The sequence below is a fragment of the Megalobrama amblycephala genome, linkage group LG1, assembly GCF_018812025.1.
Source record: "Megalobrama amblycephala isolate DHTTF-2021 linkage group LG1, ASM1881202v1, whole genome shotgun sequence".
NCBI lineage: Eukaryota > Metazoa > Chordata > Actinopteri > Cypriniformes > Xenocyprididae > Megalobrama > Megalobrama amblycephala.
In genome coordinates this window covers 60,459,277-60,603,455 of record NC_063044.1, presented here as the reverse complement: position 1 = coordinate 60,603,455, position 144,179 = coordinate 60,459,277, and the positions used below count along the sequence as shown (strand labels likewise).

The window sequence follows — 144,179 nt, the reverse complement described above, 5'->3', positions numbered from 1 at the left end:
CTACAGAGTAAAAGTAACATTGACGCTGTGTTGCAGTGAGATAAGTTAATATTTAAGTGATGATTGAGCATTAATGATAAACACCTGCTGTTAACAAGCAGAACCACTGAAAAGAGGAACAAGAACAGAATACATATGAGCAGAAACACAACTGTCTTCCAGCCATTACACATTATTACACTTATTACTGACCAGTTTATCTTTATTTCTACAGAAGATCTTATTGAGAATTAACTGAAGTTTAGATGTTGATATTTTGGTGAAAATGTTTGGTTTGATGTTACCATTGAGGAGATCAGCGTTTGCTTTAACAAGAGTTCCAACAATTATCAGCTAAAATAAATTTATTTTTAAACATCCATGTAAGGAACACACACTAAGAAGTAAAATAAGCTCAAATGAAATAGTTAATTTATAGGGAATTATAAAGAGTTGTTTAGTTTACAACCAAGCAACTTAGTCGTCCAACGTTCATTTGCTAGAGAGCTGTAATAAGCTCTTGTTACAGATATAAATATCCAACAATCGTGAAAACACTGATTAGAGCACGGTAACTTTAAGATCGACAGTTTAAGACATACAATTTTAGATGCACATAATACAAGACACTTTCGTTTAAAAAAAATCTACAAGAGAGTTTATTTATTCTAACACAAACACACATATATACACACATTCATTCATACACATTGCAGTAAGAAAGGAAATGAGAAAGAGTTTTAAGAGAGAGAGTGATATGATGAACAGAATTCCTAGCAAAATATGCACTTCAAAGATCTGACCTGAATGAACCATAAATCATTAATTTAAATGCACCAGTTCAGTTTTTTTAGAACCTGGAGGCACTTGCTTGAGTTGACTTAAACATGTGCATCTTCTCGTCGGAGTGCAGGGAAGGGTTTTCCAAGTTGATGATTTGTCTTCTCAGGTCCAGATGGTAGTTAGGTAAAATCCAATCACGTTTGAGCTTGCTGGAAAGATGAAAGGAAGTCTCTTTGTCGCTGGAGTTAAAGTTGAAGCGGCAAAAGTCGTTGGTTGAACTTTGTGGAAAAACTTAGAACACGAGACTTTCAGCAGAAAATACATTAATTAAAAGAAAAGCAAAGTGAGTGAAAGTTGGATGGCTTGAATGAGCTGCTTGTCTGTTCTTCTTGTTACTCCATGGTTCTTGGTACTTGTCTGTTCTGCTTACTCTGGTCACAGCTGACCGGTTCTTTCTTCAAGTTCTCTAGTCTTTGTCTTTCTTGTCTTGACTATATCACTATCTTGCGATATGACTACTTAAACTTTTGTTTGTCACAGCTCTGAAAGGAGTTTTGGCCAATCAGATATCATCCTGTTTCAAAAGGGCTTTTCTCTGCCCCCAATCATAAATAGGTGTTACTTCCCATATCTGCTTTAGCAGATAGTGCCATTTTGACCATAATTTCTATTAAATGGAGTATGATACATTTTAAACAGATTTCATTCAAGTCAGGATTTAGGAAAGAGGAAAAGAATCCATTCCAAATAAGGCATACTTCCAGTCAGTCATTCAAGAGTTATCACATTTACATGAATTTTGGGTGTTCTAAAGCATAACTGGTTACAAGTAGTATTTGTGGACATGATTTAAAATGTATGCAGTTAAAATTGTTTGGAAAAATTTTGATGCAGTTTTAATTGTATAACATTCTCTGTTGGTTTTTCTGTGAAGTTAGGAAACAAAAGGTCTGCATTGTCTCTAGAAAAAAAAAAACTGCCAAATTCTGACAGTAACAAACCATTTTTCTTTAAAACAGTAATATACTGTAGAAAACAATGCATTCTGGGTAATATTTGTCATTTTCGAGAAAGTAGCCTACAGGAATATACTGTGAGTTAACATCGCTCAAAGTCGACACTCAGAGGCTGTGTTCTAAATCACACCCTATACCCTCATTCACTATTCCCTACATTAGTTCACTAATATAGTCCACTTGACAGAGTGAATGAAAAGAAGAGAGTGAATTCAGACACTGATGAACACCTGATAAGCAGAATCACTGAAGGACACAAAAACAAGACCAGAATAAAGAGAAGAGACGTGCAGAAACACAAGAACTACAACTGACTTCAGCCACACTGAGTGTGAAAACAAGTTCACAAACCAGTTTGACATTATTTCTTTCATACATGTACAGAAGTTCTTGTTGGGAATTAACAGATATGGATGTTGATGTTTTATTGAAAATAAAAATTTATTGAAGTTTGCAGTCTCCATCGTAGTGACCAGTGTCTGCTTTAATTCAGCTCTTGACTCTTTTACATTAACTTTCTCTGGCTGCTGAAACTGAGTGTTTATAAAACATGTTTGTTATGGCAGGAAAAAGCTAACATAAAGTTGATCAGGTGTTTTGGCTGTTGTGATGATCCTGTAATCATCTTGGACTTATTTAATTCACTGATCTTTTTCTGTGTTTAGTCTTTGATTTAATGGGCATTTTATCTTTATTGATTTTACTATATCTGTGATTCAATAGCATAAGAACCAGCAACGCTTCAGTAATCAGTTATTTAGGAGAATATATAAATCTTATAGTGCATACAATATTTTGAGCTCCTGCATAACTTGCACAGCAGAGACACCAACAATCAGAATATGAATCTCAACAATGGTGACATCCAAAGGTTTAATGTTGCAATGCATGCAGCATGAATAAATTATGCAGCTTTATTGCCACCATTGTTGAGATTGTGCTGATTTTTGATTTTTGTGTTTCTAAATAATGTTGCAGCTGTTTTTTTGTGCCTGTTGGAGCCGTGGACGAACCAGAAAAATTAATCATTCAAATGATTCTTTCAAAACATAATTCTAATTCAGAATCGAAATTCCAGCTCCAGCCATCTACATGAAAATCCTTGCTTAATTACTTTTATAACCCCCATGCTTCCTGGCAGAAGTGAGGAATTCAGCCATTTGTCACACCAAATGGTCACTTAGAAGATAAAGAGTGTTTGATCACCAGATCAAAGAAACAGAGAGACAATGCAGACCTTTTGTTTCCTAACTTCACAGAAAAACCAACAGAGAATGTTATACAATTAAAACTGCATCAAAATTGTTCCAAACAATTTTTAACTGCATACATTTTAAATCATGTCCACAAATACTACTTGTAACCAGTTATGCTTTAGAACACCCAAAATTCATGTAAATGTGATAACTCTTGAATGACTGACTGGAAGTATGCCTTATTTGGAATGGATTCTTTTCCTCTTTCCTAAATCCTGACTTGAATGAAATCTGTTTAAAATGTATCATACTCCATTTAATAGAAATTATGGTTAAAATGGCACTCTCTGCTAAAGCAGAGATGGGAAGTAACACCTATTTATGATTGGGGGCAGAGAAAAGCCCTTTTGAAACAGGATGATATCTGATTGGCCAAAACTCCTTTCAGAGCTGTGACAAACAAAAGTTTAAGTAGTCATATCGCAAGATAGTGATATAGTCAAGACAAAAAAGACAAAGACTAGAGAACTTGAAGAAAGAACCGGTCAGCTGTGACCAGAGTAAGCAGAACAGACAAGTACCAAGAACCATGGAGTAACAAGAAGAACAGACAAGCAGCTCATTCAAGCCATCCAACTTTCACTCACTTTGCTTTTCTTTTAATTAATGTATTTTCTGCTGAAAGTCTCATGTTTTTCCACAAAGTTCAACCAACGACTTTTGCCGCTTCAACTTTAACTCCAGCGACAAAGAGACTTCCTTTCATCTTTCCAGCAAGCTCAAACATGATTGGTTTTTACCTAACTACCATCTGGACCTGAAAAGACAAATCATCAACTTGGAAAACCCTTCCCTGCACTCCGACGAGAAGATGCACATGTTTAAGTCGACTCAAGCAAGTGCCTCCAGGTTCTAAAAAACTGAACTGGTGCATTTAAATTAATGATTCATAGTTCGTTCAGGTCAGATCTTTGAAGTGCATATTTTGCTCTCTTTTAAAACTCTTTCTCTCTCATTTCCTTTCTTACTGCAACGTGTATGAATGAATGTGTGTGTGTATATATGTGTGTTTGTGTTAGATTAGTTTGTGTTAGAATAAATAAACTCTCTTGTAGATTTTTTTTAAAAGAAAATGTCTTGTATTATGTGCATCTAAAATTGTATGTCTTAAACTGTCGATCTTAAAGGTCCCGTTTTTTGTGTTTTTTTGAAGCTTTGATTGTGTTTATAGTGTGCAATATAACATGTGTTCATGTTTCACGTGTAAAAAAAACACAGTATTTTTCACATCATTTACTTATCTGTATACCGCTGTTTCCACTGTCATAAAAACGGGTTGATGACTTTCTTGTTCTATGAAGTCCCTCCTTCAGAAATACGTAACGAGTTCTGATTGTGCCAGCGGTTCCTGTGTTGTGATTCGACAGCAGTTTAGCGCATCTTGCCCGGAAAGGTCACGCCTCTTACCATAACGTGGAGATGCATGCGCTCAGTGTTATTGTAAACATGTCTTTAATTTTACCCTATCAATTTGAGCCGGAATCAGACCCGGTGATTGGACTGCGGGATGAAAATAACAGCGTTTCGACGACATGGCGACAAACACACTCTACAAACGCAACTCTTGTGTATTCCTGTGGGTGGAGGTTAGTCAAAAAACTGTTTTAGTGACGTCATTAAAGAAGGAAGTAGAGGGATGTAGTCCAAACTGGCCGTTCGATGTAGGCGACTTCTGTTAAATAAAATATCTCGCTTGGCATTGAACTTTGAACTTTAAAATTTTACAGATTTTATTTATACTCTAACAACAACATTACACACTAACTAAAGTTTGAAACATGGGATCACAAAGAACGGGACCTTTAAAGTTACCGTGCTCTACGGCTCTAATCAGTGTTTTCACGATTGTTGGATATTTATATCTGTAACAAGAGCTTATTACAGCTCAAGCAAATGAACGTTGGATGACTCAGTTGCTTGGTTGTAAACTAAACAACTTTTTGTAATTCCCTATAAATTAACTATTTTATTTGAGCTAATTTTACTTTCTAGGGTGTGTTCCCCACATGGATGTGTTTAAAAATAAGTTTATTTTAGCTGATAATTGTTGGAACTCTTGCTAAAGCAAATGCTGATCTCCTCAATGGTAACATCAAACCAAACATTTTCACCAAAATATGAGCATCTAAACTTCTGTTAATTCTCATTAAGATCTTCTGTAGAAATAAAGATAAACTGGTCAGTAATAAGTGTAATAATGTGTAATGGCTGGAAGACAGTTGTGTTTCTGCTCATATTTATTCCGTTCTTGTTCCTCTTTTCAGTGATTCTGCTTGTTAACAGCAGGTGTTCATCATTAATGCTCAATCATCACTTAAATATTAACTTACTTATCTCACTGCAACACAGCGTCAATTTTACTTTTACTCTGTAGTGTGGACACTAGAGGATTTTCCTGTGGGGTTGAAAGGGTTAAAGGTGCAAGATTAAAAAGACACATGCACAAAAATGTTTTTTAACAGTTACAAACTTTAAGTTAAAAACAGTTATATACTGGCAACACTGTTGCCAGTAATTTACTGTAAAATTGAGTTTTGTGGGTCACCATTGTGCTGAAGAGTAGAGCCTGTGCTTAAGTTCAGGAGAAGATCAAGAGACACTGGTGATATGCTGCATGTTGTTTTATTTAACAGATGGTGATTGTGTAGTTGCTGGTGCAGTGAAAATCTTTTTGTTTAATATGTTTTTTTATTGAACTCTAAAGAAATAAGTTCTTGGTAATACAGTAAATAACTGGCAACAGTATTGCCAGTATTTTACTGTAAAAAAGCATGGCAAGGTCTAACAGTGTATGTTTGTTGCATTATCAGCATATACTATGATTGCAGTGTAAAAACAAGACATCTGCAGTAGCCTACACCATAGCACTTTGTGCCTCATATTGACTCTGTAAATACTCTGTTAATATGAGGGACAAGAAACTGTAAACTGCTATTATGTGTGATGTGAAAAAGGGGCAATACACTGTACAATGTAGTTATTGTGTTCATATTGTATTGCAAAACACGTTTGCTGCTATTGTGGTGGGACATGGGTAAGTTTAAGGACAAGTGTGATGGTATGGGTAGGTTTAAGGGTGGGTTAAGGAATAAGGGAAGGTCAACAGTTTAATTATGGATATAATTACAGAGATTAATTACAGCTGTAAATACATGCAGGTATTTTTTATCTATAAGTACAATGTAAAAACATGTATGTACACAGTAAGTGCATTGTATCAAATGATTAATTTAAATGTTAGTACATAGTAGTACAGACTGTGGTGTATGTCGGTTTTTTTTATTAAATATGTTTTACATACTTGTTCCGTTGTTACTCTTTGCAATCCCAACAAGATCAATGTCCATTGAAGCATTTTTGGTGTCCAGCTGAGGGATTTGATCTGAAGTAAACTTTGGTCCAATCATGAAGACTTGTACCTCTAAAAGAAAATAATGTGAATAAATCTAAACTCTTGTGTCTCCTTTTATTTATACATTTATAAATAAAATTCATTTAACATAGCAAGAAATACACGAGGAACTATCTGCAAAAACACAGATTCAGCACCTTAATCCAAAAAAGGATTTCTACGTATACAAATAAATAAAATTTATATAATATAATTATAATTATTATAATATTATATATAATATATAATGATTATATATAATATTATTATAATAATATAAGCTATAATTATTGAATTATTGATAAACTCCTTTATTAATTCACAAACCATCTGCACATTCAGTAACTACATCATTGAAAAATTGTATGTATTTGCAGTTATGTCTTCACTTACCTACAGAGTCGAGAGTAAAACTGACATTGTCACTTGTGTCTGTTGGCTTCACCAGTGAAGATATGAGCTTCTCACTGGCTTTTATTACACTGTTTCCTAATATCACTAGTTCCTTTGAGTCAGCTGACTCTGAAATCTTTGAAGTGTTAAGAGCCACATCCAAAACTGTAGTCACAACCTAATTAGTTATGATACACAAACACTTATGAATGAATCTTAATTCTTCCACAAATGCAGTATTGCTACACTGCACTGTTAGACCTTGCTGTAGAAAAACGGCCAAATTCTGACAGTAACAAACCATTTTCCATTAAAACAGTAATATACTGTAGAAAACGATGCATTCTGGGTAATATTTGTCATTTTTGAGAAAATAGCCTACAGGAATATACTGTGAGTTAACATTCCTCAAAGTCGACACTCAGAGGCTGTGTACTAAATCACACCCTATACCCTCATTCACTATTCCCTACATTAGTTCACTAATATAGTCCACTTGACAGAGTGAATGAAAAGAAGAGAGTGAATTCAGACACTGATGAACACCTGATAAGCAGAATCACTGAAGGACAGAGAAACAAGACCAGAAAAAAGAGACGAGCAGAAACACAAGAACTACAACTGACTTCAGCCACACTGAGTGTCAAACCAGTTCACAAACCAGTTTGACATTATTTCTTTCATACATGTACAGAAGTTCTTGTTGAGAATTAACAGATATAAATGTTGATGTTTTATTGAAAATAAAAATGTATTGAAGTTTGCAGCCTCCATCGTAGTGACCAGTGTCTGCTTTAATTGGGCTCTTGACTCTTTTAAGTTAGTTTTCTCTGCTGTAACTGAGTGTTTATAGAATATGTTTGACATGGCAAGAAAAAGCCAAACATAAAGTTGATCAAAAAACTGGTGTACAAGAAGTCATGGGTAAAGAGCTCAACTAAAGCAAACGCTGATCTCTTCAATGGTGACATCAAACCAAACACTTTCAACAAAACATCAACATTTAAACTTTTGTTAATTCTCAATAAGATCTTCTGTAGAAATAAAGTTAATCTGGTCAGTAATAAGTGTAATAATGTCTAATGGCTGGAAGACAGTTGTAGTTTCTGCTTGTATTTATTCTGTTCTTGTTCCTCTTTTCAGTGGTTCTGCTTGTTAACAGCAGGTGTTTATCATTGATGCTCAATCATCACTTAAAAATTAACTTAATTATCTTATTGCAATTATCCAACAGCATCAATGTTACTTTTACTCTGTAGTGTGGACACTAGAGGATGTTCCTGTGGGGTTGAAAGGGTTAAAGGTGTAAAAAGACACACCCACAAAATGTATTTTAACAGTTACAAACTGTAAGTTAAAAAACAGTTATATACTGGTAACACTGTTGCCAGTAGTTTAGTGTAAAATTGAGTTTTGTGGGTCACCATCGTTCTGAAGAGTAGAGCCTGTGCTTAAGTTCAGGAGAAGATCAAGAGACATTGGTGATATGCTGCATATTGTTTTATTTAACAGATGGTGACTGTGTAGTTGCTGGTGCAGTGAAAATTTTTTTCTTTGAAGTTTTTTTTTTTATAACTTTAAAGAAATAAGTTCATAGTGATAATATGCATATGTTATTAGCGTATAATTAAAGTTAGTTAGTACATTTAAATGACAGTCTGAGGTAGTTAGTTTCTGCAAATCCTTTAACTCACAGTATATTCCTTTAGGCTATTTTCTCGAAAATGACAAATATTACCCAGAATGCATTGTTTTCTACAGTATATTACTGTTTTAATGGAAAATGGTTTGTAACTGACAGAAATGGGCCATTTTCTACAGCAAGGTCTAACAGTGTGTATAAATGTTCTGTTATATAAATGACAGATATTTTATTATTTTATGATTTCTCTCTTAAAAACTTACAGTCAAAGGAAGCACTTGATCTGTAATGTTCTCTATATTGTCGAGAAGATTTTGAAGACATTCTCTAGAGATCTGACTCTGAAATCACAATTGAGCTTTATAAATAAAACTGAAAGACTCTGTGCTCTGTGTAAATTTAAATATTCAGCTTACCCTGCATTGATCCGGCAGTATGTTATCCAGACCTGTAATGAGGGAATTCATCATTGCAACATGAAAATAGTCAAATGAAATGCTTCCACATTTCAGTCTAGAAACATGCTCACCTGTGGTAGTTGGCGTGGAGATGTTGTACTCACAGAAGCAGGAGGTGGCGTTAAAATTGTAACATGTACATGTGTCCTTATTACCAATACAGTTACAGTTATTATTTACACACTGGTATTGGTTTTGGTACTGATATCTCTGGGAGGAGAAATGATGCATTCTTGTGTTGCAGTACATGCGGTACTGAGCACCAGTGCAGATGTATGTGTCGTTATAAAGCACACAGTCATAGACTGTACTAACAGCTGCAGGGATAGTGATGTTATTGCCATAATTCTCACAGAAGCAGGAGGACAAATTGCTACCAGAGCATGTACAGGTGTCTCTAACACCAATGCAGTCACATTTACCATTAAAACAGTGGTAATGGTACATGCTGTAATGGAAATCATGTACACTTGTGTTGCAGTACATGCGGTACCGAGCACCAGTGCAGATGTACAAATCATTATAAAACCCACAGTCATAGACTGGCCTAACTGCTGTAGGGATAGTGATGTTATTGCTAAAATTCTCACAGAAGCAGGATGAAGTATTATAGTAACATGTACATGTGTCATTATTACCAACACAGATACAGTCATTACTCAAGCACTGGTATTGGTTTTGGTTCTGGTATCTCTGGTAGTAGAAACGATGCATTGTTGTGTTGCAGTACATGTGGTATTGAGCACCGATGCAGATGTATGTGTCGTTATCAAGCTTACAGTCCAAAATTGAACTGACTGCTGCTCTTGATTCAGCGGCAGTGGTGGATATTAAACCTGATGATGATAAAGATGTGATCAAAGTCAGAATACACAGATGCCAGGTGAAATTATATCCAGCATGTTTAGCAAAATAATTAAATTTGAAACACAAGTTTACACTGTTGCCATGCATTTATCAATACATGAGACATTTTCTTTTCTTTTGACATTTCGAAAAACTGCAGGCTCTGTGGACTACACTGTTCATTTTTGTGATACATTGTATTCATCCTTTAAAATGTATAAAATATTTTCTAAATTTGTAGTGTTTTTGCATTTTACAAAAGTTTATTTATTCTTTGGCAATTTATGATAGTCACAATCTGATTCTAAAGGCAAATTCATTCATGAAAATTTCACAAATTCCATTGTAGTTTCTCCCACCAGCCCACAACACTGTGAGACTTGTATGCATTTGAAAGTGAGATTAACTAGTCTAAGGCAAACTCACACCACAGAACTATGAGACTACATGAATCGCCATGAATTCACACTACACAATACGTTTTCTGTAAAGTTCAGGGGTCAGAAAGTAAAAGTCCTGCCATATTTTTTATTCCACTGAGAGAGAGAGAGAGAGAGAGAGAGAGAGAAACAACACTGTGTCCAACACAACATGTGTTAAACTATCATCCAATCACATTGCTGCTACGTCACTCCACAAGCCGTTAAGCAAGTTTGTGCCTCTTTCTTCATCGGTGGATGACTTGTGTTCATTTTGACACATTCATTGTGTTATGATTTTAACACATTAAATGTGTCAGGAAGGTGATCTGCTGTTAACAAGCAGAATCAAAGGAGAAATTCACAGTTTTAAGTTACCATCGTGGAGATGAGTTTTTGCTTTAGTTGGGCTCTTGACCCTTGACTTTTTAATATTAGATTTTGGTTGGGCTGTTGTAACTGAGTTATAACAGCCATACAAGCAAAGATGATCAGGTGGTGTTGGTTATGTTTTCACATAATCATTATTTGATCTGAACTCATTTAGAGTCCAATCTCTGAGTTAGATTTACGTTATTGATTATAGCAGAAGATCAGCTTTTTCTATATAATTCAAAGGTATTTCTTAAAAAATTGTTCTGATTAAAAAAAAAAAAAAAAAAAAAAATCTTTTAGGCACACACAGACATCAAGAATCAGCCTGTGAATCTCAACAACAATGACAAGCAACATATTCTGATCAACAGATCACATTAGAAAACAAGCTACTAAAAAGTCACATAAAAACAGAAAAAAATAAATAAAATAGTGAGAATAAAGGAAATTACTAAGACAATTCAGCTCATAATTTATTGATGCAGCAATGCATGATGGGAGCCATGGATGAATTTTGATTGTGGTTGCGTTATTTTTATTTATTTTGTTTCTGTTTTTATGTGACTTTTTAGTAGCTTGTTTTTTAATGTTCAGAGTTGATCTGTTTATCAGAATATGTTGCTTGTCACCGTTGTTGAGATTCACAGGCTGATTCTTGATGTCTGTGTGCCTAAAATAATTATTATTATTTTTTTTTTTTTAAATCAGAACAACATTTGCAAAATCCTTCAGATTATATTGATAAAGCTGATCTGCTGTAGAATCACAGTGCTGCTGTAATCAATAATGTAAATCTAACTCAGAGATTGGGCTCTAAATGAGTTCAGTGATTCAGATCAAAAAATGATTATGTGAAAACATAACCAACACCACCTGATCAACTTCAAACACTCATCTCCATGATGGTAACTTAAAAATTGTGATTTTCTCCTTTGGTGATTCTGCTTGTTATCATCAGGTGTCTTCAATAATGGTCAATCATCACTCAATTAATCATTTAATTATCTCATTAACTTTAACACTGCTTCAGTGGGTGGAATAAAAAATATGGCAGGACTTTTACTTTCTGACCCCTGGACTTTACACCTCTGCCGATAAGGTGTTCAAACTACAAGATCTTTCGCCAAGCGGAAACCCTACCAACAATAAAAATTGTTTTCTTACACAAAATCACGCAAGACATTAGAGAGCCACTCGAATGTTGCTTGCTGCCCAAGTCATCTGTGCAGAAAAAAAGATGGGACAAAAAAGGAAAATTGGGCAGAAATACACATGGGCTGGATGTCCATGTCTGTTCAGCAAAAACTGACGGTAAATAAAATATATAATAATTTTAAGTATAGAGCAAAGACCATTTATTTAAATTTTAAAAATATATTTCTTGTTACTTTATTAGTATAAAACAATTATAATCAAATTTTCGCCTTGCATTCATGTACATTCATTTGCATGAACAGTTTACCATGTTGTTTCGGTCACACTACAAGATCACGTGGCAATAATATCAAACAGGTTTAAAAATATTATAGCATCTGTGACTGCTTGAGATCACGTCACTGACATGCTCATTTTTGACAAGAATCAATGACCGCAACGAGCACTGATTTGGCCACGATCCAAAGGTTTTGTCTCAGACCATGGAAATCTCTCTGCGACAGTAAAATCCAGCCAAAAGTCATGTAGTGTGAGCCTGCCTTAAGCTCTGTGCTTACATAGACAACTGTGTGGAGTTTTGACAATGACAAAATACTGAGAAATTAATGTAATCAACTGTATAAAAAAGTAGGGTCAACAGACATGTGATTGAAGCAAACACTAATGACTTACATTTACAGAGGATTAAAGAGATTATAGCCAACAGTGACCATGCGACACCTGGCATAAAAAAAAAGACAAATATTACAATGTTCACTTTTTTTTATTAGTTATTCTTAAGACTGTTCACACAAATCTGTTTGTTTTTTTTCAAATCATATTGGCCAGCGACAGCCTGACGTAACTACTATGTGTAACATTTATATTTAACCCTTTAACTGCCCGCTCAACCAAATGGTTGAGCACATTTTGAGTCACTATATTTTGAACAGAGGTGGGTAATCCAGGGGTCAGAGAGTAAAAGTCCTGCCATATTTTTATTCCACCCACTGAAGCATTAATGAGATAAATAAGTGATTAATTGAGTGATGATTGAGCATTATTGAAGACACCTGATGATAACAAGCAGAATCACCAAAGGAGAAAATCACAATTTTTAAGTTACCATCATCGAGGTCAGGGTTTGTTTTAGTTGAGCTCTTGACCCTTGACTTTTTAATATTAGATTTTGTTTGGGCAGTTTTAACTGCATTAAAACCAACCAGGGGTGCGTTTCCCAAAGCGAACTTTGGTTGCAAGTTCCATCGTTACCAATAGAGTTCAATGGGACTTACGACCATGGTTTACCAACGATGCTTTCGGGAAACTCGCCCCAGACAAGCAAAGTTAAAAGATGATGGTGTTTGTTATGTTTTCACATAGTCATTATTTGTTCTGAATCACTGAACTCATTTAGAGCCCAATCTCTGAGCTCGATTTACATTATTGATTACAGCAGCACTGTGATTCTACAGCAGAAGATCAGCTTCTGCAATATAGAATTTTTTTTTTTTTAAAGTTGTTCTTTTCACAAAAAAAAAAAAAAAGCTATTTTAGGCACACACAGACATCAAGAATCAGCCTGTGAATCTCAACAACGGTGACAAGCAACATATTCTGATAAACAGATCAACTCTGAACATTAGAAAACAAGCTACTAAAAAGTCACAGAAAAACAGCAAAATTTTAATAGTGAGAATAAAGAAAATTACTAAGACAATTCAGATCATAATTTATTCATGCAGCAATGCATGCTGGGAGGCATGGATGAATTTTGATTGGTGGCACCCAGAATGCATTGCAACATGCTTTATTATTCTCACCATTCACAGGCTGATTCTTTACGTCTGTGTGTTTAAATGAGTTTTGTTTTTTGTTTTTAAACAGAACTTTAAAAAAAAAAATTGTATTGATAAAGCTGATCTTCTGCTGTAGAATCACAGTGCTGCTGTAATCAATAATGTCAATCTAACTCAGAGATTGGGCTCTAAATGAGTTCAGTGATTCAGATCAAATAAGGATTACGTGAAAACATAACCAACAGCAGCATCTTTTAACTTTCTGGTTGGTTTGAATGCAGTTAAAACTGCCCAAACAAAATCTAATATTAAAAAGTCAAGGGTCAAGAGCTCAACTAAAACAAACCCTGACCTCGATGATGGTAACTTAAAAATTGTGATTTTCTCCTTCAGTGATTCTGCTTGTTATCATCAGGTGTCTTCAATAATGCTCAATCATCACTCAATTAATCACTTATTTATCTCATTAATGCTTCAGTGGGTGGAATAAAAATATGGCAGGACTTTTACTCTCTGACCCCTGGATTACCCACCTCTGTTCAAAATATAGTGACTCAAAATGTGCTCAACCATTTGGTTGAGCGGGCAGTTAAAGGCTTAAATTCACAAAAAAAAAAAAAATAAATTAGTCTATTAGTCAACCTCTATGGACGAGATGCACTGTTAGACCTTACCGGGCTTTTTTACAGTAAAATGCTGGCAACACTGTTGCCAGTTATTTACTGTAATCTACAGTATGTTACTGTAAAGATACCATGCACTAAATTAAAACTCGTGTTATCTCATTTCATTTGCAGAAACCAACTGCCTCAAATTGTCAAAGTGCCATTTAAATTTATAAACTCATTTTTATTATATGCTAATAATATGAGCATATTATTACTATGAACTTATTTATTTAGAGTTCAATAAAAACATTTAAAAAAAAAAAAAGATTTTCACTGCACCAGCAACTACACAGTCCCCATCTGTTAAATTAAACAACATGCAGCATATCACCAATGTCTCTGGATCTTCTCCTGAACTTAAGCACAGGCTCTACTCTTCAGCACAATGGTGACCCACAAAAATCAATTTTACACTAAATTACTGGCAACAGTGTTGCCAGTATAAAACTGTAGCTTGTCTTTTTATCTTACACCTTTAACCCTTTCAACCCCACAGGAACATCCTCTAGTGTCCACACTACAGAGTAAAAGTAACATTGATGCTGTGTTGCAGTGAGATAAGTTAATATTTAAGTGATGATTAAGCATAAATGATGAACACCTGCTGTTAACAAGCAGAATCACTGAAAAGAGGAACAAGAACGGAATAAATATGAGCAGAAACTTCAACTGTCTTCCAGCCATTAGACATTATTACACTTATTACTGACCAGATTAACTTTATTTCTACAGAAGATCTTATTGAGAATTAACATAAGTTTAGATGTTGATATTTTGGTGGAAATGTTTGGTTTGATGTCACCATTGAGGAGATCAGCATTTGCTTTTAGTTGACCCATGACTTTTTATACATCAGTTTTTTTGGTTTTTTCAGTGGTTGCTTAGACTGTTTTTGCAAGTCACATTTGTTATGGCAGACACAAATGTGGAGAAAAAAAAAAGTATCGTTGAGTGCTGATAGTTATGTGTTGGTGAAGACCTAACCATCACATAGTCTCTTGATTCACTGAATTCATACCGTGTTTTATCTATTGTTACATTGTTTAGTATTAAACTAATATTTTACAGTATCACCACTGTGAAACTACAGCAAGAGCTCCAACAACAATCAGCTAAAAAGAGTTTATTTTTAAACGCCATGCACAAAAAACAGCTGCAGCTTTATTTAGACTCACACAGATATCAAAAATCAGCACATCAGTCTCAACAATGGTGGCAATAAAGCTGCATAATTTATTCATGCTGCAGTGCATGCTGGGAGTTTTGTACAATGCTGGCATCCAGCGTGCATTGCAACATTAAACTTTTGATTTGTCACCATTGTTGAGATTCATATTCTGATTATTGATGTTTCTGCTGTCCAAGTTGTGTAGACGCTCAAAATATTTTATGAAAAAATAAGACTCATATATTCTCCTAAATAAATGATTACTGAAGGGTTGCTGGTTCTTACGCTGTTGAATCACAGATATAGTATAATCAATAAAGATAAAATACCCATTAAAAGACTAAACACTGAAAAAGATCAGTGAGTTAAACAAGTCCAAGATGATTACAGCATCATCACAACAGCCAAAAAACCTGATCAACTTTCTGTTGGCTTTTTCTTGCCATAACAAATGTGTTTTATAAACACTCAGTTAAAGCAGAGAAAGCTAATATTAAAGAGTCAAGAGCTGAATTAAAGCAGACACTGGTCACTACGATGGTGACTGCAAACTTCAATAAATTTTTATTTTCAATAAAATATCAACATCCATATCTGTTAATTCTCAACAAGAACTTCTGTACATGTATGAAAGAAATAATGTCAAACTGGTTTGTGAACTTGTTTTCACACTCAGTGTGGCTGAAGTCAGTTGTAGTTCTTGTGTTTCTGCACGTCTCTTCTCTTTATTCTGGTTTTGTTTTTGTGTCCTTCAGTGATTCTGCTTATCAGGTGTTCATCAGTGTCTGAATTCACTCTCTTCTTTTCATTCACTCTGTCAAGTGGACTATATTAGTGAACTAATGTAGGGAATAGTGAATGAGGGTATAGGGTGTGATTTAGAACACAGCCTCTGAGTGTCGACTTTGAGCGATGTTAACTCACAGTATATTCCTGTAGGCTATTTTCTCGAAAATGACAAAAATTACCCAGAATGCATTGTTTTCTACAGTATATTACTGTTTTAATGGAAAATGGTTTGTTACTGTCAGAATTTGTCTGTTTTTCTACAGCAAGGTCTAACAGTGCAGTATAGCAATACTGCATTTGTGGAAGTATTAAGATTTATTCATAAGTGTTTGTGTATCATATCTAAATAGGTTGTGACTACAGTTTTGGATGTGGCTCTTAACACTATTACTAGTATATTACTAGTATATTATTGTTTTAATCGAAAATGGTTTGTTATTGTCAGAATTTGGCCGTTTTTCTACAGTAAGGTCTAACAGTGTACACTTTCAAGCAAAATAATTATAATCAGTAATTTAACAGTTAAGTTAATCACTTAACGCACATAATACTGCACAAAATAAAGCGATCACGAAAAATCTCTCTGTCCGAAACTCGTACAATCTGAGCCAATATGAGCTAGTACAGTAAAGTGGACATTTACAGCACATCATCAGTTATATTTGGTAATATACTGCCACCTGTTGGCACATTTGTGTAATTTAGAGCAGAAAATAAGTCGTGATCACGAGAAAACAACTTTTGTTATCTCGAGATCACGAGAAAATAAGTCGTGATCATGAAAAAACAACTTTTGTTATCTCGAGATCATGAGCTTCCGTATGAACAACACGTTTTACGGCAGTGATATCAACGCTCATTGGCTCTCACCTGCTTCGGCCCAGATTGCGACATGCCGTGAAGTGAAGTGAAGCGGGATACCATTTTCGGGGTTTAATAACTTAATTCTGCTTGTACCTGATACAAAACTATTATATATCACCAGAGAGGACTGTGACTGCAACACATCATCATTCAGACTACACTCTTAGAAAAAAAAGTACAAAATTGTACCTTTAGGGGTACAATGGTACAAAGGTACAAATGTGTACCCTTGTGATTTGTACCTTAAGAGACCAGTTTTGTACCTTTGGTGACAATTTTGTACCTTTATTTAACAGTACACAAATTGACCCTTCAAAAAGGGGACAAAATTGTCTTTGACAGTGTACAATCGTTGACTATAATGAGATATATATATTTTACACACACACTGAATTAAAATCAGAATTTATTAAATCCTTTTCATTTTCACATTTTACAACATTTCATTTTAAACACATTTTTAAACATTCCATATGAGTCCATCTTGCCGGGTGTTAAAAAGTAACACTGAAGCAGTGTTAAAGTTAATGAGATAATTGATTGATGATTGAGTGGTGATTGACAATTAGTGGTGACACCTGATGTTAATAAGCAGAATCATTGAAGGAAAGAGAGAAAAAAGGTGTTAATTAATGTTTTATGGAATGTTTCATTTCAAGTCACCATGAAAGAGGTCAGCGTTTGCTTTAGTTGGGCTCTTGACTCTTTACCTTTTATTATTAATTGTTCTCTGGCTGCTCCAACTTTGTGTTTGTAAAGCACATTTGTTATGGTCACAATATAATTTCATGATGATATAATCATTACCTGATGTCGTTTAGAGTCTAAATCTCTGACTGTAACTGAATGTGGCACTGCAACATGAAGCACTTTGTTTGATTGTCACCATTGTTGAGGGTCATATGCTGATTCTTGATGTCTGTGTGTGTTTCAAAAAAAACCCTTCAGATTATTAAAGCTCTGCTGGATCTCAAGTGGTAACAGTGATTTACTATAAAGAAATATATATCACCAGTTAATACTGGATGTCACCAATGAATCTGGCCATTTCACAACGAGAAAACACAACCATTTTGACTGTGCTTCCCAAAGCATTGTAAACCTAAATTTATCAACTTTGGCTCACAGCACTTTTGGGAAACACAGCTCAGATCATAGTTTCTCTGGCCATAACAAATGTGCTCTACAAACACAAAGTTGGAGCAGCCAGAGATAAATTAATGTTAATAAATAGAGTCAAGAGCCCAACTAAAGGAAATGCTTTTCACCATAATGGTGACTTCAAACTAAACTTTCATTAAAACATCAACATCTAAACATCTGTTAATTCTCAATAAGAACTTTTGTTGATGTATGACAGAAATCAAATCAAACTGGTTAATAATAAGTGTAATAATGTTTAATGGCTGGAAGTCAGTTGTAGTTGTTGTGTCTCTCTCTTTTTCTCTTGTTGTTTCTTCAGTGATTCTGCTTATTAACATCAGGTGTCTCCACTAATTGTCAATCATCACTCAATCATCAATCAATTATCTCATTAACTTTAATACTGCTTCAGTGTTAATTTAACACCCGGCAAGATGGACTCATATGTACACTTTGGGTGTTAATTTAACACTGGGGATTTTGCTGTACACTGTTAGACCTTGCTGTAGAAAAACGGCCAAATTCTGACAGTAACAAACCATTTTCCATTAAAACAGTAATATACTGTAGAAAACAATGCATTCTGTGTTTCTGCTTGTTTTTTTCCGTTCTTGTTCCTCTTTTCAGTGATTCTGCTTGTTAACAGCAGGTGTTTATCATTAATGCTCAATCATCACTTAAATATTAACTTAATTATCTCACTGCAACAGCATCAATGTTACTTTTACTCTGTAGTGTGGACAATAGAGGATGTTCCTGTGGGGTTGAAAGGGTTAAAGGTGTAAGATAAAAAGCCACACCCACAAAATGTATTTTAACAGTTACAAACTGTAAGTTAAAAAAAAAACAGTAATAAACTGGCAACACTGTTGCCAGTAGTTTACTGTAAAATTGAGTTTTGTGTGTCACCATCATGCTGAAGAGTAGAGCCTGTGCTTAAGTTCAGGAGAAGATCAAAATGCATTGATGATATGCTGCATGTTGTTTTATTTAACAGATTGTGACTGTGTAGTTGTTGGTGCAGTAAAAATCTCCATCTAAAATGTTTTTAAATTGAATAAGTTCAAAGTAATAATATGCTCACATTATTAGCATATAATACATATTAGTTTGCCATAATAACAGTGTTGCCAGTATTTTACTGTAAAAAAGCCCAGCAAGGTCTAACAGTGTATTTTAGCAATTTATAACTGAAAATCAGCAGTAATTACGCATAATTACTAGTTTATTGTTCAGTTAATTTAATATAATGCCACAGAAATATAATTGCATCACTACTACACAAAAATAATATATGGTTTATTAAGTTGTAGATAATGACTAAAAGGCATATACTGCACATTCAGTTAATCATTAATTACTAGGTTATTTTTGTTTATTTATAGCATAAATGTGTATCTTTCAAATGTTTAATAATTTGTAAATAATTATGCCTATAACCCTTTAACTGCCCGCTCAACCAAATGGTTGAGCACATTTTGAGTCACTATATTTTGAACAGAGGTGGGTAATCCAGGGGTCAGAGAGTAAAAGTCCTGCCATATTTTTATTCCACCCACTGAAGCATTAATGAGATAAATAAGTGATTAATTGAGTGATGATTGAGCATTATTGAAGACACCTGATGATAACAAGCAGAATCACCAAAGGAGAAAATCACAATTTTTAAGTTACCATCATCGAGGTCAGGGTTTGTTTTAGTTGAGCTCTTGACTCTTGACTTTTTAATATTAGATTTTGTTTGGGCAGTTTTAACTGCATTAAAACCAACCAGGGGTGCGTTTCCCAAAGCGAACTTTGGTCGCAAGTTCCATCGTTACCAATAGAGTTCAATGGGACTTACGACCATGGTTTACCAATGATGCTTTTGGGAAACTCACCCCAGACAAGCAAAGTTAAAAGATGATGGTGTTTGTTATGTTTTCACATAGTCATTATTTGTTCTGAATCACTGAACTCATTTAGAGCCCAATCTCTGAGCTCGATTTACATTATTGATTACAGCAGCACTGTGATTCTACAGCAGAAGATCAGCTTCTGCAATACAGAATTTTTTTTTTTTTTTTTTAAAGTTGTTCTTTTCACAAAAAAAAAAAAAAAAAAAAGCTATTTTAGGCACACACAGACATCAAGAATCAGCCTGTGAATCTCAACAACGGTGACAAGCAACATATTCTGATAAACAGATCAACTCTGAACATTAGAAAACAAGCTACTAAAAAGTCACAGAAAAACAGCAAAATTTTAATAGTGAGAATAAAGAAAATTACTAAGACAATTCAGATCATAATTTATTCATGCAGCAATGCATGCTGGGAGGCATGGATGAATTTTGATTGGTGGCACCCAGAATGCATTGCAACATGCTTTATTATTCTCACCATTCACAGGCTGATTCTTTACGTCTGTGTGTTCAAATGAGTTTTGTTTTTTGTTTTTAAACAGAACTTTAAAAAAAAAAAATTGTATTGATAAAGCTGATCTTCTGCTGTAGAATCACAGTGCTGCTGTAATCAATAATGTCAATCTAACTCAGAGATTGGGCTTTAAATGAGTTCAGTGATTCAGATCAAATAAGGATTACGTGAAAACATAACCAACAGCAGCATCTTTTAACTTTGCTTGTCTGGTTGGTTTTAATGCAGTTAAAACTGCCCAAACAAAATCTAATATTAAAAAGTCAAGGGTCAAGAGCTCAACTAAAACAAACCCTGACCTCGATGATGGTAACTTAAAAATTGTGATTTTCTCCTTCAGTGATTCTGCTTGTTATCATCAGGTGTCTTCAATAATGCTCAATCATCACTCAATTAATCACTTATTATCTCATTAATGCTTCAGTGGGTGGAATAAAAATATGGCAGGACTTTTACTCTCTGAGCCCTGGATTACCCACCTCTGTTCAAAATATAGTGACTCAAAATGTGCTCAACCATTTGGTTGAGCGGGCAGTTAAAGGGTTAAGGTTCTCATGCCCTACTATATGTTAATCATTAATTATTATTGTGGCATCCTTAACTAATGCATAATTGTGAACAAGTAAATCATTAATTACTAGTTTATTTATGCTTAACTAATGCATAATTCTGACCCTTACAATGTAAAGTTAATCATTAATTACTAGTGTGTTCATTCTTAACTAATGCTTAATTGTGAACAAGTTCATCATTAATTAATGCTTAATGCATTATTCTGGACCCTTAAAATAAAGTGTTACCATGAATTCTTTTAGCCAACCCTTAATCAAATGTCATTTAATTCAGTCAGTAACCTATTGAAATATGCAATACGATTCTATATGAAAACAGGAAAAGAAACATACTTACTTTTGAACACCATTATGGAATGGATAGTCCACTGTGTTTATTAATTATTCAAGAAGCCAGATCAGGCATTGGTTTTCTGAAAGAAATTTAGAGACAAAACAAAAATTAGTTGTGGTGGAGGAGTATGTAACAATGTCCGAGGGTGTAACACTGTCAGTTTAACCTATTAAAGTGCCCCAATTATGCCTTTAAGGTTCCTAATATTGTTGTATGAGTCTCCTACTACAGGTTTACATGCACTGTTAGACCTTACTGTAGAAAAACGGATTCTGACAGTAACAAACCATTTTCCATTAAAACAGTAATATACTGTAGAAAACAATGCATTCAATAACAATACAATGCAATATTTGTCATTTTCGAGAAAATAGCCATACAGGAATATACTGTGAGTTAACATCGCTCAAGGTCGACACTCAGAGGCTGTGTTCTAAATCACACCCTATACACTCACTCACTATTCCCTACATTAGTTCACTAATATAGACCACTGAAGAGAGTTAATTAAAAGAAGAGAGTGAATTCAGACACTGATGAACACCTCACTCTTAAAACAGATGTGTTAAAAACAACACAACCTGTGTTATATTTTAACTCAACCAGTGTGTTATTTTTTCTTAATACAGGCATAAAATATTTAACACACTAATGTGTGTGTGAGAGAGAGAGAAACGACACTGTGTCTAACACACCATGTGTTATCTATCATCCAATCACATTGCTGCTATGTCACTCCGCAAGCCGTTAAGCAAGTTTGTGCCTCTTTCTTCATTGGCGGATGACTTAACACGCGGGTGTGTTAAGATATAACACAGGTTGTGTTAAAAACAACACAACCTGTGTTATATCTTAACACATCCGTGTGTCTACTTTTTTTAACTCAACCAGTCTGTTATTCTTCTTAACATAGGCAATGTGTTAAAATATTTAACACACTAATGTGTCATAAATCACACAATTTGTGTCATAGATGTGCTATTTTTGACTAGTTAAAATGAATGCAATACACACTCTTAGAAAGGATGTGTTAAAATTGACTCAAAATGTGTTCAATTCTTACACATCAGTGTGTGAGTTTAGGGACGACACTTGTTGTGTTAATTCTGACACATTCACTGAGTCAATGATTTTAACACAGTAAATGTGTCTGGAAGGTGATCTGCTGTTAACAAGCAGTATCAAAGGAGAAATTCACAATTTTTAAGCCACCATCGTGGAGATGAGTTTTTGCTTTAGTTAGGCTCTTGAACCTTGACTTTTTAAATATTAGATTTTGTTTGGGCTGTTGTAATAGCTAGTCAAGCAAACAGAAAAGACGATCAGGTGGTCTTGACCTGAATCACTGAGCTCATTTAGAGCCCAATCTCTGAGTTAGATTTACATTATTGATTACAGCAGAACTGTGATCCTACATCAGCTTTATCAATATAATCTGAAGGATTTCTCAAAAGTTGTTCTGATTTAAAAAAAAAAAAAAAAAAAGCTCTTTCATTTAGAGACACAGACATCAAGAATCAGCCTGTGAATCTCAACAATGGTGAGAATAATAAAGCATGTTGCAGTGCATGCTGGGAGCCACCAATTAAAATTCATCTATGGCTCCCATCATGCATTGCTGCATGAATAAATAATGAGCTTAATTGTCTTAATTTAATTTCCTTTATTCTCACTATTTTTTTTTTCTTTCTCTGTTTTATGTGAATTTTTAGGAGCTTCTTTTCTAATGTTTCTAAAATCAGAATATGTTGCCTGTCACCACTGTTGAGATTCACAGGCTGATTCTTGATGTCTGTGTGTGCCTAAAAGCAAGGTTTTTTTTTTTTTTTGGTCAGAACAAACTACTTTTTAAGAAATACCTTTGAATTATGTAGAAAAAGCTGATCTTCTGTTATAATCAATAATGTAAATCTAGCTCAGAGATAGGGCTTTAAATGAGTTCAAGACAAATAATGATTATGTGAAAACATAACAAACACCACCTGATCATCTTTTCTCTTTGCTTGTCTGGCTGTTATAACTCGGTTACAATACAATAGCCCAAAAAAAATCTAATATTAAAAAGTCAAGGGTGGAGATGAGTGTTTGCTTTAGTTGAGCAAAAAAAAATTTTTTTTGCATCAAACCAACATCCTTACCTGTTAATTCTCAACAAGAACTTCTGTTCATGTATGAAAGAAATAATGTCAAACAGGTTTGTAAACTGGTTTGACATTATTTCTTTCATACATGAACAGAAGTTCTTGTTGAGAATTAACAGGTATGGATGTTGATGTTTTATTGAAAATAAAAATGTATTGAAGTTTGTAGTTACCATCGTGGTGACCAGTGTCTGCTTTAGTTAGGCTCTTGACTCTTTTACATTAACTGTTTCTGAGTGTTTATAAAACATGTTTGATATGGCAGGAAAAAGTCAAACATGAAGTTGATCAGGTTTTTTGGCAGTTGTGATGATGCTGTAATCAGATTGGACTTTTTTCATTCACTGATCTTACTTAGCGTTTAGTCTTTTAATGAGTATTTTATTTTTATTGATTATACTATATCTGTGATTGAACAGCATAAGAACCAGAAATCTTTCAGTAATCATTTATTTAGGAGAATAAATAATTTCTATAATATTTTGAGCTCCTTCATAACTTGGACAGCAGAGACATCAATAATCAGATTATGAATCTCAACAATGGTGACATCCAAAAGTTTAATGTTGCAATGCATGCTGGATGCCAGCATTGTACAAAACTCCCAGCATGCACTGCAGCATGAATAAATTATGCAGCTTTATTGCCACCATTGTTGAGATTGATGTGCTGATTTTTGATATCATACTGTAGATTACAGTAAATAAAAAAAAAAATAATAAAAAAACACTTTTGTTTTCTCATAATATAATTTCACTTCAGTTCTCTATGTTTTATGAACAATTCATTAGAAGCAGTTCAAAGAATCAGTCTCTCTAAAACCCTCCTTTCCGTGAGCCTACACTGCTCTGATTGGTCAGATGGTCCAATCCTTTGTGACTGGTTTACTACACGCACTACGTACCCATTGCTATAACTGAATAACAGCTATCAATTCGCAAGACATTGTATACAATATATGGACAGAAAAGATGGCATCGATTTTACAGTATCAATTCGAGCCCGAGTCCGACGATGAAACATCTGAAGTAGTCGATCAACCAGAAAGTGATTTGCAATTACGACTCGAGTAGGATGTTTCTCTATGGTAAGTGTCACCTTAGCTATTTATAAGACGTGATAGCAGCGTCACTGTTATACTTTATGTAGGTGCACCAGTGGGAACTGTATCAGAATGCCAAGCGAAGCTGAAAACCTCTAACATAAAATAAACATTTAGGCAAGATGTGAACACAGACTTTTTCATCATAACTAAACTCTAAAAATAAATGTGTACAAAAATTGTCAATATTGCATAAAAATGTGTTGGAAGCATTTAACTGTTTTACACAGGTTGTGTTAATTTTAAAAAATACACTGTTAGACCTTCTCAGGCTTTTTTTACAGTATAATACTGGCAACAATGTTGCCAGTAATTTACTTTTGATTGTACAGTTATTTACTGTAATCTACAGTATGTTACTGTAAAGATACCATTCACTAAATTAAAACTCATGTTACCTCATTTCATTTGCAGAAACCAACTGCATCAGATTGGCATTTAAATTTACTAACTAACTTTAATTATATGCTAATAACACATGCATATTATTACTATGAGCTTATTTCTTTAGAGTTAAAAAAAAAAAAAAAAACATTTCAAATAAAAAGATTTTCACTGCACCAGCAACAACACAGTCCCCATCTGTTAAATTAAACAACATGCAGTATATCACCAATGTCTTTTGATCTTCTCCTGAACTTAAGCACAGGCTCTACTCTTCAGCATGATGGTGACCCACAAAACTCAATTTTACAGTAAACTACTGGCAACAGTGTTACCAGTATAAAACTATTTTTTAACTTACAGTTTGTAACTGTTAAAAGACATTTTGTGGGTGTGTCTTTTTATCTTACACCTTTAACCCTTTCAACTCCACAGGAACATCCTCTAGTGTCCACACTACAGAGTAAAAGTAACATTGACGCTGTGTTGCAGTGAGATAATTAAGTTAATATTTAAGTGATGATTGAGCACTAATGATGAACACCTGCTGTTAACAAGCAGAACCACTGAGAAGAGGAACAAGAACGGAATAAATATGAGCAGAAACTTCAACTACGAGCAGAACTACAACTGTCTTCCAGCCATTACACATTATTACACTTATTACTTACCAGATTAACTTTATTTCTACAGAAGATCTTATTGAGAATTAACAAAAGTTTAGATGTTGATGTTTTGTTGAAAATGTTTGGTTTGATGTTACCACTGAGGAGATCAGTGTTTGCTTTAGTTGAGCTCTTGATCCATGACTTTTTATTAGTGATGGGAAGCTCGGATCATTTTACTGACTCGGACTTTTGAGTCTCGTTCAACAAAATGAACGAATCTTTTTTCGAGTCATTTCGTTCATTTTAACAAAATGTAACTAAAATGTTATGTGTTACTTCCCCAACACATTTACTACTTATGCAAACGCTGATCCCACTACAAACAATACAAAACTACAATGCTATAAGATTCAGAAATGATTAATTCATTACCTGGGTCTTCAGTTTATGACAAGCTGATTAAGCTCACCTCACCTCTTGTCTGACAAGTCTTCGGGTTTAAGTCATTCCTTAATGACGTGACAGGCAGTCCCATGCTAAACCAATGCAGTCTGAGCCGGTAAGAGAACTGATTAGTTAATTTCATGAGTCTTTCGGGTTTTTGAGTCGTTCCTTAAACACGTGACAGACCCATACACTAAGCCAATGCATTCTGAGCCGGAAAGAGAATTGATTAGTTCTCTTCATGAGTCTTTCGGGTTTTTGAGTTGTTCCTTAAACACGTGACAGACCCATACACTAAGCCAATGCATTCTGAGCCAGAAAGAGAATTGATTAGTTCTCTTCATGAGTCTTTCGGGTTTTGAGTCGTTCCTTAATCACGTGACAGACCCATACGCTATTTCTGACATTTCTGTCACTGTTTTTGTTACTGTTTCTTGAGGATCTGTGGTGTGTTATTATAAATAAATAAAGCCCTGTTATAAATAAAATATTGATTAATTTATCTTTTTGACTGTCTATCGGTTAATAAACACTAGGCTATATAATAATATAATAATCCAAGCCTACAATGCAAAGTATTTATAGCCTAGTTTGTTCATTTTTACTCCAATTTTGAGTTTGCTGTTATAATAATTGCTTTTCCTAGGCAGACTTGACATATTGGTCTAATATATGTATAAGAAGATTGCTCAAAAAGGACATAATGACATAAATTAAAAGCAAATAACATTTTGAATTTGAATTATTAATGTTAGTTTAAAACATCAAGGTTATGATAACTTCAGCTTTAACAGTTGTAACACAAACTCAAACAAAACTGGAGAGTTAACGTTATTTACTAATAAATATAATGTGCTTGGGTCACACAGCATAGCGTATGGGTCTGTCACGTGATTAAGGAACGACTCAAAAACCCGAAAGACTCATAAAAAGAACTAATCTATTCTCTTTCCGGCTCAGAATGCATTGGTAGCGTATGGGTCTGTCACGTGATTAAGGAACGACTCAAAACCCGAAAGACTCATGAAATGAACTAATCAATTGAATCATCAGGTGAACTACTTCTAGCAGTACAGAACCTGTAGAATATTGCACATGCGCGACTGAACGAATCACCCCCCGAGACGACTCGTTCTTCCCGAGTCACATTAAAGATTCGTTCAAAATGAACGAATCGTTCAAGAACGACACATCACTACTTTTTATACACCAGTTTTTGTTTTTTTCACTGGTTGCTTAAACTGTTTTTGCAAGTCACATTTGTTATGGCAGAAACAAATGTGGAGAAAAAATATTGTTGAATGCTGATAGTTATGTGTTGGTGAAGACCTAACCATCACTAGTCTCTTGATTCACTGAACTCATACCATGTTTTATCTATTGTTACATTATCACCACCGTGAAGCTCCAGCAAGAGTTCCAACAAAAATCAGCTAAAAGTAGTTTATTTTTAAACACCATGCACAAAAAAACTGCAACATTACTTAGACACACACAGATATCAAAAATTAGCACATCAATCTCAACAATGGTGGCAATAATTTATCCATGCTGCAGTGCATGCTGGGAGTTTTGTACAATACTGGCATCCAGCATGCATTGCAACATTAAAATTTTGGATGTCACCATTGTTGAGATTCATATTCTGATTATGTAAGTTATGCAAGTTGTGCAGAAGCTCAAAATATTTTATGCACTATAAGACTCATATATTAATATATAATCATATATTATAAAGAAATAATGTTTCATATAATTTCCTTTATTGTCGCTATTTTATTTATGTTTTTATGTGCCTTTTTATTTTTAGTAGCTTGTTTTCTAATGTGATCTGTTGATCTGAATATGTTGCTTGTCACCGTTGTTGAGATTCACAGGCTGATACTTGATGTCTGTGTGTGCCTAAAAGAAAGAATTTTTTTTTTTTTTTTTTGGATCAGAACAACTTTTTTAAGAAAAACCTTTGAATTATATAGAAAAAGCTGATCTTCTGTTATAATCAATGATGTAAATCTAACTCAGAGATTGGACTCTAAATGAGTTCAGATCAAATAATGATTACGTGAAAACATAAGCAACACCACCTGATCATCTTTGTTTGTCTGGCTGTTATAACTCAGTTACAACTGCCCAAACAAAATCTAATATTAAAAAGTCAAGGGTCAAGAGCTCAACTAAAGCAAACCCTGATCTCCATGATGGTGACTTAAAATTGTGAATTTCTCCTATGATTCTGCTTGTTAACAGCAGATCACCTTCCTGACACATTTAATGTGTCAAAATGAACACAAGTCATCCACCGATGAAGAAAGAGGCACAAACTTGCTTAATGGCTTGCGGAGTGACGTAGCAGATTATGTGATTGGATGATAGTTAACACATGTTGTGTTGGACACAGTGTTGTTTCTCTCTCTCTCTTTCTCCCTCTCTTTCTCCCTCTCTCTCTCTCTCTCTCTACACATGATCAACTTAAATTGACACAAAAATGTGTTAAAATAGCTATAACACAAAAAATGTGTTATTAATTAACACTTCCTTTTTGAGAGTGAGCTTTGGGTCATGACTGAAAGAATGAGATCCTGGATACAGGCGGTCAAAATGAGTTTCCTCCGTAGGGTGGCTGGGCGCTCCCTTAGAGATAAGGTGAGGAGCTTGGTCACTTGGGAGGAGCTCAGAGTAGAGCCGCTGCTCCTCCACATCGAGAGGAGCCAGCTGAGGTGGCTCGGGCATCTGTTCCGGATGCCTCCTGGTCGCCTCCCTGAGGAGGTGTTCCGGGCATGTCCCGCCGGGAGGAGGCCCCAGGGAACACCTAGGACACGCTGGAGGGACTATGTCTCTCGGCCAGAGGTGGAAAGTCCAGGGGTCAGAAAGTAAAAGTCCTGCCATATTTTTTATTCCACCCACTGAAGCAGTGTTAAAGTTAATGAGATAATTAAGTGATTAATTGAGTGATGATTGACCATTATTGAAGACACCTGATGATAACAAGCAGAATCACCAAAGGAGAAAAATCACAATTTTTAAGCCACCATCATGGAGATGAGGGTTTGCTTTAGTTGGGCTATTGATCCTTGACTTTATAACATTAGAATTTATTTGGGCAGTTTCAACTGTATTTAAACCAACCAGACAAGCAAAGTTAAAAGGTGATCACGTGGTGTTGGTTATGTTTTCACATAATTATTATTTGCTCTGAATCACTGAACTCATTTAGAGCCCAATCTCTGAGTTAGATTTACATTATTGATTACAGCAGCACTGTGATTCTACAGCAAAAGATCCAGTTTTTGTTTTTTTTTTTCAAAATAATTCAAAGGTTTCATCAAAAGTTGTTCTTAGAAAAAAAAAAAGGCTCTCATTTAGACACACAGAGATCAAGAATCAGCCTGTGAATCTCAACAGTGGTGAGAATAATAAAGCATGTTGCAGTGCATTCTGGGTGCCACCAATCAAAATTCATCCATGGCTCCCATCATGCATTGCTGCATGAATAATTTATGAGATGAATTGTCTTAGTAATTTTCTTTATTCTCACTATTTAAATTTTGCTGTTTTTCTGTGACTTTTTAGTAGCTTGTTTTCTAATGTTCAGAGTTGATCTGTTAATCAGAATATGTTGCTTGTCACCGTCGTTGAGATTCACAGGCTGATTCTTGATGTCTGAGTGTGCCTAAAAAAAAGATTTTTTTTTGATCAGAACAACTTTTAAGAAATCCTTCAGATTATATTGATAAAGCTGATCTTCTGCTGTCGAATCACAGTGCTGCTGTAATCAGTAATGTAAATCTAACTCACAGATTGGGCTCTAAATGAGTTCAGTGATTCAGATCAAATAATGACTATCTGAAAACATAACCAACACCACCTGATCATCTTTTCTCTTTGTGTGTCTGGCTGTTATAACTCAGTTACAGCAGCCCAAACAAATTTTAATATTAAAAAGTGAAGGATCAAGAGCTCAACTAAAGCAACCCCTGATCTCTGTGATGGTGGCTTAAAAATTGTGATTTTCTCCTTTGGTGATTCTGCTTGTTATCATCAGGTGTCTTCAATAATGGTCAATCATCACTCAATTAATCACTTAATTATCTTATTAACTTTAACACTGCTTCAGTGGGTGGAATAAAAATATGGCAGGACTTTTACTTTCTGACCCCTGGACTTTCCACCTCTGCTCTCGGCTGGCCTGGGAACGCCTCGGAATACCCCCGGAAGAGCTGGAGGAAGTGTCTGGGGAGAGGGAAGTCTGGGCATCTGTGCTTAGACTGCTGCCCCTACGACCCGGCCCCGGATAAGCGGAAGAAAATGGATGGATGGATGGAAGGTTTGTAAACTGGTTTGACACTCAGTGTGCCTGAAGTCAGTTGTAGTTCTTGTGTTTCTGCTCGTCTCTTTTTTCTGGTCTTGTTTCTCTGTCCTTCAGTGATTCTGCTTATCAGGTGTTCATCAGTGTCTGAATTCACTCACTTCTTTTCATTCACTCTGTCAAGTGGACTATATTAGTGAACTAATGTAGGGAATAGTGAATGAGGGTATAGGGTGTGATTTAGAACACAGCCTCTGAGTGTCGACTTTGAGCGATGTTAACTCACAGTATATTCCTGTAGGCTATTTTCTCGAAAATGACAAATATTACCCAGAATGCATTGTTTTCTACAGTATATTACTGTTTTAATGGAAAATGGTCTGTTACTGTCAGAATTTGGCCGTTTTTCTACAGCAAGGTCTAACAGTGTGGCAAAGGTTTCACACTTACAAATGATTGAATATATATATATATATATATATATATATATATATATATATATATATATATATATATATATATATATATAAGCGTATTAGGTGTGCTGCCCAAAGGGATCGAGCTAGGGCTCCGAGCTTGGAATTTAGCCCAAACCCGAGTAAAGAGTGGGGTGGTGGAGGGATTCAGAAAACTGTCGAAGTAACTATAGCCGAGTCGGCTCTCATCTGTGTATATATTCCTCCTCTCAAGCTGATTAGAAAGAATGTTTGAATGTGTTTCTCCCAAACTTTGTTTATAAAACATAATTTGTCGCTTAAATTCTGCATTCTCTTGAGATGCAGACATCCAAGAGGCGGTCCACAATTAATTAGTGAATTAGTGACACTTAGTCTACATTTTAGTTTAATTAGTGACACTTAAGTGTCATTTTAAAATGAAAATTTTATTTTAACTATGGCAACATTTTTATTAAAAAAATATTTATTTGAATAGGGCAACATTTGTACTTTAAAACCTTTATTTTAATATGGAAACATGACACCTCATTCTACAATATTTCTATGATTAAATCACTGACTCCTCCCCCATCAGCCAATCACTGTGTGTATACTCCATAGCAACGAGGTCAACCCCGCCCTTACTCTTAGCTTAAGACTTCAGTCTATTCCTTAGTACCGCTATTTAGGAGAACTCTTAGTGGTAAGATAAAATGTTTTGTGAATACGGCCCCTGACCTCCAAAACCAAGACCATTCAAGACCAGAGGTGTGGTCGAGACCAATCGTGATTAATCGTGTGACTATTGAACATTAATGATGAACACCTGATGTAAATAAGCAGAATCACCAAAGGAGAAAATCTCAATTTGTAAGTCACCATCATGGAGATGAGTGTTTGCTTTAGTTGGGCTCTTGACCCTTGACCTTTTAATATTAGATTTTGTTTGGGCTGTTGTAACTAAATCATAACAGCCAGACAAACAAGTAAAAAAGATGATCCAAATCATATTTTCACATAATCATTATTTGACCTGAATCATTGAACTCATTTAGAGCCCAATCTCTGAGTTAGATTTACATTATTGATTACAGCAGTACTCTACAACTGAAGATTTTTCAATATAATCTTAAGGATTTCTTAAAAGATGTTTCTTTTAGGCACACAGACATCAAGAATCAGCCTGTGAATCTCAACAACGGTGACAAGCAACATATTCTGATCAACAGATCAAGAGAATAAAAGAAATTACTAAGACAATTCAGCTCATAATTTATTCATGCAGAAATGCATGATGGGAGCCATTGATGAATTTTGATTGGTATGATCCAACAATGATTCAGTAATCAGTTATTTATAAGCTGAAGTCATTGTCTGGCTATCACCAGACCAAGCTCAATTTAAAATTGAACATTGGTCTGGAGAGTCTGTATGTATTTTCTACTGCACAAGAGGCGTGATCAACGAGCATTATTCACACAATTGGATAGTCCTTCAACCAATCAGATCAACAATCCGGGTGACATACTTTGCAGAGCGACGCGAAAACTCCAGACAGGTTTAAGCTGCGTTCCATTCCACAGGGTCCCTACGCAGTGTTCACTGCTCCCTACTCCCTGAGCATGGTATATCCGTTGAAGTGGACTTCGCTGACAATAATCGCTCATTTGGAACACACTACAAACGTCATCAAAGAAAGTCAATGACGGTGTCGCGCAGATTATGATATAACAAATAAATAGATATTATAATTTACTTTCAAATTTAAAATGGACTCTTAACAGATTTGAAGCTGTAACTCATGCCGTATGAAAATAAATTCTCATTTTGGTTAACTGTATAAATGTATTCTTAATCCACCGTCTGGGTCTCATCTTGTGCGCTTTCTTTTCCATGCGCAGCCGCATAGTAAACACTTCTGAGGTAAATAAAGTAAAATAAAAAATGACAGAGCCTCAGCTGCTTTTCAACACTTTTACTTTGTCATGCCTATTCATACAATAAAATATGCAAATACACCATAACCATTCATACTTTTGTTTGTATAATAATAACAAAATTTATGAATACTCAAAATTCAAATGTAAATTCCTCCATCGGAGAGCCGTTTAAAAACTCTTTCAATGGCACTGCTCCATCGTAGTTCTGACGGGTGACGGGTGATTTTACCTCTCTACTTCCTGTGAAGTGATGTATCGATGTTCCCTTATTCCCTATGTCTTTCGCAGTGCCCTTCGAACTGAACATGTTCGCTTCCTTCGGAATGGAATCTCACTTAAGATGGCGAAATACCCTGTGAAGTCCACTTTTAGTTTGTATTGGTTTGTAGCATTGATCAGCGGTTTGCAGAAGCAGCAATGACATCGATCGATTTTTGCAGGTTGTGCAAAAAAACATGAAAGTGAGTGGTATTTACACCCACTCAAGCGATTTGTTTGCTAAACTAAAGAAGTCATTCAGCATCGTCGAGAGTTTAAAAGGAATTGGACTGACGGTCGTGCTTGCCGTCGCTTCTCTATCGTCATCGTGTTTTACCCGCCAATAGCGAGCAAGGTGGATAAGCCAGTCTGTGATTGGTTCCCGCAAAAGTGTAACAGAAGCAGTAGAAATGAATGTACGGGTTCCCAGACAGAGTTGCCGGCGAAATCAAATCGCCAGCAGATCAGACTGGGTTTACCCAGTCTACTGAAGTCATATAGTGCTTAAAACATTTTGAGCTCCTGCATAACACTTTCAGATTTAAAATTTTGCAGGATGTTTTCATTCACTTAGAGATATGTTACACACTACATGAAAGGTAATTTTCAAAAATCCATAATAGGGGCACTTTAAACATGAGGAACCAGTTTTTTGGTGCAGTAGGCTAGCTATAGCCTATTTGCACTTGAAAGGATAACTCATTTTATTATCTGTTATTTTATTTTATTTTATTATTTTATTTTATTTTATTTTTCAATCAAATGGCATTAATGCATATAGAGCTATTTGAGACGGACTCCTAATTGGCTGCATGCGGTAGCCACCACCTGGATTTTACTGGAAGTTAACAGCAGTGTTCATTACAAACTTAGAAGTAACTTACTTTATTGTAAATCACAAAAGTGGAATAAAAGAAGTGAAGTGAGAGATTTACAGGAGTTTTCATTTGAACACTGTGATGTCTGTTCTATTTACTCTCAGTTCTATTTGACCCCATTGTTCTGACTGTCTGTAACCTTTTAACTCTGTCACAACATTGAACAGCCCTTTGATATTGTTAAGCCTCATTAAACATAAATCACACCTCAGATCGCCTCTACAATGAAGCCTAGATCAATAAAGCAGACTAAGACTGCTCTCAAGTTTGGTTTGTGAGGAGGAATCATTACTGAGAGGTAAGAATGTGATTGATTGATTAATCAATTAGAATTTTAAAAACAATTCTAAATTCGCATTGCAGTTAAGAAGGATGTGATGTTCTGAAACTTTCAGCTGCCTGTCAACAACCTGTCAGCACAATTTTGGACCATTTGGAGATGCATTAGAGACAGTAATGTAGCATTCTAGTTGTGCAAAGCCATTAATGACAAATCTGCAAAAATAAATATATTTATTGACTAAAGCATCTCATTTAAGCAAATATTCAGTTTTGGTTCTGGAACATTAAAAACGTCCAGTTTTCTTGACGTTACAGAAATGTTTTTATAAGGTATAATGTTCCTCAAATGTTCTTTCAACTTAATTTTGATCTAAAATTCAACATTGTAGGAACGTTGATTTGTAACATTCCAAGAACATGAAAATGTTCAGTTTCAGTTAGTAGAATGTTATTTAAAGGTTAGTATGATGTTCATGAAACATTCTTTCAATCATTCAAACACCTGCGGTGAACAAACACTGAAAGAAAGAGAAATAAGAACACAAACTACAACTTTCTTCAGCCACAGCCTTAGATGAACTGAAGATAAAAGACATTAAATCTCTGAAGATCTGATTAAACAACTCCACAAACAGCATTACCAGCTTCACTTATTACTAACCAGACTGACTTTATTTCTGTCACACGTCTACAGAAGCTCTTACTGAGAATTAACAGAAGTTTAGATGTTTCGTTTGAGGTCACCATCATAGAGGTTGGTGGTTGCTTTAGTTGAGCTCTTGACCCCTGACTATTGTTGAATTGCTTCTTTATCAGTGATTGTGGGTGTTTTCAAAAAACATCTCTGCATTGATATAGAAGATCTACATGTCTGTTTTAATAACAGACACATGACTGAATTAAAGTGGCTTAAACAAGTGCTTTGTTGTAGTTTTTTTTTTTACTTTTGATATTGAAGTGTTATGTGAAAAGGAAACGATAAAGTTAAAAAAATTGATAGAAATCTGTTTTCTGTTGGATTGTCCAAAACTATTTAGTTAAGTTACTTAGACATCAGCACTCATATACAAACCTCAACAATGGTGACAATAAAAAAAAAAAAAGAGCATAAGGAAACTGAACATCTTCATGTTCTTGGAATGTTGAATTTTAGATCAAAATTAAGTTGAAAGAACATTTGAGATAGTGATGGTGAGTTGAAGCCTCATGAAGCATTGAAGCTTTTCAGCCAAGTTGTTCACAAAAGGGTTCATTTCTCGAGGCTTCATTTGCTCACAATACCACCTGGTGGTCAAAGAGTGTAAAACAAGTAGACACATTACAGATGACCTGATGTGATCTGATACTTTATTTTGCGGCAGTTATGGCTTAGAAATAACGGTGAAGAAAAAATCAATTTCCACAAAGACTTATATATTTATTTGAATGTAATGTGTATTTTCTGGTTGTATATAATGATTGTATAACATAACTGTGTCATAGCCTAACTAAACATATTGGCTTTAAATGAATGGGGCTATTAAATGTGTGTAATAAATTCTTTGGTCATTATATGCATGAGGGGAGATATTATTATTCTAAAACCACACAATCTGTGGTGATCTCATGGGTTTATGTCTGTCAAAATATCGCGCCAAGATTTGAACCGCATCCAGTCGAACCATTCGAACCAGTCAGGCAAAAGCGAGGATTCGAACGTCATCAATGACGTCACGGATCTAAAACGATACAAGCCTCGATCCGCGCTTCACTGAAAGCTTTCGGGATTCCTCGACACACGCTCCGAAGCTTCGGCACAGACTGAAACATCACTAGTTTGAGGAACATACTTTTTTAATAAAAACCTTCCTGTAACGTCAAGAAAACTGGACGTTTTTAATGTTCTCAGAACCAACACTAAATATTTAGAGAACGTTCTTTTAACAAAATTCTGTTAGCTGGGGTTACTTATAACACTTATAACAGTGTGGCCTCATATAAACCCTAAGCAGTGTTAATTTAACACTGGGAAATTTGAAATACTGTAAAAAAACTCTAAATACTGTAAACTACTTAAAGAATGCTGACCTTGTCAAATAACTAAAACTCCATCAAATTAGATGTCAGTTCATGATCACGTCAACATGCTGCAGTGTGTTTGCTTTAAAGAGATTGTTGAAGATCATTTTTGAGCAAAAAGTAGATCTTACCTGATGTAAGCTGATATACTGTGATCCTCACCCGACTGAAGAAAATATTTGTGCTGGCTGATGGTATCTGTCCATCATCCTGATAAGGAAATTTGTGCACAAGTCTATTGTTTTCAGTCCTCAAATTCAAATTCAAATTCAAATTCTTACTTAAAATAGCTTGCATATTCAGTTCCTAGGCATTTTGTTTTCAGTGGCCTTCTACAGCATCATATGTGTAATTCAATATCAGGTATTTATCAGTTTTAACCTAATGACTCCAAGTCCTTGAATCCATAAGTAATGCTGCCTTGGCGTTTAGTCAGAAATGTAATAATTACCACGTCTGAAGTCATGATTACAACCTCATCACATTCAACTTTCGAAATATGCAATTTTCATTCATGTGCAATTTTTACATAGGAAACTCATATTTACGATAATTCTGAGAGCACGTGAGGGCAACATTATCCCAACATTCCCTTCTTAACTTCCACAATAAGATGGACATTTCAACTCTCATCCATCCCTCAAAACTATATGATTATTGACTCCAGATGTAAAAATAACAGAAAATGTGCATAACAGTTCAAAGGGTTATTTATGTTACAATTTAAATACAGAAATGCTGTGGCTTGACTTAATATTTCAAATTTCATACTGGGGTATTGCACTCAAATCAGAGTCAGTCTATTATGTTGCTTTTTTCTTTTGTGAAGTGTGAAAAATAAATAAATAAATAAAACAATTATTATTATTATTTGTTAATTAAGATATTTTGTATTAAAAGTGCATTCGAATAATACAGGAAATCCTGAAAGTGAGATGAACAAAAGCAACGTGTTTTAATAAATGACTTCATGACATCAATTTAACCTCTGAAACTCATCAACCATAGTGCTATTTGTTTATAATAAACAGATAAGACTAGATTTACATTTTTCGAAGTAAATATTGACGCTTTCCTTTCCCTTTCTGTCTCTGTAGACACTGAAATGGTTTACTCATAGAGGAGAATTGAAAAATGTCTGACCTCATTATTAAAGACACAATAGATCAGGAAGATGAAGGTTCCCTGCTGGGAGTTCAAGATCAGGAAGAGGATCAGCTCCTTACTGCCATTAGTGAAGAAACTTATTCAAGTAATCAAATTACTTTCAAACAACAACAACTCACTGTTCGCCATGTCTATAATTACAAAAACGATCACAATAGGCTAATAAAAACACAATATTTGAGGGTCCCTGTTCTGGCGCCATGTCTATGATGGTATTTGGCCTTAAAAGGTTGAGTTGGCGCCAAGACTTTCCTAAAGAGAAATGAACAGTAGTTGAAAAGGTGAAAACTGATTTTTTTGGAGGTCCTTAATGACTGTATGCATATATATATATATATATATATATATATATATATATATATATATATATATATATATATATATATTTTTTTTTTTTTTTTTTTACCATTCAGTGACTGCCTTTGGGTCCCCCTTTGGGAATAGAGTGTTGGCTGACTGTTTAGGACAGTGTTGTTTGGTTTATCTAGATGACGTTGGCTTCTGTTCATAAAAGTACTTGATTTACAAAGAAGGTTGAAAGGACCTTTTGAACATGTTCTACAGTCACACCAAACCAGTCTCAGGGTTCTTAAAGATTTGCAAGAGACGGTATGAATAATTGTCCTGCGCTAAGGAGAAACAGGAAGGTTTTTATGATGCTTGTCATCGGAATGTGAATTATTCAAGGAAAGATAGGGTTTGGATGAAATCACATCCCCTTTCCAAGGCCTTTCAGCAATTTGCAGCAAAAAGGATTGGCATTTATTGAACTGTAGAAAAACTAGGTCCAGTAAGTTATCGTGTTGTTCATGAGGACAATGAAGGTACAGTACATGTGTTAAATTTGAAGTCTGCCTTTCCCTCTGCTACAGAATTAGATTGTAGGGAAATGGAGAAAGTCTTGAACATTTTCACTGAAGAGTCAGTGGATGAGGATTTTCTAGGGTTTAAATATAGATGAAATTGTGTATTGAACGGATTCTTTGTATTGAAAGGTCAAACTATTTGGGATTACAAACTAATAGTAGAATCCAAATGTTGAATGCAAGAACTAGTGATTTTGACTAGAGAGTGAGCCGTTAAAGCTACATTTAATGCAAGTGTTTTTTGTTTGTTTGTTTTTTTTTTTTGTACTTTTGATGCATGCAATTCTTATTTTGAGGAATATGTTTTATCTTCATTGAAAATCGCAAAGCATCAGAAAGTTGTGTTTAAGAGAACGTTCACAAGTAAATGAAGCACTTTGTGAGGGAACATTTTCTAGTTTGGTAGAGTAAGGTCATTTTAAATGCCAATTCAGTGCATTATTTCAAACTAGGATATTTTTCTCAAATCAGAGTTAGTCTATTATGGAGCTTTTTTGTGGAACGTGGATAAGGAAGGTTTTAAAATGCTAGTATAATATTATTTTTTATTCGTTTATTAAGATATTTTGTAAGAAAATTTCATTAAAATAATATAGGAAAACCTGAATGGGACCTGAACAAAATGCAATCTAAATATTTGTTTTAATACACAAGTAAATTTCATTTTTTTTTTTTTTTTTGCAACATTTATGTTAAGGATTGTGTTGTAAGATACAAAGACATGATGAAGAAGGTGAGATATAACAAGCTTATTTAATCAACAGGATAAGATCCAACACCGATAGGCAGTTTCAACACAAGAATGAGACGAGAATGGTTGAGTGACTTCATAACATCAATTTAACCTCTGGAACTCATCAACCATAGTGGAATTTGTTTATAATAAACAGATAAGACTAGATTTGCATTTTTTGAAGTAAATACTGACGCTTTCCTCTCTCTGTCTGTCTCTGGAGACACTGAAATTGTTTACTCATAGAGGAGAATTGAAACATTTCTGACCTCATTATTAAAGACACAATAGATCAGGAAGATGAAGGTTGGAGAACTGCTGGGAGTTCAAGATCAGGAAGAGGATCTCCAGCTCCTTCCTGCCATTAGTGAAGAAACCCAGAATCCAGGAGCAACCAAGAACCACAAACTGAGACAGTGTTTTAAATGTCATAATCCTGCAGAGAAACAGAGAGAGTTAATGTGTCTTTATTGACTACATGTACTTTTCTAACAAAGCAATTAAATCATGTTTGTTACTTGGTTTATTTCATCTGTGAAACTTCAGCATTGAGATTTGTGAGAGTTGAGTTCAGAATCATGACAATTTTGTGCTGTTCTTCAATGGTCAGTATAAATGTTCTCATACCTCTGGTGGTCTGCTGGTTTGCATGATGAGAGCGAATGTCGACAGATGGACACAGGAACACACAGTGTAGCTGCTGTTGGTCTCTAAGACAGAACAACCATCTACAATCCACTCGCTGATATTCCAGTACACACAGGACAGAGAACCGCTGGGGTCAAACTCCTGCAGAAAGAAGAAAGAACATGCAGAAAATATTACAAGACTGAATATTAGATGTTTTCAGATGTTCATCAGTTCTCAGGTTGGACAGAAACACACTTCAGTCTCTCACTCTGATGTGTTTGAGGGTGAAGTTGACTGGTTTGGTGAGTTTAGTGTTGGTGGTTTTGGGAAGAGTAGCTGAGATCACGGTGGACATCATGGTTTTAATCGTGTCATTTGATGTGTTGAAGAAGTCGGGCTTCAGTAGATTCTCCATTGTGTTGAAGCTCATGAAAGCCACAGCAGCTGATCCTGTGTGACAGAAACAGAAGAAACTTGTATTCAACACAATGAAAATCCTCTGGTAAATGTGGTTTAGTGATATATTTTCTAAAATATGTTTATTAAAACATCTCACATACTTGTTGGATCACGTCACTTTCTGTTTGTTGCTGCCGCGCTGTTTGAGCTAGAGCTCCGTCGAGCTGATTCCTAATTGCTTGTTTTTGTCTCTTAAAATCAAACTTATAACATATCATTCTTTCTTTTTCGGCGGGGGAACACATCCCCAACAATATTTTACATAAAAAAACACTCGGATTACCTTGATATCGCTAGTTTTATCTGACTTCCCGAACATTCACTATTAGCTTTAGCCCGTTAGCAATAGCGGCGTTGTCACACTAGCGTTTGTACTCTTCTCTCACTATATTATTATTCTAATGGTGAGTGTATCGGATGTTTCTCTACCTTTGTGTGCAGATGAGGACACGTTTGAGCTGCATGCGGTGCAGTTGGAACTGCAGGACGTGGAGCGACAGATTCGGACCCTTCTCAAGAAGCAGGCCGAGCTACGCGAGCGGCAGACAGCGCTGGAAACATCGCGTGCTGACGCTCATCAATCCTCGGTAAGTTTGCAGCGCGATATCAACACTCCTGCTTCCTCTACGCCGTGTGTTTCTCTGCACAGGGCCCGAGCACCTAGAACGCGTTCATCCCAGCCCTCGTTCACTCTGGCGCCATCACACCAGGGACCTTGGTTTCTTCAGCAGCGGAAGGCGCGAGCCAGGCCTCGGACCAGGACCTCTCCTCCTCCGCCGCCCCCGCTCTTCGAGGTCTCGACGCGGAACCGCTTCTCCCCTCTTCGCGAGGCGGAACACGACGCCGTGGTCATTGGAGACTCCATCGTCCGCCATGTCCACGCTACCACAGCCAAAGGTAAGGTGCGCAGTCACTGTTTTCCTGGTGCTCGTGTTCTCGATGTCGCTGTGCAGGTTCCCGCGATCTTGAATGGTGCTGAGACCATCGGAGCTGTAGTGCTGCACGCAGGGGTGAACGACACCAGGCTGCGGCAGACGGAGGTGCTGAAGGAGGACTTCAGGAGCCTGATCGAGACGGTACGAGCCACATCACCCGCGACGAGGATCATCGTGCCAGGACCGCTTCCGACGTACCGACGAGGACATGAAAGGTTCAGTAGATTATTTGCTTTAAATGAATGGTTGATGTTTTGGTGTAATGAACAGAAGCTGCTCTTTATAAATAATTGGAATCTTTTCTGGGAGCGTCCTAGGCTCTTCCGTGCTGATGGCCTGCACCCCAGCAGAATCGGAGCTGATCTTCTGTCGGAGAACATTTCCAAGACACTTCGCACTGTATGACTAGTAAGTCAAATCTCAAATCACAGCCTGTGTTCTGCCCATTTAATTGTTAGAAATGCGAGTGTAGTACAGTCTATAGAAACTGTGTCTATTCGCCAAATAGTGAGGTTTAACAATAAAAATAAAGGATCTAGAAAAAATCTGATCGTTATCAAACCAGAAATTCACAAAATTACTGAACAAAAACATCTCTAAGGCTAGGGCTACTAAACATTAGATCACTGACACCTAAGGCGGTTATTATAAATGAAATATATAGTGAATATAACATAATATAATGAAATAATAGTCTTGATTTAATTTGCCTTACTGAAACATGGCTTAAACCAAATGATTATTTCGGTCTTAATGAGTCTTGTCCACCTGACTACTGTTATAAAAACAAATGCCGTCCAATTGGCTGTGGCGGTGGTGTAGCAACAATCTACAGAGATATTCTTAATGTTACTCAGAAAACAAACTATAGGTTTAATTCATTTGAAATTCTTATGCTAAATGTTACACTCTCAGATATAAGTAAAAAGTTGCTACTATCTCTTGCTTTAGCTACCGTTTATAGACCTCCAGGGCCTTATGCTGATTTCCTAAAAGAGTTTTCAGACTTTCTCTCAGACCTATTGGTCAGCATCGATAAAGCGCTGATTGTTGGAGATTTTAACATTCATGTAGACGATACAAATGATACGTTAGGGGCTGCGTTTTAAGATTTACTAAACTCCTTTGGGGTCAAACAAAATGTCACTGGACCCACTCACCGTTTTAATCATACACTAGATTTAATTATATCACATGGAATCAATCCAACCGATATAGAAATTCTACCGCAAAGTGATGACGTCTCTGATCACTACCTTGTAACATGCGTACTGCATACTGATGATATTTGTCAAATGGCGCCCCAATATCGGCTAGGCAGAACAATTCTCCCGACAACTATAGATAAATTCACAAATAACCTGCCTGATCTGTCTCAGCTGCTCATCGTACCTAAACACACAAATGATCTTGAGAAAATGACTAGCAGCATGTGCACCATTTTCACTAGTACACTAGATACTGTTGCACCGATGAGATTTAAAGGGGTAAAAAGAGAAAAATACTGTACCTTGGTACAACAGTATTACTCACGCTATCAAAAGAGAAACTCGTAATCTAGAACACAAATGGAGACAAACTCGTTTAGAGGTCTTCAGAATCGTGTGGAAAGACAGCTCGTCCCGTTATAGAAAGACTCTAAAAGCAGCCAGGGCCAAGCATCTCCGCAAACTTATAGAAAATAACCAAAACAATCCACGGTTCTTGTTTAGTACAGTGGCTAGATTAACAAATAAACAGACATCACCAGAACAAAACATTTCATTACAATTTAGTAGTGATGACTTTATGAATTTCTTTACAGAGAAAATCGAAAGTATCAGAAATACAATTGTAAATGTACAACCTTTAACAGATTTTTATGATTCAGCCTCAATTATCGCCCCTCAAGAACAGTTGCAGTGCTTTACAACTATAGGACAGGAAGAGCTAAATAAACTTATCACTGTGTCTAAACCAACAACATGTTTATTAGATCCAATACCCACTAAACTACTGAAAGAATTGTTACCTGTAGTAGAAGAGCCTCTTCTCAATATTATCAACTCGTCTTTATCTCTAGGTCACGTCCCACGACCGTTCAAGCTAGCAGTTATTAAGCCTCTCATTAAGAAACCACAATTAGATCCAAACATATTAGCAAATTACAGACCCATCTCAAATATCCCATTTATGTCTAAAATACTAGAAAAAGTGGTGTCGGTCCAATTGTGCTCCTTCTTGCAAAAAAACGCTATCTATGAAAAATTTCAGTCAGGATTCAGATCTCATCATAGCACAGAAACTGCGCTCGTTAAAATTACAAACGACTTGCTTCTAGCTTCTGACCAGGGCTGTGTCTCAATACTAGTGTTACTTGATCTCAGTGCTGCGTTCGACACTATAGATCATATAATACTCTTAGATCGACTACAAAATTACACTGGTATTCAGGGCCAGGCATTACGGTGGTTTAGGTCGTACCTATCAGACCGTCACAATTTTGTTTATATAAACTGGGAAAAATCTAAGATAACGATAGTAAACTATGGAGTGCCGTAAGGATCTGTGTTAGGCCCTCTGCTATTTTCAATATACATGCTGCCACTCGGCAATATTATAAGAAAACATGGAATTAGTTTCCACTGCTATGCCGATGATACTCAGTTATATATTTCAACACAACCAGATGAAATCTCTAAATTATCCATTCTGACAGAATCGATTATAAAGTATTGCTAATGACCTATAAGGCTCTAAATGGTTTAGCTCCTGTGTACTTAACCGATCTTCTATCGCCCTACAATCCTTCATGCTCTTTAAGATCACAAAACTCTGGACTTCTGGTTGTACCTAGGATATCTAAGTCCACTAAAGGAGGGAGAGCGTTTTCACATTTGGCTCCGAAACTCTGGAATAGCCTTCCTGATAATGTTAGGGGCTCAGACTCGCTCACCCAGTTTAAATCTAGATTAAAGACGCATCTCTTTAGCCAAGCATTTACATAATGCATCTCATATCAGATCAATTGCACATGACTTTCTTTGCTTAATGTTATGAACAGCAGCTACGCTAATTATTCTCCATTTGCTTTTCTGTGACTAGAGAGGACATCAGCTTCAGTTTGGATCCAGCCTCTTAAAGGTACCCTAGATTCAAAAATTGAATTTACCTCGGCATAGTTAAATAACAAGAGTTCAGTACATGGAAAAGACATACAGTGAGTCTCAAACTCCATTGTTTCCTCCTTCTTATATAAATCTCATTTGTTTAAAAGAACTCAGAAGAACAGGCAAATCTCAACATAACAACTTACATAACTAACATAACTGTTACGTAACAGTCGGGATCATTAATATGTATGCCCCCAATATTTGCATATGCCAGCCCATGATTGAGGCATTACACAACGGCAGCCAGTATTAACGTCTGGATGAAAGGCATTAGACAAGGGCAGAACGTCTGGATGTGCACAGCTGAATCATCAGACTAGGTGAGCAAGCAAGGACAATAGCAAAAAATGGCAGATGGAGCAATAATAACTGACATGATCCATGATAACATGATATTTTTTTGTGACATTTGTAAATTGTCTTTCTAAATGTTTCGTTAGCATGTTGCTAATGTACTGTTAAATGTGGTTAAAGTTACCATCGTTTCTTACTGTATTCACGGAGACAAGAGCCATCGCTATTTTCATTATTAAACACCTGCAGTCTGTATAATTCATAAACACAACTTCATTCTTTATAAATCTCTCCAACAGTGTAGCATTAGCTGTTAGCCACGGAGCATAGCCTCAAACTCATTCAGAATCAATGTAAACATCAAAATAAACACTGTACTTACGCGGTTAGACATGCTGCATGACGGACACTTTGTAAAGATCCATTTTGAGGGTTATATTAGCTGTGTTAACTTTGTTTAAGGCAAGCTCTTGGGGCATGGAGCACAGGATTTAAAGGGCCACACACCCTGAATCGGCTCATTTCTAATTATGACCCAAAATAGGCAGTTAAAAAAAAATCTATGGGGTATTTTGAGCTGAAACTTCACAGACACATTCAGGGGACACCTTAGACTTATATTACATCTTTTAAAAAAAAGTTCTAGGGCACCTTTAAGAAGACCTCAGATGACCAACACCTATGAAGAGACGCAATCATCTGGATCAACATGCACATTGCACAATTTCTATATCCTAATTATTGTTAATGTAATTCATTTTTCCAGGAGCTCATTGCTTCTACATACAGTTAAACTGCTAACAGTGATTGTAAAATTAATTGCCTAAATTATTACATTATTTGCTAACTGCATTCTTTAAATTGTGATGTTGACATGCATTCTCTGTAAAGCTGCTTTGAAATGATATGTATCATGAAAAGCGCTATACAAATAAATGTAAATTGAATTGTTTCATTGTTGTTCTTGGCGATCCCAAAGAGATCAATGTCCACAGAAGAATTTGTCATGTCGAGGGATTTTATCTAAGGTGACATTTGGTCCAACCATGAAGACTTCAACCTCTGATTTAGAAAATAAGCAGTTATGTATTTTATTTTATTTATTTTTTTTTAATTAAAGTCGATGCCCAAATGTACTAATAAAAAAAGTATGAAATAAAAGACAAATAAATAAAATGCCTATTTCATCCAATTACTAGTTAAAACTATTCTGTTTACTTTAAAACAATGTTTTGTAACATCAAATGTTATTGATTTAATAACTTGTTGATTTAATCTGCTAATTGACAATGTAAAAATAAGCACTATTAACAATTTAAAACGTCAAAGGTTAGATCATATACCTTTATATATTTATACTTTTACACAATTATATATTTGCTGTGTGTAACAGTTCGTAAATACAGGAAGAAGGAGGCGGGAACCGGCGAACGTTCAACAAATAACTTTAATATAAAATAAACAAATACAAAACGAAAGTAAAATGCCGGCAGTTCTTCGTGAACAACAACCTGGTCCTCTCTCGTCCTTCACTGTTGTCGCTCCTCCTTTTATGCTTCCGGAGCTCCTCCGTGAGAGACTCGAGGCCGGGGCGACTCGCAGGTGAAGATCGTTAACACTCAAGTACCCCAGAGTGCAGCCTGGACGATGGAGCGGGGCGACACATTGAAACCAAATTTCATTGGTTTATAATACAGAAAATCTTATTGTCCAATGCTTGCATTGCTTGGTACAAAGTTCTAATAAAATGTTTAATGGAAAACTCATTTCTCTGTTTAGCTACCTATTAATAAAATATGCTGGCCTATTGGTTCTGTAGGCATATGTTATAGTTTTTAAAGGTTCCTATTTTAGTAGGCATAAATAAGTGTTGTTAAAAATCCAATTAATTATTTATCAACCCCCGCATTGTGTTATAATCTGCTTATACAACTGAAAATAGATTAAAATTACTACTTGCTGTATAGCCATATAGCTGCAAAACTATATATATAAAAAAAAAAAAATCACGTGCAGCTGTAAATCTGTGCAACAACCTTATGACCAAGCAGAGAAGTGAACATTCATTGCTTAAATACTTGAGTACATAAATAAATTTTTTTGCTACAGATCGACATAATAACATGTTTTAGTAATAAAAAAAAAAAATAATCTAAATACATCTTTGCATACAAAATAAATGCAAAGATGTATTTTTTTTTTTTCAGCATTGCAAGGTTTCTATTAAACGCACAAAAATATGGTCAGGGCGTGTGGGCTTGGGGTAGCCTATTATTGTCTTTTGTCGCCACGGTTTTGCTTTAAAATGTAAAATCAAATGTGCTTTCGGGTTTATCTGATGTCTTACTGAAATACAGTGAATAATCATCATTTGTGGAAAATCCCTAATTTGTGCATCCACCAATCCTAATGGAAATATGAAGATGCCTAAATGGATGATGTAAAAATACAGAGCCCTGCATGACATGCAGAAAATATAGTCTAAATAGAAAACATATCGGCCTATAGAAAATGTCTCTCCTTTGCAATGCCATAATTCCATGCAGTCTTAAAAGTGGCACTGACTTATCTGCTGGATAAAATAATAAATACAATATAGCTAAGCTAAATCTCAAACTGTATCATTTATATCAGCAACATATTTCTATCGCCCAGCCCTAAGACTGCTCAATAAAAGCTTGCAGACAATATGACTTTTTGTAAAGCTACATTGAAATGATGTGTTGAGCGTTATACAAATAAATTTGACTTTACTTCACTTGATGTAGTCCTGGCTCTATATAGGCTATATCGTGGCCACGAATTAGGAATTCATTCCCCAGATTTTGCAGTATATTAGAGGGAAATTTTCTGCCTGAAGAACCCAGAGATGCTGTACCAAGCGTACAGTACAGTAACTTCATCTAACTTGAGTCTTAAGTTCATCAAAACATTAGCCAATTGGTCTTAACTGAAATCGCCATGTTATAGCACTTATATTATATTTATAAGTAGTAAGGTCAAACAGCGTAGAAGTAGATCATTCATAAAGTTGCTCAAAAAGGAATGCGCATGCGCATGCTCATGCCCAAAGCATCTACGCCAATAAGCTCTGCTGTATTATAAACCAATGAAATTGGGTGTAGGCTTAACGTGCCGCCCCACCCCAATCGTCCAGGCTGCAGCATCACCGGCCTCGCGCCGTTCTCTCACGGCTCTTGCCCGCCCTGCTCGTCACACTGTATATGTATTTTTTATTGTTGTCTGTCACTGGTGATCCATAGCTGCTTTCTAGACTATATTCATTTTTAACTAAATCATATGAAATTGCAAATTATTTTAATGATTTTTTTTTATTAATAAGGTTGATAAACTAAGAGAAGAAATGGTGTGTGAAGAAAAGTGATAAGCCATCCCTCTGTTCTGAATTGAACAAGGCAAATATAAAACAATTGGAACAAAAATGGTCAACTATAAACAGATAAACCGGGAATAAATAACTTGGACATTCATCTTGTGAAATTATAAGACAGCTGTTTAGCCAAACCTGTTTGCCACATTTTTAATATAAGTATTGAAAACAAATTTTTCCTTTAGCTTGAAAACAAGCAAAGTTTATTCCTCTACAGAAAAATGCACCACTAGGTTTTAATGGTGCCAAAAGTCAACCAATAAGTTTATTATCAGTTCTTAGTAAAGTATTGGAAATGATAGTTTGTGAGCACATTCAATTCTTCTTTAAAGAGAATAGTCTACATCTTAAAAGACACCAATGCGTATCAATCTAAACAGGCCTTTGATATGCCTTGGTGTTTTTTTAAGATGTAGACTTGTCTTATAATAAAGGCTTTTTAGCTTTCGAACTATGTGAATGCCTGGGCGTGGATTTTCTTGTTTTACAACAGGATCCATCTACCATTTTTAATGGTTCTTACTTATAAATAAGGGCTAATATAATGAGAATGCACAAAAATTTAGGTTGGCCTCTGGTGAAGGACAGGATAATTATTTTCCTGCTTTGTTTTATACTATTTTTCTGTGGCTAGAGTTCCTAATGTCCTGTATTGTCAACTGTAGCAGTACTAGTCATAAGCTTAACGACATGCATCAAAGGATGTTTTAATACTTCCTGTTTTAAAAACCAGTGCAAAGCAACAGACTTTAATGTTTGGAGGAATGAAAATATGGAATGATTTACTATTGGATATTACATATCTTTTAACATGTAAAATGCATCTTAAAAAAAAAATCTTTAAAGGAACATTTAATGGCACAATATATAGTAAATTGTTCATTTTGATATTTGGAATAAATTTTGGGTTTGAATGTTTTATTGACTTTATTGTTGTTGATTAATGCATTTTTGTATTGTTACTTGCTGGGACTCCAGGAAGAGTATCAAAGTAGTGGCTAATGGGGATCCAAATAAACAAATATATAAACTCACTGACGTCATATTTAATCATTAATAATACCTGTATCTCCACTCACCTATAGCAGCAAGAGCAAAACTGACATTGTCACTCGTATTTGTTGGCTTCACCAATGTAGAGATGAGTTTCTCGTTGATTAATAACACAAGGTTTCCATAGTAGGCGAGTTCAGCTGGACTGATTGATGATGATGATGATGATGATGATGATGATGATGATGATGATGACTGTAAAATCTTTGAAGCGTTGAGCACCATATTCAAAAGGTCGGTCACAGTCTAATTGATCAGAAAAATACAATTACTGAACATGTAAATATCAAGACAGCCAATTAATCAGAACTGTGATGTCAGTCGTTATGTAACTGACAATTACATTTTATTTGTGTTACGGTATACAGGAGACAGACACAGATGTAACAGGTAATGGATGTTTATTTGACCACAGTAGAGCAGGTGAACACACACAGGTGAGTGAACTGGTTATATAGAAGTTTAAGCAGGTAGTATGAGGAATAGTTACTGTCCTTTCTCTTTGCAGGTAGAAGTAAGTTGGAGCTTGGGGATCGCTGGAGCACAGAGGGGATCGCTGGAGAACTGAGGAGCTGACGGAAACACACCCACACAGCAGACGAGGCACACAGAGGGAAGGAGACACGCTGGAGACAGGTGAGTATACGAAGAGGAGTCCTTGAGGTAAGCATAACATGGGTATATGCGAACGAGACCGGACGTGGAGTGCTGTGTGCGTGTGGGTTATATAGTGCTGTTGATGAGTGCGGTGATGAGGTGCAGGTGGCGGTGATCAGTATTCTGGTGATGGCGTGCGTTGTGATTGGAGGTTGGAACCTGACGTGTCTGTGACAATTTGATTATTTGACCATTTTTCTCTTGAAGACTTACATCCACAGGAAGCACTTGAGCTGTGATGTTCTCGATCCGATCAAGAAGATTTTGAAGACATTCTATAGAAGTTGGATTCTGAAATCACAATTGAGAAGAATTTGATGATTTTGATGTGTGAGTGGTGACATCTTTAAAGGGGTGGATCATTGCAATTTCACTGTTTTAACTTTAGTTAGTGTGTAATGTTGCTGCTTGAGCATAAACAGTATCTGCACAAACAGCACTGAAAGTTCAATGCAAATGGAGATATTGTCAGTTTAATGCCTACAAAAACGACCGGTTTGGACTACAACGAGTTTTTTCCAGGGTTGGTGACATCATAAATCCTGCGATTCCCCAAGGGAACATGCAACAAAGTGGGCGAGGCCATGTCGTGCGGCATTGTGGAAGCGAAGAGTTGTCTACACTGGACACGCGTGACCCGTCAAAAGATAATAGAATCCATAACAGGGGCGGATCTACCGGGGTGGCACAGGGTGGCAACTGCCACCCTAAGAAAAAGCTTTTCCACCCCATCTGCCACCCCAAAATGATCAGAGAATAAAATATAAATGTTAGCAGTGTTTCAAGTACTACTGCTTTTCAGCAGCGGCGCTTCAATGTGATGACATAAAAAAGACAGCGTATTGCAAAATAATGGCAAGAAAACACGTCTTTCAATAAGCTGCATGACGGTTGCACGCGCACGCAGCGCGCCCAATGTAGTCAGCATCATTAACAAATGACTCTTATGAACCGGTTCTTTGGGAGTCAAAAACACTGCGCAGCCAAGTTCACTTACGAATTGTTTTCCATTTGTTCGTGAATCGGAAAACTACTGCTTCTCGGCTAACTCAGAAGTCCTGAATTTTCGTAATTGTTTGCGAGCTGATTCACCGACCGCTCGCTCCACTTTCATCATGGATAAAGGTCTTTTTGCCATCTGACGAAACGGTAACATGAAATCAATAAGAAGATCCCGATCACAGAAACTAGTTAGGTAAGAATCTGCAAAATAATTCCTGAATCCCAGTAAGCGGTATTTTTGTTACAGTGTTACATGAATTGATCTCACTAGTGTTCACTGGGCAGTGCAGTAGTCTGTGTATTTGTTAAGTTTTGTGTGTCATCTGAGGCCAAAGTTTGATTTTGTCAGACAAGAATAAGTTTTTGACTAAAACATTTTATTTTGACCTGAAAGTTTGAGGTTTGTACAAGTTGCATAGTTTTGAGATTGTGTTTATAGTTGTGAGAAAATGTTGAATTGTTTCATTTCAACTAGATTAAAAAGTTTGAAAGACAAATTTATGCTGGCTTGTCATAAAGCCAACTTAAAGTCTTGTTTAAAAAACATAAATAGTTTGATCAGTTAGGCCAGAATATAGATGTTCTGGGTGATTGCTAAAGTGTTGCTAGGTGGTTGCTAGGAGATTCTGGGTGGTTGCTAGGCTCTTGCTATGCTGTTGCTGGGGTGTTGCTAGAGTTTGTAGTTGATAGGGTGTTCTGGGTGAACACACACAGACATTCCCACCTCTGTTAATAACAGAAACACAAGTTTTTGTTGTTCTTTAACTTGCACTAAAACATGTGATTTATGCCATCGAAGTAACCTGTGTAATATTAATAAAACTGCTCATTTCCTTTAGTGATACAAGGTCAGACTCATTTTAAATCTGTTGATGTTTTTCATATAGTGCCTTTACTTGGTGCCATGATGGATATTGAAATCTTATTTATTTTGGTAATGCAATGTTTGTGAACACAATTGTGTATGTCAGGCCATAAATCTCCAAAAACTATGCATGGGCGCTTGCTTTGGTGTTGCCACCCCTCATAGACCTCATGCCACCCCTTTGCCACCCTATAAATAATTTTCTAGATCCGCCCCTGACCCATAATAATCTGTGATATTTTCTACACTGGATGCAGCGCTGAAGACAGCTTCCAGAATCTACACGAGCTCAATGCTGGATTTGCACAAAGGCTTTTACTGAAAGAAGCAGTTCCCACTTTAAAAGCAGAAGCTGCTGTTTATGGGCCCTTAACTGTAAGTACGTTTTATTGTTTGTACATGTCTTTTAAATGTATTATGTTGCTTTTTTGGTTGCATCAAGGATGTAAACAAAGACCAATGCGTTTTTGCTTCGCTAGCCAGTTATCTAAATTCAAACTTATAGTTTCATAGACAGTTGTTCATGCTATAAATTAAATGATACCTTTACAAAAATGCTACTACTCAGTCATGTATTCGGCTACAGTAAACCTTCAATCAGGATAAAACCATATATTGAAAGCTGACAGGTGACAGCATATCTAAACACTTTGACACAAATACAAACAGAAATACTTACCATTCAGAAACATCCTTTAAAAACCATGCTTGCAGAGGTTCTGCTTGACCCTCTTCAACATTACTGCTATCTGGGTCTGATTCGGGCTCAATTTGATACAGCAATATAGACGCCATTATTTACATTTCACTGAAGCACATGTGACAACTAATGGTAAGGGGCGTGGCGTTTCCAGACACTTCAACGAATCACAATACTCTGGGCCAGCAAACCAATCTGAGCCCATTGCTATTTCGGAGGGAGTGGTATCATAGAACCAGAAAACCAAACAGGCCATTCAAATGACACTGGAAACAGTGGTGTAGAATAAAGAATAAATTAAAATAATGTAATTAATTACTCGCCTTCATGTCGTTCTACACCCTTAAGACCTTCGTTCATCTTCAGAACACAAATTAAGATATTTTGGCTCAGTGAGGCCTCTATAAACAGCAATGCCATTGAAAATCTCAAAATCCATTAAGGTACGAAAAACAGATTTAAAACGTTCAGTGTTTCTACCTTAATATTATAAAGTGACAAGAATACTTTTGAGCACCAAAAAACAAAATAATGACTTTTCAACAATATAGTGATGGGCCAATTTCAAAGCACAGCTTCGGAGCTTTACAGATCGAATCAGTGATTCTCTTCATTCTCTTAAATGGCTTGATATGCTAAGCATTCACAGCTACCAACAGCTATTCACATGGACCGCAAAACCATCAGCAATTAATAGAAAAGCACACTCATATTTACACACATATCCACAGTGTATTGCACTTCTCTAGTCCAACTCTACAACTTCAATTTCAGAAACTCAACTTACGGTGCATCCTTCCGGCAGCATTATATTTATACCTGCAATGAGAGAAATCAGCATGAAGACAATAATACAATAAACTGCAAAATGTTGAAAAATAGCCCCTGAAAAATATCTATTCTTACAAGCAACTATTTCAGAATTTACCAAACAGATCAGTAGGAGTCAAAATGAAAGAAAAATGCAATTTGTGAAATATTGATCCAACACAAAAATTTAGTGGTATAGTGACTATGTCACTATACCTACTTTCAGTCTGATAAAAATGTGTAAATAATCATATCATCATCATGCATTGCACATGCAACCTTATGGAAACTGTAAAACATGATTTTAATAGCAGCAGTAATCGTCTCTGTGACCGCAGACATCTTCATCTTGTGACAACTGCATTATTTACTGTTGGGTGCCCTCCACGTATCCACAGTGGGATATCAGTTCCACAGCTAAACTGAGCAACACACGTGTCTGGGATATGAGCACTCCTGTTGTTAATGAAGAGACGATACCAGCCGCTCCAGGAGACAGACTGGTCACACATGTTGAAGTTTTCTGTATTATTGATGGATCTCCATGGCTCATCCAGGTCAGTGTAGTTGTAGCAGGGGTCAACAGAGGGATAAGCTGTTGTGAAAACATTAAAAAAAAGTATTGCTTAAAAAAATAACACAATTCTTTTTTATAAAATCGAATGACTTCACTGTGGCTAGAATTACTACAAAACTGTTGGTTCTGGGAACGTAAAAAACGTCCAGTTTTCTTGATGTTAGAGGAATGTTTTTAAGGTATAATGTTCCTCAAATGTTCTTTCAACTTAATTGACCCTTCACCAGGAGTTTGATTGACAAGCGATCTAACCAATCATAATGCCGAATCCACCATTTTGTCAGACAAAGCAGTCAGCAGTTAGAAGATTTACCTAGGTGGACTTAAACTTGAAAAATGGTATGTACTAACGTCTTTCCGTGTTTGACAAAGCAACTGTAACTAAGGGGGCGGGTCTTTGCAAAGGGTCAATTTTAATTTAAAATTCAACATTCTATGAATGTTGATTTGTAACATTCCAAGAAGATAAAAAAGTCAAATTTCCTTACTTTTAGTAGAATGTTATTTAAAGGTTGGTATGATGTTCCTGAAACATTCTTTCAATCATTCAAACACCTGCTGTGAACAAACACTGAAAGAAAGAGAAATAAGAACACAAACTACAACTTTCTTCAGCCACAGCCTTAGATGAACTGAAGATAAAAGACATTAAATCTCTGAAGATCTGATTAAACAACTCCACAAACAGCATTACCAGCTTCACTTATTACTAACCAGACTGACTTTATTTCTGTCACACGTCTACAGAAGCTCTTCCTGAGAACAGATGTTTAGATGTTGATGTCTTATTGAAAGTGTTTAGTTTGAGGTCATCATCATGGAGATCAATATTAGTGGGAGGCTAACCGACCGCAGCCTCTATTTGCCTTTTAAGTTATCTGTACTTAAATATTTAAGTTAATTCAATGAAAAGACTTGTCTGGCTATCACTAGACCAAGCTCAATTTAAAATTGAACATTGGTCTGGGGAGTTTGCTATGTATTTCCTACTGCACAAGAGGCGTGATCAACGAGCATTATTCACGCAATTGGATAGTCCTTCAACCAATCAGATCAATGATCCGGGTGATGTACTTTGCAGAGCGATGCGAAAACTCCAGACAGGTTTACCGTGTGTCTCAATCAGCTCCCTAGTTCAGTAGTCAGGGCACTGATCAGGGAATCAGCCACATTCACTTTCATCATATACTGATTCACGACCTAGGGAACTAGGGAGCTGATTGAGACGCAGGTTTAGTTTGTATTGGTTTGTAGCATTGATCTGCGGTTTGCAGAAGCAGCAATGGCATCGAGCGATTTTTGCAGGTTGTGCCAAAAAACAGTCTTCCCGCCATCTCCCCGGATTCCCAGCACCTGTTGTCCTCGTCAGCACTCCCTTTAATTTTGACTCACTCCCTGCACTCCTTGTCTGTGATTTTGTTTGCTATATTGTGTTATGCTGTATCTCTATTCCTGGTTTACTATTAAAGCCTAACTTATTGTGGATTTCCATACTCGACTCGTCTCTGCAGCAACGCACATAACAGCAGAACTGCCAAACTTGAGTTTACAGTACAAGAACATTAATAGCAGTGGTTCACATACAGTTTCTGCAAAAACGTAGAAAAATATTAATAATCACCAGAAACACAGTGATTTCCTGACATGTTAATACAGGTCCAAATTAATTTCTACATTGTCTGCAGACATGAGCTGAGAAAAAACTGGACATTTGTACAGAAGCTCAACAATCGACAGATCTGTTCATTTACAGTCAAAACACCACAGTCTTGTGTGACAGTTATACAGGCCAAAACACCTGAAAAAATTACAATGAATACAAATAAATCAACAAATGACAAAAGATGCAATATTTGAAACCGTAAATTCTAGGTTAACTCTATTAAACTCTTGGCCATTCAACACATTAATGCCACAGCTCAAGCATCTGAATGAAAGAAGTGTGTCACATTAAGAGTGATTCAGTTTGAGCGGCTGAAGCTACATTCATCATCTGACTGCAGTTAATGTCATAAATGTTTTTGCAGCAATGAGAAGCACTTTTATAATTTACTCACCTTTATGAAGAGAAGGAGCCATAGTCAGTTTGGTCATTCAGGTGAATTTCTCTTTATAAAAAATAATTCAGAGGACGAGTTTCCTTTACAGTCTAGAGGGGAAAAAACAAAATGACCCAAAATGCATGACTTTAGTTTGTTTCCTTTTTGTGTCAAACACATTAAAGGTCCCGTTTTTCGTGGTTTTTTGAAGCTTTGATTGTGTTTATAGTGTGCAATATAACATGTGTTCATGTTTCGCGTGTAAAAAAACACAGTATTTTTCACATAATTTACTTATCTGTATACCGCTGTTTCCACTGTCATAAAAACGGGCTGATGACTTCCTTGTTCTATGAAGTCCCTCCTTCAGAAATACGTAACGAGTTCTGATTGTGCCAGCGGTTCCTGTGTTGTGATTCGACAGCAGTTTAGCGAACCTTGCCCGGAAAGGTCACGCCTCTTACCATAACGTGGAGATGCGTGCGCTCAGTGTTATTGTAAACATGTCTTTAATTTTACCCTATCAATCTGAGCCGGAATCAGACCCGGTGATTGGACTGCGGGATGAAAATAACAGCGTTTCGACGACATGGCGACAAACACACTCTACAAACGCAACTCTTGTGTATTCCTGTGGGCGGAGGTTAGTCAAAAAACTGTTTTAGTGACGTCATTAAAGAAGGAAGTAGAGGGATGTAGTCCAAACTGGCCGTTCGATGTAGGCGACTTCTGTTAAATAAAATATCTCGCTTGGCATTGAACTTTGAGCTTTAAAATTTTACAGATTTTATTTATACTCTAACAACAACATTACACACTAACTAAAGTTCGAAACATGGGATCACAAAGAACGGGACCTTTAAATATTCCACTGTATTTGTGAGTTACAGTACATGTTGCACCAGTTATAAATGAGAAGATTCATAATCATGAGACACAAGGTGGCAGCATTAAGTCACTCTGTCTTAATTTTGTTTGTGAAAAGAAAGAGAGACTGGAGAGATTTGTGTTTGTGCTCGTTGCAGGACCGTCGCTAGACTCTTTTTTTTTATGGGGTCACGAGTCCCAGTGAAATACATCTGTCCCTTCAGTACAATATTACTCATGTTTGGCTGATGGTGGAGGAGATTGATTAATACCGACCTGTTCATCATCATTATCATTTGTGTTTTCTGCCAGCTGTTTACAACTATGCATTTGCGAATAAGTCACTATGTCACTTAAGCTATGTCTATTATCTGTTGGCAATGGTGTAGCGATGAAACTCTAACACAGACATCACTTTCAAGCGTGGATTTGTATCGATATCACTGGATTTTACCTGAGAAAATCTGCCAGGCAAAGGTAAATTATATATCCAAAACTTAAAAAAAGAAGAGAAAAATTTGGAGACACTTTTTGATAGGGGGTTCTGCCCCAGTACTTATAAAGGGTAAAAAAGCTCCTGGGGTTTATAGCTTCAGGGATTGTAATGGCTTTACTGAAAACAAACAAACAAACAAATCGATTAACTAAATGTAGACATTTAAAGAGGCTGGCTTAGCATAATAAAAAGGTGATGTTGTTCAATGCTGTTGTTGGAACTGATCAAGCATAAAAAAACAACTTGTAAATTCATATCAAACGACACTCTCTTTATAATGGCTGAAGCTGTCAATCACACGGACTCTCTCCAAAAGTACCGTTATAATCAGTGACACTGTTACACTGAACAATGAACCACTTGCAGTATTTACTTCATGTTTGCATTGTTAGTTATGGTGAAAGCATTCGTGATAGTGCAGAAATCGTGTTGAAATGATGAGATCACTGCATTCATGTGATCAACAGACTGTCATCGGCTACAATGCTCATCGATGCAAACTTTCATGTCATGGGAATAGATCTACATATAACAATATTTAACACTTTTAACAATTAGTTAATCTTGACAGCTGTAATAGTAAAAATGTAGTAAAAGTATTCAAGAGGGTTCGACAAATAATCCATATATCAGCCAATCACAGCAGTGGGCGTTTACATTGAAGTCTCACAGCAGACACGCCCCTTCAAACAGAACGTTCATGACCCCTTTAAGGGAAAAAAAATCCCCATTGAAACTGCAATTTTAATCCCAGGGTCATTTAACTATAAAATTATGCAATCTTTGTTTATAGTCATTCATTCTGATTGCAAGGCTTCAATTTTTTTTTTTTTTTTTTTTTTACCAAGTGGTGCCATTTTCTTAGGTTTGGCCTATAAAGCAAATACTTGCTTTATTCCTGTTTTCTGCTTTTGTATATTATAGAGCCAATTGGATAAATTACGCAGCTATAATTGTGCGTTTGTATGGATGCCGTGTGTTATAAAAACTTGGTGTGTCTGTGTGTGTGTGTGTGTGTGTGTGTGTGTGTGTGTAATATTTGAGAGAGAATAACTCTACTGTACTGCAAATCACAAATCCAACCACTGTGGGTACCAGTGGACCTTTGCTGGCATCTAATGGGGGAAATTTGGTACTCAAACATAATCTTACTGAAAGCTAATTTTTTGAGATATCAACTTCAAATTTGGAACACACCTTGTTTAGATTTATGGCTTTGATTTTCTAGCAGTTTTTAAGTTCAACATGTTTTATTAAATATATATTTTATATAAAATAATGTTCATAAATAATTTTCATAAACTTACTTTTTTTGTTTGTTTTGATTTTTTTTTACTTAATAATCTGCCAAGGGTCCTCTTTAAAATGAGATCAAACTTTTATGACAATCATTTTGACACAGACATTTTTTTTTCCTCTAATTTTTTTAATCAAGGGTTAAAGGATTACTCCACTTTTAAGAATTGTCATGTATCAATTTCTTATTTAATCCCAATGTGTGAACAGCTTGCAATGAAACTTAAAAAAACGAAACCTTCCTCGACTTCCTAGGTTGTCTATAAAAGCCAACATGATGTTGGTGAATCACGTTCAGTCACTGTTTTGGCCGAGGCTCGCTCGCGTCACTATGGAGTGTGTGCGGGCAGGAGTAATAAGTTGCAGACTGCATTTAATTTAATAGCCACTGGTGTCACTAAAATCAAGGGTTTCTGAATTCTACGTATAGTCCCTTTAAAATAAAATTTATATATATACTACCGTTCAAATGTTTGAGGGAAATATCAATTTTTTATTTATTTTTATTTTTTTAAAAGTTGTGTGTGTGTCGTAAAAACATTTATAGGGTCTCATTGTGGTGAAATTACTATCATGAATATATCATCCCTCAGTTACTCTGTAACTATGCTTGTCAAAGTAAAGCTGTTTCTAAACATAGATATATTCATACCTGTAAACTATGCCATATTTGAGTCTGTGATATCATTCAGTTAATGTGAATAATGTCTTGTGGATGAATGAACATGTCTATGATTAAAACTTTAATTATATGATAATATTATCATCATCAAAATTACGAACATATAATCTCTGAAGTGGCCAGTAGAGCAGACGAAAATATATGGTGAAACATCTGTTGTAAAAGTGTAAAGTTGTAAAAATTCTACTAGATAATGTTCTTTAAATTTAATAGAGACTCATTAAAGCTGCAGAAAAATACAAGGAAACAAATACATTATTTACTGATTAACATCAATATGCAAAAAAAAAAAAAAAAAACATTTATTGTCTTTGTCACACTTAATATTCTTAAAGGTTAACTAAAGGATTATAGTGAACTAAAGGAAACAAATCACTTTAGGGGTCTCAAGTTAAATAAATCACACACAGGTCTAAGAGAATGAGGCAACAAACCCTCCACCAAGAAACTAATAGTAAAGAAAGTTCAAAGATTTGCATCAAAATTAATGACAGTTATAAAATAAGACCAGTATACATTAGGATAATTTACAATCAGAAGCTGAGACTGGTCTTAATATTTGAAAGCGTTGATTCTGTTGTAGTGGTAATTCACTGTATGATAATGGTGCTTCATTCATTTCCTGAATATGGATGCTGTAGTCCTCAACATTTTTCCTGGACACTTTTGATGTTGTTGGGTTTGAGTCCACAGCAAAGACATCTGAAGAACTTCTGGTATTGCTGTCTGACCTGAACAAGAATGAGATGAGAGTTGCATTTTCAGAAGTAAATGATGCTTTGCTTTTCTTTCTTATACTGTCTCTGGAGAGAGTGAAGCGGTTTCCATGGAGCAGGATCATAAAATGACTGAACTAATTGCTGAGCACAATAAGGCTTGAGAAAGCCGGGCTTAAAAGTTTGAATTTTTTAAAGTTAAAATGTGAATAGTTTTGCTCATTTGAACAGTATGGAAATGGAAGAATTATTTATTTAATTAGTATTTTCTTGTAGAAAATGTTAGCATGAGATGTCCATAAAGATTTTTTTTTTCAAAATTGGGAAAATATATATATTTACAGAGAAAATGCAGTAAAATTCAACAATAATTATACTATTTTTTTTTTCTTTTTTTTTTCTTTTTTTTTTTTTATAAAACTGCTAAATTTTCTTAAAAATATAAATTCAGACCACTGGAAAATCAGGCGTCCTTCCTTAAATAAAGGTAAAAGTCATTAAGTTTAACCTGAGATGTCCACAAATATACATAAATGTAATTGTAATGATTGAGCATTATTGAAGACAGCTGATGACAACAAGCAGAATTTCTGAAGGAAAGAGAAATACAAGAACTACAGCTAACTTCAGCCACAGCTTTAGATGAAATCAACTGAAAATAAAAGACATTAAATCCCTGAAGATCTCAGCAGATGAGGATTAAACAACTCCACAAACAGCATTACCAGCTTCACTTATTACTAACCAGATTGACTTTATTTTTGTCATACCAGATATGGGATACAAGCTATTGAGAATTAACAGAGGTTTAGATGTTGGTGATTTATTGATTTGTATTGATTTGTTCACCATTGTTGAGATCAGTGTTTGTTTTAGTCAACTTTTGAATATTAGTTTTTCTCTGGCTGTTGTAACTGTGTCTCTAAAATACATTTTGTATGGCAAAAAAGTAGCTGAAGTAAAATGTGATCAGATGAATTTGGGCATTTAAATTTAAAATCATTGACCTGATTCACTGATCTCATTTAAGAATCGAATCTCCAATATATGGGAAATGTTTTACATTTTTGATGATGAGATCCATCAGTGTTAGTGAAAAATATGAAGGATTTTAAAAATAGTTCATCCTCAAAACATTTTGAACTACTGCTTCATCGTTTTCAACTACTGCTAGCATGTTTTGTGATTTTCAGAATGGATAGGTTAATCTTTTTTTTTTTGTTTCTTGTCACCATTGTTGAGATTTATACGCTGATTCTTAATGTCTTTCTGTGTCTAAATTGCACAGTAGTTCAAAGCTTTTTTTGTGAATGATGTTTAAAAACCCTTCATTACTGATAACTCAGCTTTGCTTGATCTTCTGCTGTAGTTTCACTGTGATGGTAATGTAGAATTAAGGTGTAGTAGAAATATAACTCACTTTTGATTATACACTGGAAGGGTTCAGTGAATCAAGTGTTACATGGTGATTATGTCATAATCAAAACATAACCAACAACACCTAATCACATTTTCTCTTGGCTTTTTTACCACAACAAATGTGTCTTAAAAACATGGTTACAGCAACCAACGATAAACTAATGTTAAAAAGTCAAAAGCCTAGAGTCCAACTAAAACAAACACTGTTCCCCATAATGGTGACAAATGAAACAATAAATCATCAACATCTAAACTTCTGTTAATTCTCAGTAAGAACTTTTGTAGATGTATGACAGAAATTAAGTCAGTCTGGTTAGTAATAAGTGAAGCACCACCAGCACTGCACATTTTGTATGTCTCCCTCATCTAGCACACCTCTTTCAAATCATGAGCTCATTAGTAGAGACTGCAAGACATGAAATGGATATGCCAGATATAGAGAGACATACAAAATGTGCAGGGCTGGTGGAACTCCAGGACAGGTTACAGAACCACTGCAATAAGAGAACTGTAAAATTATCATTAAACTGCTGTCACCTCTGCTGCCAGTATTTCACTGTTTGCAATTTAAGGATGTTATTGTAGTTTATGGTCAGCTTGCCTTTTTCTGATTGCAGTCTAAACATGTTACTTCAGTTGATGGTCTTTGACAGTTTTTTTTCCATCAATGGTAAACGTTTGGCACCCTGTCATTCTGAATATAGTAGTACATTGAGTGATGTCTGACCTCATTATTAAAGACACAATAGACCAGGAAGATGAAGGTTCCCTGCTGGGAGTTCAAGATCAGGAAGAGGATCTCCAGCTCCTTACTGCCATTAGTGAAGAAACCCAGAACCCAGGAGCAACCAAGAACCACAAACTGAGCCAGTGTTTTAAATGTCATAGTCCTGCAGAGAGGGAAAAAAGAGAGCGTTAATGTGTCTTTATTGACTACATGTTCTGTTCTTTTATAGTAGAGTTGGTTTGTTTCATCTGTGAAACTTCAGCGTTCAGTTTTTTGAGAGTTGAGTTCAGATTGATGAAGATGTTGATGAAGAGAATCATGTTCAACTGCAGAAAAAAAAAAATCACAGTTCATGTGAAAATGTCTGTAACTGTCGCCTTTGGCTTGCTTAGTTTGGGACACTTGATATTTGATATTCAACAGTGTTTTGATCTTTTGACACCATTGTATACGAACTGAACTGAGCTGGATGATGACATCACTGTTTACTCCAGTGCTTACATAGATAAATTAACTAAATTAATAACTATTGTTTCTTACATCGGAATGAATCAATACTGAATTTACTTAAGATCGATACTGACACCATTTCCTTTAAGAATGGCTGTGCAGTCAAAATTTTATTCCAGTTATCACTGTAAAACTGCTTTGACACAATCTGCATTGTTAAAAGTGCTATATAAATAAAGGGGACTTGACTGGAACTTACTGCTAGTATGACACAAACAGGACCCAGAAAACTCCAGATAAAATCTTTATCCCTTTTAATCCAGCAGCTGTTTAGAGGAAAAGACAATATCAAAGCTGAATTGATCAGTCCGAAAAATGATCTCAGTTGCTTACTGTTGAAATACTACTAATGAAGTGTAAAAAATTACAAATGCATTTTAATCTTCTGGTGGTTTTGACACAAACTGAATAAAAACTTTAAGAGAGCATTGTTCCAAAAGACCTGTGAGTTGTCAGTCATAAACTAAAATCTTTAAATCTAATCCAAAGAGTAGAAAAAAAAACAAAAAAAAAAACCTCACTGTTCGCTGCCATAGCCTTCAGGAACAAGCCCGACAGACACGCCCACCACAACCAGAGCAACCATATATCCAATCACACACAGGTATCCAGTGCTAAGCACCTCCCTCTTTTTGGAGCTGATCTGTGATAGGTTCTTCACACAGATGAAGAGCAGCACAGCTTCAATGAACATCCACACAAAACCAGAGAGAAAGAGGAACTGCAGCACACCTGATATCACGGCACACAACACCTGGAGACCAAGAGAGACAGTTATGATGATTCTCAGTGAGGCTGTGCTGAGCTGTAGGGCTCCTTCATCATTCTCACCTGATGAGGGCGTATGAGGCTCAGGAACTGTTGTGTGAGCAGGAACAGAGTGTGAGCCAGCAGAAGACTGATGCAGATGTTGATTCGAGCCACATTATTCACTCCAGGACTCCACTGACAAAGGGAAAAGGTCAACAGGGCCAAACTGATGAACACCAGCCCCACGATCACACACACCAAATTCAACAGATCCAGCAGTGAATCGTTCTGAGAAAACATCAAAACAAGAATGTGTGAGACAAATTCAGTAACTTTTCCAGCTGTCGAAAGTAACACTTCTGGGCACATCAATAGCTCCATTTACTTAGACCCTAATAATCTGTTTGTAGTAGCTGTCACAGACATGCCAGGCTCTACCATCACCCAACCACAGTGCACTCCGTCACCCGAGTTCTAATCATGCACACCTGCATCCCATCAGCACAGTTATTACCAGCAGCACAAAAGACACATGCACTCACACAGTCACTGTTCGGTCTGGTTAGCAACTAGACTTACCTACATGCTCACCTCAAGGACTCCTTCCAGATACTTACCTGTCTCCAGCGTGTTCCCAAGTCTCCTTCGTTCTCGTGTGATCTAATCTGTGTCTTCTCTGCTCCAGTCTGTCACCAGCCTGCGATCTCTGCAAAGGAAAAAGACAACTATCACTCAATTATCCATATCTGCCACCTGTCATATCTGACTTCACTTACACTCCTGCCACGCTGCTGGTTGTTCAATAAACATCATTACCTGCATCACAGTGTCTCTGTCCCCTTCTGTATTGTAACAGAAGATCGGACCATAACCGCTGATCACCAGTTTTAGCACCCCGGATCCCCGGAAGAGCTCGTTTACGTTCTACGCTGAGCACTCTTCACAAATCCACCAGCATCTTCACCAGCAATCACTTCCACAAACACTGCCGCCTCTCCTTCACCACCTGCCGTCGCCAGTCCCATGGCTAAACCGGTGCCCTTCTCTAGTTCGGTGGAGGATTGCAACGGATTCCTCTTGCAATGTTCTCTGGTCCTGGAGATGCAACCGCACGTGTACCCCTATGACCAGGCTAAGGTAGCATTTATAATTTCTCAGTTAAATGGCAAGGCGCTTCGCTGGGCTGAACCTCTTTGGTCCCAGAAAAATCCCATTACACAGTCGCTCTCGAGTTTCATTGCTCAAGAAGTTTTCGGAAGACCTGCCTGGGATTCTTCAATTGGTGAGCAGTTATATCAGTTGAATCAAGGCTCAATGACTGTAAATGAATATGCTCTTCGATTCAGAACCCTCGCTGCCACCAGAGGATGGAACGAGCAGTCCCTCATCACCATGTATCATCAGGGATTGGATCCACGCATGTGATTGCATCTTGTTGCATACAAGGTTTCCATCTGGCTTGAATGCTTTAGCCAACTTTCCATTCACTTCGCCACTCGTATGCAGTCGTGTCTCGAAGAGCACCAGAGCCAGCCATTATTTCCATCATCCCTCCGCCGACCAGAATCTGTCAGCTCTCCAGAACCAGCCAGCGAACCCATGCAAGTTGATAATACTCGTCTAACAGTGACTGAACGGCAGAGATGGCTGACCCAGAACCTGTGTCTATATTTTGGATTATCTGGGCATTACATCTCTGAATGCCCCACTCATCCGCTCGTCCCATGTTCAGTGTTATTATTCCTTCTATATATAAGATGAAACCACTCACCACTATTGTAAACCTTGCTGCTGCCGGTGTATCTCTTCCAGTCAGTGCCCTCCTTGATTCTGGGTCAGCTGGCAACTTAATCTCTGGCGCCCTCTGCCATCAGCTCAAGTTCAAACCACAGCAACGCTGTCGACCTACCAGATCCACTCGGTAACTGGAAGGCCCCTCAGTTGAAAACAAGTGCGTTCCAGTGTTTGCCCGATCCAGATTCAAGTTAGCATTCTCCATGTGGAGCAACAACATCTGCTGGTTCTGGAGGAATCCACCGCTGAAGTGATTCTAGGGCCCCCATGGTTGGAGCAGCACAATCCAGTGATTTCCTGGAAAACTGGGGAAATCCTGAAGTGGGGCGACAGCTGTTTCCTGAATTGTTTCTCTGAGTTTCCGGTACCTACCTCTCCACGTTCCGAAGACCTATCGGTCTGTGCCACGTCCATTGAAAGTCTAGCAGAGAAATGTTCAGTGGATATCCCTCCATGTTACGCCCACTTCAGCGATATCTTCTGTCCCAAGAAAGCCTCCATGCTGCCTCCACACCGGACTGTGTCATTAATCTGCTTCCGGGTGAGCCAGTGCCCCGAGGAAAGATTTACTCACTGTCCATACCGGAGGAGAAGGCCATGGAGGATAACATCCAAGAGGCTCTATCGCAAGGTTACATCCGCCCGTCTACTTCCCCTGCTGCTTCCATCTTCCATTCCATGCCACTCATCCAGAGAGACCTGCATCCTGTGTCAGAGGCCGACCACCACGACGTCGGGGTCCATGGCCCTCAGGAGCAGGCCATGGAGGGTTGGGTAATGTCACAGATAGGCCAGGCTCTACCATCACCCAACCACAGTGCACTCCGTCACCCCAGTTCTAATCACGCACACCTGCATTCCATCAGCACAATCATTACCAGCAGCAAAGACACATGCACTCACGCAGTCACTGTCCGGTCTCGTTAGCATCTAGACTTACCTACATGCTCACCTCAAGGACTCCTTCCAGATACTTACCTGTCTCCAGCATGTTCCCAAGTCTCCTTCATTGTTCCTCATCTCGTCTGAGTTCATCTGTGTCTTCTCTGCTCCAGTCCATCACCAGCCTGCGATCTCTGCAAAGGAAAAAGACAAGTATCACTCAAGTATCCATATCTGCCACCTGTCATATCTGCCTTCACTTACCTGCACTCCTGTCACACTCCTGGTTGTTCAATATACATCATTACCTGCATTCCAGTGTCTCTGTCCCCTTCTGTATTGTAACAGTACCATAGTTGGAATAAAAAAGTCACATGTAACCACGTCAATCAGAATGAATTATACAAATTTAAATTTCATTTAGATTGTAAGTGGTTTAAACCTTTTCTAATTCGTTCAATAGGACAGGACTTAGATTAAGCCAGGATAGTTAAATTAGGACATTTAAGTAGCTTTTATAAACATGTCTTAAAAAATAATTATTTTAAGATATGCAGTGCAAGTTCCTTTCATTTAAGAAAGGTCAAGCATGCATTTTAGTCTAGGACTTAGCTTAAATCTTGTCTGTGAAACCAGGCTGTAAACTAAACTCTTGATCAGTTTTTAAAACTGAAACTGTTCTGCTCATGAGCAAAGATGTAGAAATATTGTCTGTAACAATGTTGTCCCAGCAGTCCTTGCTTCAGACTTATTTGCAGACGTGTTGTTTTGGTAAATTATTTGATAAATGTAAGCAGCACAGCACAAAGCTTTGTGTGCTCATTATCTTCTAATTAGGTCACCATGTAAATGCAGAGTGTTTTTAGCCTTTTGTAAATATGATTAGGGTTAAATTCTGAACTCCTAAATTACCAAAAGAAAACTGGCATCTTGAATATGGCTGCCGCGAATAAACCAATCATGAAAAGTAATCATCAAAATGCGTGTTCATTTAAATGTAATGTATGGACTTTTTACATTTAGCAATTTCCATTTCGATTTTTTTTTTTATTACCCCAACCCCATACCCTACCCTTAGTTATTTATAATACACTTTATGAGCACATGCGTTCCCTGGGATCGAACCTAAGATTGCATAATCACATGATTGCATATTGCAATGCAATACAAATTGAGCTATGCGAAACCTGAAATATGATGCAAAAAGGGACAATGTAAAACCTGTAGACCGTCGTTCATCTTCGGAACACAAATTAATATATTTTTGTTGAAATCCGATGGCTCAGTAAGGCCTGCATTCACAGCAATGGTACTTAGTTTCTCAAGATCCATAAAGGAACTAAAAGCATATTTAAAACAGTTCATGTGAGTTCAGTGGTTCAATATTAATATTATAAAGCGATGAGAATACTTTTTGTGTGCCAAAAAAACCACAAAAATAATGATTTTTCAACAATATAGCGATGGGCCGATATTAAAACACAAATGAACAAAGGTCTTACAGCTGTAGAACGACATGAGGGTCAGTAATAAAGGACATCATTTTCATTTTTGGGTGAACTAACCCTTTAATTTTTCTATTTCATGTATGTGTGTTTGTGTGTATGTTTAGATTAGTCATGTGTTCTTGATTTAGTTAAAATTTTGGTTCACATTCATGGGAGTTTGATTCTGGTCCCTGCTTGTGAATTAATGTCACGTTAATGATGTGAACACAGTTACATGCTAATAAAGAGGCCACGAATCAATGCTGAGATGATAAATACTGAGTGTTCGCTGGACGAACAGATTAATTGATTATATAATAGTTCATTCTATTATTTGATCCAAATATTTATAATTAATTATAACAAGTTATTAAATATACATATTTTCCTTTTGAGCTTATTTGCTGCAACACCAATTTTTTAGATCTTTAGAAATCCACTAGAAATCACTGCTCAAAATGCCAGAGTTCAGGTTAATGGATGCGTTTTGCACTGTTGCCGATTCAAGATTGCGTCATCATTATCCATCATCATTAAATAATTGTATCATCATTAAAATAATGTCACATTTATCGTTACTGTAAAAAATGTGTTATTGTGTGAAATTTTGCATTTTAAATTTTTGTGTGAGGAGGAAAAAGTTCCCTAAAGACAGGAGCACACCAAGCCGACGCCGACAAACTAGTGGCGGTTGGCTCACGCCGGCAGCGTCTATGTCCAAAGTTGCCCTGACACACCAAACCGAAGCTCGACAGCTGATGGCCAAGTAGCATGTCCGTTCTGCACCTGCGTGAGATTAAATGCCTTTCCGAACCAGCAGGTGAACAGCCAGTCGGAATGATCAGATGGCCCGATGGACCGACAAGCTCCAAGACCGATTCAACATGTCGAATTGGCCGGAAAAAAATCAGAAAAATTATATCGAAAAATATATATTAAACAAATAGAAATAATAATAATAAAAAATGTTTTATCATATAAATATAAGAAAAAATTATATTCTAAATTTCTATTACTAGTCTTCTGGTGGATGACTGGTCCACCAAACTTACAAACCATCATAAATCTCACCTGTCTGACATGTTCTCGTACCTCTGGTGGTCTGCTGGTTTGCATGATGAGAGCGAATGTCGACAGATGAACACAGGAACACACAGTGTAGCTGCTGTTGGTCTCTAAAACAGAACAACCATCTACAATCCACTCGCTGATATTCCAGTACACACAGGACAGAGAACCGCTGGGGTCAAACTCCTGCAAAATAAATAAATAAATAAATAAATAAAAAGGTGCAAGGATTTTTGTCAAGTATTACATTTCTCTGAATTAATCTCTCCATTGGTACACAAATAATTATGAATTCAAAAGTAAAACTTCTCCATATCATTAACATTATTGCTGTGTTGGATAAAACAGGGAAGAGCAGAACTAGACATTTAAATTAACTGATCTCAAAGTTTTGGCCTTACAGAACACTTCAGTACATAAATATTCATTTCCATCAAGTTTTTTTCTATTTAGTCTAAAAAGTCTATGAAAGTCACTCACTCTGATGTGTTTGAGGGTGAAGTTGACTGATTTGGTGAGTTCAGTGTTGGTGGTTTTGGGAAGAGTAGCTGAGATCACAGTGGACATCATGGTTTTAACCGTGTCATTTGACGAGTTGAATAATTCTGGCTTCAGTAAAGTTTCCATTGTTGAATAGCACATAATTGCCACAGCAGCTGATTTTGTGTTACAGGGTGAAAAAAATAAATTTGGTTTAGTGGTAGTATACATGTTTCTATGATTGCGTGCAACCAAGCTTAAAGTGCTCATACCAAAAATATCTGACATTGGACATTGTTAAGTCATTTTTTGGGTTGGGAGGGTCACACATAAAAAGTATTTGTAATTGTTTAGGTCCAGTCAGATTTACTGAATAGACATCTGTTAGATTATTGCTCCTGAGGCATGCCTCATCCCAGACCTCTTAATTGGCAATTGAATGAACAATCTCAGCGCTGAGGGAGAGTATAAAGCCTGATTTTTATTTAGATGTAGTATAGATTTAACCAATTAGAGAGAGAATATATCACATAGCTCATGGTATAGGAATGTGATACATATAGAAAAACAAGTCTAAATATGGTCATCTCCCGGTCAGGTACCCATGCCTTCCTGGAGATCCAAGAACACCCTCTACCATACTTGCAATACAAAAGGCAGGGACCATTCCCTGTCTCCCCATTCGGCCAGGAGCCTCATAGCTTACATGGAAGTTGTTCCAGTACATAAAGAAAACCAGATGTTATAGTATAGACTACAGCTTCAACAGAGGACAAACAACCCTCTGTCTACCTATCTTCAATGCTGAGACCAATACTTTAAACATAAAATCTTTCACCATCAACCTGTCAAGCTGCATGATGATGCCACCCCAGATTGGATGCTGGCCCCTGCCTGGCTACCCCTATGAAAAAATCCTGGCTTCGCCACTGATGTAAACCTCACTCCCTTGACCTCAAGAGGCACTCTAGTTACATTGGTGCCGTGACCCGGATGGGAGTGAGGTTTAGGAGGGTGAGTGAAATGGAAGTAGGAGCTGTGCATGTAAACCTGACTCCTTTGACCTCAAGAGGCATGCTAGAGACTACAGCCTTTAGCCCCCTGTTAGAATGCCCGACTCCCATGCCGGCAGACCAGGGTTTGAGTCCAGCTTAGAGCGGGCGGTTCGAACAGAAGGGTTTACACTGAAAACATTACTAAAACATTTTTTTTCTCATTAAAACCAAAGATATTCATCAGTGATTGTATATCAAGTGCAGGGACATGAATTTTGTTTTTGTGATTTCACCGGAACAAATAGACAGCAGTGGCGCATTGGATTCATATCTGTGTGAAGACTGCACAAGCGCCAAGAGAGCGCTGTTGCCTTCCGCCACTGACAACAGTGGCAAGGAATGCTCAGCATGATTTAAAAACAACACATACCATGACCTCTTGTCTAACAAACGAATGAAATTAATACTCTGCTAGTCAACTAGATGTTTCATTTGTATTAGGTACATCCATGCCAAAAGATGATTTAAAAAAAAGTGTTGGGGACCTGTCCCACCCACAATTTCTGCATGTGGTGAATAGTTACATCAGTTAAACGGTACAAATTCTTAAATGCCAATATAAAAGATTGTGTGGTCCCACTTTATATTAAGTGGCCTTAACTACTATATACTTACATCAAAAAATAAGTACAATGTACTTATTGGGTTCATATTGCAAAATACTTTTGCTGATATTGAGGTGGATACGGGTAAGGTTAGGGAAAGCTTTGGTGGTATGGGTAGGTTTAAGGGTAGGGGTAAGGGTTAAGGGATGGGTCAACAGTGTAATTATGAATGTAATTACAGAAATTAATTACAGATGTAATTACATGCAGGTGTTTTTAAAGTATAAGTACAATGTAAAAACATGTATGTACACAATAAGTGCATTGTATCAAATGATTAATTAAAATGTAAGTACATAGTAGTTAAGGCCACTTAATATAAAGTGGGTCAGATTGTGTTGATACACATTTATATTGCATTATCAGCATGTATTACTGTATGATTGCAGTGTAAAGGTGTGGTGGTATGGGTAGGTTTAAGGGTGCTTTAAGGTGTAACTGAAGGTCAACAGTGTAATTATAGATGTAATTACAGAGATTGATTACAGCTGTAAATACATGCAGGTATTTTAAAAAATATGAGTAGAATGTAAAAAAGAATATTTACACAATAAGCACATTGAATCAAATTATTAATTTAAATGTTAGTACATAATACAGACCGTGTCAATTTTTTTAAATAAATATGTTTACATACCTGTTCCGTTGTTACTCTTTGCAATCCCAACAAGATCAATGTCCATAGAAGCATTTTTGGTGTCCAGCTGAGAGATTTGATCTGAAGTAAATTTTGGTCCAATCATGAAGACTTGTACCTCTAAAGAAAATAATGTTAATGAATCTGAACTGAAGAAGAAATGAACGAGGAACTATCTGCACAAAGACAGATTCTGCACCTTAATAATAATTTAAAAAAAGGAATAAATATACAAATACATAAAATTCTATATTGCAGCTATAATTATTGACTCCTTGAATTCACAAACCCTTCAGAGCACATTCAATAACTACATCACTGTGAAGTAGTTTTAGATACAATTGCGTCTTCACTTACCTATGGAGTCGAGAGTAAAACTGACATTGTCACTTGTGTCTGTTGGCTTCACCAGTGAAGATATGAGCTTCTCACTGGCTTTTATTACACTGTTTCCTAATGTCACTTGTTCCTTTGTGTCAGCTGACCCCGAAATCTTTGAAGTGTTAAGAGCCACATCCAAAACTGTAGTCACAACCTAATGGGTTATGATACACACAAACACTTGTGAATGAATGTTGCTATCTACATGACAGATATTTTATTATTTTATGATTTCTCTCTTAAAAACTTACAATCAAAGGAAGCACTTGATCTGTAATTCTCTCTATATTGTCGAGAAGATTTTGAAGACATCCTCCAGAGATCTGACTCTGAAATCACAGTTAAGCTTTATAAATTAAACTGAAAGACTCTGTGCTCTGTGTAAATTTAAATATTCAGCTTACTCTGCATTGATCCGGCAGTATGTTATCCAGACCTGCAATGAGGGAATTCATCATTACAACATGAAAATAGCAAAATAGCATTTCAGTCTAGAAACATGCTCACCTGTAGTGGTTGAACTGAGTGTGGTTGGGGTGGAGTTGTTATACTCGCAGAAGCAGGAGGAGGCGGTAAGGCCGTAGCATGTACAGGTGTCCTTATTACCAATGCAGTAACAGTTATTATTCATAAGGTGATTTTTAAAGACAAAGAAGTCACGTTTATTTGTGTTGATGATACCATTCCAGCATTGGAACAAGTCTTGGTTTTGATATCTCTGGTAGGAGAAATCATGCATTCTGGTGTTGCAGTACATGCGGTACTGAGCACCAGTGCAGATGTATGTGTCGTTATAAAGGACACATTCAGGGACTGTGGCTGGACTATGTGCTGTAGGGATAGTGATGTTTTTGCTGTAACTCTCACAGAAGCAGGAGGACAAAGAGCTATTAGAGCATGTACAGGTGTCATTATTACCAATGCAGTTACAGTTATAACTCCAGCACTGGTAATCATATTGGTTTTGGTATATATATCTGTGGTAGTTAAAATCATGCATTCTTGTGTTGCAGTACATGCGGTATTGAGCACCAGTGCAGATGTACGTGTCGTTATAAAGGACACAGTCATAGACTGGACTAACTGCTGTAGGGATAGTGATGTTTTTGCTGTAACTCTCACAGAAGCAGGAGGACAAAGTGCTACTAGAGCATGTACAGGTGTCATTATTACCAATGCAGTCACAGTTATTACTCCAGCATTCGTATTTGTATTGGTTTTGATATCTATATCTTTGGTAATTGAAATGATGCATTGTTGTGTTGCAGTACATGCGGTACTGAACACCAGTGCAGATGTATGTGTCGTTATAAAGCACACAATCATAGACTGGCCTAACTGCTGTAGGGATGGTGTTGTTATTACTAAAATTCTCACAGAAGCAGGATGAAGTATTATAGTAGCATGCACAGGTGTCATTATTACCCACACAGATACAGTCATTACTCAAGCACTGATATTGGTTTTGGTTTTGGTATCTCCAGTAGTAGAAGCGATGCATTGTTGTGTTGCAGTACATGCGGTATTGAGCACCAGTGCAGATGTATGTGTCGTTATCAAGCTTACAGCCCAAAACTGGACTAACTGCTGCTCCTGATTCAGTGGTGGATATTAAACCTGAGGATGATAAAGATGTAAAGTTAAAATACTCAATACCAGGTGAATTTATATCCAGCATATTTAGCACAATTAATTAAATTTGAGACATTTTCTTTTCTTTTGACTGTTAGCAAAACTGCAGGCTCTGTGAACTACACTGTTCATTTTTTTTTTCCTGATACATTGTATTCATCCTTTAAAATGTATGACATATTTTCTAAATTTGTAGTGTTTTTGCTTTTTAAAAAAAGTTTATTTATTCTTTGGCAATTTATGATAGTCACAGTCCAATTCTAAAGCCAAATTCATTCATGAAAAATTCACAAATCCCATTGTAGTTTCTCCCACCAGCCTATAACATGCATCCAGATGTGATATTAACTGGTCTGTTAAGGGCAAACTCACACTACAGAACTATGAGACTATTTGAATCGCCATGGTGCTCACACTACACAAGTTTTCTTGTCGACTGACATCTTCTTGTCTTAGCAGCGATAATGCTACACATCACAACGCCGATAAGGTACACAAACTGCAAGATCTTTGGCCAAGCGGAAACCCTACCAACAGTGAAAAAATGTTCTCACACAAAATCATGTAAGACATTAGAGAGCCGTTGCCCAAGTCATCTGTGCAGAAAATAAGATGGGACAAAAAGGAAACAACCTTTGAAATCTCTCTGCGACAGCAAAAAAAAACCTTAGAAATCTCTCTGCGACAGCAAAATCTAGTCAAAAGTCATGTAGTGTGAGGCTGCCTTAAGCTGTGTACTTACATAGACAACAGTGTGTAGAGTTTTGACAAGGACTAAATACTGAGAAATTAATGTAATCGGTTGTATAAAAAAGTAATACATTTCGCAGGTTCAACAGAAAATTGTTTTAAGCACTTACATTTACAGAGGATAATCAACAGTGACCATACGACACCTGGCATGAAAACAAAGACAAATATTACAATGTTTAATGTTTTTTTTTTTTTAAGACTTTTTAAGACACAAATCTGTTTTTTTTTCTTTCGAATCAGATAATTTAGGACTGACTGTTAGACACTTAAGTTTCAAATGATCAAGGTCTGTTCAGACAGTTTTGTAAATATCTGGTGTTATAATATTGACTCAAACACAATGCCATGAGAGTTATCTTATCAAACAGATTGTGTATTTTTTGCTGTTTATGAAATTAATTCAAGTCAAACTTTTGCTGCCTCTCTGAACAAAGTGAAACATACTAAAATCAAACACTTTCTTTCTTCAAAACCTAAACAAAGATTGAACATTTACATCATGTACTTATACACTGCAAAAAAAAAAAAAAAAAGTAGTTTATTTAACTTTTTGAGTTATCTTTTTACATTGAATCAGTCAAGTTGTATTTACTTCAGATTTTCAACTTGATAAATTTAGTTTTTTGAACTAATAAAGTTTAGTTGGAATAACTTTATGAAAGCAAAGTGAACTTCTTTTTAAAGTGTTCAAACCACAGCTCATGTTCATTTAGTAAAATTTGGCTTGTTTTATTAATTAAACCAAATAAATAATTATTTTATTTAAATTGTTCTTCAATGTCAATTGTAAATTAGAAAAAAGAAAATTCACCTTACTTTCATAAAGTTAATCCAACTAAACTTGAGAAGTTCAAACAACATTAAATTTGTCAAGTTGAACATACTTAATATTTTATGTAAATACAACTGAACTGTATAATGAAATTACTCCAAATGATTCCAATTTAAAAAAAAAATAGATATGCGCTATGTTTATATAAGTCTCATATTTAAGGTCTAAATAACTACATTCTCACCTAAAAAAAACCCTCTAAAAACTACATTTCATTAAACATCAGTAGTATCTGTAAAAATATGGTGGACTTTCTTTCCTGCCATGACACTCGCTGAAAGCAGAGTGATTCAAATGGTGAAACGAAACGATTCCCATTTGTGATACAGGTAGAATATCGCATGGCTGGAAGAACCTCTAAGCCAAAATATTTATTATATAGTTAAGTTACATTTCTTAAATTTTACAGGGTGTACACTTACAGTCCAAATTAAATGACAAAACATGTAATTGTTAGTGTTCTCCACTCTTTTCTCAGAATTCCAGCAGGACCAAACATTTCAGCAAAATCGTGTTACAAATAAAATATCAAATATACAGAATATGTATGAAAACGCGGGCCATGTAAACATTAAATTGATTAAGGGATGATCAGGATCCTGACCAAGGTGAATTTTATTTATTTATTTTTTTCATTTTTACTACTGTAAGAGACACAAGGTGGCGCCATTTAACAATTTTATTCTGTGAAAAGAGAAACATCTTTGTTTTTGTTTATAGTTTATGAATTCTTTTAGCCAACGCTTAATCAAATGTCATTTAATTTGCAGTCTGAAATATGCAATATGATTTTATTTGAAAACAGGAAAAGAAATATACTTACTTTTAAAAACAATGAACACCATTATGGAATCTGATAGTCCACTGTGTTTATTATTCAAGAAGCCAGATCAGGCATTGATTTTCTGAAAGACATTTAGAGACAAAACAAAAATGAGTTGTGGTGGGGGAGTATGTAACAAGGTACGAGGGTGTAACACTGTCAATTTAACCTATTAAAGTGCCCCTATTATTCCTTTAAGGTTTCTAATATTATTTTGGGAGTCTCCTACAACAGGTTTATATGCATACAAGGTCAAAAAACACTTTCGTTTTCTCATAATATACATCACTTCAGTTCTCTATGTTTTGTAAATGATTCGTTAGAAGCATTTTTAAAGAGTCAGTCTCTTTAAAACCCTCCTTCCTGTGAGCCTACACTGCTCTGATTGGTCAGATGGCCCAATCCTTTGTGATTGGTTTACTGCGCGCACTGCACGCCCATTGCCATAACTGAATGACAGCTATCAATTCGCAAGACATTGTATACAATATATGGACAGAAAAGATTGCATCGATTTTACCATATCAATTCGAGCGCGAGTCCAACGATGAAACATCTGAAGTAGTCGATCAACTAGAAACTGATTTGCAATCACGACTGGAGTACGACGTTTCTCTATGGTAAGTGCCACCTTAGTTTGCATTATTTATAAGACTTGATAGCAGCTTCATTGTTATACTTTATGTAGGTGCACATGTGGGAACTGTATCAGAATGCCAAGCGAAGTTGAAAACCTCTAACATAAGATAAACATTTAGGCCAGATGTGTACAGACTTTTTCGTCATAGCTATTAACAAAGAAAAATGGCTATATCATTGTTTGTCATTACAATGGGTGTTTACTGTTTATAGAGAGAAAACTTCAACTAGTTAGTGCGGACTAGCGTCTTAACATCCTATTACAATACAGATAGAGCTCCACTATATTGTAATAATAAAAGAGAGGAAAAGAGAAATAACTGTTTGTTTTACAGTTATGTAAGGGAACCGAGCCCACAGTTATGTTGTAACCTCCCATGTTAGCCGAGCACAAACGTGAATAGCTGATAATGAATTCCGGCAGTGTAGACACTGACCTGTGGAGGGCAGTAATACACTTAGCAAAGTTTGAACTTAATTGTCATATACAATATTCTAGTGCAAGTATATAACAATTAGTTCAAATTTTGACCTGTGGAGGGCAGTAATACACTTAGCAGTGTCTACACTGCCGGAATTCTAATAGAGAAGAAGAAGAAGAGAGCTAGTTCAAGATGAGCATTTATGGTTAAAACTTAAAAAATTATTATTTTATTTTTTTAGAAAATGAGTGATGGTTTCTCTAGATAAGACCCTTATTCCTCGTCTGGGATTGTGTAGAACGTTTTGAAGCTGCACTGAAACTGTAATTTTGACCTTCAACCGTTTGGGCTCCATTCAAGTCCACTATATGGAGAAAAATCCTGGAATGTTTTCATCAAAAACCTTAATTTCTTTTCAACTGAAGAAAGAAAGACATGAACATCTTGGATGACACGGGGGTGAGGAAATTATCAGGAAATTTTAATTTGAAAGTGAACTAATCCTTTAAGAAGGGCGTGATGTGCTGAAACTTTCAGCTGCCTGTCAGCACAATTTTGGACCATTTGGAGAAGCATTAGAGACAGTAGCATATATAGCATCTGTTATGCATGGTATGTGCATATGGGCTTTGGGCCCCAATCCACGTAGGTGTTTTATGCAAGGAATAATGTTAGAAGAAAGATGATGATCGAGACCAAGGGTGCCATCATCATGTGAACTGTTTAAACAAAATAAAATGACTTCAGTTTTGTTTTCATTTAGCACTAAAAAATTGTGTTTTAACCATATTTGTAGTTGATTTAGAAAAGCTAAAGCAACGGTTTTGAAGAATCTTTTTTTTCATGTTGCAAATGAAGATATAACTGAGTGTTGCCAGCATAAAGATGAAATAAACACTCCATGTTTCTTAAAAATACAATCCATGGGCAACAAATAATGAAAATAAAACTGGAGCAAGAATTGATCCCTGGGGTAAACCACAAGAAAAAGGACATGGAAGGAGATATTGACTGACAGAGACATTGAACCTTATATTTGTTAAAAAAAAAAAAAAAGAGAGAGAACAAAACAGTGACACACAGTCCAACACAACCCTCCAATATTGTGGTCGACCATGTCAGAAGCAGAGCTTAAATCTAAAAACACCAAAGCAGGAAATGCTTTTTCCATAAATACTGTGAAACATATCAAATACAGCTATTAAGGACAAAACTGCAAGAATAGATAGATTGATTGACTAAAGCATCTCATTTAAGCATGTAAAGAGAGACTCACCTGATGCGAGTTCACATGGAGTGATCTTCACTCAACTAGACTGACTGCATGTAAATATTTGTGTCAGAAGTTTAAATGACAGTTAGATGTTCATCTGATGAGGAAACAAACATATGTTATGTTTTCCCTTCCTGCTAAAATTCAAATTTACATTCAAATGTATTCACCAACACAGAAAACACATCAAGATGCATTAACAAAAATGTTACAAAGGTCTCTTTTCTTAAAGCAGATTTTTAAAAGATTTCTCCTCATTATCATCTTAGACCTTTATTCTTTATTCTTAAACCTTTATATCATCTTAGACCTTCGTATTTGCCATTATGCATATTTTCAATGTTGTGCTCAAAAGTGGGTTTGCAAAAACAACAGCAGCTTCACATTCACCAAGTGACCAAACTGCTCTTCATTACAAACTTCAACATAGTAAAATCATTGTAAAATCTTGTTTGCAACAAATATTCTGTCTTAGTTTATACAAATATTATCTTATTAAGGATAATAATTCAGAGAGCTCAAAGAAGAGCATAAACCATTCAACCAACTGAAACAGGGCTGAAACTTTATTACATATACTTATATGAAACAAATTGATCTCTCAAATCTTGAACAGTTTAAATCAGGTTTCCTAAACACACTACAACATGAAGCTCTTTTGAAGCTGATTTGATTTTTTAATTTTAACATGAATAACCACTTGCCAATTTTTACTGTCATACAGGTTTGGAATGACAAAAGGGTGAGAAAATGATGACAGAATTGTAATTTTTGGGAAAATAGTCCCTTTAATGTGCTATCTGACAACAGGTTTTGAAAGAAAGAACTGTGGTGTCATAAGAAATCACACAGTAAAGCAGAATACACTGGAACAGACTTCAGTGATTAATACTAGCAGAAAACGGAGAAACACAACTAAAACCAATTTGTAAATAAAGACAGAGACTGAGGCCTGGGACACACTAGACGATTTTCAAATCTTAATTTTAAAACGGTGGGAGACCACAGACATAATGATAGTTTTAATCGATTTTTAGCATTAGAATTTAAATGAACACAGGAACGTTTTCACAGTGAGACGAGATCTCACTGAGACTCACGAGATCAAACGTGACTTGAGAAGAAAAACAAATGCAATCGACAATCAACGCTGTCAGCAGGCTCTCCTGGAGCCTGTTCTGTTTATTTGATATTTACGATTTGAGATTGGGGGTGCTCCGTCTCGATCGGGAGTAGTTAAATAATCATAATAACACCACACAATAGAGGATGTTTGCGACAAGCCTCGTATCGGGCCGTCAAATGACAAGTATACAACTTTGATTAGAAAAATACAATAATCTGTGTTTCATCTCACTAATTTACATGTTGTATCACAGTTGCAAATCCAACCCGGAGTAAAAGAAACCCGTAAGGTTAAACTTCAAGAATAATCAAATGTTTTTCACTTCTGTCCATCACATTACAGTTTTGGAGGTTTGCTCTAAAGAGGTTTTGGTTCAGTAGCACCACAGCGGCAGTGAGGTAACGAGAGAGCATTTAAGTCAAGTGCAGAGAGGTTGTCAGATCATGTCAGGCATTTCAAAAGTACTTTTAAACTAGAAAGAACAAAGTTTAAGATGTCAGGGATGATAAAGAGACGTTGTGCTGTTTGTGGAAGTCTCTGTACATCCAGCAATAGCTGAACACATTGTAATGTAGCATATGCACATGTATCAGGATAATCAATAAACTTTGGAGTTTTCAGAACGCTTTTAACCTGATGAACTGTGTTCGTTAATCACTAAATCGGCTCCGAACGGTCTGCTAAAGATGAGCCCACTTGACACCTTTGTTGCCCTCCGAGGTAACACAGGAGGCCCAATTTCCTTGCTCTTAGGACATCAAAGGGGCCCCTCATGTGGACTACGGGCCAGATCCACATTCCAACGCCCCACACACACAGGCACACACAAAAACACACACACAGACACATACAGAAACACACAAACATACATTTTTGACTGTATACAATTATGCCAACACATATACCCATCCTGTATTTTGAAGCGTATGCATGTTTCCTAGTGTTTAAATTAGTGTATTTGTGCTAGTGTGCATTTTAATGATAGAATTCTGTCTGTAAACCATAACTTCCTTTCTATGCCTTTCTGATCTGTCGAGTTTGATCTCTCCGTAAAGCTCCGGACTCGAGCTATTCATTGAGATATGTCACACAGCGGACAAATGCATTTTTCTATGTGTTTAATGATCCTGTGAAGAACGGACTCCATCTCGAAATCCGATCTGATAGTCATTAAGTATGCAAATTCAGCTAGGAGACCATTTCACTGAAGAGTCAGTGGATGAGGATTTTCTAGGGTTTAAATATAGATGAAATTGTGTATTGAATGGATTCTTTGTATTGAAAGGTCAAACTATTTGGGATTACAAACTAATAGTACAGTAGAATCCAAATGTTGAATGCAAGAACTATAGTGATTTTGACTAGATAATGAGCCGTTAAAGCTACATTTAATGCAAGTGTTTTTTGTTTGTTTGTTTGTTTGTTTGTTACAGAAGAAACAGTCAGCTTTCTGAGCTCCACAAACAAAAATATCATTTATAACTTTACACTAAATAAGTGATTCCATGTAAATTAATTTGTTATTTCCCTTTACTGTACACAAATAGATTTCAATTTTGTTTTTAATTTTGCAACATTTATGTCACGGATTGTGTTGTAAGATACAAAGACATGATGAAGAAAGTGGGATATAACATGCTTATTTAATCCACAAGATAAGATCCAACACCAATAGGCAGTTTCAACACAACATTAACACTGACAAAATCCAACAAAGACACACAAACTGAACTGAACTTAAATAGACGGGATAATGACAGTAGCACACCTGAACACAATGACAAAATCAAATCAGTGACTATGATGACAAACAAGGCAAGGAGAAACAGTGAACGGAAACAAACAGTCTTTGTTGGTGTGATTGTGTTACAATTTACTTGTAAAATGTTTGTTTGATTATTTTGAGGAATCTGCAAAAATATGCTTTTCACCCTCCACTGAGAAAATCCTGTGCGTTTAAAAAAGACTAAATAAAAGTTTATGAGCTTCACATCAAATAACATTTTACTACTTGTATAACATGTTTTCTATCGTTTACAGAAATTAGCGGTGACCATGACAATTAACATCCAAAAATATTGATTCTGTCATAGAAAATCACTTCAGCAGTTTTATTTCCTGATCATGTTTCTTTAGTCCTCAGTGTTGTTTAAATCCACAGCAAAGACATCTGAAGAACTTCCTGTACTGCTGTCTGATCTGGACAAGAATGAGACGAGAGGAGCTGAGTGACTTCATGACATCAATTTAACCTCTGAAACTCATCAACCATAGTGAAATTTGTTTATAATAAACAGATATGACTAGATTTGCATTTTCAAAGTATATACTGATGCTTTCCTTTCCCTTTCTGTCTCTGAAGACACTGAAATGGTTTACTCATAGAGAAGAATTGAAACATGTCTGACCTGTTTATTGAGGACACAATAGATCAGGAAAATGAAGGTTCCCTGCTGGGAGTTCAAGATCAGGAAGAGGATCTCCAGCTCCTTACTGTCATTAGTGAAGAAACCCAGAATCCAGGAGCAACCAAGAACCACAAACTGAGCCAGTGTTTTAAATGTCATAATCCTGCAGAGGAGAGGAATAAATGAGAGAGAGTGTAAATGTGTCTTTATTGACTATTTTTCTAACAGAGCAATTAAATCATGTTTGTTACTTGGTTTGTTTCATCTGTAAAACTTCTGCATTGAGATTTGTGAGAGTTGAATCCACACAAGAATCCACTGCTAAGCACCTCCCTCTTTTTGGAGCTGATCTGTGATAGGTTCTTCACACAGATGAAGAGCAGCACAGCTTCAATGAACATCCACACAAAGCCGGAGAGAAACAGGAACTGCAGCACACCTGATATCGCGGCACACAACACCTGGAGACCAAGAGAGACGGTCATGATGATTCTCAGTGAGGCTGTGCTGAGCTGTAGGGCTCCTTCATCATTCTCACCTGATGACGGCGTATGAGGCTCAGGAACTGTTGTGTGAGCAGGAACAGAAGGTGAGCCAGCAGAAGACTGATGCAGATGTGGTGTGGCTAACAAAGACATCTCTAGCATTAATTTTGATCTTGGCTTGTCTTGAAAAGCGAATTTGACGTTTGTCATAGGAGAAGTCACACTGCAGGACTGTGCGCCAAATCTTCGGACAGGGTCATTAACCGGCTGTCGGTAAACATGTCAAACTAGATATCAAAGACTACAGACTTTTTGCTTAGGATTATAGGAATCATTTAGGATTCTCAAAAGTTGTCTCAGACGACCTGACTTTAAAGATGATTTGCTAGAACTCTGCACTGGCCAAAAATTTGAGCGGTGAGTGAATTCTAACTTAAAACACATATGATTGGCCATTGCATTCAAGACATCAACAAACATGTTTTTCTCTAATATATGCTATTATTATTATGAAGAAAACAGATCCTAGATCAGCAGTTAGGGGCAGCTTTTCAGTCTAAAAGCAATCAGAAGCAGCAGCAGGCAGTGGTTTGAGACTCTAGCTGTGGAGCCTCTTAAAGTTTGTTACTTTTTGTTACTTTGTTTCATCTGTGAAAGTTCAGCGTTCAGATTTTTGAGAGTTGAGTTCAGACTGATGGTGATGCAGATGAAGAGAATCATGTTTAACTGAAAAGTAGAAAATGAAGAACTAATCACCTTGTTTTCCCTTTAATATGAATTAAAATCAAGAGAAATAAGAAATGTGCTTACCACTAGTATGACACAAACAGGACCCAGAAAACTCCAGATAAAATCTTTATCCATTTTAATCCAGCAGCTGTTTAGAGGAAAACACAATATAATTACTGCATATATTTTTCAGAAATACTATTTCAGGTTTTGAGTTTTTAAATATTTTTAAAGTATGTATGTGCTGATACAGTGTATGTAAAGAATGCATTTATATCAAATGGCGGAAATGTCAAGAAATGTTATCTACTGGCCAACAAATGAACACTGTCTGATTATGATTCAGGTGGCATCATAAATCAGGAGTCAGATTGGGATCAAAGCTAATGGAGCATTCAAAATACTTCATCCAGTTCCATTTGGTTAAGATCTGATTCATCACGTCAGTATGGATGTCACATACCTCCAAGCTGTTATAAATGTCACAAAAGCCCCGAGCTGTTTTATTTCCTGCTAATCAAATTACTTTCAAACAACAACTCACTGTTCGCTGCCGTAGCCTTCAGGAACCATCACAACAGACGTGGCCACCACAACCAGAGCAACTGTATATCCATTATGTTGTTGTTTTTTTTCATACTTTTGGTGCATGTTATATTCATTTTGAGAAATATGCTTAATCCACTTTAAATAATCTTAAAGCATTGGAAAGTTGTGTTTGAGAGAGCGGTTCACATGTAAATGGAGCTTTTTGTGAGGGAATTTTTTTATTTTTTATTTTTTTGAACTTTGGAATCCATGATATTTTTGTGCATGCCTGTTTTTCTCTTGTGTAGTTGATTATTATTCTTATTTTTATTTTTTGTTGTTGTTTTTTTATACTTTTTTTTTTGTCATTCCTACATAAGAATCTAACATAATGAATCTAACAGTTTGAATTCAGCAATGTGATGATTTATTTGTGTCACTCATGTTTATTGTTGTTGATATTAAAAGGTAAATGTATCTGGGCCTGGAATTAAAATTGTTGTGATGTAATTATTTTTCTTTCTTTCTTTCTTTCTTTCTTTCTTTCTTTCTTTCTTTCTTTCTTTCTTTCTTTCTTTCTTTCTTTCTTTCTTTCTTTCTTTCTTTCTTTCTTTCTTTCTTTCTTTCTTTCTTTCTTTCTTTCTTTCTTTCTTTCTTTCTTCCTTCCTTCCTTCCTTCCTTCCTTCCTTCCTTCCTTCCTTCCTTCCTTCCTTTTTTTTAATATGATGTACTTAACTGAGATGTGATATCATGATCTGAGAGATTATTAGATCAGAGCTAATATTGGAGCATTCAAAATACTTCATCCAGTTCCATTTGATTGAAGATCGGATTCATCACGTCAGTATGGATGTCACATACCTCCGAGCTGTTATTTACCTCAGTAGATTCCCAAAACTTGTTATTATTTTTTTTGTTGTTGTTATTTGTATTAGTTTACTTATGGCCAAACGAAATGTTTATGTTTGTATATGATACAGTTTGTATAAATTACTGCAAATTTCTAATTAATCCCCTTTAATTCCTGTAAATTCTCATTAAGTGTCCACCTTGGAATATTACCAAAATTCCCCAACTTAACTTCACATGGAAACTTTCCAGAAAATTTACCGGAAATTTTCATCCCCTTTGCAACCGTAATCCTAAGCAAAACTAAAGACAGCGACGAGGAGAGCAGTTCGTTCTAGCCGTGTTACTGTTAGTTCCTGCAGAGATATTTAACACAGGCTGAAAACTGTCAAATGATAACAAAGTGATTTAGTTTTCACGTGAATACTGATGTCTGTTCTGTCTATCTATCAATTTGATTTTGACTTCATGTCTGTCTGTAACCCTTGCAATATAAATAATATAAACCGAATTACTCCAATTAACACATACATCACATGTGAGTACATGATACAGTTTGAAAAGCTGATTCTTCATTATCATGAAAAATATCAGAGATTAGATGATCTGCAGGATTTCCTCTGCTCAACAACAGACTATAAATTACTTGAAACATGAATCACTAACAGTTAATAAAGACCAAACAACTGCAGGATTAATAGTGACACTAAAGCACTTTATTCTCATCTGATATATGAAGTATTTCAAGAGTGTCTTACCTGATATGAGTTTATCTTTAAATGATCTTCGGCTGAAGACATGTAAACATTTGAGAGTCAGAGGTGTCAATGACAATTATCACCTGAGAAAACACAATCTGTTTTCTCCTCCTGCTCAAATTCAAATTCATATTCAAATTCATACACAAAAACAGAACACATGCCAAGATGATTTTATATGTATGAAACCAACATGAATACAAAGGTCACGTCTAACTTGGCACATTTGCTTTGTTTGAACTAGGCTTTTAAAAGTTTCTCCAAAAGATGCTCTTCATTAAAAGAAGTCAAATGTCACATATTTGTGCCCAGTGTGAATAGTTTCATAGGATCCTATTGTTACTATATTGTAAAATCTTGTTTGCAGCAAATTCTTGATCAGGTTTCAAAAGGCCCAGAGTCTAAGTTCATCTATGATCCTAGTTGCGATCTTGTATATTATTTGAACTGTTCATGATTTGAGTGTGAATTTACATTATTCAAAGTGAACAGTTGTATGTATTACTTTCACACTACATTTATGTCCATTTTGGAGAGTGAAACCTTTGAACCCTGTTGATTTTCACTATAGTTTGGAGGAACACCTTATCTCTTTATTCCCATTCTTCTGTGATAAACACAGATCCGCTACTTTACATCTTGCATCAGAGATGCAAATCCACCAAGGAGTAGATGAATGCCTGACGTCATCTGAGCTAATATTTAATCATTTAGTTTCATTTGTTGCTGATGTAGCCCAAAATCATCCCTTATTATTTGAGAAAAGACTTGTTTATGATTGAAAATTATAGTTTTTCAGGTCTGTTCTGGTCTGAAACTCCACCATAAAGAGTGCAGGAGGAAGACACAGAATGCCTGAACTTGATCAAATTGTTTTCTGTAATGAAGTGAATTTGTTCCAAACAAATTGCAAGTAAATGATCGTGCAATACATAAGCAATAATCTCATAATCTCTGGTTAGTTTATATAATTTATATTAAATGAACTCATGCACTCAAATCTTATTGTATTTTAACATTTTTTGTAGGTTTATTTTTGTGTGTGTGTGCGTGTAAAAACATTTATGGTCTCATTGGGGTGAAATTACTATTAAGAATATATCATCCCTCAGTTACTCTGTAACTATGCTTGTCAAAGTATGTAAAGCTGTTTCTAAACGTAGATATTTTCATACCTGTAAACTATGCCATATTTGAGTCTGTGATATCATTCAGTCAATGTGAATAATGTCTTGTGGATGAATGAACATGTCTATGATTAAAACTTTAATTATATGATAATATTATGAACATATAATCTCTGAAGTGGCTGGTAGAGTATATGAAGATATATGGTGAAACATCTGTTGTAAAAAGTGTAATTCTACTAGATAATGTCCTTTATATTTAATAGAGACTCATTAAAGCTGCAGAAAAACACAAGGAAACAAATACATTATTTACTGATTAATATCAATATGCAAAAAAATTACATTTACTGTCTTCGTCACACATAATATTCTTAAAGGTTAACTAAAGGATTATAGTGAACAAAAGGAAACACAAATTACTTTAGGGGTCTCAAGTTAAATAAATCACACACAGGTCTAAAAGAATGAGGCAACAAACCCTCCACCAAGAAACTAATAGTAAAGAAAGTTCAAAGATTTACATCAAAATTGATGACAGTTATAAAATAAGACCAGTATACATTAGGATAATTTACAGGCAGAAGCTGAGACTGGTGTTAATATCTGAAAGCGTTGATTATGTTGTAGTGTTAATTCACTGTATGATAATGGTGCTTCATTCATTTCCTGAATATGGATGCTGTAGTCCTCAACATTTTTTCTGGACACTTTTGATGTTGTTGGGTTTGAGTCCACAGCAAAGACATCTGAAGCACTGCTGTCTGACCTGAACAAGAATGAGATGAGAGTTGCATTTTCAGAAGTAAATGATGCTTTGCTTTTCTTTCTTATGTTGTTTCTGCAGAGAGTGAAACGGATTCCATATGGAGCAGGATCATAAAATGACTGAACTAATTGCTGAACACAAAAAGTCTTGAGAAAGCCGGGCTTAAAAGTTTAATTTTTGACAGTTAAATAGTTTTTTTAATAATTTTGAATAGTTTTGCTCATTTGAACAGGATGAAAATGGAAGAATTATTTATTTAATTAGTATTTTCATGGAGAAAATTACAATGTTAGCATGAGATGTCCATAAAGATGTCAGTTTTTTTTTTTCAAAATTGTATAAAAATGTATATTTACAGAGAAAATGCAGTAAAATTCAACAATTATACTATTATTATTTTTTTTTTAATAAAACTGCTAAATTTCCTTAAAAATATAAATTCAGACCACTGAACAAACAGGCCTCCTTCCTTAAATAAAGGTAAATTCATTAAGTTTAACCTGAGATGTCCATAAATATACATAAATGTAATTGTAATGATTGAGCATTATTGAAGACAGCTGATGACAACAAGCAGAATTTCTGAAGGAAAGAGAAATACAAGAACTACAGCTAACTTGAGACACAGCTTTAGATGAAATCAACTGAAAATAAAAGACATTAAATCTCTCAAGATCTCAGCAGATGAGGATTAAACAACTCCACAAACACCATTACCAGCTTCACTTATTACTAACCAGATTGACTTTATTTCTGTCATACCAGATATGGGATACAAGCTATTGAGAATTAACAGAGGTTTAGATGTTGGTGATTTATTGATTTGTATTGATTTGTTCACCATTATTGAGATCAGTGTTTGTTTTAGTCAACTTTTGAATATTAGTTTTTCTCTGGCTGTTGTAACTGTGTCTCTAAAATACATTTTGTATGGCAAAAAAAGTAGCTGAAGTAAAATGTGATCAGATGAATTTGGGCATTTAAATTTAAAATCATTGACCTGATTCACTGATCTCATTTAAGAATCTAATCTCCAATATATGGGAAATGTTTTACATTTTTGATGATGAGATCCATCAGTGTTAGTGAAAAATATGAAGGATTTTAAAAATAGTTCATCCTCAAAACATTTTGAACTACTGCTTCATCGTTTTCAACTACTGCTAGCATGTTTTGTGATTTTCAGAATGGATAGGTTAATCTTTTTATTTTGTTTCTTGTCACCATTGTTGAGATTCATACGTTGATTCTTAATGTCTTTCTGTGTCTAAATTGCACAGTAGTTCAAAGCTTTTTTTGTGAATGATGTTTAAAAACCCTTCATTACTGATAACTCAGCATTGCTTGATCTTCTGCTGTAGTTTCACGGTGATGGTAATGTAAAATTAAGGTGTAGTAGAAATATAACACACTTCTGATTAAACACTGGAAGGGTTCAGTGAATCAAGTGTTACATGTTGATTATGTCATAATCAAAACATAACCAGCAACACCTAATCACATTTTCTCTTAGCTTTTTTACCACAACAAATGTGTCTTAAAACATGGTTACAGCAACCAACGATAAACTAATGTTAAAAATTCAAAAGCCTAGAGTCCAACTAAAACAAACACTGTTCTCCATAACGGTGACACGAAACAATAAATCATCAACATCTAAACTTCTGTTAATTCTCAGTAATAACTTTTGTAGACGTATGACAGAAATGAAGTCAGTCTCGTTAGTAATAAGTGAAGCACCACCAGCACTGCACATTTTGTATGTCTCCCTCATCTAGCACACCTTTCAAATCATGAGCTCATTAGTAGAGACTGCAAGACATGAAATGGATATGACAGATATAGAGAGACATACAAAATGTGCAGGGCTGGTGGAACTCCAGGACAGGTTACAGAACCACTGCAATAAGAGAACTGTAAAATTATCATTAAACTGCTGTCACCTCTGCTGCCAGTATTTCACTGTTTGCAATTTATGGATGTTATTGTAGTTTGTGGTCAGCTTGCTTTTTCTTTTTGCAGTCTAAACATGTTACTTCAGTTGATGGTCTTTGACAGTTTTTTTTTCCATCAATGGTAAACGTTTGGCACCCTGTGCTACCATGCATTTTTTTTTTTTTTTTTTTTTTTACAATGTGGAATATAGTAGTACATTGAGTGATGCCTGACCTCATTATTAAAGACACAATAGATCAGGAAGATGAATGTTCCCTGCTGAGAGTTCAAGATCAGGAAGAGGATCTCCAGCTCCTTACTGCCATTAGTGAAGAAACCCAGAATCCAGGAGCAACCAAGAACCACAAACTGAGCCAGTGTTTTAAATGTCATAGTCCTGCAGAGAGGGAAAAAAAGAGAGAGTTAATTGTCTACATGTTCTGTTCTTTTATAGTAGAACAATAAACAATGCATATTACTTGGTTTGTTTCATCTGTGAAACTTCAGCGTTCAGTTTTTTGAGAGTTGAGTTCAGATTGATGAAGATGTTGATGAAGAGAATCATGTTCAACTGCAGAAAGAAGAAAACAAATATCACAGTTTTCTTTACTTAAACAGCCCATGTGAAAATGTCTGTAACGGTCACCTTTGGCTTGCTTAGTTAAGGACACTTGATATTTGATATTCAACAGTTTTTTGATCTTTTGACACCATTGTATACGAACTGAACTGAGCTGGATGATTGAAGCTTGATTCTTACAATGGAATGATTTAATACTGAATTTACTTAAGATGGATACTGACAATATTTACTTTAAAATTATATACCAGTTATCACTGTAAAGCTGCTTTGACACATTCTGCATTGTTAAAAGCGCTATATAAATAAAGGGGACTTGACTGGAACTTACTGCTAGTATGACACAAACAGGACCCAGAAAACTCCAGATAAAACCTTTATCCATTTTGATCCAGCAGCTGTTTAGAGGAAAAGACAATATCAAAACTGAATTAATCAGTCCGAAAAATTATTTCAGTTGCTGACTGTTGAAATACTACTAATGAAGTGTAGAAAATTACAAATGCATTTTAATCTTCTGGTTTTGATAAAAATGTAATAAAAAATTCCAGAGAGCAGCATTGTTCCAAAAGACCTGTGAGTTATCAGTCATAAACTAAAATCTTTATTTCATCTAATCCAAAGAGTAGAAAAAAGAAAAAAAAAAACTCACTGTTTGCTGCCATAGCCTTCAGGAACAAGCCCGACAGACACGCCCACCACAACCAGAGCAATCATATATCCAATCACACACAAGTATCCAGTGCTAAGCACCTCCCTCTTTTTGGAGCTGATCTGTGATAGGTTCTTCACACAGATGAAGAGCAGCACAGCTTCAATGAACATCCACACAAAGCCGGAGAGAAAGAGGAAGTGCAGCACACCTGATATCACGGCACACAACACCTGGAGACCAAGAGAAACGGTTATGATGATTCTCAGTGAGGCTGTGCTGAGCTGTAGGGCTCCTTCATCATTCTCACCTGATGACGGCGTATGAGGTTCAGGAACTGTTGTGTGAGCAGGAACAGAAGGTGAGCCAGCAGAAGACTGATGCAGAGGTTGATTCGTGCCACATTATTCACTCCAGGACTCCACTGACAAAGGGCAAAGGTCAACAGGGACAAACTGAAGAACACCAGCCCCATGATCACACACACCAAATTCAACAGATCCAGCAGTGAGTCGCTCTGAGAAAACATCAAAACAAGAATCTGTGAGACAAATTCAGTGACTTTTCCAGCTGTCCAAACTAACACTTCTGAGCACATCAATAGCTCCTTTTACATAGACCCTAATAATCTTTTTGTAGTAGCATAGTTGGAATAAAAAGTCACATGTAACCACATCAATCAGAATGAATTATACAAATTTAAATTTCATTTAGATTGTAAGTGGTTTAAACCTTTTCTAATTAGCGATGTCCCGATCACGTTTTTTTACCCTTGAGTCTGAGTCTGAGTCATTTGATTTTGAGTATCAACCGATACCGAGTCCCGATCCGATACTTCTATAATACATAAAAAACAATAAAGAAGAGCGAAAAAAACAGATCCAGGATCCAGGAACAGTGCTTTTCAGGTTTTTCAGGTATCTAACAGTAGTTTTCACGTACAGAAAATGGATAAAGTAATCAAATATAAAATATCACTGCATATTATCTTTACTGTATAAAATAAATAAAGATTAATCATTACTGAAGTTACAAAAACTATTCAGTCAAGAGCAGTGAGTGATTTCTTTGTTATTTGTTGTTTGATTTAACATTAAAATCAGGCAGCAGGAATAGTTTTTTTTCCCTTTAAGACATGCACGATCTAGTACATATAGGCCTACTGTTACACATGCGCTGTCTTTCTCGACTAATATACGTTCACTTAAGACATAACCGACTATGTTTGCTAGGATACTTGCTAAGACGGGCATGTTGACAATTTTTTGTATGAATTTGTCCGCTGAAGCGCAAGACTTGAAAGTCGCTGACTGAAATAAGTGCGTGCGCGCTTCGGATGAGTGCACACAAAACTTCTCACAGCGCGTGCGAGTTCTCTTTCTGGTTTAGACAGGCCTAGATAGTTAAATTGGACCCACTTTATATTAACCCTCTGGAGTCTGAGGCTGATTTGGGGCCTGGAGAAGTTTTGACATGCTCTGACATTTGTGCTTTTTTCAGTTGTTCATAAATATATAAATGACAAAAGTGTCATTACACTGTATACAGCACAAACTAGGCTACAATAATATGTGAGGAACATGTATGTACCTGTTTGTGTTTTTGAAGGAATAATGTTTATGCGTGGTTACTGAAAAAACAAAAAACTTAAGTCACTGAAATAAGGCCAAAATAAGTATATTAAATCTGTGTTCACAAGACTTTTGGGTATTGGAGGTTGTAAACTAGAGTTTTTGCTTCAAAATTATGTAAAAATTATGCTGCCTACTCCTTCATATAAAACAATATATTGATTTAGTTTTTGTAAGACACTTTTTGCCAAGAAACACAGTATGCATGGAGGCGTGAATCACCACTGAAAAATGGGCCATTCTCACCTGAGAAGACAAAAGAATTGGATAGTAATGAGCTGAAATGACTTGCATATTAATGAGGCATTTCAGTCAGGTAGGCTGTGAAAAAAACCTTCTGTGATGTCTCAAGCTCATCATGATATATGAAACATACAGAAAAATATTATTACAATATAAAGTAATGGTTTTATATTATACTTTAAAATATAATGTATTTCTGTGATGCAAAGAGTCTGAATATAGGCTTTTAGTTTAAAAGCATGCACATTTGGAGAAATATTGGATTCTCATATGCTTATGTCAATTTTCTATACAGAGAAGTTATATTTATTTAATATTCATTGTCATTACTATGAGCGCTGGTGTTTTCAATTCATCCTTGAAGTCGGAGGGCGCTCTCTGTGCATTTTTAGTCCACAAATTCATCTAAAAGAAGAAGAGGCTATTCCATGAATGGAGTTTCCAATTCATACTGCAGCCGGAGGGCGCTAAAGAAACAAAAACTCATCTAAAATTCATCTATAGAAGAAAAGAAAACAGGAACTAACCGCATGTCTTCTAGAGCTCCCTAACCATGACTTTTACATCCAGATAAACACTTTTCAAGACGATAAATACACGATTGAGACGATGAATGCATGTATTGCCTCTGAATTTGCGTCTGAATAGCGCTGGCTCCGTGAGCGTGGCCGCATTAGCAGATAATGAGCTGAATCACGGACTTCTGACATGGCTCTCTTTTCATACAGATTACATAAACACAGAAGGTTTGTTTTCGATTTGACTTAAATGATTTAAAACCTGACATCTTAACGTTTTTTTAGATATAAGTTTAACTTTTCTGTGATTAGTATTCACTAAGTTACAGTTCATTTTCTGAGAACTATCAGATTGGACTTCGTTCAGAGGGAGAGGAGAAATCACGCATCATGTTAGTTTTCTTTATTTTACAAAAAGCACAACATTGTTTTTACTCTGAGTGTATACAAATAAAAGAAGATATTCTATAGTTTCAATTGATATATTACTTATGTCTCTATGACAAAAAATTACGGAGTATTTTAAGTCTGTTTTGCTGCAATGTGAAAAAAACCTGCAAAACGCGCCGGCGCGTTTTCAGACCTGACCTTAACTACTGTGTACTTACATTTAAATTAATCATTTGAAACAATGCACTTATTGTGTACATACATGTTTTTACATTGTACTTATATTTTAAAAACACCTGCATGTAATTACATGTGTAATTAATTTCTGTAATTACATTTATAATTACACTGTTGACCCATCCCTTAACCCTTACCCCTACCCTTAAACCTACCCATACCACCAAACCTGTCCCTAACCTTACCCGTATCCACCTCAATAGCTGCAAAAGTGTTTTGCAATTCAATATGAACCCAATAAGTATATTGTACTTATTTTTTTGATGTAAGTACATAGTAGTTAATGCCACTTAATATAAAGTGGGACCGTTAAATTAGAACATTTAAGAACATTTTATAATAAGTGCCTTAAAAAAAAAAAAAAAAAAAAAAAAAAACATTACTGGTGTGCATCTTGTGACAAAACAATGGCAAGTTCCTTTAATTTAAGAAAGGTCAAACATGCATTTTAGTCTAGGTCTAGCTTAAACCTTGTCTGTGATACCAGGCTGTAAACTAAACTCTTGATCAGTTTTTAAAACTGAAACTGTTCTGCTCATGAGCAAAGATGTAGAAATGGCTTAATGGCTTAGTGCTGCATGACAATGTTGTCCCAACAGTCCTTGCTTCAGACTTGTCACGGTTCATGGATTCACTTACTCGCCCTCTTGTGGTTGTGGTGTGTTGCCTGTGGTTACTGATTGTGTGGGCATCACCCACCTGTTTGATTGTGATGTGCTGCCAGCCGTGTCTTGTCCTGTGTTTATTATTTTCGTGCATGTCTACATGGTGTCTTTGTCAGTTCGTTGCAGGCTGTCCCGGTGTCGTATGTTCCGTGTTTCACTTCCCGTTTCCTGGATTTCTGGACTATCGTCTTGTGCCCGCGTCTGGGTGGATTATATGAACTGTCGTCTTGTGCCCACATCTGGGTTGGATTATCCTTGGTTTCTGATACCCGCTGCAGCCCTGCGCCACCCTGTTCATCTGCCTCCGCATGCCATTGCTTCAGCACGCCTCAGTCACTGCAACGTCTGCCCATTTGGAGTGAAGTTATTGTACAGCGTATTCTGTCAATAAATATTGTTTTACTTGCACTTGGATCCTCTCTCCGTGTTCATTTCCTGACAGAACGAACTGACCAAGAATGGATCCAGCAAGGTCGTCGGATCTTCAGGAGTATTTGAGCAAGAGCGCTCAACGGATGGATCAGCAAGACGAGCAGGTGATGGCCACTGCTCATGCCGTGCAAGCGTTGGTGGCGCAGGTGGCCGAGCTCTCGACCCAGGTAGTACATCTTTCATCTCCCACTGCGCCAGCACCACCGTCCGTTCCCCACTCATCCGCCAGCACGCAACAGGAACCTCGCATTCCTGCACCTGAGAGGTATGGTGGAGAACCTGATACTTGTAGAGCTTTTTTGTCTAAATGCTCTATTTATTTCTCTCTGCAACCTAACACGTTCTCTTCTGAGGAGTCTAAAGTAGCGTTGGTTATGACGTTATTGACTGGACGAGCGGCGTTATGGGGAACGGCGGTGTGGCAAAACAGCCATCCGTGCTGCTCCTCGTTCCAGTCCCTGTCGCAGGAGATGAGGCGAGTGTTCGACCGTTCGGTGGCGGGACGGGAGGCTGCTCGCAAGCTCGCGGACCTGCGGCAGGGAGCTCGACCTGTTTCCGACTACGCCATTGAGTTCCGCACCCTGGCGGCGGAGTGTAAATGGAACGAGGAGGCGCAGTGGGATGTGTTCCTGCATGGGCTGGCCGACCGTGTTCAACAAGAAATTTATCCACTGGATTTACCCACCACCCTTAACGGACTGATTGAGCTCGCGCTGCGAGTGGGTGGCTGTTTGCACGAACGCGCTGAACACAGGAAGCCTGTAGCGCGTCTCGAAGAGCTGGTTGCTATGGGGATCAGCGGAGAGAGCACGGTCGGTCTCCCGTTCGGTCCTGAGCCCATGCAGGTGGGGAGAGCTCGGCTCTCCCGGGAGGAGAGGACACACCGGAGGGAGAAAGGACTTTGTTTGTACTGTGGTGGAGCTGGACATTTTCTTAAAGACTGCCCAGTAAAAGACAAAGCCCGGCAGTAGGACCGAAGTTACTGTCGGGCGGTCTAACCTTGGATAAACCCTCGTCTGCGACGCTCCTCCCGGTGAGACTGCAATGGGTATCGGGACATCACACCTGCCAGGCTCTGGTCGACTCAGGCGCTGAGGGAAGCATAATGGACTGAGATCTGGCAATACGTTTGCACATTCTTATTCGCCCTCTGGGTCGCACCATATCTGTTTTCGCTCTCAATGGACAGAAATTACCCACCATCACACACGCCACGGAGACCATAACTGTCATCATTTCTGGTAATCATACTGAACTGCTGTCATTTTACCTCTCCAGATCTGTTCATCATCCCATCATCCTGGGGCATCCATGGCTGGTGGAACACAAGCCCAGGATCGAGTGGGGCCAGGGATCCGTGGTGGAGTGGAGTCAGCATTGTCATGCGTCTTGTTTGTTGTCTGCGTGTTCTTCTGTGTCTCGTTCTGTGTTGCAGGAGGAGTCGGTGAACCTGTCAAACGTGCCCCAGGAGTACCTCGACCTGAAGGAAGTGTTCAGTTCGTTCTGTCAGGAAATGAACACGGAGAGAATGTTGCGATGTCGGGTTGCTCAGAATCCTTCCTCCTGGAGTCAGCAGCTTCCTTGGGTGGAGTACACGCACAACTCGTTACCAGTGTCGGCTACGGGCCTGTCGACTTTTCAGTGTAGTCTAGGTTACCAGCCACCTGTTTTTCCCAGTCTGGAATCCGAAGTCGCGGTCCCCTCCGCTCACGCCTTCGTCCAGAGGTGTCGTCACACATGGAGAAGAGCCCGAGAGACTCTTCTTCAGGTGGGAGCGCGCACCAAGGCCCAGGCCGATCGCCACCGGCTGAAGCCTCCCGTATACGTCGTTGGTCAAAAAGTGTGGCTTTCATCCAAGAACATTCCGCTCCGCTCCGTGAGTAACAAGTTAGCACCCAAATTCATTGGCCCGTTTACGGTCACCAAAATTCTTAGACCGGTGACTGTCCGCCTCAAATTGCCACCAGCTTACCGCAGAATTCATCCCGTCTTTCACGTGTCTAAAATTAAACCTGTTTTTCATTCTAACATTAATCCGCCGGTTCCGGTTCCTCCCCCGCCGCGACTCGTAGATGGGGAACCTACTTATTCGGTCCGTCGTATCTTGGACGCTAGGCGGAGGGGATGCGGATTCCAGTACTTGGTGGACTGGGAAGGTTACGGTCCGGAGGAGAGGAGTTGGGTTCCTGCCAGGGACATCCTGGATCACTCTCTTATTGATGATTACTATCAACAGGTAGGCTCTCCTGGGAGCGCCAGGACGCGCTCGTAGGAGAGTGGGTACTGTCATGGTTCATGGGTTCACTTACTCGCCCTCTTGTGGTTGTGGTGTGTTGCCTGTGGTTACTGATTGTGTGGGCGTCACCCACCTGTTTGATTGTGATGTGCTGCGAGCCGTGTCTTGTCCTGTGTTTACTATTCTCGTGTGTGTCTACATGGTGTCTTTGTCAGTTCGTTGCAGGCTGTCCCGGTGTCGTATGTTCCGTGTTTCACTTCCCGTTTTCTGGATTTCTGGACTATCGTCTTGTGCCCGCGTCTGGGTGGATTATATGAACTGTCGTCTTGTGCCCGCGTCTGGGTTGGATTATCCTTGGTTTCTGATACCCGCTGCAGCCCTGCGCCACCCTGTTCATCTGCCTCCACACGCCATTGCTTCAGCACACCTCAGTCACTGCAACGTCTGCCCATTTGGAGTGAAGTTATTGTACAGCGTATTCTGTCAATAAATATTGTTTTACTTGCACTTGGATCCTCTCTCCGTGTTCATTTCCTGACAAGACTTATTTGCAGACGTGTTGTTTTGGTAAATTATTTGATAAATGTAAGCAGCACAGCACAAAGCTTTGTGTGCTCATTATCTTCTAATTAGGACCCGTAATACAGGGAGTGCAGAATTATTAGGCAAGTTGATTTTCTGATCATATTTTTTTCCCAAGCACATTTTACCAATTCCAATCCACATCAATCTTAATAACTACTATTAATATTGTTTTTAATCATTTATAAGTGATATATAATTGTTCATGAAGGCTGGAAATGAAAAATGCCTTATATTCAGGTGTGCAGAATTATTAGGCAAGTTTTCTTTTACAGGCAAAATGAGCCAAAAAAGAGATTTAACTCAGACTGAAAAGTCAAAAATTATTAAATACTGAGAAGGACGCAATACTAATGCAATACTAGAAATTGCAAAGTTAAAGCATGACCAAGGGACAGCAAAATGCTCATTGGGTCAGCGGGGTCAGACAACAACAGGTGGAAAAGAAAAGACACATGTTAACTGCAAAATAATTAAGAATTAAGGTGAAGAATTAAGTGTGAAACCATCAGGAACCCTTTAGTCTCCAGCGCCACCATTTTCCAGAGCTGCAACCTACCTGGAGTCTCCAGAAGTGCAAGGTGTTAGGATCTCAGAGACTTAGGTTAGCTAAAGAATCCTAAAAAATGACCTGCACTTGATAAGAATCACAAGCTGAAGTGTTATAAAATACATGAAGACTGGGTTTTAATAGGGCTTATAGACAGACAGATTGAGAGTGACTCCTGAAGGACCAGCACCACATCCTCTTGTACCACTGTTTGAAGAATTTATCCAGAATCTGGCAGTAAGGTGTGGGAGTTTACTTTTAGTCCATCTCTTATCCTGAAATGTCTGTCTTGCAGAGATGGACTAAAAATGATCTTCCAAAACTTACTGCCAGATTCTGGAAGATAAATTCTTCAGACAGTGGTACAAGAGGATGTGGTGCTGGTCCTTCAGGAGTCACTCTCAAGCTGTCTGTTTATAAGGCCTATAAAAACCCAGTCTTCATGTATTTTATAACACTTCAGCTTGTGATTCTTATCAAGTGCGGGTCATTTTTTAGGATTCTTTAGCTAACCTAAGTCTCTGAGATCCTGAGACCTTGCACTTCTGGAGACTCCAGGTAGGTTGCAGTTCTGGAAAATGGTGGCGCTGGAGACTAAAGGGTTCCTGATGGTTTCACACATAATTCTTAATTATTTTGCAGTTAACGTGTCTTTTCTTTTCCACCTGTTTTTGTCTGACCCCGCTGACCCAATGAGCATTTTGCTGTCCCTTGGTCATGCTTTAACTTTGCAATTTCTAGTATTGCATTAGTATTGCGTCCTTCTCATGAGTATTTAATAATTTTTGACTTTTCAGTCTGAGTTAAATCTCTTTTTTGGCTCATTTTGCCTGTAAAAGAAAACTTGCCTAATAATTCTGCACACCTGAATATAAGGCATTTTTCATTTCCAGCCTTCATGAACAATTATATATCACTTATAAATGATTAAAAACAATATTAATAGTAGTTATTAAGATTGATGTGGATTGGAATTGGTAAAATGTGCTTGGGAAAAAAATATGATCAGAAAATCAACTTGCCTAATAATTCTGCACTCCCTGTAGATACATTTATGTATTTTTAAAACAAAGAAAAGAAGCGATGGTAGAAGGATGGTTAGTGCCAACAGTGGGAAACTAATCTGTATATTCAAACAGTGAGAACATCACAAGTTAAATTCCAATTCGAAGCTTTTAACATATTAAAATGCACATCAACCTGATCACTTTATTTAGTTCTAGTAAACATTATGTTCAGATTCATCAATCAGAATGATTTCATACCGATTTAAACAAAAGGTCTCCATGTAAACATAGAGGGCCCTATTTTAACGATCTAAACGCAAAGTGTAAAAAATCCACTTTTGCTATTTTAACGACGGAAAAATGGTCCGTGCGCCGGGGCGCATTTTTGAAATGGGTTGTCCCTATTCTCTTAATGAGTAATGGGCGTAACGTTCAATAAACCAATCAGAGTGTCATCTCCCATTCCCTTTAAGAGCGAGATGCGCTCGCGCCATGGCGGATTGCTATTTACATGGCGTACACGCGATGAGTCAGTTAATATGTGTGTGTATTGGCACGATTGTTCAATTAATTAGCCAATTTCGTTCATCATTATAAGTAGTAATAGGCTGAATTGAAAATAGGTAGCCTAATTCTAATACACGCAATGACTATTCATCATTACATTTTTATATTTATGTAGACTACACAATAATATTATTTTACACTGTAATCCTTTTGTTTTTAATATTTGGCACGTTTGTGTGATGCGCATCCCTGTGTGTAATAAGCAAAGTCAACGCGCACTGTGGATGCGCCCAGAGGCACAGTTTCTACCAATGCGCTCTAACAAAAAAAATATTGCGCCATTGACTTTAGACTTTAGACCAGGTTTGAGTTGGTCTATGGCGCAGTCTATTTTCAGCTCCTTAAAATAGCAATGCGCCTGAACACACCTCTTTTTTAGACCAGCACGCCCATGGGCGCACTAACGGGCGCAAATGCATTTACTAATTTAAGGACGTGGCGCTGAACGGGAAAACGCGAACGGCGCCGGACGCAAACTAGCAAACACACTTGCGCTGCGCCTTGCGTCGCATTGCGCCGGGTGTATTATAGGGCCCAGAGTGTTTTTAGCCTTTTGTAAATATGATTAGGGTTAAATTGTGAACTCCTAAATCACCAATAGACAACTGGCATCTTGATTTCAGTGCATCTAAAATTGTATATCACTGCCCTGTATACTTTAAGTAAGCCAGATTGACAATCCACCACACATCCTTAAATTTTATGGCTGCCGCGAATAAACCAATCATGAAAATTAATCATCAAAATGAGCGTTCATTTAAATGCAATGTGTGGACTTTTTACACGGTCCCTTACGCACCATTTCCATTTAGCAATTTTTGTTTTTTTTTATTACCCCAACCTTAAACCTACCCTTAGTTATTTATAACACACTTTATGAGCACATGCGTTCCCTGGGATCAAACCCAAGATCGCATGATGGCATGATTGCATATTGCAATGCAATACCAATTGAGCTATGCGAAACCTGAAATATGATGCAGATAAAAGGGTCCAATGTAAGACCCGTAGACCTTCGTTCATCTTCGGAAATCCGATGGCTCAGTGAGGCCTGCATAGACAGCAATGGTACTTACTCTCTCAAGATCCATAAAGGAACTAAATGCATTTTTAAAACAGTTCATGTGAGTTCAGTGGTTAATATTATAAACCGATGAGAATACTTTTTGTGCGGCAAAAAAAATAATGACTTTTCAACAATATAGCGATGGGCCGATATTAAATCACTGCTTTACGAATCAAATCAGTGATGCAGACCATCGGATTTAATCAAAATATCTTTGTTTGTGTTCTGAAGATGAACAAAGGTCTTACAGCTGTAGAACGACATGAGGGTGAGTAATAAAGGACATTATTTTCATTTTTGGGTGAACCTACCCTTTAATTTTCTATTTCATGTATGCGTGTTTAGATTAGTCATGTGTTCTTGATTTAGTTAAAATTTTGGTTCACATTCATGGGAGTTTGATTCTGGTCCTTGCTTTAATGATGTGAACACAGTTACATGCTAAGAAAGAGTTATTTTTCTGTGGCCATGAATCAATGCTGAGATGATCAATACTGAGTGTTCGCTGGACGAACAGATTAATTGATTGTAATATTAATTCAGCTATATCAAGTTAATTCTGTTATTTGATCCAAATATTTATAATTAATTATAAAGGTCCCACTTTATATTAAGTGGCCTTAACTACTATGTACTTACATTTAAATGAATCATTTGATACAATGCACTTATTGTGTACATACATGTTTTTACATTGTATTTATAGTTTAAAAACACCTGCATGTAATTACATCTGTAATTAATTTCTGTATTTACATTTATAATTACACTGTTGACCCATCCCTTACACCTTACCCCTACCCTTAAACCTACCCATACCACCAAAGCTTTCCCTAAACTTACCCGTATCCACCTCAATAGCAGCAAAAGTGATTTGCATTTCAATATGAACCTAATAAGTACATTGTACCTATTTTTTGAGGTAAGTACATAGTAGTTAAGGCCACTTAATATAAAGTGGGACCATTATAAAAAGTTAATATTAAATATACATATTTACCTTTTGAGCTAATTTGCTGCAACACCAATTTTTTAGATCTTTAGTAATCCACTAGAAATCACTGCTTAAAATGCCAGAGTTTAGGTTAATGGATGCGTTTTGCACTGTTGCCGATTCAAGATTGCGTCATCATTATCCATCATCATTAAATAATTGTATCATCATTAAAATAATGTCACATCGTTACTGTAAAAAATTCGTTATTGTGTGAAATTTTGCGTTTGAAAGTTTTGTGTGAGGAGGAAAAAGTTCCCTAAAGACAGGAACACACCAAGCCGATGCCGACGAGCTAGTGGCGACGAAAGCGGACTCCGGGGTTGGCACACCAAACCGACGCTCGACAGCCGATGGCCAAGTAGCACGTTCTGCACCTGTGTAAGATGAAATGCCTTTCCGTACCAGCAGGTAGCAGTAGCTGAACAGCCAATCAGAATGACCAGATGGCCCGATGGACCGACGAGCTCCGACACCGATTCAACATGTCGAATCGGCCGAAAAAAATCAGAAAAATTCTATCAAAAAAAATATATTAAACAAATAGAAATAATAAGCCTTCTGGCCTTCTGGTGGATGACTGGTCCACCAAACTTACACACCATCATAAATCTTACCTGTCTGACATGTTCTCGTACCTTTGGTGGTCTGCTGGTTTGCATGATGAGAGCGAATGTCGACAGATGGACACAGGAACACACAGTGTAGCTGCTGTTGGTCTCTAAAACAGAACAACCATCTACAATCCACTCGCTGATATTCCAGTACACACAGGACAGAGAACCGCTGGGGTCGAACTCCTGCAAAATAAATAAATAAATAAATAATTACAAATAAAAACGTGCAAGGATTTTTGTCAAGTATTACATTTCTCTGAATTAATCTCTGCATTGGTACACAAATAATTATGAATTCAAAACTAAAACTTCTCCATATCTCCATATCTCCATATCATTAACGTCATTGCTGTGTTGAATAAAACAGGGAAGAGCAGAACTAGACATTTAAATGAACCGATCTCAAAGTTTTGGCCCTACAGAACACTTCAGTACATAAATATTCATTTCCATCAATTTTTCTTCTATTTAGTCTAAAAAGTCTATGAAAGTCACTCACTCTGATGTGTTTGAGGGTGAAGTTGACTGGTTTGGTGAGTTCAGTGTTGGTGGTTTTGGGAAGAGTAGCTGAGATCACAGTGGACATCATGGTTTTAACCGTGTCATTTGACGAGTTGAATAATTCTGGCTTCAGTAAAGTTTCCATTGTTGAATAGCACATAATTGCCACAGCAGCTGATTTTGTGTTACAGGGTGAAAAAAATAAATTTGGTTTAGTGGTAGTATACATGTTTCTATGATTGCGTGCAACCAAGCTTAAAGTGCTCATACCAAAAATATCTGACACTGGACATTGTGAAGTCATTTTTTTGAGTTGGGAGAGTCACACATAAAAAGTATTTGTAATTGTTTAGGTCCAGTCAGATTTACTGAATAGACATCTGTTAGATTATTGCTCCTGAGGCATGCCTCATCCCAGACCTCTTAATTGGCAATTGAATGAACAATCTCAGCGCTGAAGGAGAGTATAAAGCCTGATTTTTATTTAGCAGGGTCAGAGATTATATAGAAAGGGTACGAGGGGTGTAGCAATGAGAGAGAGAATACATCACATAGCTCATGGTATAGGAATGTGATACATATAGAAAAACAAGTCTAAATATGGTCATCTCCCAGTCAGGTACTCATGCCTTCCTGGAGATCCAAGAAGACCCTCTCCCATACTTGCAATACTAAAGGCAGGGACCATTCCCTGTCTCCCCATTCGGCCATAGGAGCCTCATAGCTTACATGGAAGTTGTTCCAGTACATAAAGAAAACCAGATGTTATAGTATAGACTACAGCTTCAACAGAGGACAAACAACCCTCTGTCTACCTATCTTCAATGCTGAGACCAATACTTTAAACATAAAATCTTTCACTATCAACCTGTCAAGCTGCTAATGATGTTTGTTGTCCAAGTCTAATGCCCACTGGTAAACTTCCTCCTAAAATGTTATAATAATTGTAGCCAAGTGGGATAACTATAACAAAATATGATGCGAGGCATAAATTGGTTGCGGGTCCTTTAAGAGGTTATGTTGCGACGCTGCTTTGCGGCATTACTTTGTGTAATGGGCATGCGCTGATTTCATGGGAGAGAGGGAGCAGCAATACTCTGCGAGAGCTAAGTGGTTTGGGCATATAGACCTGTTTAAAGAGTTTGCGAGATCGTCTTTTAAGGACGTCTGTGATTGTATGTGTGAGCTGAATCGGGTTTGATCACGCTTGGGACACGTGCAAAGACGGGGTATGTGAAATGGATAGTAATTTGATTTTGTTTTCTTTGTGCAAGGCCCAGTGCGTTTCCCAATTAAAATGTGGGGATGTTTAAAATTGAATGTGCATGTTAAAAAGGAAACAGTAGTGTTTAACATGCACATTAAGTGTTTCTTAAAACATATAATTTTTGGTTGGAACTGTTGAACATTTTGAATACTGTATTGATTTATTTTTATTTAATGTGTATGTAAATAACTGTGAAATTTAGTGCTACACTAATGTACTGTTTTGTTTTCATTTGGCTATTAGCCTCTACCGTATTTCAGTACCATATTTGATTATTGTAATCCATTTGTTTTGATACCAAATAAGCTCAACAAAGGAATCTGACTGACTTTATTTTATGTTAGTTTTCCTCTCAATCTTTGCTCCCTCCGATCGCTGTCCATCCCAGAGACAGCAGTCAGAAATGAACCCCAAAAAGTATTATTTTTTTGTATCCTGTGCTGATTCATTCCACCACTGGTTACATAATTTGGTACCAGGAGTGGGGTCTCTGACTGTTGGGAGCCTATAGATTTTAGTTTTTTTATTTTTTGAAATACGGTAGAGGTGAAGATAGGCGCCTGTGGGACACAGAGTGGCGGCCGACTTCCTGGGTGCAGTTGTCCATTGAACAGACATCAGCTGGAGTTGACCTGGAGAGGTGGCAATCCTGCTGGAAGAGAAGGGAAGAGTGCCTTATTCTCACTTAAATCCGCAAAGTGCTCTGTGACGAGACGCCTATCATAGGACTGCCGAGAAGGGGAGATTTTATGAACATCTGAAAATATATCCTTTGGCTACCAAGATAGTAACAAACTGATTAAGAGACCCTTTTTCCCAAAGACAACTGTTTTTTTTTATGTTGTACTGAAATAATTCATACACATTTCTAATATGTCACACTCAGATGATGATGCTTCGTTTACACCAGAGCATGGTGATGCACAGGGTGCAGGAAGTAGTATGCATGACATGCAGGGACAAATTCAGGAGCTTAGCCGAAAACATGAAGAGACTATGGCAGCAATTGCTAATTTGAGCAGAGAGCCATCCAGATCTTATATTTATGTACCAAGAGAACGCCATATACAACCCTTTAGTGGTGATTTTATCAAAGATGGGAGGAATGTTGACGAGTTTATTGACGAAGTTGGGAGGGTGTTACTGGTCAGAAATCAAAGCACAGAGGATCAGTTAGACTTTGTTCTTTCACTCCTTAGAGGGGCAGCTTTAGAGGAGGTCAGGTTACGAATGGACAATGAATCAAACCGAATAAGTGACCTTTTTGAGTATCTGAGAGCAGCTTTCCGAGAAAAGCGCAGCATACCTCAGCTATTGCAGACCTTCTATAGTCGTAAACAACTGGAAGGTGAGGATATTCGTGCATACTCACATGCGTTGTCTCAGATTCTGAACTCCATCCTGAAACAGTCACCAAATGCAATGGTAAATGTGAGTGTGGCCATTCGGGACCAATTCATTGAGGGCATTAGGGATGCCAGCCTCAGGAGGGAACTTCGTAAGCTTGTTAGGGACAAGCCAGAGTCCACACTTATAGAAGTGCGTGAAGAAGCCCTCATGTGGTCTTTAGAAGATCCTAAGCCTTGTGTCGCAAAAGTGGTCAGCAGTCGGAATATCGTTTCTGAGACAGCCGAAGCTCAGTGTGCTGCTGTTGGTGCACCTGAAACAAAAGCGGTTAATCTGGAAGAAGTTTTGAAAATTGTATCAGAACAAGGAAAGGCTATAGGGGAGCTTACAAGAGCCGTTGAGAAACTCACCGCACAGTGCATTAAGTCAGAACCTATAACCCAAAACAGACCCAAGGCACAACCAAGGTTTACAGAAGATGGCCAACCAGTATGTTTCTGGTGCAATGGTGTAGGACACATCGCTAAGAGGTGCGTGAGGAAATACAGACAGACTGTTGCAGAGAATACAACTACCACTGCACCACCGGGAAACGCCCACCCTCGGTTGCTGTGAGCCAGCCGGTTCGAGGGCAGTCCATTGGCTCATCCAACATGAATACTAGCCGTGACAGGCTATTTGAGCGTGCTGTGGGAAAATGTCCTGTTGCTAACCTCAGTATTAATGGAGTGAGTGTTGCTTGTCTACTGGATACAGGGAGCCAAGTCAGCACTATTTCTGAGAGTTTCTTCAGAGAACACCTGTCCGGTGAAGATGAGGATATACTTTCAACATCTGGCTGGTTGAAACTGACTGCAGCCAATGGTTTGGACATACCTTATCTTGGTTACCTGGAGTTGGAGGTCAGAACCCTGGGTATTGTCCTTCCAGAATGTGGCTTCCTTGTAGTCAGGGACACACAGAGCTCCTCTCTTGTACCAGCGTTAATTGGCATGAATGTTATCAGCAGATGCAGACAACTGGTTCATGCAGAGTTTGATACTACGCTTGGCGGGAAATTGCAATCAGATTGGAGAGAAGCATTTCAACAGTTGCACAGTGCCCATAGCCAAGAGAACAGAACATCAGTACGAATAGCTGGAAAGGACCTGGTCCACATACCTGCTTCTTCAATTGCCACGGTCATGGCCAAATGTGTGAAAGATGTGCTACATGATGGGTCATCTGATTTTCTGTTTGAGCCCATGAACACACCATTACCGGGTGGACTCATTGGTGTTCCTTCCTTGGTGTCATCAGGGACACCGTTGTTCCGTGTGCAGTTGGTGAACCTTTCTCCAGAAGGCATCTGGTTACGGGCTCGAACCAGGCTCGGGACTTTATCTCATGTTGAGAGCATGAACTTAAATGAGACCTATGAGGTGAAATTCCAGCGTGTTTCAGCTGATATGGAGGAGATCACTGTTAATGCCAAAAGTAATCTGGTATTGGAGAACAACATGAAAGAGTTCCTCAGTAAGCTTCATATTGGTGGCACCATTGAGCAGCAGGCAGCATTAAGTGATTTGTTAATGCAGTATTCCGATGTGTTCGTGCTCGAAGATGAAGACCTTGGTTTTACCGATAAGATGAAACATGAAATCCATGTGACTGACAATGTCCCAGTGACACAGCCTTATAGGCGTTCCCGCCCACACAGTACAGAGAAGTTCGAGAACATATCAGTAAGCTTCTCAAGAAGGGGGTGATCCAAGAAAGCACCAGTGCTTATGCTTCACCTATTGTACTAGTGAGGAAGACTGATGGCAGCCTCAGGCTATGTGTCGATTACAGACAGCTCAATGCTAAGACCCAGCGAGATGCATTCCCTTTACCTAGGATTGATGAGAGTTTTGATGCTCTTCAAGGGGCTAAATTCTTCTCTTCGATCGACCTTGCGAGTGGATACCATCAGGTTGCTGTCCATGAGCGTGACAGGCATAAAACTGCATTTACAACTCCCTTAAGGGTCTTTGAGTACTCCCGTATGCCCTTTGGGGTGTGTAATGGGCCGTCAACGTTCCAACGCCTGATGCAGACTACAATGGGTGACCTAATATTTCATATCATGCTGGTGTATTTGGATGATATACTAGTATACTCTGCCACTTTTCCAGAACACCTGCAGAGATTGGAAATGGTATTTAAGAGGCTAAAGGAGACAGGTCTTAAAGTCAAGCCTGAAAAATGCCACTTCCTGCAGCAAGAAGTAACCTTTTTAGGTCATCGAATCTCAGCTCAAGGTATTGCTACTGATCCAGAGAAAATTAAGGCAGTAAAGCAATGGAAGGTCCCTAACACAGTGAAGGAACTGCGTTCATTCTTAGGATTCTGTAGCTACAACAGAAAGTTTATAGAGGGTTTTTCTAGGATTGCAGGGCCCCTTCATGATTTAGTGAATCAGTGTATTTCACATTTTGGCAGTGTTAGGAAGGATTTTAGTGCATTGTGGTCACCTGAGTGCCAGTCAGCATTCGAGCTCCTAAAAGAAAAACTTACCTCTGCTCCTGTGCTAGGCTATGCAGATTTCACTCTCCCGTTCGTCTTGGAGACGGATGCGAGCTATGAAGTCCTGGGAGCAATACTATACCAGCAGCAGGACGGGTGTAAGAGAGTCATTGCATTTGCTAGTAGGAGACTTCGGAAAGCAGAAAGGAATGACCGAAACTACAGCAGCATGAAACTGGAGCTGCTGGCTCTTAAATGGGCTGTCTCTGAAAAGTTTTGTGGTTATCTGCTGGGCTCCAAGTTTGTGGTCATCACCGATAACAACCCTCTGTGCCACCTTAAAACAGCGAAGCTCGGTGCAGTTGAGCAAAGGTGGGTCGCCCAACTAGCTGTTTTTGACTTTGAGGTGAAATATCGCCCAGGCCGACACAATACAGCTGCTGATGCTCTGTCTAGACACCCTTCAGCAGAGGAGCATACCATTCCTGATGAGTACGACAACTGTGTTGCTATCTGTAACGTAGTCAACAAAGGTACAGTTCTGGAGCCTGACTTGGTCATTGCTGGGGAAAGCTGTTGCAGAGTCAGACAAATTCGTGCCTTGGAATCCGGAGAAGAGAAAGGCAATAACCATCTTGGGAGTATACAGACCCTGCCGGGCTACAAAGTAGCAGAACTGGTAGATTTCCAGAAGAATGATCCTACCATCAGTTCTTTCAGAACCTACTGGGAATCCAGGAGACAGCCCTCTCGCTCTGAAAGATTTAATCTTTCAAAGTCCACCTTATCACTGATAAAGCAGTGGAAAAGGATCCATGAGCAAGATGGATTGCTTTATCGCATTGTGAATGATCAACATCAAGGTGAATGTAAACAGTTGCTCTTACCTGAGTGTTTAAAGGAACCTGTCCTTGAAAGTGTGCATGAAAACATGGGACACCAGGGGATTGAGCGCTCCCTCAGCCTGTTGAGACCGCGATGCTTCTGGGTGGGTATGTACAATGATGTGGAGCAATGGATCAAAAAGTGTCAGAGGTGCATCTTAACAAAGATGCCACAGCCCAGGATACATGCTCCAATGAAGCCTTTTCTAGCATCTAGACCCCTTGAAGTAGTCGCAGTTGATTTTACTGTGCTTGAACCTTCTTCTGATGGTCGTGAAAATGTGTTAATCGTGACCGACGTCTTCACGAAATTCACCCAAGCCTTCCCAACTCGAGACCAAAAAGCTGATACCACCGCTAAACTCTTGTTGAGAGAATGGTTCCTGAAATATGGTGTACCTGAAAGGTTGCACTCGGATCAGGGAAGAAATTTTGAGAGCGAAGTGATTGCTGAGCTGTGTAAAATGTATGGTGTGAAAAAAACCCGCACGACACCCTACCGGCCTCAGGGTAATGCTCAGTGCAAGCGTTTTAACCGAACGCTCCATGATTTGCTACGCACACTTCCCCCTGAAAAGAAAAAGCGCTGGCCAGAACACCTTGCCGAGTTGGTTTATGCGTACAATGTCACGCCACATGCGACCACCGGATACTCCCCATACTACTTACTTTTTGGAGTTAATCCACACCTTCCTATTGATGCCCTGCTAGGTCACGAGCAATCTGTAGACAGAAAACAAGACTGGTTAGTGATTCATCAGGAGAGACTGAAAGAAGCTCACAGAAAGGCAAGAGAGTATGCTGAACACAAGGCCGCAGAGAGGTTGGCCCCCTTGAATGACAAAGTGTACTGTCCAGTGATTAATGTTGGTCAGCAGGTGTATCTGCGTCACGACCTTTGGGAAGGAACAAAATACAGGATTCATGGGGTCCCACCATATACAGGGTCATAGATGTGCAGGGCACCACACATACCGTTGAGCCCCTTGAAGGTGGCCCTATAAGGAGACTGCATAGAGCTGACTTGCGGCCCTGCGTTACTTATGCTTCTGAGCCAGAATTGATGAAGACCCATTCTCCTGAGACATTACAGCCAGAGGAAGTTTCTGAACCTGAGCCTGTTGAAGTACATCCTGATCCTGATTTTGTTGTTCTTGAGGAAGTTACTTACCCTAGCTTGCAGGAGACAACACAAATCGTAAATCCTGTGGCGGACGATGAAGCACTGGTAGATCAATCTAACTTGATTCCAGCTAGCACTGAACAGAAAGATTATGTGCTTGAGCAGATTGACCCTGACACTCGTCCTGCTCTAGAAGTGGAAGAACCAGTACTGAGAAGGCCTGTACCAACGCCTAGGAGAACAAAAAGGGCCAATGCTGGTCTGCACTCAAACCCTTTTAATGAGCCGAGATCAGTATGTGATGCAGTGTCGCTTAGTCCTGAAGTCTTTTCTCAGGTGTTAACAAGTTTGGGCAGTGTGTTCTTCCGGGAAGCTGTAAAGGAAGTAAGAAATATGTATTAGTCATCGAGGACAATGACATTTAGCAGGGGAGAATGTAGCCAAGTGGGATAACTATAACAAAATATGATGCGAGGCATAAATTGGTTGCGGGTCCTTTAAGAGGTTATGTTGCGACGCTGCTTTGCGGCATTACTTTGTGTAATGGGCATGTGCTGATTTCATGGGAGAGAGGGAGCAGCAATACTCTGCGAGAGCTAAGTGGTTTGGGCATATAGACCTGTTTAAAGAGTATGCGAGATCGTCTTTTAAGGACGTCTGTGATTGTATGTGTGAGCTGAATCGGGTTTGATCACGCTTGGGACACGTGCAAAGACGCGGTATGTGAAATGGATAGTAATTTGATTTTGTTTTCTTTGTGCAAGGCCCAGTGCGTTTCCCAATTAAAATGTGTGGATGTTTAAAATTGAATGTGCATGTTAAAAAGGAAACAGTAGTTCTCAAGTGTTTCTTAAAACATATAATTTTTGGTTGGAACTGTTGAACATTTTGAATACTGTATTGATTTATTTTTATTTAATGTGTATGTAAATAACTGTGAAATTTAGTGCTACACTAATGTACTGTTTTGTTTTCATTTGGCTATTAGCCTCTACCGTATTTCAGTACCATATTTGATTATTGTAATCCATTTGTTTTGATACCAAGTCAGAAATAAACCCCAAAAAGTATTATTTTTTTTGTATCCTGTGCTGATTCATTCCACCACTGGTTACATAATGTAAGAACATAATTTAATTTAAACATTTTTAGAATATTTTTATAGAATGTTATAGGAGATGTGCATGTAAACCCGGATTGGAGTGAGGTTTAGGGGGGTGAGTGAAACGGAAGTAGGACAGTAAGAGCTGTGTGTATAAACCTGACTCCCTTGACCTCAAGAGGCATGCTAGAGACTACAGCCTTTAGCCTCCTTGTTAGAGCGACCGACTCCCATGCCGGCAGACCAGGGTTCGAGTCCAGCTTAGAGCAGGCGGTTCGAACAGGAGGGTTTACACTGAAAACATTACTAGAAATGTTTTTTTTTTCTCATTTAAACCAAAGATATTCATCAGTGATTGTATATCAAGTGCAGGGATGTGCATTTTGTTTTTGTGATTTCACCAGAACAAATAGAGAGCAGTGGTATTAAGCATTAGATTCACATCTATATGAAGACAGTATGAGCGCCAAGAGAGCACTGTTGCCTTCCGCCACTGATAACAGATTTAAAAACAACACATACCATCACCTCTTATCTAACAAACGAATGAAATGAATACTCTGCTAGTCAACTAGATGTTTCATTTGTATTAGGTACTTCCATGCCGAAAGATGATAAAAAAAAGTGTTGGGGACCTGTCCCACCCACAAATTCTGCATGTGGTGAGTAGTAACATCAGTTAAACGGTACAAATTCTTAAATGCCAGTATAAAAGATTGTGTTGATACACATTTATATTGCATTATCAGCATCTATTACTGTATGATTGCAGTGTAAAAATGAGACATCTACAGTAGCCTACACCACAGCGCTTTGTGGCTCATATTCACTGTGTAAATACTCTGTTAATACGAGCGACAAGAAACTGTAAACTGCTATTGTGTTTGATGTGAAAGGAGGCAATAAACTTCAGTGAAAAGCAGTTCATTTCAGAAATGGATAGGTCTGCTCTCTGTCAGTAACTGTGGTGTTGGTCACACTTTATATTAGATGTCCTTCACTATTATGTAGTTACATAAAAAAATTAGTATAATGTAGTTATTGTGTTGATGTTGTATTGCAAAACACTTTTGCACATTTGCTGCTATTGTGGTGGGACACGGATAAGTTTAAGGACAGGTGTGGTGGTATGGGTAGGTTTATGGGTGGTTTAAGGAGTAAGTGAAGGTCAACAGTGTAATTATTGATGTAATTACAAAGATTAATTACAGCTGTAAATACAAGCAAGTAGAATGTAAAAAAGAATATTTACACAATAAGCACATTGAATCAAATTATTAATTTAAATGTTAGTACATAATACAGACCGTGGTGTATGTCAGTTTTTTTAATAAATATGTTTACATACCTGTTCCGTTGTTACTCTTTGCAATCCCAACAAGATCAATGTCCATAGAAGCATTTTTGGTGTCCAGCTGAGAGATTTGATCTGAAGAAAATTTGGGTCCAATCATGAAGACTTGTACCTCTAAAGAAAATAATGTGAATGAATCTGAACTGAAGAAGAAATGCATGAAGACAGATTCTGCACATTAAAGGGTTAGTTCACCCAAAAATTAAAAATATGTCATTAATGACTTGCCCTCATGTCGTTCCAAACCCGTAAGACCTCCGTTCATCTTCGGAACACAGTTTAAGATATTTTAGATTTAGTCCAAGAGCTTTCTGTCCCTCCATTGAAAATATATGTACGGTGCACTGTCCATGTCCAGAAAGGTAATAAAAACATCATCAAATTAGTCCATGTGACATCAGTGGGTTAGTTAGATTTTGTTGAAGCATCGAAAATACATTTTGGTCCAAAATTTATTCAGCATTGTATTCTCTTCCGGAATCCTTTCCATTGAATCCTTTCATCTGTCGGCGTTGGTAATGCACTTTTACGTCGCCGTGGTTGTTTTTGGCGATTAGGACATCCGCGACATGCACACTTTCGCACCATTTTAAAAAATATAGCAATACCAAAATACAAACAATGTAGAATAGCTTGAATACAGCGTGCATCTCCCTCAGACTGTAAACGAAGCTCTGGCGCACCGGATAACACGTCAGCAGCGTCTTACGTCAGCAGCATCACTGCGGAGTCATGAACCACACTGCGGAGTCATGAACCACACTCCGGAGCAGAAGGGGGCGGTAATGCACCAATAAGCTGGATGGCAACCGCCATAAAACAAGAAAGAAGAAGAAGAAGAAGAAGCGGAGTTGTGAATGCGGATTGACAACAGACCCGGAAGAGAATGCAATGCTGAATAAAGTCGTAGTTTTTGTTATTTTTGGACCAAAATGTATTTTCGATGCTTCAAAATGTTGCGGATGTCCTAATCGGCAAAAACAACCACGGCAACGTAAAAGTGCATTACCAACGCCGACAGATGAAAGGATTCAATGGAATCAATTCAATGGAATCAATTCAATGGAAAGGATTCTGGAAGAGAATACAATGCTGAATAAAGTCGTATTTTTTGTTATTTTTGGACCAAAATGTATTTTCGATGCTTCAACAAATTCTAACTAACCCACTGATGTCACATGGACTACTTTGATGATACCTTTCTGGACATGGACAGTATACCGTACAAACATTTTTAATGGAGGGACAGAAAGCTCTTGGACTAAATCTAAAATATCTTAAACTGTGTTCCGAAGATGAACGGAGTTCTTACGGGTTTGGAACGACATGAGGGTGAGTCATTAATGACAGAATTTTCATTTTTGGGTGAACTAACCCTTTAATAATAATAATAATAAAATGATTTCTAAATATACAAATAAATAAAATTTATATTGCAGCTGTAATTATTGACTCATTGAATTCACAAACCCTTCAGAGCACATTCAATAACTACATCACTGTGAAATAGTTTTAGATACAATTGTGTCTTCACTTACCTATGGAGTCGAGAGTAAAACTGACATTGTCACTTGTGTCTGTTGGCTTCACCAGTGAAGATATGAGCTTCTCACTGGCTTTTATTACACTATTTCCAAATGTCACTTGTTCCTTTGTGTCAGCTGACTCCGAAATCTTTGACGTGTTAAGAGCCACATCCAAAACTGTAGTCACAACCTAATTGGTTATGATGCACAAACACTTGTGGATGAATGTTGTTATCTACATGACAGATATTTTATTATTTTATGATTTCTCTCTTAAAAACTTACAGTCAAAGGAAGCACTTGATCTGTAATGTTCTCTATATTGTCGAGAAGATTTTGAAGACATCCTCCAGAGATCTGACTCTGAAATCACAATTGATCTTTATAAATAAAACTGAAAGACTCTGTGATCTGTGTAAATTTAAAACTTAGCTTACCCTGCATTGATCCGGCAGTATGTTATCCAGACCTGTAATGAGGGAATTCATCATTACAACATGAAAATTGTAAATCAAACACCACATTTCAGTCTAGAAACATGCTCACCTGTAGTAGTTGGACTGATGGTGGTTGGGGTGGAGATGTTATACTCGCAGAAACAGGAGGACAAAGTCATACTAGAGCATGTACAGGTGTCCTTATTACCAACACAGTTACAGTTATTGTTCCAGCATTGGTATTCATACTGGTTTTGGTTTTGATATCTCCAGTAGTTAAAATCATGCATTGTTGTGTTGCAGTACATGCGGTACTGAGCACCGGTGCAGATGTATGTTTTGTTATAAAGCACACAGTCATAAGCTGGAGTAACTGCTGTAATGAGAGCAATGATATTGCCGTAAGTCTCACAGAAGCAGGAGGACAAAGTGCTAGTGTAGCATGTACATGTGTCCTCATTGCCAATGCAGTTACAGTTATTGTTCGAGCATTGATATTGGTGTAGGTTCTGGTTCTGATATCTCCAGTAGGAGAAGTCATGCATTCTGGTGTTGCAGTACATGCGGTACTGAGCACCAGTGCAGATGTATGTGTCATTATAAAGCACACAGCCATAAGCTGGAGTAACTGCTGTAGGGATGGTAATGTTGTTACTGTAATTCTCACAAAAGCAGGAAGACAAAGTGCGACTGTAACACGTACAGGTGTCCTTATTTCCACGGCAGTCACAATTATTCCAGCATCGGTATTCATGTTGGTTTTGGTTCTGATATCTCCGGTAGAAGAAATAATGCATTCTTGTGTTGCAGTACATGCGATATTGAGCCCCAGTGCAGATGTATGTGTCGTTATTAAGCCCACATTCATAAGCTGGAGGAACTGCTGTAATGAGAGCAATGCTGTAGCCGTAAGTCTCACAAAAGCAGGAAGACAAAGTGCGACTGTAACACGTACAGGTGTCCTTATTTCCACGGCAGTCACAATTATTATTCCAGCATCGGTTTTCATATTGGTTTTGGTTCTGATATCTCCAGTAGGAGAAATGATGCATTCCTGTGTTGCAGTACATGCGGTACTGAGCACCAGTGCAGATGTACGTGTCGTTATAAAGCCCACAATCATAGATCGGACTAACTGCTGTAGGGATGGTGATGTTGTTATTGTAATTCTCACAGAAGCAGGAAGACAAAGTGCGACTGTAACATGTACAGGTGTCCTTATTTCCACGGCAGTCACAGTTATTATTCCAGCATTGGTATTCATGTTGGTTTTGGTTCTGATATCTCCTGTAGGAGAAATAATGCATTGTTGTGTTGCAGTACATGCGGTACTGAGCACCAGTGCAGATGTATGTGTCGTTATTAAGCCCACATTCATAAGCTGGAGGAACTGCTGTAATGAGAGCAATGCTATAGCCGTAAGTCTCACAGAAGCAGGAGGACAAAGTGTGACTGTAGCATGTACATGTGTCCTTATTACCATAGCAGTTACAGTTATTATTTACACACTGGTATTGGTTTTGGTACTGATATCTCTGGTAGTAGAAATCATGCATTCTTGTGTTGCAGTACATGCGGTACTGAGCACCAGTGCAGATGTACGTGTCGTTATAAAGGACACAGTCATAGACTGGAGTAACTGCTGTAGGGATAGTGATGTTGTTGTTGTAATTCTCACAAAAGCAGGAAGAAAAAGTGCTACTAGAGCATGTACAGGTGTCATTATTACCCACACAGTTACAGTTATAATTCCAGCATCGGTATTCATGTTGGTTTTGGTTCTGATATCTCCTGTAGGAGAAATAATGCATTCTTGTGTTGCAGTACATGCGATATTGAGCACCAGCGCAGATGTATGTATCATTATAAAGCACACAGCCATAAGCTGGAGGAACTGCTGTAATGAGAGCAATGCTATAGCCGTAAGTCTCACAAAAGCAGGAAGACAAAGTGCGACTGTAACACGTACAGGTGTCCTTATTTCCACGGCAGTCACAGTTATTATTCCAGCATCGGTATTCATGTTGGTTTTGGTTCTGATATCTCCAGTAGGAGAAATGATGCATTCTTGTGTTGCAGTACATGCGGTATTGAGCACCAGTGCAGATGTATGTGTCGTTATAAAGCCCACAATCATAGATCGGACTAACTGCTGTAGGGATGGTGATGTTGTTATTGTAATTCTCACAGAAGCAGGAAGACAAAGTGCGACTGTAACATGTACAGGTGTCCTTATTACCAATGCAGTTACAATTATTATTCCAGCATTGGTATTCATATTGGTTTTGGTTCTGATATCTCCAGTAGGAGAAATAATGCATTCCTGTGTTGCAGTACATGCGGTACTGAGCACCAGTGCAGATGTATGTGTCGTTATAAGGCACACAGTCATAGACTGGAGTAACTGCTGTAGTGAGAGCAATGATATTGCCGTAAGTCTCACAGAAGCAGGAGGACAAAGTGTGACTGTAGCATGTACATGTGTCCTTATTACCATAGCAGTTACAGTTATTATTTACACACTGGTATTGGTTTTGGTACTGATATCTCTGGTAGTAGAAATAATGCATTCTGGTGTTGCAGTACATGCGGTACTGAGCACCGGTGCAGATGTACGTGTCGTTATAAAGCACACAGTCAGGGTCTGTGACTGGACTAACTGCTGTAGGGATAGTGATGTTGTTGTTGTAATTCTCACAAAAGCAGGAAGAAAAAGTGTTACTAGAGCATGTACAGGTGTCCTTATTTCCACGGCAGTCACAGTTATTATTCCAGCATCGGTATTCATGTTGGTTTTGGTTCTGATATCTCCTGTAGGAGAAATAATGCATTCTTGTGTTGCAGTACATGCGATATTGAGCACCAGCACAGATGTATGTATCATTATAAAGCACACAGCCATAAGCTGGAGGAACTGCTGTAATGAGAGCAATGCTATAGCCGTAAGTCTCACAAAAGCAGGAAGACAAAGTGCGACTGTAACATGTACAGGTGTCCTTATTTCCACGGCAGTCACAATTATTCCAGCATCGGTATTCATATTGGTTTTGGTTCTGATATCTCTGGTAGTAGAAATCATGCATTCTTGTGTTGCAGTACATGCGGTACTGAGCACCAGTGCAGATGTACGTGTCGTTATAAAGCACACAGTCAGGGTCTGTGACTGGACTAACTGCTGTAGGGATAGTGATGTTGTTGTTGTAATTCTCACAAAAGCAGGAAGAAAAAGTGCTACTATAGCATGTACAGGTGTCATTATTACCCACACAGTTACAGTTATAATTCCAGCATCGGTATTCATGTTGGTTTTGGTTCTGATATCTCCTGTAGGAGAAATAATGCATTGTTGTGTTGCAGTACATGCGATATTGAGCACCAGCGCAGATGTATGTATCATTATAAAGCACACAGTCATAAGCTGGAGGAACTGCTGTAATGAGAGCAATGATATTGCCGTAAGTCTCACAAAAGCAGGAAGACAAAGTGCGACTGTAACACGTACAGGTGTCCTTATTTCCACGGCAGTCACAATTATTATTCCAGCATCGGTTTTCATATTGGTTTTGGTTCTGATATCTCCAGTAGGAGAAATGATGCATTCTTGTGTTGCAGTACATGCGGTATTGAGCACCAGTGCAGATGTACGTGTCGTTATAAAGCCCACAATCATAGATCGGACTAACTGCTGTAGGGATGGTGATGTTGTTATTGTAATTCTCACAGAAGCAGGAAGACAAAGTGCGACTGTAACATGTACAGGTGTCCTTATTTCCACGGCAGTCACAATTATTATTCCAGCATCGGTTTTCATATTGGTTTTGGTTCTGATATCTCCAGTAGGAGAAATGATGCATTCTTGTGTTGCAGTACATGCGGTATTGAGCACCAGTGCAGATGTATGTGTCGTTATAAAGCCCACAATCATAGATCGGACTAACTGCTGTAGGGATGGTGATGTTGTTATTGTAATTCTCACAGAAGCAGGAAGACAAAGTGCGACTGTAACATGTACAGGTGTCCTTATTACCAATGCAGTTACAATTATTATTCCAGCATTGGTATTCATATTGGTTTTGGTTCTGATATCTCCAGTAGGAGAAATAATGCATTCCTGTGTTGCAGTACATGCGGTATTGAGCACCAGTGCAGATGTATGTGTCGTTATAAAGCCCACAATCATAGATCGGACTAACTGCTGTAGGGATGGTGATGTTGTTATTGTAATTCTCACAGAAGCAGGAAGACAAAGTGCGACTGTAACATGTACAGGTGTCCTTATTACCAATGCAGTTACAATTATTATTCCAGCATTGGTATTCATATTGGTTTTGGTTCTGATATCTCCAGTAGGAGAAATAATGCATTCCTGTGTTGCAGTACATGCGGTACTGAGCACCAGTGCAGATGTATGTGTCGTTATAAAGCACACAGTCATAGACTGGACTAACTGCTGTAGTGAGAGCAATGATATTGCCGTAAGTCTCACAGAAGCAGGAGGACAAAGTGTGACTGTAGCATGTACATGTGTCCTTATTACCATAGCAGTTACAGTTATTATTTACACACTGGTATTGGTTTTGGTACTGATATCTCTGGTAGTAGAAATAATGCATTCTGGTGTTGCAGTACATGCGGTACTGAGCACCAGTGCAGATGTACGTGTCGTTATAAAGCACACAGTCAGGGTCTGTGACTGGACTAACTGCTGTAGGGATAGTGATGTTGTTGTTGTAATTCTCACAAAAGCAGGAAGAAAAAGTGCTACTAGAGCATGTACAGGTGTCCTTATTTCCACGGCAGTCACAGTAATTATTCCAGCATTGGTATTCATGTTGGTTTTGGTTCTGATATCTCCTGTAGGAGAAATAATGCATTCTTGTGTTGCAGTACATGCGATATTGAGCACCAGCACAGATGTATGTATCATTATAAAGCACACAGCCATAAGCTGGAGGAACTGCTGTAATGAGAGCAATGCTATAGCCGTAAGTCTCACAAAAGCAGGAAGACAAAGTGCGACTGTAACATGTACAGGTGTCCTTATTTCCACGGCAGTCACAATTATTCCAGCATCGGTATTCATATTGGTTTTGGTTCTGATATCTCCAGTAGGAGAAATGATGCATTCCTGTGTTGCAGTACATGCGGTACTGAGCACCAGTGCAGATGTACGTGTCGTTATAAAGCACACAGTCATAGACTGGACTAACTGCTGTAGGGATGGTGTTGTTGTTATTGTAATTCTCACAGAAGCAGGAAGACAAAGTGCGACTGTAACATGTACAGGTGTCCTTATTTCCACGGCAGTCACAGTTATTATTCCAGCATTGGTATTCATGTTGGTTTTGGTTCTGATATCTCCTGTAGGAGAAATAATGCATTGTTGTGTTGCAGTACATGCGATATTGAGCACCAGCGCAGATGTATGTATCATTATAAAGCACACAGCCATAAGCTGGAGGAACTGCTGTAATGAGAGCAATGCTATAGCCGTAAGTCTCACAAAAGCAGGAAGACAAAGTGCGACTGTAACACGTACAGGTGTCCTTATTTCCACGGCAGTCACAGTTATTATTCCAGCATCGGTTTTCATATTGGTTTTGGTTCTGATATCTCCAGTAGGAGAAATGATGCATTCCTGTGTTGCAGTACATGCGGTATTGAGCACCAGTGCAGATGTATGTGTCGTTATAAAGCACACAATCATAGACTGGAGTAACTGCTGTAGGGATGGTGATGTTGTTATTGTAATTCTCACAGAAGCAGGAAGACAAAGTGCGACTGTAACATGTACAGGTGTCCTTATTTCCACGGCAGTCACAGTTATTATTCCAGCATTGGTATTCATATTGGTTTTGGTTCTGATATCTCCGGTAGGAGAAATAATGCATTCCTGTGTTGCAGTACATGCGGTACTGAGCACCAGTGCAGATGTACGTGTCGTTATAAAGGACACAGTCATAGACTGGAGTAACTGCTGTAGTGAGAGCAATGATATTGCCGTAAGTCTCACAGAAGCAGGAGGACAAAGTGTGACTGTAGCATGTACATGTGTCCTTATTACCATAGCAGTTACAGTTATTATTTACACACTGGTATTGGTTTTGGTACTGATATCTCTGGGAGGAGAAATAATGCATTCTTGTGTTGCAGTACATGCGGTACTGAGCACCGGTGCAGATGTACGTGTCGTTATAAAGCACACAGTCAGGGTCTGTGACTGGACTAACTGCTGTAGGGATAGTGATGTTGTTGTTGTAATTCTCACAAAAGCAGGAAGAAAGAGTGCTACTATAGCATGTACAGGTGTCCTTATTTCCACGGCAGTCACAGTTATTATTCCAGCATTGGTATTCATGTTGGTTTTGGTTCTGATATCTCCAGTAGTAGAAATTATGCATTCTTGTGTTGCAGTACATGCTGTATTGAGTACCAGCGCAGATGTATGTATCATTATAAAGCCTACAGTCAGGGTCTGTGACTGGACTACGTGTTGAAGAGAGAGCGATGCTATAGCCGTAATTTGTACAGAAGCAAGAGGATGAAACACTACTGTAGCATGTACAGCTGTCCTTATTAAAACGGCAGTCACAGTTATTATTCCAGCACTGGTACTGATTTTGGTTTTGGTACAGATATTTTGAATAGCTAAAGTAATGCACTGTCGTGTTGCAGTACATGTGGTACCGAGCACCAGTGCAGATGTAAGTGTTATTATTAAGCTCACAGTCCAAAACTGGCCTAACTGCTGTAGGGATAGTGTTGTTATTGCTGAAAATCTCACAGAAGCAGGATGAAGTATTATAGTAGCATGCACAGGTGTCATTATTACCAACACAGAGACAGTCATTACTCAAGCACTGGTATTGGTTTTGGTCTTGGTATCTCTGGTAGTAGAAACGATGCATTCTTGTGTTGCAGTACATGCGGTATTGAGCACCGATGCAGATGTATGTGTCGTGATAAAGCTCACAGTCCAAAACTGGACTAACTGCTGCTCTTGATTCAGCGGCAGTGGTGGATATTAAACCTGAGGATGATAAAGATGTGATTAAAGTCAGAATACTAAATACCAGGTGAATTTATATCCAGCATGTTAAGCACAATTAATTAAATTTGAGTTTACACAGTTGGCATGCATTTATCAATACTGAGACATTTTCTTTTCTTTTGACAGTTAGCAAAACTGCAGGCTCTATGGACTACACTGTTCATTTTTGTGATACATTGTATTCATCCTTTAAAATGCATGAAATATTTTCTAAATTTGTAGTGTTTTTGCATGTTACAAAAGTTTATTTGTTCTTTGGCTATTTATTAAAGTCACAATCCATTGTAGTTTCTCCCACCAGCCTATAACATGCATCCGGATGTGATATTAATTGATCTGTTCAGGGCAAATTCACACTACAGAACTATGAGACTATTTGAATCGCCATGGTGCTCACACTACACAAGTTTTCTTGTCGACTGTCATCTTCTTGTCTTAGCAGTGCTAATGCTACACATCACAATGCCGATAAGGTACACAAACTGTAACACAAAATCATGTAAGACATTAGAGAGCCGCTCATGCTTGCTGCCCAAGTCCTCTGTGCAGAAAATAAGATGGGAATATAAAGAACAATTGGGCAGAAATACATTTCTTTTCAGAAATAAATTTCTTGTTACTTTCTTGTTTTTTTTCATTCTTGCTACTTTCTTGTTTTTTTTTTTGTTTTTTTGTTTTTTGTTTTTTTTTGTCACGTTGCTGACATACTAATTTTTGACAAGAATCAGTGACCGCAACAAGCTATTTGGCCACGATCCAGGGGTTTTGTCACAGACCTTAGAAATCTCTCTGCGACAGCAAAATCTAGTCAAAAGTCATGTAGTGTGAGGCTGGCTTAAGCTGTGTACTTACATAGACAACAGTGTGTAGAGTTTTGACATTGACTAAATACTGAGAAATTAATGTAATCGATTGTATAAAAAAGTAATACAGTTCGCAGGTTCAACAGAAAATTGTTTGAAGCACTTACATTTACAGAGGATAATCAACAGTGACCATACGACACCTGGCATGAAAACAAAGACAAATATTACAATGTTTAATGTTTTTTTTTTTTTTTAAGACTGTTAAGACATTATTTAGGATATTTAGGACTGACTGTTAGACACTTAAGTTTCAAATGATCAAGGTCTGTTCAGACAGTTTTGTAAATATCTGGTGTTATAATATTGACTCAAACACAATGCCATGAGAGTTCTCTTATCAAACAGATTGTGTATTTTTTGCTGTTTATGAAATTAATTCAAGTCAAACTTTTGCTGCCTCTCTGAACAAAGTGAAACATGTTAAAATCGAACACTTTCTTTCTTCAAAACCTAAACAAAGATTGAACATTTACATCATGTACTCATACCCTGTAAAAATAAGTTTGTTTAACTTAACTTTGAGTTATCTTTTTACATTGACTCAGTTAAGTTGTATTTTACTTCAAATTTTAAGTGTTTTCAACTTGATACATTTAGTTATTTGAACTAATAAAGTTTAGTTGGAATAACTTTATGAAAATAAACTGAACTTCAAACCACAGCTCAAGTTCATTTAGTAAAATTTGGCTTGTTTTATTAATTAAACCAAATAAACAATTATTTTATTTAAATTGTTCTTTGTCAATTGTAAATGATTATTTTATTTCAATTGTTTGGTATTGAAAACTATTGAACTGTAAGTTCAAATAACTAAAATTGTCAAGCTGAAAGTAATTAAAACTTAAATAAGTCTTGCATGGAAATTAGTACCACAAAAAGTTAAGTTGAGTGAACAAAAAACATATTTTAGAGTTTATACTGAAAACTTAAAAAAGAAAGTTCACCTTATTTTCATAAAGTTAATCCAACTAAACTTTAGAAGTTCAAACAACATTACATTTGTCAAGTTGAACATACTTAATATTTTATGTAAATTCAACATAACTGTATAATGAAATTACTCCAAATGATTCAAAAAAAAAAAAAAAAAAAAAAAAAATTGAAATATGCGCTATGTTTATATAAGTCTCATATTTAAGGTCTAAATAACTACATTCTCACCTAAAAAAACCCTTCTAAAAACTACATTCCATTAAACAACATCAGTAGTATCTGTAAAAATATGGTGGACTTTCTTTCCTGCCATGACACTCGCTGAAAGCTGAGTGATTCAAATGGTGAAATGATTCCCATTGTGATACAGGTAGAATATCGCATGGCTGGAAGAACCTCTAAGCCAATCCTCTAAGCCAATATATATAGCATATAGTTAAGTTATATTTCTTAAATTTTACAGGGTGTACACTTACAGTCCAAATTAAATGACAAAACATGTCATTAGTTTTCTCCACTCTTTTCTCAGAAGTCCTTCATCCTCTCAAATCAACCTGCTGCAGTCAAACTCAAACTCCTGCCCAGTCACAGACCAATCAGCAGTAGGCCAAACATTTCAAAATTGGGTTACAAATAAAATATCAAATATACAGAATATGTATGAAAACGCGGGCCATGTAAACATTAAATTGATTATGAGGTGAGTGAGGTGAGTTTTATGTCCACCAAGGACATTTTTCCTACTGTAAGAAACACAAGGTGGCGCCATTTAACTATTCTATTCTGTGAAAACAGAAACATCTTTTTGTTTATAGTTTATGAATTATTTTAGCCAACGCTTAATCAAATGTCATTTAATTTGCAGTCAGTAACCTACTGAAATATGCAATATGATTCAGGAAACAGGAAAAGAAACATACTTACTTTTAAAAACAATGAACACCATTATGGAATCTGATAGTCCACTGTGGTAATTATTCAAGAAGAAAGATCAGGCATTGATTTTCTGAAAGACATTTAGAGACAAAACAAAAATGAGTCGTGGTGGGGGAATATGTAACAAGGTACGAGGGTGTAACACTGTCAATTTAACCTATTAAAGTGCCCCTATTATTCCTTTAAGGTTCCTAATATTGTTTTATGAGTCTCCCACAACAGGTTTACATGCATACAAGGTCAAAAAACACTTTCGTTTTCTCATAATATACGTTTAATTTCACCTCAGTTCTTTATGTTTTGTAAATGATTCGTTAGAAGCAGTTCAAAGAATCAGTCCCTCTAAAACCCTCCTTTCTGTGAGCCTACACTGCTCTGATTGGTCAGATGGCCCAATCCTTTGTGATTGGTTTACTGCACGCACTGCACGCCCATTGCAATAACTAAATGAGAGCTATCAATTCCCAAGACATTAATATATGGACAGAAAAGATGGCATCGATTTTACCGTATCAATTTGAGCCTGAGTCCAATGATGAAACATCTGATTCGCAATCACGACTGGAGTTGGACATTTCTCTATGGTAGGTGTCACCTTAGTTTGCATTATTTATAAGACGTGATAATCATTGTTCTACGTTATGTAGGTGCACATGTGGGAACTGTATCAGAATGCCAAGCGAAGCTGAAAACTTCTAACATAAGATAAACATTTAGGCCAGATGTGTACAGACTTTTTTGTCATAGCTGTTGGACCCACATCTGAATAGCAGAACTACAGAAACGTGAGTTAGCTGGTTAGCAGGAGACTATAGGGTGTATGTTACACAACATAACATACAAAACTACGAATGATCGCTAGAAAATATAAACATCAATTATTAATCATATTTACAGGTTGAGATTCAGAGGAGCAAGCTGGTCCAAATAAACTGGGCATTGATTCATATTTTAAGACCAAGTGTTTTGTGAATCCTGTGTTAATCTCCTCGAGGTTTGAGAAGCAGTCGTCAGTAAAATTTTCCCTGGCGTCTGTGGGCGAGCAATAAATGGGCGGGGAATATGCTAATGTGTTGCTGTGACGTCACAACGAAACGGCTTGGGATTCCTTTTACAAACGACTCATTTAATTTACTCAGAGTCGACTCTTACTTTTGAGAGACAATAACTTTATATACGGTGCACTTTCAGATTTAAAATTTTGCAGGATGTTTTCATTCACTTACAGCTATGTTACACACTACATGAAAATCCATAATAGGGGCACTTTAAACATGAGCAACCAGTTTTTTGGTACAGTAGGCTACCTATAGCCTACTTGCACTTAAAAGTAGAACTCATAGTTCTGTTATTTTATTTTATTTTTCAATCAAATGGCATTAATGCATAGAGCTATTTGAGACTGACTCCTAATTGGCTGCATGCGGTAACCACCAACTGGAAATTAACAGCAGTGTTCATTACAAACTTAGAAGTAACTTACTTTATTGTAAATCACAAAAGTGGAATAAATAGAGAGAAAAGAAGTTAGGTGAGAGATTTACAGGAGTTTTCATTTGAACACAAATGTCTCTATTTGACCCCATTGTTCTGACTGTCTGTAACCCTTTAACTCTGTCACAACATTGAACAGCCCTTTGATATTGTTAAGCCTGATTACACATGAATCACACCTCAGATCTCCTATACAATGAAGCCTAGATCAATAAAGCAGACCAAGACTGCTCTGAAGTTTGGTTTGTGAGGAGGGATCATTTCTGAGAGGTAAGAATGCGATTGATTAATCAATTAGAATTTTAAAAACAATTCTAAATTTGCATTGCAGTTAAGAAGGACGTGATGTGCTGAAACTTTCAGCTGCCTGTCAGCAAATTGTCAGCACAATTTTGGACCATTTGGAGATGCATTAGAGACAGTGGCGTAGCATCTAGTTATGCATGTGCATATGGGCTTTACGTAGGTGTTTTATGCAACAAATAATGTTAGAAGAAAGACGATCGAGACCAAGGGTGCCATCATCATGTGAATTGTTTAAACAAAATCAAATGACTTCAGTTTTGTTTTCATTTAGCACTAAAAGATTCTGTTTTAACCATATTTGTAGTTCATTTCACGAGTTCACATATCCATATAATTAAATATGCTGTCCGGGGAGAGGGCTCCGAGCTCGGAATTTTGGCCCAAACCCACAGTACTCCCCCCGGTGTGGTAAAAGTAGACTGAACTAGAAGTGAGGAGATGGGGTGGAGGAGGAATGCTGATAAACTCTCAGATGAACAGAGGTAAGTCTGCTGAATTTATACCTCTAGTCATTGGTTGAGTTGATTAACTGAATGCTCTCCACCTGTGCTAATTAGGTTAATTATCTGAACTTGCTCTTCCTGAATTTTGTTAATAAAACATCATCAAAAGCTATGGTTCTGAAGAATCTTTGTTTTTATGTTGCAAATGAAGAGTGTTGTCAGCATGAAGATGAAATAAACACTCTATGTTTCTTAAAAATACAATCCGTGGGCAAAAAAATAATGAATATAAAACTGGAGCAAGAATTGATCCCTGGGGTAAACCACAAGAAAGAGGACATGGTGAGGAGATAATGACCGACAGAGACATTGAACCTTATGTTTGTTAAAAAAAAGAGAACAAAACAGTGACACACAGTTCAACACAACCCTCTAATATTGTGGTCGACCATGTCAGAAGCAGAGCTTAAATCTAAAAACACCAAAGCAGGAAATGCTTTTTCCATAAATACTGTGAAACATATCAAATACAGCTATTAAGGACAAAACTGCAAGAATAGATAGATTGATTGACTAAAGCATCTCATTTAAGCATGTAAAGAGAGACTCACCTGATGCGAGTTCACATGGAGTGATCTTCACTCAACTAGACTGACTGCATGTAAATATTTGTGTCAGAAGTTTAAATGACAGTTAGATGTTCATCTGATGAGGAAAAAAACATATTTTATGTTTTCCCTTCCTGCTAAAATTCAAATTTACATTCAAATGTATTCACCAAGTGAGAAAACACACTAAGATGCATTAATAAAAACATTAAATGAATACAAAGGTCTCTTCTTAAAGCAGATTTTTAAAAGATTTCTCCTCATTATCATCTTTATTCTTTATTCTTAGACCTTTATATCATCTTAGACCTTCGTCTTTGCCATTATGCATATTTTCAATGTTGTGCTCAAAAGTGGGTTTGCAAAAACAACAACAGCTTCCAACCTGGTCTCATAGGAAATACGTACCTCTGCGCACTTTTTTGCAGCGCCACAAATATGTACCACCAGGTACGTATTGCTATAGTTCTGAAACAAAAACGTCCACTGGGGTCGCTAAAGAGAAGGACATGTTACATTTCGATTAACAGTCAGAGGTATGTACACTACAGCATATCCAATTATCCTAAAACTGTGTTATTTTAGTGATAAATGTAACGTGATTCGTGTTATATTACTGAAACATGTTTAATCTGATGGTAAATGTAACGTTAGAATCATGAGAGTGCTCACGACGCCAGTAGAACAGATAAGCTAATTTAGCTAGCTTCCTTCAATTAACATTACGTACTCTGCAGTACAAAAATTACAGCCGCAGCATACATCGACAGAACCCTGGCAAAGTAGGTACGTTTGTAGCCAGGTGGCTATAGTGAACTAAAATTAGCGCTTGCTAAGTTCTTTTTTTAGTGATAAATGTTTGCTGTAATGGTAAATGTGATGTTAGAATCGTGTGTGAGCACTCCTGATAAAAGCAATGCCCTTCAATTACGTTTCTGTAGTACATTTTGTAGCTAGCTAGGTGGCTAACGTTGGTGAGCTAACGGTGAACTGTCTGAACATAAAACTTATATGTTTGCACATACACACATTCAGCAAATCACCAGTTCACCAGTTATGAGCACATCCATATGTGCAAACAAATGCGATATACATTGCATTACTTTCGATGTATTATTAGATGAGGTTAATCTGCGTTTATACCTTAAGAACTACAAATCCCATGAAACTGTCGACCAATTATGTGTTGCCATAAAACGCCGTGTGCAAACATGCGCACTATCAATGTGTGTGTGTGTGTGTGTGTGTGTGTGTGTGTGTGTGTGCGCGCGCGCCCACACAGTAAGAAACTACGTTTACATCACCAAACAATTTTATATGTGCTTGCAGGTTCCCGACATATGAAAGTGATAGAAAAGCAGCAGGTTAGTCTTTCCATGTAGCACCAACTTGTGCCATAGCCATTGCTTATGAGTGCGCATTACTACATTTATGTATGTATTCTACATGCATTTTAATGTAGCTGTTGAATCTGCCCATACGTCTAGGCCAGCCCAAATAGGCCAGTAGCCCCTCACTTCAGAACACTCAAGATCCAAGGGGCGGAGTCGGGTAGGTTAAGATATATGGAAAGTGGGAGGAGTTGGATCTAGAACCAGGAGGTGGAGATGGGTAGGGTTAGAGCCAGGGGGCGGAGTCGGGTAGGTTTAGGGCTATGGAAAGTGGGAGGAGATACACTCCGCCCCTTGGATCTTGTGTTCTGCAGTGAGGACTATCTCAAGTAGGCTGCAGCCTGCGGTGGACATCCAACTCCGCCCACAGCCAAGTGTGACATCAGAAGCCGCGTCCGTGCCCAATATGTCACCTCGTGACTCCCCATTAGATGTATATACATATCCTTCAGATGCAAAAGCCTCCAAGTGTCATCTGAAATGTTCTTCTAAAATGAGCATTTTTATCAAGCTTGTATGTTTAGGTTCAGTTATTTCACTTTAATGGCAATTAATAGGTCCTTTTCAGTGACATTAAAGTGAAATAACTGAACATAAACATATGAGCTTGATAAAAATGCTCATTTTAGAAGAAAATTTCAGATGACACTTAGAGGCTTTGCATCTGAAGTCTTCATATATACACATATCCATGGTGATTCCCCATCCCTGTGTCACCCCTGGAACCCAATTTGTTGTATGTTGGTTTCCAATAGAGGGTATGCACGTGACGTCACCGTCAACCATTATGACTGCGGTCACGCCCACTAAGTGGCAAAAGACTGACAGGATTGGTTTTCAGCGTGAATGCCGCAAAAAACACACAAAACACATCCAAAACAGCAAAGAGCTTTGCGACTGACTGTACAAATAGCTTTGACACAAAACCTGAGGTATAATTTTACAGACTGCCGAAAGCTACAGAAAAAAGAAGCAAATGGATCACTGCAATTCACAGAAACAGCTGGACTCCAGCAGAGAAACATGGATTTGTAGTTAGCATTTTGTGTCAAATTATACCGTGGCGTATATATTGTATTGTTATATACAGTGTTGACAAGCCTACCGATATTGTAGTTGTATAAAATATTCACAGTCAGATTTGCTTTGTGTATTTCCCTGGTGTTGAAATCAGGCACATATAACTGTCAGGAAACACGACTCCAGGCTGCATGTCAATATCCATGGATTAGGTTTATTTGACAAGTTGTAAGGACCACTTTCGAGTCCAAACTTTAGTGTAATCATTTGTTTTTACTTGCGTTTTCGCAGTTTCTCTTATTAAATCCAGTCATGCAGCAGGTTCTTTTGCCACTCAGTCCAGCTGAGGGGGCGTGTTCTGGCGGGAAAGGGACGTCTATGCATACCCTCCATTAAAAGGATTTTTAGGCATAAGGTAAATGATGAAAGCGCATTAACCCCACCCCCAAAAAATTACTTCACCAGAAATCCCGCCCTGCTGCTAATTTCATTGGTTACAGGTTTAGAGATAAGTGTTTGGTGTAGGCAATCTGTACTGTGATTGACATGACCACATTTGGATGTCCACCACAGGCTGCAGCGAGACTCTTCTCGGCTAGCCATTAGTACCCGCCTTTATAGTAACAACCTAGTTTCAAAAAGTTGTTACTGGATATTACGTTACAAAAACATGTTGTATTAAGGTTTTAATGTCATTTTTTACTTCATTTTAGAGATGCCAGGAAGCACACAAAAAATATGCACAGGGTGCAACAACCTAATAAGTGTTGCTTATAAGACCTGCCCGCATTGCAAACAAGTGCAGCCATATAAAGCAAAAGTTGCATCTCTTCGCTGCAACTTTCAAAATAAAAAATCGGAATGGAAGGCATCGCTGAAGAAAAACAACAACAGGACGGTCGTCCTTAATAGCAGCCATGTGTTGGTAAGGTTAGGTCAGGGCTAAGGGATTTATGAAGTGAAGTCAGTTATCACAGTAAAGTTTAACAGTCAATAGCCATGTTTCCATGTGATTGTAAAGCAAACTTTTGAAATGTTGCAAAAAAAAGAGAAAAATGTAATCAAATGTGAATCAGGTGTGTTTCCATCAACTGGTTTGGAGTAAATAAATTAAGATCCCGCGAGGTGATCCTCCCGCACTGAGGACGCCCCTAACCTGCCCTGTTTACCACCTGCTTTTGGGCTGCATTCATAAACATCCCGCCCTTTAGGAGACGGGACCTCGGCGCTACAGGGGCCATTACCGGTGTGGTGCCAAATTTAAAAAACCTGCCAGATTAAGATCACCCTAGTAATGGAAGTTTTGGAGTAGGTTTGGGTTAGGATTAGGGGTGGGGTTAAGATTCAGATAGACTTGAGGGTGAGGGTGGTCATAATTTGGCAGGGAGTCGAAATTCAGCACGACACTGGCATCACACCATCCACAGGCTGAGCCTTGATCAGAAGGACTCAGGCCCCTGAGTGACACCAGGCAAGCGGTCTCCAATACACCACATTTCCTACACTGCCTGTCAGACAGGGTTTCAGTGCTGGGCTCTTCCCTCTTAGCTTGCCGCTACTGAGTGAATCCTGGTTAGTTACTTTTCCTCCGCTTAGCATTGTGCCTGACTGCGTAAACAGCTGATCAGTCATGTGAGTTTAATGTTCGCTACGTCAGAACTTGGGCAAAGCTGTTTCAATGTGCCGTTCAGCGCATTAACTCTTTTTTGAAAAAGGCAAAAACCACCTCAAGCGAGCATGACCTTTTTTTTTTTTGACTAAATTAATTATGTTTTTTTTCCAATGCGATACTTCAAAAAGCATATAAAAATACATTGATGGAAATATGGCTGCTGAAGCAGAAAAAATTATCACAATGATAGGATTTTTTAAATATGTAGTTATAAACCAATAGTAATTAATTTCTTGATATAAGTTGTTTATCAGATATGACCATTAAACAGCTGTCATGAAATTAATGTTAAAAATTAAATCATTGTATTCTGTGCATGTTTTTTTTTTTTTATGTTTTTATTTCAGCTTGACAAACTTGCTGCACTTGATTTCTTCCCCGTACTACTGTTGGGGAAGAAATCCCGGGGAACCTTGGTGGCCGATGTCATCCTAGGCGGGGATTATATTTTGGAACATGATTTGCTTCAGAAAGTTAAGCTAATGTATGAAGCTGTGCTCAAGAGTAAGTCTTTTTGTACGGATATGAAGCTCTGTAATCTGGAAACACTGGTAACTCAAAAGAATGTGAACCCACAAGTATCATTCTCTTTATTTTTCATATCGATGCAAAAAATGAGCATTACTTTCAGCCGTAATAGGATAAAGCAGCATGTGATGGCTCTATTGCTAAAGGAAACTATTTGGTGAAGTCAACAAGCTAGATAAAAAGTATTTAGGCAGACAGTTTTGTGGCATTAATTTCAGTTGATGGGAGAAGTATGTGTTAGGTCTTTGATTTGCCCCTGTTTTAAGTTAAAGTATATATTACCTACCCATTTCTGATAGGGGCCATATACATGCAGTTTGTGCCCAAATCAGTCTACTAATGACATGCGCTCAGCTTTTTGATTCGGAGCACTGCTGAACTCTTAGTCTGGATTGAACAGGAACTTTTTTATTCATAATAATATAAAACTGAAGGACAGTCGCCTGTTTTCTCAGCCAATCAGATTTTTGCTATGAATTGAATTGAAGCTAGCATTCTCTGGCCATTGGACATATCACACCTGTAATGTAAAAATCAATCTTAATTTAAATACTAGCCTGTTATCATCACTCACTGTCATGATCACCAGTGAGAGTGCCCTATCAGCCACTAGAGGGCACTCCATCCCGGACTCTTATTTCCACCCGTTACATGGACTACAATTCCCATACACACTCACAGGACTCATTATCCCATGTCATTGCACCCACCTGTTTTGTGTTCCTCATTAGTGTTTGTCTATTTATACTCAGTTGTTTCTGTCCTTGGTTGTGGTTTGTTAATTTATGTTACGTGCACTTTTGGTTCCTGGTTTTGATGTTTTATGTGGACTGTCCTGGAGTTTGACCCTTGCCTGTGTCTGGATTACGCTTTGGATTACCCTACAAAAGCAGCATTTATTGTAGGGTAATCCAAAGCGTAATCCAGACACAGGCAAGGGTCAATGAGCTGTCAAAGTCAAACAGCTGGGTGCAATGACATGGGATAATGAGTCCGGTGAGTGTGTATGGGAATTGTAGTCCATGTAACGGGTGGAAATAAGAGTCCGGGATGGAGTGCCCTCTAGTGGCTGATAGGGCACTCTCACTGGTGATCATGACACTCACCCGCAGGTCCTCTTTCTTGTGGTTTCAATAATTAGTCATAGGCTATATGGAATAAAGTGCCACTGAGAAAAACTTTTAATTTTTAACTGTTTAATTTTTCTTGTGTTTGATGTTTTTCTTCTCTGCAAGTTCATTTTCAAAGACAGAAGAAGGCCACAAGTAGCACAGAAACCACCAGCCCTCCAGAAGCTACTGGCACCGATACCATCAGACCTCCAGAAGCTACTGGCACCGATACCATCAGCCCTCCAGAAGCTAATGGCACTGATACCAATAGACCTCCAGAAGCTACTGGTACCGATACCATCAGACCTCCAGAAGCTACTGGCACCGATACCATCAGCCCTCCAGAAGCTACTGGCACCGATACCATCAGCCCTCCAGAAGCTACTGGCACCGATACCATCAGAGCCCCAGAAGCTACTGGCACCGATACCATCAGCCCCCCAGAAGCTACTGGCACCGATACCAATAGACCTCCAGAAGCTACTGGTACCGATACCATCAGACCTCCAGAAGCTACTGGCACCGATACCATCAGCCCTCCAGAAGCTACTGGCACCGATACCATCAGACCTCCAGAAGCTACTGGCACCGATACCATCAGAGCCCCAGAAGCTACTGGCACCGATACCATCAGAGCCCCAGAAGCTACTGGCACCGATACCATCAGAGCCCCAGAAGCTACTGGCACCGATACCATCAGCCCCCCAGAAGCTACTGGCACCGATACCATCAGCCCTCCAGAAGCTACTGGCACCGATACCATCAGACCTCCAGAAGCTACTGGCACCGATACCATCAGACCTCCAGAAGCTACTGGCACCAATACCATCAGCCCTCCAGAAGCTACTGGCACCGATACCACCAAACCTCCAGAAGCTACTGGCACCGATACCATCAGAGCCCCAGAAGCTATTGGCACCGATACCATCAGACCTCCAGAAGCTACTGGCACCGATACCACCAGACCTCCAGAAGCTACTGGTACCGATACCATCAGACCTCCAGAAGCTACTGGCACCGATACCATCAGCCCTCCAGAAGCTACTGGCACCGATACCATCAGACCTCCAGAAGCTACTGGCACCGATACCATCAGAGCCCCAGAAGCTACTGGCACCGATACCATCAGAGCCCCAGAAGCTACTGGCACCGATACCATCAGCCCCCCAGAAGCTACTGGCACCGATACCATCAGCCCTCCAGAAGCTACTGGCACCGATACCATCAGACCTCCAGAAGCTACTGGCACCGATACCACCAAACCTCCAGAAGCTACTGGCACCGATACCATCAGAGCCCCAGAAGCTATTGGCACCGATACCATCAGACCTCCAGAAGCTACTGGCACCGATACCACCAGACCTCCAGAAGCTACTGGCACCGATACAACAGGCTCATCAGAAGCCACAAGACCCCAGGGCCAGAAGGCCAAAAAAAGACACAGAAGTGAAGTATAGTTCCTTAATAGTCAGTAATGTGTTACTGTATGTGGAGCATATGGTACTAAAATATATATATGTATGTCCAAAGTGTGTCCAAACTTTTGACTAATACGGTACATTCTAGTTTTGTAATGACTTACTGTATTTATATATAATGTTTAATAATGTGTGATATCTTGTATATTCTTTATACAGATCTAGTCCAACAGAGGGGAGCCAGCAAGATGAAGCAAAAAAAAAAGTGTTAAGTACATTGTCTGAATTTAAAATATGATGTATCAACTACACTTTGATTCTGGAGTCACAGTTTGCTATATTGTCTATACTTGTATATTGGTATACTTATTTCAATGTCATATTGCCTGTATTTTAGATGAGTGTCCAGAATGCTGTAGGAGAGCCAGGGAAAACAACTTTGACTACTCCAAGATTTTGAAAAGAAGAGTGAGAGAGGTTTGTCTTTCTAAAGACTTTTTAGTCTTGCTTTATATCAATGTACTTGCATTCAATCATTATTATTATTATTATTATTATTATTATTTTATTTAATCCTTTTTTTTTATATTTTACAATGAATAATAAATCTGCATTTTTTGAGCACTTGACTCTACAACTGGATGTCTGGAGAACAATCTATATTTAGTGTTCATGCATTGAACTCTAATGTAACCAGTTTTACAACAAAATTTACTTTGCAATAGCAGACAAGAATTTGGCTGTACGTATTGATCATATGATGTAGACTACTATCCGATCAATACTCGGTTACCACCCATCAAATATGTAGAAAAAGTCTTACATACATTAATGTATTATGTGGTAGGGTTTAAATATGTTTAGGTAGGTCTTAATTTCAAGCTTATGTTGCTGTTCATTTAACGCTACTTGTTCTTTGTTGTCTGACTGTCTGATCAATATGAAACCTACAATTGCACACACAGTTCTGTAAATAAATGTACTTTGCAAGTAATTCTTGGATTTTGATTTTCCTTCATAGCCATAGTACTTTTTTGCAAGTATTGACGTGAAATAGGTCTTACAATTGCAAGACTTGACCCAATGCAAATGTTGCTTGATATTGTGTTGTGGAAAAAATAAATTGTATAAAATTGTGTTGTTTTATGTTTATTCTATAGGGAACAGATGAGGTCCTCATTCATTGGGTTCCATGCAAGACCTGGTAAGTGTACTAATGTACAGTTTATTACATACACACCAAACACAACAGTTGAAACATTTGGGTAACTGTAACACTATCAACAGTTATTGAAATGTTATTATGTACAGTACAGTCCAAAAGTTTGGAACCACTAAGATTTTTAATGTTTTTAAAAGAAGTTTCGTCTGCTCACCAAGGCTACATTTATTTAATTAAAAATACAGTAAAAAAACAGTAATATTGTGAAATATTATTACAATTTAAAATAACCGTTTTCTATTTGAATATATTTGACAAAGTAATTTATTCCTGTGATCAAAGCTGAATTTTCAGCATCATTACTCCAGTCTTCAGTGTCACATGATCCTTCAGAAATCATTCTAATATGCTGATCTGCTGCTCAAGAAACATTTAATGTGTACAATTGTACAAAATATTTGTGTACAATATTTTTTTTCAGGATTATTTGATGAATAGAAAGTTCAAAAGAACAGTGTTTATCTGAAATCTAATCTTTTGTAACATTATAAATGTCTTTACTGCCACTTTTGATTGATTTAATGCATCCTTGCTGAATAAAAGTATTCATTTCTTTTCTTTTCAAAAAAATAAAAATAAAAATTCTTACTGACCCCAAACTTTTGAACGGTAGTGTATAATGCTACAGAAGCTTTGTATTTCAGATAAATGCTGTTCTTTTGAACTTTCTATTCATCAAGGAATCCTGAAAAAAAAAAAGTACACAACTGTTTTCAACATTGAAAATAATCATAAATGTTTATTGAGCAGCAAATCAGCATATTAGAATGATTTCTGAAGGATCATGTGACACTGAAGACTGGAGTAACGATGCTGAAAATTCAGCTTTGCATCACAGGAATAAATTACTTTGTGAAATATATTCAAATAGAAAACAGTTATTTTAAATTGTAATAATATTTCACAATATTACTGTTTTTTACTGTATTTTTAATTAAATAAATGTAGCCTTGGTGAGCAGACGAAACTTCTTTAAAAACATTAAAAATCTTAGTGGTTCCAAACTTTTGGACTGTACTGTATATTAATATTTTTTAATGGTTATATTTCATAAAATTATATATCAATTTTCTAGCCTGACAGAGCTACTCAGCAAATGTAAATTTTTACTTTGAACATTTTCTCTTTACAGTGGGACCAAATGGAAAGACTCCTGGGAGCCCGCCTCCCTTCTTGAAGAATGAATTTTAAAACTTTTAAATTAATTTTAAAATAAGTTGGTAGTATGATGATTTATTAAACAGGTTTGAATTTTTAAAAACATCCATGTGAAAACTACAAACATAAACAGAGTTATTTGCTTGTTCTTCATTGCCTAAAATGTGCTATATAGATAGAGATCTTTAGAAATAACCTGAATAAAAATCGTGTTAAATGTTAATTTTGTATGCATCATTATTGGACATGTTATGTCAATTATCTGGTCTTTCATTCTCTCTTTACATATTTAATGTTGCATGTGTTGCATTTAAAACTTGAATATGTTACTGCTTAATATGAAATTGATTCCATCTGCAAGGAAGAGCAATTTAGCTGTCCTGCCTGCACCCCAGCAAACATTACGGTTTAAAGTGTATTGCAAGGTATACTAGTGTTCTATGCTAAAGCTAATTTGTTCCATAGCCTTAAAAAGACATTGAAAATGTTTCCATCATGAATTAACGATCATTTGTCATCTTGATTTTCAACAATGTAGGTCATGCATTTGTTGTGTGGATTGGTTGGCAGCCAGAGATAATTCCCACAGATCCAGCAATAAGGTGGATGAGGAGGGACTGGAGTTGACATTCTGCAGGCATATTGTGTCGCTGGCTTCCCTTAATATGTTTTGGGGCAAATCATTTTTGTGTACCTCATGTTTTTGCAGCTTCAGCTTGCTTCCATGCATGGCATCACCCTTTATTTGTATGGACATTGCCTGCAAATACTGGCCATACCTACAAAGACTTTGTTCTGACTGTCCAGAGCTCCAGCCCCTTCAGAACATGAGGCCCTTCTTGTCAGTTGGACATGCTAAAAGCCATGACTTCAAATAGAGGTTGGTGTTGTGCAGTACATTATCTAATGGCTTGCAATACTAAAAATGATCTTTAACTGTCATTACACTGAATAACTGATATCTACGTCTGTCAAAGAGGTTATGTTTTTACCTGTGTTTGTGTATTTGCAAGCAGGATTACTTCTAACTTGGTGGATGGGTGAGACATGGTCCAGGAAGGAACCAATTATATTTTGTGGCAGTTTGTAATTTGATTAGGCTTTTATATGAATTTAAAAGTGATGTAGTTGGAGACATTTGCTTTACTGTATGGAGGCCATTACAATGATGCACCCAACTGATTTAATATTGACATATAATTACATATAAATAGAAAGAGACCTGTTTCAATTTCCAAGAAACAAATGTTTTATACAAACTGAAAAGGATTGAAAGGAATAACCTGTATTATGAATATAAAGTGATCAGATGACATATCAAATATTGGTTCATACACTAAAAATAATTTTGCTTGTCATTTTAGACTTCTATACAGATCTACTTTGGGACCTGAAAACCCTGAAAGCTGTCCTTCAACTGGAAATGAGAGAATGGGCAAATGGTAAGAAAATTATGAACATTACCTGACATGAAGTTTTGTGTTTATTATGAAGTTGAACACTGTGTTAATCACTTTTGTCAGGAGAAAATGACTATTGAATACTTATTGTGTGGCTTTTAAAGTAATAATTATATCAGCACCATGTTATTCTGCTGAAGTAACCACAAATGAAATGCTTGACAATCACAATTTCACAAGCTCTCCTACCAAATTATTAGTCACTTGTATGATATCTTGGTATAGTTTACATGAAGTTGCATTTTCTTTTGATGAGTAAAGATAATGACTAAATGGTTATTTTGATGTTGCAAATGCAGCATTGTAGAATATGTGTAGATATTTAGAATTGTCATGTTTTTTGGGCCTTGTCGGCTGTGTGATGTCATCATTTTCATTCTGTTATTTTACAATTCCTCTACAGGTTTGGGTGACTTGACAGAGGATGCTACATATGGGCTCAACAGTCTTCTCAGTCAGAGGTGTCACTCACCCAGAAGTCAACACAAATGGGATGTAGTCAAGTCAAGTCACCTTTATTTATATAGCGCTTTTTACAATGCAGATTGTATCAAAGCAGCTTTACATTGATAACTGGTACATAATTTTGGCTGCACAGCAGCTCTTAAAGAATAGTGTCAATGCAGGCAGATCAGAAGCACTGTTGAATAAATGTCAAGAATACTGTTGAATGTCAAATGTCAAGTCTCCAGAATGTAAATGCAAACAGCAGTATAGCCACTTTTGAGGACTTGCAACTTGCCTTTATATTAAACAGCCTTTTTTATGAAGTGATTTACTGTATAAGGGGCTTGTCATTTCAAACCTAACTGTTGGAAAATGGTGCACTTTGTTTTTTACACTTCAAACCAAAGCTAATAAGTGTTTTCACCCATATCTTAGAGATAATCAAGACCAACATATCTACAGAAAAGTATTGACAATGTAACTCCTGGCCCTTTGTTAGAATGTTCAGATTATGTGATTTTATTAGAAACAAAGACAAAATTCTAACTATGGTTAAAGTTCTTTCTTGAGCTGTTTTTCATTGCTTTTCCTATTTCCAGCAGTTTAACAGAATTGCCATTCTATCTAAGCTTTTATTCAGATATATTTACCTGCCTTCATTCTTAAATTCAAAACTCAAAAATGAAAGAAGAAATTTGCAAAAGCTAAAATTGGACTATTCTTATGAACTCGGTTGTCTCCTTTTTTTCTGAAAACAAAAACCGAAAAGCTGCTGTTTCTCCAGACTGACATCATCAAATAGCGAATTAATTACGCTAATTTCGTAAGGCATTTTGCATGTTATGCATTTACTTTTGACTTGTTCATTAACCTAGGCTATGTATGCAAGATCCAAATACTGCTTGTTGTTTCAGCATACTTGTTGATAAAGACCATCAAATGTAATTTAAACCATACTGTAGATGTTTTTTTTTTCTTTCTGTTCTTTCCATATCGCATCATCTAAATGTACAAATCAAATCCAAATCCGCTTTCACTGACATCATATAAAACTGTATGGAGAAATCTCTTCCTTTGTCTTAATGCATATATCTATGCATGTCTAATAAACTTAAACACAATTTTAATGGCATTGCTTGTGTGTACTTCCTATGAAAGTACCAATTGGACCAGGGGTCTGAAACTCAAATTGGCTTGGGGCCATTGCTGTGATTGACATCTCAAAGGAGGGCCATTTTAACTTTCAAGCACAAAGAAAGTTTTACATTTCTGAAAAAATTACTTTCCTTTGCATTATTTCTCATTTACTTTGTTTCATTACTACAAATATTTTTGCCATACTTAAAAAAATAGAAACAGAAGTGTATCATTGTTTCAGTATTAGTTTTTAACAGTGCAAATATTTTCCCTTTATTTTATCTTAAATATCATCAAAATCTTGCACTGAACAACACTGTACTGAACAAATATAATTCCTGAATACATTTGTACACTATTATATTTCTTGCCAGACACCTGGCAATGCTCTGCTCACACAGCTGAGACACATTTGCAGTTTGAACATCAGTGACGTTTATTGGTATAATCAAACGAGTTTCGGTGATTTAAATCGACGCTCGCGACTTGCACGAGTGCTTTTACTGAAATTTAGGCAAGCGCGCTCATAATAGAAGCGACGCGCATGCAATGCGGCGCGCTCGTTTTTCCAGGCGCACCTATGGCACGTCAAGATGAAAATATGGTCATGTGACAAGAACCAACCCGTGAGCTTCGGCCTTTCCTTACCGACATCGAAACGAAAACTCAGCCGAACAGCTGAACATAGCTGTACAGGGCGGGTTCTTATTTCTCATCTCCTTAAATATATCTAGTAGCCTAGTAAAGCTAATGCAAGGTCTAGAAATCAATTATTCTGTTGCTGAAACTTCCTCATTGTGGAGAGTGCGGTTCATGGTTGCATAGCAACGACAGACGCCACGGGAGCGCAAGCACTTTGGAAAGAAAAAGAAAGCGGTGCGGCCGCATATGTGACGCGATATGTAGGCCTAATGCTGTTTTTTATGTACCTTTTCAAAAATTGCCATTTAATGAACTGGAACACAGCCTACTGAGACCAGTTTTCTTTTCAGAGATTCCCTTTGGCTACGGTTGCGGCTCCTGTCACGTCCTAAAACATTTATTAAATTATTTGAGTAATATTCTATGATTGTAAAAGAATGACTTGCCATTGAATAAAAAATATTGAATATGAACAGTTCCTGTCCTATATGTATAGAGATATTATAAGTATTTTTATTATTTAAAATTAAAAACCAATATTAAATTGAATGACCCAGCACTGATTAAAAAAACAACCCAGCAAATGGATTAATGTATAAAACCCAGCAAGCTGGGTAAAAAATAACCCAGCATGTGTTCTGTCCAATATTTACCCAGTGCTGAGTTGCCAAATAACATAAATTGGGTTGTTTTTAACCCAGCATTTATTAGAGCATACATATGTGCACTACAGTAATAAACACAATTTTGATGGCATTGCCTGTTGTGTGTACTTTATATGAAAGTACAAACTGGACACATAATTGGCTGACTCTTAACCCATTTAATCCCACCGGTCACAATTGCGGCGCATCTTTTTTCTTATTTCTGAAAGCTCTAAGAGTGTTGTTTTTTGGGCAAAAAATGCAACTTTTAAATGAAAAAAAAAAAAAATAAATAGATTGTCTTGATTAAAATGTATCAATGTCATGTGACTAGTGTGAGAGTTCACATGACCAGATCAGTTTAATTCCTGCTTGCACATCTAGACGAAGATATCTTCCCTAGGCTTCTACAAAAAGAAGCAAGTAAAACACCTTAATTAACAGACTGCTGTGTGTGTAGCATCACCACCCTTTCCACACTTGAAAATGAGGCAACTGAAAGTGGCTGCAACAGTGATGGCCCTGATAGGGAGCATCTGAGCGAAGCGGCCCACCCGCCACAAAATGGTGATGTAGAGGTAAACCATCCAGAGGACAAGGCAGATATCCACAAGAACCAACCGGTGTGACCCACCTCCCCACCGGCACCAAACAGCTCTCATGAACATGCACCCCATCCTCCAGACAGTTCACCCCTGAATTGCCACCCAACAGTACACCTGGCAAATGGGCTTCCCCAGCCAGGCACTTCCTATCTGAGCCATCACCAACACAGTCACCCCCAACTGCTTCCCCCTCAAGTGCAGGAACAACAGAGATGCCGCACACAGCATGCACATCTAGGAGGTCCAACACATCCAAAAAAAATAAACAAAATCTGTGTTTTCAATTGAAGAAGTATGAATTCTGACTATGATGTTTCCCACCTATCTCACAACAGTTCATGACTCAAGGAAAAACACTTAAATATTCCATATTTTACTTGGGTGTGGTACATACATATGTGCTATAATAAACACACTTGTGATGGTATTGCCTGTTGTGTGAACTTCCTATGAATGTACCAAGTGGACACATTGGTTGACTCTTTAGACCAGGGGTCCCCAAACTTGTTCCTGGAGGGCCGGTGTCCTGCAGAGTTTAGCTCCAACTTGCATCAGCACGCCTTCCTGGAAGTTTCTAGTATGCTTAGTAGGACCTTAATTAGCTGCTTCAGGTGTGTATGATTAGGGTTGGAGCTAAACTCTGCAGAGACACCGGCCCTTCAGGAGCAGGAATGGTGACCCCTGCTTTAGACTAATGCAGTTGCTCACAAGTTCATGACTCAAGCAAAAGCACTTAAATAGTCCATATTTTACTTGGATGTGGACCATACATATGTGCACTACGGTAATAAACAATTTTGATGGCATTGCCTGTGTAGAGTGAGGTTGGGCATCTAAAGACCTCACTGAAACTATGCCTGGGACAAGGCTGTGTCTATTTAATGTTGAAATTAAAGCCTGACGTAGGACTAAACCAAATACATAGTTGGAAAGGTCTTGGTCTGGAGAGTAATGTATGTTAGTATGAAGATTGTAAATGTCTCCTGCTTTGAAATATTGGCCTCTGAACCTTGACCTCAGTGCATGTTGAAAGCCTTGTCGTTCAGGAAAAAATGGGGCTACAGACATGGGACCAACTGTTATAGAGAGCTCTTGACTTTAGCTATGTGACTATACTCATATGGATAGAGTCATTAAATGGGGGTGCAGTCAATTATGGTAAAAATTGATTTTCACCTATTTAACAGTCAGATATTTAAAATATTAGCACACAAATGCTATTTACAATCACTTTAATACCTAAGTGTACTCTTAATTCAGTATTTATAAACTCTGATTCTAAGTAATAAGTAATATTTATTTAAAACTACAATTCCCTCTAGCATCGCCATGCCGCTCGCATCAAATTAGCACCATATTTGTAGTTTTACCGGTTAGCAAAGTGTTGCTGTGAATAGGGTTGTAAAAAGATATATCTACGGAATATACCAAACATATTGTACAGCCGAAGTCGTACTTACACTGTATTTAGAAGATCTATGTTAAGAAAAAGTAAAGATGTTGGTTTATTTAAGATATTTTAGAGCAGCCTAATAAAAACATTAAAAAAATAAATAAAATAAAATAAATAAATAAATAAATAAAAAAAAACAACTTATTAAGGTTAAGTACGTGTTGAAAGTTTCAAATCGTTTGTTTGGCCCATTGCTTTACTAACCTGCCCTAGTGTGCTTATGCTAGCATTAGCAGTTAGCAGTGCATTTCGTGTAGCCTAAAGATTGTGCTTTATAAAATAATGCTATTTGGGTGAATATGGCGCTGTTTGTATTTCATTAGCGTTTACTTTCGCACATGAAAAAAAAAAATAGTATTTACTATAGTAAATTGTAGTAGACTGTATATATTAAAGTATGTACAACACTTCGTTAATGAATGCTACAGCATACTGTTGTTAACTACTAACTGATAAACTGTAATATACTTTACTATTAGTAGAGTAACCTGTATATCCTATTTGTAGAAAACTCAGTACAGTATTGGATAATTTGTTTACTATAGTTGTCATATTACAACAACTATAGAACAATAGTATTACTGTAAATTACTATAGGCCTAGTATTTTTTCATGCTGACATGCTTAAAAATGACACAAAAACTGTTTCAATTTACCCCAACCATCAATTTTTTTTTATTATTGTTTATGATACATCAGTTTTGACAAGAAGTTAAAAACTGATGCATGTTCTCCATCATAGTTTCTGCAACCACTTCACCAAATTTGGAAAGCATTTTGGAAAAGATGTATTAAAATGGTAATTGTGTACAGGCAAAATAGTGTAAAGTGGTGCAAGAATAAAAATAAATGGGTGCATGTTTGTGTGATGTCATCCAGGAGATGTCTTCATTTTTCTTCCTTGCTGTCGCCATAAATACGGTATATGCCATGATCCTACAGCTGTTTGGGTCCATGTTTTTTTAAAAAGCAAAATTTGGGTTATCATAATCCATTTCACTTAAGCCTATAATTAAAAGGTTCAATTACATCTACATCACTGAGCATGAAGTATCAGGGTCGCAAGTACAGCTAGACTTTATGTATTGCATGTGATCTTACATGTGTTGTACAAACTTGTACAAGATAAAAATACAAACTATGACATAATGATTAGGACAAGTGTGACAAGTTATTAGGACAGATGCCAACTGATGCACATGACACAGCTGTAGCTCATCTATAGTTCATCATCTGTAGAGGCATCTGTGGAGACATGCTCATATGGGTCTTCTTCTTCTTCTTCTTCTTCTTCAACAACAGTTCCACCATTCCCACAAATTTGGGAGTATGTTTCTTTCACAGCTACCATGTCTGTCTTGAGTGCCTCAAGGATTTGGAGGACAGCACTGCGCAGGCCATGGTATGCTTGACCAGAAAGTCCTGAAGGGTAGCCTAAATATCAAATTGGGATAACAATAAAAAAGTATTTAGGAGTGAACACCAAATATGGCACTATGTATGAATTAGTATATCTAAAACAGTTTAATATAACTACATGAATTAAACAAACAGCATTAAAGGTTAGCTCACCCAAAAATTAATATTCTGTCGTTCATTACTCTCCCTCATGTCGTGTCACACCCGTAAGACCTTTGTTAATCTTCAGAACACAAATTAAGATATTTTTGATGAAATCCGATGGCTCAGTGAGGCCTGCATAGCCAGCAATGACATTTCCTCTCACTAAAATCCTTAGAGGTACTAAAAACATATTTAAATCAGTTCATGTGAGTACAGTGGTTCAATATCAATATTATAAAGCGATGAGAATATATTTTGTGTGCAAAAAAACTATAGTGATGACCGATTTCAAAACACTGCTTCATGAAGCTTCGAAGCGTTAAGAATCAGCGTGTCAAATCAGCAGTTCAGAGCGCCAAAGTCACGTGATTACAGGAGTTTGACACTTTATCCGACTCATGATTCGACACGCTGATTCATAACGCTCCGAAGCTTCCTGAAGCAGTGTTTTGAAATCGGCCATCACTAAATAAGTTGTTATTTTATATTCTCGTGGCTTTATAATATTAATATTGAATCAC

General features: G+C 37.3%; 4 protein-coding genes and 1 pseudogene across 10 annotated transcripts in view; all 5 read right to left on the bottom strand.

Annotated features, from left to right (window-relative positions):
* Window positions 1-5,397: 5,397 nt before the first annotated feature.
* On the bottom strand, window positions 5,398-21,525 carry LOC125271435. Its single transcript, XM_048195523.1, has 8 exons — window positions 21,450-21,525; window positions 12,386-12,433; window positions 8,990-9,754; window positions 8,877-8,908; window positions 8,724-8,801; window positions 6,819-6,996; window positions 6,336-6,455; window positions 5,398-5,429 (listed from the first exon to the last, which is right to left on the bottom strand). The coding sequence occupies exons 1-8, from the start codon at window positions 21,460-21,462 to the stop codon at window positions 5,398-5,400; spliced, it is 1,266 nt and encodes a 421-aa protein (XP_048051480.1). The 5' UTR covers window positions 21,463-21,525.
* A 17,846-nt stretch (window positions 21,526-39,371) lies between these two features.
* LOC125271351 lies at window positions 39,372-55,654 on the bottom strand (annotated as a pseudogene).
* A 3,957-nt stretch (window positions 55,655-59,611) lies between these two features.
* On the bottom strand, window positions 59,612-77,963 carry LOC125278087 (adhesion G protein-coupled receptor E3-like). 3 transcript variants are annotated; one of them, XM_048206885.1, is made up of 15 exons: window positions 77,844-77,963; window positions 75,507-75,588; window positions 73,959-73,994; window positions 71,974-73,083; window positions 71,871-71,902; window positions 71,718-71,795; window positions 71,443-71,620; window positions 71,086-71,205; window positions 68,789-68,964; window positions 68,312-68,494; window positions 63,159-63,365; window positions 62,849-63,081; window positions 62,527-62,593; window positions 61,818-62,143; window positions 59,612-59,686 (listed from the first exon to the last, which is right to left on the bottom strand). In XM_048206885.1, exons 2-14 carry the CDS (start codon window positions 75,526-75,528, stop codon window positions 62,024-62,026), a joined length of 2,562 nt encoding a protein of 853 aa, XP_048062842.1. In that variant the 5' UTR covers window positions 75,529-75,588; window positions 77,844-77,963; the 3' UTR covers window positions 59,612-59,686; window positions 61,818-62,023. The 3 variants fall into 3 exon arrangements, with proteins under 3 accessions (XP_048062842.1, XP_048062863.1, XP_048062853.1); XM_048206906.1 differs by having other exon boundaries at window positions 61,818-61,980; XM_048206896.1 differs by having other exon boundaries at window positions 68,333-68,494.
* A 3,991-nt stretch (window positions 77,964-81,954) lies between these two features.
* Window positions 81,955-123,671, bottom strand: LOC125278075. Of its 2 annotated transcripts, XM_048206867.1 has the most exons (15): window positions 123,324-123,671; window positions 121,571-121,606; window positions 113,659-120,579; window positions 113,550-113,581; window positions 113,398-113,475; window positions 113,125-113,302; window positions 111,581-111,700; window positions 102,021-102,196; window positions 101,543-101,704; window positions 90,097-90,303; window positions 89,787-90,019; window positions 89,466-89,532; window positions 89,034-89,125; window positions 88,789-88,951; window positions 85,757-86,619 (listed from the first exon to the last, which is right to left on the bottom strand). In XM_048206867.1, exons 1-15 carry the CDS (start codon window positions 123,343-123,345, stop codon window positions 86,542-86,544), a joined length of 8,565 nt encoding a protein of 2,854 aa, XP_048062824.1. In that variant the 5' UTR covers window positions 123,346-123,671; the 3' UTR covers window positions 85,757-86,541. The 2 variants fall into 2 exon arrangements, with proteins under 2 accessions (XP_048062833.1, XP_048062824.1); XM_048206876.1 differs by lacking the exons at window positions 85,757-86,619; window positions 88,789-88,951; window positions 89,034-89,125 and adding an exon at window positions 81,955-82,585.
* A 19,069-nt stretch (window positions 123,672-142,740) lies between these two features.
* The window catches only part of LOC125278063, a 12,588-nt gene continuing 11,149 nt past the window's right edge, over window positions 142,741-144,179 (bottom strand). For all 4 annotated transcript variants that reach the window (XM_048206842.1, XM_048206851.1, XM_048206823.1 and 1 more), the window contains one exon: window positions 142,741-143,529. In XM_048206842.1, coding sequence (XP_048062799.1) covers window positions 143,315-143,529 — 215 coding nt within the window. In that variant the 3' untranslated portion in view covers window positions 142,741-143,314. The remainder of the gene's footprint in view (window positions 143,530-144,179) is intronic.

Excerpts from the sequence above, each read along its gene's own strand:
- LOC125271435 (XM_048195523.1), bottom strand. Across the intron at positions 9,755-12,385 it reads CTCTTTAATCCTCTGTAAAT|GTTTAATATCCACCACTGCC; the intron begins GTAAGTCATTAG and ends TATCATCATCAG. Across the intron at positions 8,802-8,876 it reads TACTGCCGGATCAATGCAGG|AGTCAGATCTCTAGAGAATG; the intron begins GTAAGCTGAATA and ends TTGTGATTTCAG.
- LOC125278087 (XM_048206885.1), bottom strand. The coding sequence starts at position 75,528 with ATGGTGTTCATTGTTTTTAAAA. Across the intron at positions 68,965-71,085 it reads AAAGAGTAACAACGGAACAG|CTGCTGTGGCAATTATGTGC; the intron begins GTATGTAAACAT and ends ACACAAAATCAG. Across the intron at positions 62,144-62,526 it reads CTGTTTGTGTCATACTAGCA|TTGAACATGATTCTCTTCAT; the intron begins GTAAGTTCCAGT and ends TTTTTTCTGCAG.
- LOC125278075 (XM_048206867.1), bottom strand. The coding sequence starts at position 123,345 with ATGGTGTTCATTGTTTTTAAAA. Across the intron at positions 121,607-123,323 it reads GGTGTTCATTGTTTTTAAAA|GTGTCGTATGGTCACTGTTG; the intron begins GTAAGTATGTTT and ends TTTTCATGCCAG. Across the intron at positions 120,580-121,570 it reads GTTGATTATCCTCTGTAAAT|GTTTAATATCCACCACTGCC; the intron begins GTAAGTGCTTCA and ends TATCATCCTCAG.